The 144,179-nt window shown below is 38.9% G+C and overlaps 4 protein-coding genes across 4 annotated transcripts in view; all 4 read left to right on the forward strand.

Moving 5' to 3' along the window:
* Positions 1–19,350: 19,350 nt before the first annotated feature.
* Positions 19,351–96,353, forward strand: kif6 (kinesin family member 6). The gene is made up of 23 exons (XM_042501223.1): positions 19,351–19,454; positions 22,273–22,382; positions 24,430–24,504; positions 29,196–29,343; positions 29,624–29,733; positions 31,951–32,080; positions 37,692–37,898; positions 39,426–39,569; positions 40,886–40,972; positions 48,629–48,732; positions 52,668–52,773; positions 55,896–56,055; positions 66,848–67,045; positions 77,520–77,622; positions 79,114–79,169; positions 86,351–86,401; positions 88,314–88,401; positions 88,538–88,673; positions 90,433–90,515; positions 92,119–92,208; positions 92,322–92,429; positions 94,008–94,123; positions 96,113–96,353. Exons 1-23 carry the CDS (start codon positions 19,395–19,397, stop codon positions 96,124–96,126), a joined length of 2,484 nt encoding a protein of 827 aa, XP_042357157.1. The 5' UTR covers positions 19,351–19,394; the 3' UTR covers positions 96,127–96,353.
* A 4,683-nt stretch (positions 96,354–101,036) lies between these two features.
* On the forward strand, positions 101,037–103,424 carry LOC121954159 (potassium channel subfamily K member 16-like). The gene is made up of 5 exons (XM_042501506.1): positions 101,037–101,249; positions 101,762–101,876; positions 101,952–102,118; positions 102,835–103,003; positions 103,216–103,424. The coding sequence occupies exons 1-5, from the start codon at positions 101,037–101,039 to the stop codon at positions 103,422–103,424; spliced, it is 873 nt and encodes a 290-aa protein (XP_042357440.1).
* Positions 103,425–105,965: 2,541 nt separating this feature from the next.
* Positions 105,966–110,609, forward strand: kcnk17 (potassium channel, subfamily K, member 17). The gene is made up of 5 exons (XM_042500810.1): positions 105,966–106,181; positions 108,047–108,161; positions 108,740–108,906; positions 110,034–110,202; positions 110,362–110,609. Exons 1-5 carry the CDS (start codon positions 105,966–105,968, stop codon positions 110,607–110,609), a joined length of 915 nt encoding a protein of 304 aa, XP_042356744.1.
* Positions 110,610–132,264: 21,655 nt separating this feature from the next.
* The window catches only part of kcnk5a (potassium channel, subfamily K, member 5a), a 13,989-nt gene continuing 2,074 nt past the window's right edge, over positions 132,265–144,179 (forward strand). Inside the window, exons 1-5 of the mRNA XM_042500148.1 lie at positions 132,265–132,840; positions 142,045–142,156; positions 142,562–142,728; positions 142,834–143,002; positions 143,099–144,179. The exon at positions 143,099–144,179 is cut by the window's right edge and continues 2,074 nt beyond it. Of these exons, the coding sequence (XP_042356082.1) occupies positions 132,655–132,840; positions 142,045–142,156; positions 142,562–142,728; positions 142,834–143,002; positions 143,099–144,045 (1,581 nt within the window). The 5' untranslated portion in view covers positions 132,265–132,654 and the 3' untranslated portion in view covers positions 144,046–144,179. The remainder of the gene's footprint in view (positions 132,841–142,044; positions 142,157–142,561; positions 142,729–142,833; positions 143,003–143,098) is intronic.

Raw genomic sequence — 144,179 nt, forward strand, 5'->3', positions numbered from 1 at the left:
ATATGACACATGATGTTATACTCTGCATGTCACAGTGAACAGTGTCTTTAGTGACTCTACCACAAATGAAGTATTTTTCTACTGAGCCCAGTGAGAAGGATTTTCTGACCAATGCTCGGAGTTACTCCACTGACCTCAGAGAGACTAGTGGTGAATGGGCAGAAGCAAAATCACCACTGAAGTAAATTTTGAATTCTTTAAAAGTTTGGAAAACATCAGGACTGTTGGACATAAGGACCTGCCAGGGGAAAGCCTCACTATACTCAGACTTCTGGTAGTGTCAAGGCAGACAAATCAAGCACACCTCAACCCTTTTAAATAGTTTGAAACTGTACAGCTTTAATATCTCTGCTCAGGTCAGAAAGCCAAGACTAACAGATGTAGTTACAGGAGGATTCTCTGAGCGTCTATCAGACGGCAGCCAGGTTGTTCGTAGCTAGTCTTGATTTGTCAGGGCTGCAGATGTGAAAAGGTCCAGTCAACACCTCGGGATCTCAGGGGTGTCTGGTAGAACAGAAATTGCTCTAAGTGGATTCACATGTGTCCATTTAACACACACATACACATAGGTTTTTGTGTACAGTGAAACTTGCGGATATGTACACATTATGCATAAAGTGGATAAAGAACGAGAAAAACCTCAAAGGGCAACGAATGAATATCAGTGTATATGCAAGGACGTTTTATAACGTCTTCAGTGACTCTACAGGCAGTTTTCCAAAGTCTGTGTCCGAGTAGTAAACCATTATGATGTCATAGTGATGTCATCAGGGTTGTCTCACATTGGTCATAGAGACATTGTTAGAAGAAAATCTGTGTCTCAAACTTGGGCGTGGCATAAGCATAGATGGTCTAATGAAAGATGCTATTGAGTACCATTATGGGCAGGGTTAGACAGTGCACATACTTAAAAACTGTACTTAAGTGTTATTATTGTTTTAAACATATGACTTTTACTCTGCTACATTTAAAAGACAAAAGCTCCTTCATACATGCACTGCAAACCTGAAATTATTGCAACATTACCTGGAGGAGCTGTAGAGCACAAGTCCACATCAGTTGGATCGGACATCGAGCAAACTTTGCCAAGTACAAAGGGTCATTTACACAAAGATGGCACCTAAAATGTTTAATTGAAGAAATTACGAGATTTGTGAATTTCTGTCAGTAAGGACCAGGGCCAAAATCATTAGCCAAATTCAAATGATGGCATGAGGCTCCGGATCGATGAGATTGATGAGACCAATGAAATCAACGTTTTATCTTGTGGATTTTTGCTCAAAGTGAGCAACACAGTTCATCTACACACACTCCCCATACTGCGCTGACACAGACCTGGTTGAAAATCGGCAAAATATCCCTTTAAGTATTTTTAAAAGTAAGTACTTCAGTACATAAAAGAGTTGTGTATGAGTTGGGGAACGTAAGATCCAGTATTTTTTTCAGTTTGACCCATACTGGGTACTTAAAGTCAGCCTCTGCTGTTTTCATTTTCAGCATCGTATTCTTTTTTAGATCTGTAACTACGAAGTCCCTCAACTTAACTCAAGTAAGTGCTGAATGTCTGGGGTCCCCTTCGATAGTGAGGGACCTTTCTCAGAATATGCATTCCCATCATGATTTAAGCAGGCTACATATATTCAGGTCAAACTCCCAGTTGTTACAAGCTATGGTTGAAGGTCTCAGCATTTGTGAAAAGGTTTAAAGGACAAAGCAAAATACATGTTATATGAAGATGTACTAGATAGAATATTGTACGATAAAAATAAATCAAATAAAAGAAAACGACAAGTTTTCAGAACCAGCTGCCTTAGTTACCAGGTAACTAAGGTAAGAAACTCAACTCTTACCAGGCTGTGAAGCAAATATTGCACACTGTTCTGAACTTGATATTTATCTGGATCAAAGTAAAAATAAATGTTGTTGTGATGGCACACAAGTTTTATAACACTTTCATGCAATGGCATAATGTGGTGGATCTCAAAATTGCAGGATTTCTTGTCAGGTCTGCCTCCTTGGATGAAGTGACTCGGTGCCCTTGACAAGGGACACTTATCCCAAATTGCCTCAGCCAGCTGAATAAATGACTGAAACTTTAAGAGTGAGCGGTGAAAATGACTCCGCTAAGTGTGTCCATTCAGCATGTGAGTGATGATGGAAAATAAAAAGGCATCGCTATGAGGAAAATGACTTCATACATTCCAAAAGACAAGTTTACATTTAATTATATTCCTGGCAATATTTATTCACAGTAGTGTTCATGTCACTTTGTATAAAGGTTTCACCTCATGATTTATCTAAAAGAATAAAAGCATGAAGATATACATGTGGAGTAGATCACCCTGGAATGAAGGATGAAATGTGTTAAAATGCCATATGTTGGTGTTCTGTCCAACAAAAATAAAAGCCAGTCACAACTTTATTTTGCTAAAATAAGTATTCTGGAATGAGTCATTTCTGAATGCTTATCAGACCATGCTACAATTAAAAGCAGACACAGCTTGTTTTGTTTTGAAAAACAAAAGGCAGAATCCAATTCAGTCCAGACAAAGTGTTTTATAAGCCTTTATTTTACATGGTGACATCTTAAACTATGTCTTTTGGCCAGGGCCGTAGCCAAGATACAAGACATACTGAGGTCACAAGTCTCCCCCACCACATTAAAGCCTTTACTTCCATTATTTTATTTATCAACAGTACCATTTCAATACATCTAGTCTGCAAACTAACTTCAATGAAATACCCACCATGCAAGTATAATTAGAGAGAGTAAATTCCAACCATGTTACTAAAACCCACAAATTTACCAAACAAACAGGGACAAGACCTTGTGTAGAGCAGGCGCAGAGCAATCCGCAAAGACTTCAGCCAAGCTTCAGAGCACTGCTTATCATGGCCTTTAGGGCACACACAGGCGAGGGAAGTGGTGAGAGAGCAGCTCTGGCCCTCCCTCATCACCACCACTGAGCCCTTAAGCTGGGGCACTTAACCCCAAAATGCTCCTGTGGAGCTGCTTGTTGGCCAACAGTTCAGAGTGGGGCTGTGCTGGGTAGCTTCTAGGTGTGCGTTGTAAAGTTTTCATCCTAGTTAGGCCAAATGTTAGCTTTATTTGCATACAATCAGCATAGAAAAAATGTTAATTGATGGCTGTTTCTTTCAATACTGTCAATATTAGAGGTTTGTTCATCAAGATAAGCAGCTGACAGTAGGAAGGTCTCCTGTTAAACCTTAAACAAAGAAAAACATTGTAGGCTGTAGGCTGTTCTCATCTGCTGTTTAAATGTATTCCTATGAAAAGTAATGCATCAGAAGTTGTATATTACCCACATAAATGTAAAACTGGGATTATGAAACAATTGCACTGATGGGAGAGAAGAAGGAAGTAGTGTAAAGCACAAAAGTCCGTGTGAGCAAGCAAGCTGGGTCATCGGTTGGTTCAAACAAACACAGGACTTTCCCCAGGAGAAGCATGTTCCTGTCCCATATGAAACCTTGCGAATTTGGAGTTATTTCAAGTAATGCTTCCACATTAGGTTAAGTATGCAACTTGAAGCCTCGCCATGTTTCTTTTCCTAAACCTAACCTATGTAACTTAACTTTCCTAAACCTAACCTATTCTTGTCCTAAATTCAACTTAACCAGTAGGTGCACCAATTCACTAGATATCACACATTTTTTGAGGATATGTTGGGAAAACATGATGCAAGTATTGTTTTTTCATGTATAATGTTACTAGTACTGCTATTCCAACCTGTGGAACTGAAAACTACTTTTACTAAAAATCATATTTGATGATTTTATGTAACAAATAAGTTGAATGACTGATGATGGTCCCACATGGTGGGATTATGCTGCACATGGTTATATTTGGGCAACAAAAGCACATGGCAACCAATTCTGGGAATGGTTACAAAAGCACAAGATGGCATGAATGGTTAAGATTAGGGGAAGGAGGCACATAGTAAAGTGTAGAAAAAACCCCATCACATTCAGACAGGAAGTGCCCACCCTACAGGGACCTACATGCTCCTTATATTACATAATTTCCAGCAGGGTTTCAACCTGACGCCATCGAGTGGCCTGTCATGCGGATGTGACAAGTCTGTCTGGCCACATTCTCAACTGACGTTGACCATCCTTGTTTCATGCTACCCTAGCAGGTGCCATTGGGCCGCGTTCTCAGCTAACAACAGTCAGTAGTGTATAATTTGAATATCAAAAGTGGCTTTTGGCACTGGGTTCCTACGCTGGAAGTGCTGCAAAAGCAGCAGTGTTTGACCACTTCGAAATGACAACGGGCTGGGAGTTTTGACCTCTCGAAACATTGTGGAGCAGTATTTTCTTGAGTTGGTCCTGAGGACACACTTGAATAAAAATTTAACTTTAGACTGTATACAACAAAATTCCACAGGACACCCTCACATGTTTTGTTATCAGAAAACCTAGTTTTGCTTTGATTCCAATGAAGAGGTTTCTTTTTAGTGCATTATGTAAGGACTCATTAGCAATGGATGTTCTCTAAAACCTGACTAGGACTGGTTTGTGTGGGTGTGGTTCCACTCCATTTGAGCTGGACACACAAAACAACACTTATGTCCAGCTGAAATGGTGGTGTGTGGATGCATAAAGCAAAACAACCTATGTACCATCAACATGGAGACTAGTCAACACATATATGTCACATGGCTTGATTGATATGTATTATAAATCTCTCAAAATTAAATGTTTGGCCACAATGACAAATGGTTGTGTGGCAGGCAGTGGTTTCACATGTTTATATACTGTATGTGGGTGGGTCAGAGCCACCATGGAATGTTCCTCAAATCAGTCCTTCCTTAATGAATGCAATGATATGTTTGGGGAACTGCGCAGTATGTTAAGTATACACAGTCTGTATTTAAATGGTTCAAACATGCATAACAAACAGAATAGTCTTACAAAATAAACTGATTCTGAGTTGCATCAGGGGTACATAACACATACCGACAGACTAAACATACATGGCAGCTGGAGTATCAAAGACACAATAATCTGGCTTTCATTTGCATTTGGGAGCAGAGTTTTTGTGATCCTTCATATGAGACACATGGCTACAATTTTACACACTAAATAGCCACTGTCATACAGCAGGCTTCCTGTTTCTCTTCACCTGGCATGCTCTGAACAGCTGACCTGGTTGTGTTGTCTAACACAACACAGAGGCCCTCCATTGTCCGTTAAACTGCATGCTCTGCTGCTTTTCGTCTACTCTCTTAATAGACACACACATACACAACACACACACACATAAAGGCCCAATACCATCTCTAATCTTTATCCCTACCCCTTGTTTTGAGTACCCCTTTGCCCCTTGGAACAGAGTTATAAGGAGCAGTGGCTGAAATCTTTACACATTAATGTTCATTGGCTCTGGTAGGATGAATAGTCATCTGTATGTGTTTTCCCTCAATCTTGAACCCCCCTCCCCCCCCACTGTTCTCCTCTTTCCATATATCTATTGTAATGACTATAGTACAAATTCTGAGAATCAATAAGATGCCTCTCTGTTCTGTTTCTGCCTCGTGTGATATGCTCCCTTTCATTTCCTGGCTGTCATCAAAGTCTCCCTACGTTTGTTTTCCTTCGCCTCGGATGTGGAGCAGCAGAGCTATTATCTTTTTATGGTCTATGTGTGTGTATGCACTCGTGTGTGGGAGAGTTCAAAAGCAATATCATTGCAAAGCCATTACATGGACACTGATGATGGCAGAAATATTGATTTTTTTATCAACAGCTAGAAGAAATGGAATTTGCATTGCCCTCTGGGTTGGGGCAAAAAACAGCACAAAGTAAATCAGCATCCTCACACTCAGGCTCTAATCTCCTCACTGTGGCCTAATTGAAAGTGACACATTGCTGCTAATCAATACACAAACCCATTGTTGCCATGGTTACATCCTCAATGAACTGTCTCTGTTCCTATTGGTGCCACAGACGGTAAATGATACAATGAAAGATTTTGTCTGCTGGAGTCACACAGTTTGCGTTTGTAGCATTATGTAACCAGGTGGTCAATAGTGCATAGCAATGATATTTTTTATCGAAACACATGATCTGCATGGTAAAGCATTCAAGACCACTTTGTGGTTTTCGCCATGCATCCAATCTGACTTTCCTGCACTTTTTCAGCAGCAGAGATCTCTTGGCTGAGTTGATGTGAGCTTGGATTGGCCTCCTCTGGTGTGACACATCACGGGGTTGGCCAGGGGTAACCGTGACATAACACAGCTCATTGTATGAGGAATGGCATGCAACAACAGTAGACCGACGCACAGTCCTGAATAGTACTTCAAAGGCAGTAGGGTTCAGCACCGCAAGGTATTTCATTGTAACTCTACCACACTGCGGAGGAGAGGAATTTGGTTGCTAGAATCCTCCACGGCAGCAGGAATTGGGCAAACCTGCAGGGGCTCTCACGTCAAATTCCCACTCGGCCTGTTACAGTTAGCCAGAAAGCATTCCCGCAATTCTTACATAACACTGTGTGTGTGCTTGCTGAACCATCACCTGGACTTGGCTGGTGTTGGGAAGTGGGTTTGGACCAAAAGTCAGGCAAGTCACCGCTCAAAAAAGATGGAGAAAATGGATTTGCTGTAGTATTCTGCCAATATTCCCAACACATTACAGTTCTTTTAGTTTGTCATTCCAGCAGCAAATATTCCTCTCGTGCTCTTTTAACCCTGTCTCTCATTTCATATCCATTTATTTTCTCTTCATTCCTCTACTCCCTATCCTTCTTCTCCTGCTACCGACAAAAGTTCACAAGGAAATTCCACTTCTCAATAACATTACTTTTGTTTTCATTATACGCACATTCATTTTCCCGCTTTCTCTCCTTCATGCTCCTGCCTCTTCTATGTGCTCGACAGTTGAGAAGTGAAGATGTGGGCTCTCTCAAACCCAAGTTTGTTCTATTTATACTGTGCAGTTAGCGGTTAGCTCTGCGTTCAGAGCTCCAGGCCTTTCAGATCCATGGAGGGACGGCCTAATCCACCCACTTTCCCCAAAGCCAAGCACTTCCAGGCCAGCAGGACCGCCCAGTCATGTCCCAGCCCACTGGCCAAAATCCTGACCACATGCAGCTGAGATGATGGAGAGATGGAGCGCATGGAAGAAACGGACAGGAGGCAGAGTCTCTTGACAAGCATGTACTGTATGAAGTGTGTGAAAAACTTTAGGACAAATATCTGAAGTGATGTGTGCGTCCATTCCTTCTCCATGAGAATACATTCCCAAACATCTTTTCTATTTTCAGAAAAATGTACACAAACATCTGAGGGGTTGAGGAAGGAGAAAATAATGACTCAAAAAAAATGTTTGGCGGTTATTTAAACAGATGGCTCAAGATGAATTCCAATGGTCTAAAGTAAGAGTCAAGAGAGATTTGTTGGGCTGCAATCAATGAAAACTCTTGACATAATGTCCATTATGCAACAATGGCCTAACCCCCCCCCCCCCCTTTGCTAAAAATGTCAAGCATGAGAGTTGCTTTAAAAGGAAAAGGTATGCATCAAATTTTCCAGACAAATGGATCACATGACATGCGTGCAGCAATTTTGGAAGTGCTTTGATGAGTTTTTATGACAGCAGAAAATATGAGTCGAGATAATCCTCAAGAGCAAGGAATAGGCTGAGTTAGTCAAAGCAAATATACTGAATGAAATGCTGTTTTAAAATGGACTGTGAATTTTGATAATATTGTGACATCGAAAAACTGCCAAAAAATGTTTCTTCATGAGGATATTTGACAATTTTCAACCAGCTTTGTGTCACATTAAAGTGGGTAGTATATGTAAATTAACAATGGTAAACTTATTTTCTTGTAGCTGTTGTTCGAACTACAGATTCCCCATTTTGTATGCCGTTGTAACAATGGCCAGAAATTAACAAATAATATAGAAGTGGATCGAGAGAGAAGCCCCACCATCTCTCACTCTCTCTCTGTCTCTCTCTCAAATTCGCACCAAATTCAGATCAAATGTTAAAACTCGGCAGTGCTGTATTGTCTATTTATCACTTAGACTGTATTCAGAAACATATTTTAGTGTACTGTTTGTCTTTAATACAAGAGTTTGTAAAAATAAGAGGATGCCATACTGTTTCCTGTATTGTGAAAAACGGGGTTTGAAAAAGATTGGATTGAAGGGTAAAACTGAGCAGCACTTATCAAATATGAACCCAAATTCTGTTGCTGTGTTGACTTTTTCCATGTTTATAGAAACATATTTTAGTGAACCATTTAGGCTAACTGTATTTTAGCACACCATTGAGGCTCACTGTAATACAAGATCGTTTGTCACTAACTGATTACCATATTGTTTTTGGAGGACCAACTTGCATTACACCACCCACCAGCATGAGTGTTTACAGACAAATCCCAATGTTAGTTAACAATGACTTTTTAATAACTACCAAAACACCCCCCCCCCCCCCATGTCAGGTATGTCAAATGAAATGCTGCGGCAAATGTTGCCTCCACAGGTTAGTTTTTAGTCACCTAAAGGAATTTAATATCAGTTCACGCATATGTTATATTTATAAGATTTTTGCCGATTTAACTTACTGTCACACAACCTTTTCCGACTGGGAAATGAAACCATTATCTAAAAGCCACCAGATTCCATTGACAAAAATAGTAATTTTACTTTGCAGAAACACAGGAGTTGCTGATCTGCTGCTGCCTCAATCAGTCAGTGTGCAAGGCTTAGCAGTGGAAAAAAAACATACATTTAAACTAATATTTATTTATATTTATTATAGCAACATAAAAAATGACAGCAGAAACATTAAGTCGGACCACCGTGTTTAACAATATATCTTACAATTACAGCTGAAAATAACAACAAAAATAAACAAGTTTGCTGATTTCACATATCTCCGCAATTGAAATCCATTGCCAGTCTACCTGGAAGTCATTGTTGTATGACATCACTATGATTCAGTTTATTGGTCTGGTGAGGCGCAGTGCATTGTGGTAGTTGTAGGTTTTCTACCTCTTGAGCAAGAACAAATGCCATTTTATGAAGACCTTTCCAGCAGTGAAATGCTTCTTTAAGTTCAACCATTTCTTTTTGCATTCACTTTTTTATTTCATCTTTCACTCAGTAGCCACAATAATAAACAAGTGCTTGGCAAAGGCTTTTTCATCTTATGGAACGCTGTCCCGTATAAAATCAGGCTTTCTCTTTCTACTCTGGGTTGTATTTTACACTCAGATTGCCTCATGGAAAGAGCGCATGATATTCTGCCTGAAGTGAAACAGAACTCATTTTGAGTGTAGCAAACAAAGCACTGAAAACATTCCTAAACAAATCATCCAAAAGCATATACTTCTCCTTTTCATATTCACTTGACTGTTCTTCTCACTGACAGAAAAACAAACATGCTGACGGATCACAAAAAAAAGCTAAATGTCACCCTGTCCATGACTTCTTGCTCATCCCCAAATCCATCCCACAATATTGCTGGTCTTTGACTGTTGGAAATTCATATACAGTATTTCAGGAATGCAGACTGAAGTCTGATATGCCTGGGCCTAGCTAGCATAACAGAGGGCAGAAGCCTCAGAGAATAACACATAACCAAAGCCCTAAAGAATTCCCTTGGACACAGAGACTGACCAGAAAACTGTGCCCTGGAGGGGAAGGCAGGAGAGCTGCTGAAACCCCAGACTTAAATAGCATGGACTCCGCTGCTGGTGACTGCCTGAGATAGACACTCAGCACTGGTTAGTGCTGCTTTTGGCCATAACTGAAATTAGATTAAAATATATATTTACAATGTACTTATACCGAAAGGGATAATGAAAATATTGCACTGTAAATAAGATGTGCGGTTTAGTCTGGAAGACATTTTGTCAGAAAAGCTCCAATAATCAATATTTTGTGTTACGATGAAAGATATGATTGTGTCACAAGGGGAATCCCTTGTGGTGATAAGCCAGCAAACAATAATCATCAACTCTGTAGTTCCCCTCAGCTCCTCAGTCCATTTTGGCATCTCTCAGCTCATTGTTTTCATTTTGCAGCCATCTCAACATTACTGTTTTAGCTCAGTCTCACAAGTCTCATCAGACTTGTTTTCAGACACAGTAGGCAATGAAAATCTTTACATTTACCAAACAAATATTCAGCATTGTTATTATTATTGTGGGAGGATACCTTAATTTAATTTAATTGATTTATAGGTATAGTCAGCAACATTGTTCCTTGGGAGTTTGTAAACACAACTGTCAAATTTGGTATCTCCTCCTGGACGCGTCGCCACCAGAAGCGCACGCCCACTGCCTGTGACAGGAGTTGCGAGAACACACCCACCCAGCTAGCAGATATCAAACAGCTTGAAACTATGGATGCACGATGTAGCACTGGATTGACAGTTTCAAACATAAATGCAAAACTTTACACAACTACAGCTGACACTGAGTCTTGGACGATCAGCTTACAACTTTGTGTCAGTTGTAGTTGTGTAAATTTGGGCATTTATGTTTGAAACTGTCTCCAATGATCAGCTTACAATGTCAGCTTGGGAATGCTACTGTAAACGCTGCGACGACTGAAAATGATTCAAAGCTCACACTCTGCACCATCTGAATTGTCAAGCCTACCTATGGCCTACTTACACTTCTTGTATCGACATTGCAACCTAACTAGGAATATTCCATTTGTCATAATGGAAAAGCCTTGCAGCCTTCTCACTTAATACTGGGCTAATTTCAATTTTTTTTTTTCATTAGTCACTAAGATACAAAAAACATAGGGTCAAGGTCGAATAATACCAAAGTTACCCTTTAAAAAGTAATAATCTCTCAGTCTCTTCTTATTTATTTTAGAATTACAATGTTGTAATTTAATATGACATGAGAACTTGTTATGCTCTCTCAGCTACCCGAAAAGAGATTTTTTTTTTTTCAGTTTTAGCTACATAATTTACATCACTACTCCTTTGCTGTGCATGTAAACAATTAAAGTTAAAACAGAAATTTTATTTTGAAAAAACTGAACGGGATCATCACCAAATTACAGTTTGATGTGTTTTGAAAACTCTCCATGCACTTGCAGTCATAATAGACTTTTTATGTATTGATAAGGTATAGGTAAGTGTGGGCACTGGTGCTTTAAAAGTTATAGCTTGCTCTATGTTTGTACGATTTTAAGACCGGTGGTGACGTGCCAAAAATAGGATACGTACACCCTACACGCCAACTTACATGAATAGGTCAGTACATGGGCTGACCTCCTTTCACCGCTGCTACCACAACAGTTATTCACTCTGAAAATAACTCTCTTACCGTCATTCCTCATCTGACTCGAGCACTCAGTCACTTTGCAAATGCACTGGTGTTAAAAATTAACCTTTCCCAGGCTGACTCAATTTAGCTGTGTAAATGTGGTGCATGCAGATGGTACTGCAGCCATCTCCCATGCAGTAGAGATATTTAAAAACTCAAAATGACCAAAGGTGGGGTGACATGTTTTTGATGGTACCATTGTTGTTTTTTTTTTTTTTTTTTTGCTAAACATGGTTGCCAGTGTTCAAAACATGATTTTCCATTTATCATTGTAAGCATATGTGTATGCATATTTCCTATATGATGATGACACTCAGTGGCTTACTGTATAAGCAAGGTACCATAGCAGCAGAAGCTTGTCTCTAATCGTCTCCTTGGTTAGCAGAGCATCTTGGCATTCTACCGCTAAGCCTCTGTGGCCACCCTCAGACAGAACTGGGACGACACACACACACATACGCAAACACGCACAGTCACAGAGCAACATATCATGCTATGGAATCTATCTAACCTCAACCGCTAAGCCGCAGAGAAGCAGCTACTTAACTGAAGCATCATCTTCCCCTACTCTGTAATAATGGCCTGGCCAAATCCAAACCATTCTGTTTGAAAGCAATGCCAAGATGCTTTCTTAAGGGATTGATTAGCCAGGAGCTGTGGAGGGTGCAGTGTTTACAGCTCGACAGAATGGCTTTTTTGTTCACATTTACAGTTTATACCCATGCATTCATATACTGTACATGATTGCACACAGAGATGCAGAAAAACACAGATACTTGCAGGCACTGCTGGTGTACAGTTTGGGCTTAGTTGGCAGGCTACTGTTGGTGCTGTAAGCAAGTAGTAGCAAGTACTTTTAAAGGGACAGTTCACCCTAAAATCAAAGGTAAATGCTTTTCCTCTTGCTTTTAGTGCTGTTTATCAGTCAAGATTGTTTTGGTGTGAGTTGTTGAATGTTCAAAATATCGGTGGTAGAGATGACTGCATTCTCTTGAATTGGTGGAGCTAGATGACACACGGCTTGTGGTGCTCAAAGCACAAAAAAATACATTTTAAGAAATCTGTAGCATTGCCTCTTTCCAGAAAGCATGACCCAGTTACTCAAGATAATCCATAGACCTTATTGTGAGCCCTTTCATGTAGGAACTTCCTACTGAATTACACTCACCAACAGTATCACCAAGCAGAGGGCTACATCTACTGCTAGCTAATGTTACAGCCCATGCAGAGAGGATGCCATCGCACTGTCATGAGCACTCTGTGGCGGTATGATGCGCACAAAGCACTGGCTGTTTCTGACACAGTGGGCAACAACCAAGGTATAAAGAACAAGTAAGTTCTGATAAATATGTAAGTAAGGATAGTTAGGAGGAAGGGTGGATGGGTCAAACAAACTCAGAAATTGACATGCTGTCCCTGAACGTTCAAAACTGATGCAGGAGGTTACCTAGTGCATCATATTTTGACATTTGGATCCACTATCACAATGGCAGTATTTGATGAGTTGGGCTGAGAATTTTTGTTTCTCGTCCATGAATAGACACATACTTCTGTCTGTGCTGTGATGCAGTTGGTGGGTGTAAAAAGAAGAAAAACATTTTGCAAACTCCCACCAGAACAGTCTACATTGATAAACAGCAAAACAGGTAAGAGGAAAAATATGTATTTCTGATTCTAATGTGAACTGTTACCTTAATGCACTGATCTACCTCAGTGCATTTATCCAGTTGGGCTCGATTTTGTAACGAGGAAGATGAGATGGAAAAATGTGTTAAATGTAGTTCAAAGGTGATTGGGTGGGCTAATGTGATGGCGGCATATGTGACATCTGTACAGAAAAAACTAATGTTCCTTCCTCTGCCTTCTTTTCTGTTTGTGTCATTTCCAGATCTTCACTGCGTGACACAAGTACACTTTGGCACACTGCAACATGTTCCATCCCCTTGCACATGCTCTGAAGTGGGTACCAGGTCATCTTGCAAACATGCAAACAAAATCACAACCACAAACTAAACCAGTAAGTCTGTCAGGAGAGCACTGCACACACTCCCAGCCGGGCTGAAATCCTCTGACTCTGAGCACACCTTTTGATAAACTGCCAGGCCAATGCTAAGAGACAAAGGTATCAAATGCTGGCAGAGATGACTGAAAAAACAGGTTTATGTCTTTGCTGTTGGAGCATTACTTGTTATTGCCTTTAAGGTTCTACAAGTTTAGAAATGTATTTGGTTGAAGCAAGTAGCCTCAACCTTTATCAGTATCAACAGTCTGTACCTCACTCCTTTCAGAGTCGATGAAGCATGTATTTGTGTGTGTGAGTGTGTGTGTGTGTGTGCAAGCATGTGTGCACATGTCAGTATGTGTAATCATCATGCACAGTGACAATTTCAATGTGGCAATTACTTTTTATTGTCACCTGATCTTCCTGTGAACCCAATACAGGAAATAAAGAAGATGAAAGAGAAAGAAAGAGTCAGAATTATGGGGACTCATTAACAACAAGATGGGAAATTGCTTTTAATTCCTTTGCTTTGCCAAAAGGAAAGAATCCAGTGAGGTTTGCATGCATGCAAAACTTTGAACTGTTTCAGACAAAAAGAGAGTGTTAGCCACTTATTTGTTGAGGGTAAAAATGTCTTGCATGCAGATTTAAAGTCCTTTTCCGTGCCTCGGCCTCATGCACTACAGTTGGTTGCCTCCTCTGGGGTGAAACCACAGCTATGTCAGCTCCAGCTAAAGACAACACATGGACCAAAACAGGATATTAAAAAAAAGTTCACAGCTCCCTAACAAGCCCAGTCCAGCCCTTGGTTGATGTTTACTGTGTGCACTTCTCTGTCAAGGAAACAGATTTAACTACACAGTGTAATTGTTTTGTAGAAAGTGGACGTGGCTGCTTGCTTCTTGGACCTTGGGAGCACTTTTTTAAAAGGCAGCATTTTGTATGCTCATATCATGTGATATAATCTACATATATGTGAAAGGTAATGTTAACATAGGGTTCTTTTACTAACATCACTGCGCAGTATTCCAGATGGCATACTGTCACCAGCTCCAGAGTCAACAAGTTCAAGAAATACTCTGTTTGGTCCCAGTGGGACGCATGCGGTTTATACTGTGGAGCTGGTCAAGATAATGGGCTGGATTCTCTTGTCAACATATGACATAGGCGCTAACGCTTCCAGTTGCCTCTCTGCCAGCTCTGCTAAATTTGTGCTAAATTTAGGATCTTATGTCTATTTTGTAAGTGGTTCTTTTTGGGGTTGGCTTTGGATGGTGGTGGTGTGGGACTGAGAGTCACTCAGCAGGATGAGGACATCAGCTCACCAGGTGTAACAGCCAGATTTGTAGTATTACTGCGAAGCCAAATAGTGCCATAGGGTGTTTTCTTCTTTTTGTTTTGTTGAGATGTGCTAGAGTTGAGCGCACAGTTCTGCTACACTACTCCGACCAACATCCACATTAGAGGACTCTCAACAGTTACGGGTTAAGTACAGGTTGTACGCTGTCTTTGTTCTATTGCTCATGTATGATTAGATGATCTGGAACTGTAATATCCTTTGATTTACTTGAAACTGGGCTAAACCCTAGACAGCGCCACTGAATCAGGAGGCTCTTTCCCTATATGAGGATCCAATAGAGCAGAGGACTTTGCCAATGGAAGGAGAGGAGGCACTTTACAGTGAATAAGGACTGGTGTGATGCTGGGAATGTGAGGAGCTGTCCCATTCCTGCTGTGGGAATGTGGGGTGCTGTCCTTTTCCTGCTGTGGAAATATAAGGCCCGGTCCCATACCTGATGTGAACCATTGCTATAACATCAAGCCACACAGAAGTGGCCACAGAGATTTATAAACTAGCTTCCAAAGACAAATAAAAGGACTAAATTACAGTGCACAAGTTGAAGGAGCTGATGGGGTCATATTTAACTGGGGTTGTACTTTGTATAATTTCATTTGAAAATTAAATGATTGATCATATAGTGACTGCAATATTTTCTGAAAGACTTTCTATGTCAAGCTTACACATTATTGATGATATGCAGTAAAAGTACCTACATTAATATGCAAAATAAAAAATAAACAGACAGATATCATTGTTGAATAGATGTAATAACCAATTCAATGGAACTGAATGGCACATTTGACCTCTTTCAGATTATGTGGCATGGAAAACTTTTTTACCTTTGCTCTTTCTTGGTTACAAGGTGCTGCCAGTTGCAGCTTGAAAAGTCAGGTAATGCGATCAAACTGCTTTTTCTGCAGCAGTTCTATTCTCTGGGCTAATTTAGCAAAACGACCTACAGCACATTTGTCTTAACACGCAGCTGGTAATAGCTGGTGTGCAAATCAGATGTGTATCAACATGGTTTGCAACAAAACTGAACTGGAGCCCGTCACAACAGTTTTGTCAGTTTGTTCATACCGAGTTGCCCACAGGCTGTGGACCTCCAATATGGCTGCCAGCGGGTGTGCTACATTACCTGGAAGCCGTGTAAAAGTGTTTGAAGTTGTCTTACTGCTGCAGAGTTCCACTAAAACAGCTTTTGTTCAGCCATGCGTGCTGCTTAAACCAAGTGTTTGGGAGTGCTGCTACACGTGAACACCAATATGTCAGCAGCAATCCTCTGAAAGGCTGCACTGAGCTCCTGCCCCATTGCATAACACAAAATATCCCAAACATACACACAGTGTAACCTGAAGGAATGCAAGTCTGCATGTTAGATGATTTGGAACCCATGTGAAACACATCCTGTCCAGTTGCCATTGGTTATCCTCACATGGTCCTCTCATGAATGCTCATCTCTGTGTGAGTGGACAAACTGTTTACGTTGTCCTGATAAGTTATGCATGGAATTTTTACCAAATTTTTATAAGTAATAAAAAGGATTTACTTTGGGAACGACAAGTAGGCACTATAGGACACACAGGAAACAAAGATTTCATTTGGAGTATTTATGTTTTTTTTATTTGGAGAAGTTGTTTTTAAAAGGAGATTGAGAATTTATTAGTGTGGGCCAGCACATTTACAGCTCGCTCTGTTGGTCAGCCTGTCCACAAAAAAATTCCCCTCCCACAGGTTTTACCCCTTGGCATTAAGGTCAAATGTGTGTGAAGGTGTGTGTTTGTCATCATACCAATTCACTAAAAGGGGGAGACTTGCACAAGATTTTGTGGAAAGAATATTCATGAGCCAAAGGACAGCTGGCTAACTGCTGAAAAGAAATGAACAAAAATAAATAGATGCAAATCGAAATGACTTTATTTTAAAAATCTGTATAAAATTTGTCAGTGTAAAAGCAATCTGAAAATAAAAGTAACTTAATAAAAATAAACACAGAAACAAAATAAGTATGTAAAAAACAAATAAAGATGAATACAAACAATAATGAATCTAGTAACAAAATCAAAATAGTTTAAAATTTATGGTAAAAACCAAAGAGTTCATTTAACAAAGGAAAATGGAATTGAATAGAATTACCGTATAATCAAAATACCTAAATGCATCGTATTAAAACATCGATACAAAATGAAATTTTGAGTTTTGCCAAGTTTTTAATAATTTGATCACAAAAAAAAAAGTCAACTTTGCAGTTACAATGCCTGTTAAAGGGTTAAACAAGTTGAGAATCACTGATCTTTAATATCACAAAAAGGTGTACAACTTCTAAACTGATTTAATTAAAATGACAAAAGATACACAAATCTACAAACATTTATATACACACAAACCATTTTGCCACATCCCCTCTCAAAACTCATGAACTTGTTGTCGTAGGAAGGAAATACTGGACTCGTGACAAGTGTTTGTGACGTTGTGTTTTGTAAATACATGACCACATGAATGCGTTTGTGTATGTGGTTGCAGCTCTGTGAATTCACTCTTGTTTTTAGCTTGGGTAGTTTTGATTCTGACCTACATTTTACAGATAGATGTTGACAAGCTTTGTAATCTTCAATTCTTCCTTGTAACAGACACACACACATGCACACACACGCACATGCAAAACACACACACACACACAAACACGGCAGTCTGACAGTAACAGAGGCAACTGCACTCTTGTATAATGCCACACATTCTTAATAGCAAACTTGGTGTATGATTATCTACACATTTAAACCAAACTACCCGCTAAAAGCATCAGTGTGTATGGTATAATCATGCACAACACACACACACACACACACACACACACACACACACAACTCTTGAAAACAAGGAACCACACAAGAAGTAGTTTTTGTATGGCACGGAGGAATGCACTGGAACAAACATGATACATTCTTCAGAATGCCACCATGAAACCATGCAGCCTTCCTGGTACGCTGCCTAGTGTGCAGCACGAGAGTAGGCCTCCTGCTAGGCTATATTTGGGAGACATACAGGGTTCAGGTGAAATACCAGAAACAGAAATTGGAGACAGGGTCAAAGCCATTCCCCCACTGCCTCCTAAATACAAGACATATGTTTCTGTGTAAATCAGCTGATAAGAGAATTACTGTTCCTTATGAGTTTTTATGAGACGGAGCATGTTGTGCTTTTTCCCAGTAGATCCATGTACTTTTATATAACCTCTGCCAGTGTTGTTTGTAAGCCTCAGGCTGTCCAGGTAATATGAATTGATAAAAATCAAAGTGGCAAAGTCAAGTTGACCCACAACAATAAAATGTGCCTATAAAACTATGCATCAACAGGTGCAATATGATGTGTTTATATGTGTGTGTGAGTGCTGCATGCTGCATTCTGTCTCATTTCTTATTTAACACACCCTGGTGTCTTGGATCTTTCATTTTAATTTTTTTGTGACTTGTGATGAATCAAAGAAATGATGGTTAAATTCTATGGTTTGCAGGTTTGTTTTTGTTGTTTTTGCAACATTTACAATAACTACGTAGACAGTAAACAGCCAGTCGGTCAGTTTTTCAGTTTTTTCTACACCTATTCATATCAAGAGTAACTGCTCTCAGCCTAATGTGTGGGGAGTGCCAAGTTCTTAATACGCTTCTGTAAATATAACCACAGAATGAGTCACTGAACCCACAGTGACCTTTTGTCTTGAATACACAAACCACCTGCTTAGAAGAGAATAGCAAACAGCAGCAGAAAATAGAGCTGCTATGAATCTCTGTTTGATTTGATTGTAATACAACTAACAAAATTATTAACCCTCTGAGTCCCACCATTTTTGTCCTGGGGCAGGGCAGATCTTTTTGGGAGGACTGCAGGTCAATAGTATTTGCCACATAGAAGTTGTATATATCATCTGAACAGCAGGAAACCATAATATTAATTTGAGATGCAGTTTAGCCCTGTGTTAGGTTTTTCTTGTCATAAATATAGAATAAACATCTTGTTTTGGTTAAGTATTAAGTATTATTCAAACTATTAAAGTTTAGGGTGTTTTAGGGATTTCAGCATTATGATGTAAGTATAGACTGGCATTCCTATACCCAATTATGTAAGTTGTTGCAGCAATCTTTAGGCTGTCAGTTGTTTGATAGATTTAGTGCTAAATTTAAGCTTGAAAATTGATAAATGTGGTCAAAAATCCTTCCAAAGTACCACATTAAGCCACCAAGACCTCGAGGAAGAACATAGAAAATTACATGCTGTGATTTGGTTTCAAAAACTTTTGACATTTAGAGAATACTGTAAGATTTTTGTATTTCATTTAGTGCCATAAAATACCAGTGACTCTAGCTTCGAGGCCTCTGCCTGCTACATCCCCTGAGAGACATTAATGTTGGCCATGATGTCCAATGATCCTGTGGGTCTCTCTGGGTTAATCACATGCGCCCTCCTACACACATTCCTCCCTGTACATCTCTGATCTGGCTCTGACGCATATATTCAGGTGTTTGGGAAAGGGAGAAAGAGGCTAGATTGAAAGGTTATTTCACTCTGGTGAACCATCCTTAAAATAGACGATCTTTGTCAGTGGAGGCGGGGACCACCGTCACCTGGCAACCAACAAACTACAGAGAGCACGAAAGCACAGCGTTAGCAAGCCAGCTAACCAGCTCTGTGTGCATTAAATACTTTCCCTTTTTCGTTTAAAAAGAATGGTGAAACAGACGATACAGATATTTGGTCGCATTAGACCCACTAAGAAACCAACGGCGGTAAGTTGACAACTACAACCGCTTTTTTTTTTACACAGCTCATTTAACATCACTCAGTGGATATTAATTGCTAAACAATATGTTTTTAAGCTAACCTAGCTAGTGTTGGCGTTAGCTTATATTAACGATTCTGTTAATACATAGAGTGCCACACCACGCTTATTATCACAGTTAGTAATTAACTTTATATTTTATCATAAAATATCAAGTTTGAGTGACAGTACTACAGCTTTTTTCATGTGTTTTTTTTTCTTATAAGTTTTTCACAACGGATAGTTCGGCTTATCATAGCAGGGAAAGCAAAGGTGTAACTAATGACACTAAATATAGCCCAATAAATCATTCACCACATCAAGAATTTACAATAGAGCAACTGAGCCCTGGAGCAGGCACACCTGAATGGAATGCAATTGATCATTTAAATTATACACGTGCTTTTCTTGCCAATGACATGCAAAAAAATACCAAAACAAAAAAGTAGGGGCAGTTCCTTAATTACAAGAGGGGTGCAAAATTGGGGAGGCACTTCAGATATATATTTTTAAGCACTGGGATGGGGATTTATATTTTTTTGTTTTGGCTTGGGGAGGGACAGTCAACTTGATTGATTGATTGCAATGACTTAATGCTGCATTCAGGTGCTCCTTGGATGGTCACATTCCTGTTGGATGTTTCTCCAGCTTCAGGGTGTGTTCATGAACTTTTAATTAATAATGTGGAATAACGTGGGCGCTACAAAGAGAGTTGCATTTTAGTGCATCGAGCGTTTAATGACCAAGTGAACATTCATGTTGCTATCCAAATTTGCTTAAACAGCCTGCAGCTTTTAATTACAAAGTAATTCTGTCCCAGACTTGTTGCTGCACCAGTATGTTCCCTGAATCCATTTAAATAGTGCTTTACCTTTCTCATCAGAGTTGATGCTAATAAATAACTTTTTAAACAAATCTAGGTCACTCTACATGGACAACAACTAACGGTTACAACCTAATACCATGAACTGAGGGTTTTAACAGACCTTTAAAAGGTCTTAAAAATTTTCGGATAAATTCATTTATCAGAAAATAAGGCCTTAATTGGCAAAAAAAAAGTCTAAAAAGTAAAAAAAAGTTTTAGAAATACACATTGAATTGTAAGTTTTTAAAACATTTATAACATTTATTTAAAAATATACATAAAATTACCAAGTGCCAAAACGGTCAACTCTGATGCTCAGAGCAGAGTAGCCACTGTCTGCTAGCTAGCTGTCACTGTACCATGGATGACATTTTATAAAAATGGGCTATTTTACAGTCATTTTGTGGCATGGATGAAATTCATACAAGGCACTGCATACAAGGCTTGGTGTATTTTAAGCAAAAAGTTTTTCTGAACTTGACACTAAGGGATCAAGGCAGCAGAATCCCAGGTGCAAACGAGAAACACAAAATTGCCAAACGAATGGCAGATATTTCCAAAAAAAATCATGTTTTATGTCACAATAAACATTGGGCAAAACTGTTCCTAACTCTAAAAAAATAATTTTGGTTAATGCTTATTTTCCCCTTCAGTTTAGGTTATTGTAAAATTGGTCTTAAATTTCATTTTGAGTGCCACTGAAAAGAGTCTGAAAAAGTCCAAATCTAACTTGCCTTAAGCTGCAGGAACCCTGAAAATACATGTTGGCATTAGTAAATATGCAGTATGTAAAATAATAAAACGTAAATTAAAATCAACTAAAGATTAACTTTCGTCTGCCATTTCTCTGCGTAATATGACTTCAACTCAGCAACTTGAAAAATTTTCGCTGACTTCTGACGTTAACCTAGTGGAGAACTCTTATTTTTTTTAAAAAAATATTATTCGGACATCACATGAAAGCTGGGTATGCTACACACACGTGTACTGATGTTCGCCTCTTATCAGATGAGGGATCTCTTTATTGGATGCACATGTACAAAAAAGTCAGTTTCCATGAGAAACACCCCTGGCAGCACTCTACTTTCCTTAAAACCCACTTTATTGTCTGAGCACAGCTGATAAAAGAGATCATGAAATTACTTGGAGGGTTTCTGCGGCACTTCAGCTAGAGCTGACAATATCCAGCAAAATGAAATAAGCACAGCTACCTCCTTGGGGCTTTTGAAGCTTCTGCACATGTCCACGTGAACACAACAGAACAGTGGTAGTGCAGGTAGAGCGACAGTGAAAAACAATCATTTAGGTCTTATCTTTTATTCCTGAAACCCCGGGGAGTTGTAATTGCATCGCTGTCCATTGGAAACATATGCCAGAACATATGTCGAAGCTCAAACCCAGAGAACGGGGGGTATGTAGAATGACCCAGCCAGCCTCGCTTTAAATGTCCTCCAATGCTGGAGCTCAATCTATATTGGTTTAATGTTCCACATTTTTTTCTTGTCTCCCCTGAGGTGAAATTGCAGAGCTTGCCTACACTGTACACTGATTATGATTGCTTGTTCATTTCTGCTTCTTTCCACCGGATAAAATGCTTCATAAACTCCATCTTTTTATTTTGGGGCTTGCATGATCCAAACCACAAGAGGCCAAACTTATATTTTAGACCCAACATAATGTATTGGCTTTCTGTTTAAGTTGGGCTGTATGTATGGTACCACATTCCATAACAATATACAAGAGATAGAACAGACTGATCTGTCAAAACAGTAGATGAATGCCTCTCAGATACTCACCAAATGTTCTCTTGTGGTAAATTTCCAAACCCTCTCCAGTACATTTCCCTGTGATAATAAACAGAAGTGTGTAAGCCTTTTGCCACTGTAGGACTGACTCTCTCTGTTGTCTCTGGCTCCCTCAGGTGTACTCTGTGGACCATGAGGAGCAAACAGGTGCTTCTTTGGAGTTTGTGGTGCCCAGGGATTTGGCTGATGGCTTTGTTAATAACAAGAGGGAGAGCTACAAGTTCAGGTAGAGTGCTAGATATCTGTATTTGTATTTTTTTTTTCATTTGCCTCAGTTCATTTCCCAAATCAGCCAACTAATTTGGACCAGTTAAATTGGGGGTTTATTTGAATTCCATAAATAAAAAGTGTGTCCTTTTATGTCTCTCTCATTGACACTGCAGAGTAGTTTTTGGACTTACAGCCAGGGAAAGTTTTTATGTTAGCTGTAACAAATACCATAGACAGCATCTCTCTTTCCTGTGACCAGTCTCTCTTATGCCTTATACACAAAAGCAACTCTAATTTGTTTACAGAAATAGAAGTTAGATTAATAATAAACACAACAGCATGCTGTCTACATAAACTGTCTCTATAATACCAGTATCATCAGCTACAATCTTAAATGACTGCAGAACATCAAAACAATGACCATCTTTTGTGTTTGCTGAAAAATGGAAAAGCAAGAATCTTGCAGATGACAACTTCAGCTCTTGATTTCAGTATGCTTCAAGGGACACTTAAAAGAAATCCTCTTATCTTTAGTAATCTTTATCAGTCGAGATTGTTTTGGTGTGATTTGCAGGGTATTCGAGATATTGGCCGTAGAGATGTCTGCCCTCTCTCCATTTTAATGGAGCCAGAAGGTGCTCAAAGCACCACGCACAAAACAACAACAACAAAAAAAAAAAAACATTTGAAAAACTCAATAGCAATCTCTCTTTCCAAAACTCATGATAATCAACAGGCCTTGGTATGAGCAGTTTCATGTAGGAACTATTTTCTTTCTACCACTACTATTACTACTACAACTAACACCAGCCAACCGTATCACAGTGAGAAAGAGGCATGCATCCACTGCTAACACACCTCGCACCACTGAGCTCACTGTTTCAGCTCAGTCAAGGAGGACACCATTAATGTTTACATCTCACTCTGTCATGAGCATGGGCCTCTCGTCTGCTTTCTCCTGTGCAAGAAAAAAGCTGCAGGGTGTGATTCCATAGAAATAGTTCTACATGAAACTTCTCACAACAAGCTCTGATGATTATCTTGAGTAAATGGGTCATGGTTTCTGAAGAGAGACATCGCTGTTGAGTTTTTCAAAGGTATTGTTTTGGTGATTTGAGCACCAAAAGCAGAGTGCCATCAAGTTCAATGTTATTTTGGAGTGGCCAGACATCTTTAGGGCTGATATCTCCAACACTTGGAAAATCACACCAAAACAATCTAGACTGATAAAAAAGCTTCTACAGGTTAGAGGAAAAGCATGTATTTTGGCTTTTAGTTTGAACCATCCCTTTTAAGCACAATGAAATCAAGAGGTGAAGTGGTCATCTGCAAGGTTCTTGCCTTTCCCAGTTTCAGCAAACATAATGTAAGACTTTAGAGACTTGCTCTAAAAATATGAAGAAACTTCATGTTCACTTAGCTTTGAGCTTGCTTTATGCTTAAGAGTGACTTCAGAGTTTACAATAAATAGAGTTATCATAGGACATAGCTGAAGATGTCTTACCCAACAGAATTTACACTATCAGGGTTGCATAAGAACTTTCCCCATGAATAATTCATCCAGCAGTTCTGTCATTGCAGAGCCAGAACATCTGTTTAACGCTGGTGGTGAAAGCTGCAGCCTTATATACCCTCTGGGCAGGGCCCATGCCACGCTTCCAAGCTCTAAATTCACAGTTAGGGAGTCAGACAGCAGTGGACACTGAGAGCCTTTGAAAACCACAGAGTCTTATAATAGCCTGTGGAGGTTCCCTTGTGCCCTTATAGAAATAAAATTTCCACATTTAACAATCTTCCTGGGCGGATTCCTCTCACATCACTCGCATCTTTCTGTGGGATGAAACATGATGGGCTGAGACCGCTTCAGAAAACAGAATGAGTTAACTCCTCCTCCAGTTGGGAGGACTGCTTTTTGTGCTTATTCAGTGCTGCTGTGGGTAATTTTGTTGAGCTCTGGATGATTAAGATAAACCAGCAACAACATGATGGTTGTAAATTAAATAATTGATAGCTGTTTTGATCTCTTCTGTTCTGCCAAATATGTTCTCCTCACTTTTATCCAGGTTCAAAAAGGTGTTTGATCAAGCTGCAAAACAAGAAGACATATTTGAAGACATTGTCAGACCAGTTGCGGACAGGTAAAATCTTACTGACAGTGTGCTTCTCAAAATGACAAATGTCAATAAATGTTATTTGCACAGTCCACCTGTGCCCAGAGATGCTCATCTCTCCATGTTGTAGGTCAGCCCACACACGCTTTAGCCATCCTTGTTGACAGGAAGTCAGTAAAGCTCGGTTTTCTTTAAGATGGAAATAGAGGGTGTCTGTGAGTTTTGGCATGCTTTACATACTTAAACCACTAAGTGGACTGAACTGGCAGGCGAGATGGCACACTGTGCCATTGTGAGTGAGAACATTTTCAAGCCACAACATAGAACTGTACTGTAGCTGCTCGCTCGTTTCATTTGTCATGCACCAGGACCACATTGATTAGAGTAACCTATGAAAAAATCTGTCTCTCAAGGTCAACAGTACAGTTCATTTGTTAGTACTGCCCAATTTAATGGATGGATTCACCTGGGCCTGTTTTAAATGTAAAATGCCAAATAGATATGAAATAGTGATATGCCCAATACATCAGGCCAACTTGTAAAGTACAAGTGCATAAGCATGTACAATGAAGCTACTTTTTTATATCTATAAAGGTTATATTAAATGAATAGGTCATGACTAAATATGATCAACTGAAGGATTTCTCTCTTCATATTCTCACTTGACAAAAGTGTGAATATCAGAAGTTAAGGTCCACCTGCTTTGGAAAAAACTAAGATGGCTGGCCAGATGCTATACACTTGCACTTGTGGAAGGGGAAGCCTTATAGTTAGATACTAGCTGTAATTTTAAGGTTATGCATCCCAACCCAGAGTTTTCTAGATTCATATTTTAATATTCTTTTTTGACTTTAGAGATAGATCCTTACATTACAGAAAACATTACAGGAGGGAAACGCGATAACGGGGAAACAGACTTTAACACAACTGTATGTGCGCAATGCCTAGATTTTTGCCCCCTCTACACATTTGGATTACAAAATGGGTCTAAATCATTAAACTAAGGCCTGGCTAGCCAGCCTGCTCGAAAGTGCATTGAAAGGGAAAAAATACATGTTTAACGACAAATGGCTTGTGAATTATGATTACTTGTGCAAGTAATAATGGAAATGCATACAAAGCAAAGTGCGCTGTTCAGATTTGAAACAATGGAGATCAAGGGTGTTTAACAAGCAGAATGGTTAGCAGAGCAAGTATCATTAACAACATTTTATCTTACGGTTAATTTTGAAAATTTCACTTTTGCTCTGTATTTTTTTCGTTTGTAAGTCTTAAATTCCATTTAGGTTTTTAAAAGTCTTAAATTTAACTTTATTACGTCTATAAACACCCTGTTTACCTCTAAGATACCTTTACAAACAATTTTACTTCATTCCAAGAAAGGGGAACTCTTAGATTGTCTGTGAGACGTATACTATTGCCTTGACTTGGTGTTAAATCAGACTGACTTCCAAAAGAGACAGCAGCCAAGTGAAGAGGGAATTCACTTGGAATTTCCTGTGATCAAATGATGGTTGTGTTGTTGTTATGTGAGCGAGGCTCTTCCTCTCGTGCTTGTCCCTCAGTTTAGCCCTTCCACCTCTATTCCACTCCAGACTTCTTAGTCACAATAGGGGCTATTTGTGGAATCGCACAAGTGCTTTGCGTTATCTTTGCTATTAGAAGACACATAAACAGCATGGTGAGACGTCTGGATTGGCTGACTAAGGACTTGGATGTTTTTGACCTGACTCACACGGGTTCACTGACTTGGGTATTAGGTTTCCCTCCCGAGCCAGCTTTTTAACAGTTCACCCTTTGTTGTGGCAGATGGTCAACATCAAGTTAAAACGTTTCAGTCACAACCAGGTCTTGCCATATCAATTTGAGTTAGGCGTCTTTGATATGACTGTAACGTCTGCAACCCAGAGGACACTAGTCATCCTGTCTCGCCATGACCAATCTATATCTGCCCAATCAGACATTTCTAAGGCCACTGTCAGTTCCTTGCCCCCTCTGCAGGATGCCTGTTTACACACCGAATTCCACTTCCAAGTTTCAACCCTTCAAATTCAGTCTCACCGTACTGACAAAAAGAAAGGAGTGAAAAATGCTGCCTGTTCAGTCCCCATTTCCTACTGAAATATGTTGCCTTCAAACACAATCACAGGAATTGGCCAAGACTGAGACCTCATATCCTTATTACAAAACTATTGAAAGATACTGAAAGGCACTTTAGCCAGGAGCGACATAGACTAAGCTATGTGAAGCCCAGTTGGGGTGCTGATAACTATGTTGATATTGACATGGTCCCAGTTTCAGAAGCATGTCTGCTCACAGTAATCACAAACAGAATCAAATTTGGAATGACAGAATGTTTTTCCTAAAACCCCTGTAGTGAGGAAACATTTATTCAGGTTTAGTCGGGGAGTCACTTTGAATCGCAGCAGTTTCGCTGTCACCGCACTTAAACTCAGTTTCATGCACGCAGGCGCCTATCCTCTCAGCTAGCAATAACTGTCAGGTTGATGTTTGGGTTGGTACTCTGTCATACTTGGCACACATCACCTTTAGCCAAAAGCTCTAACTCGTTTACTTGCACACTAGTCTCTGTCTCTGCTGTGGTGTAACCGAAACCAGTCATTTCAACCCCAACACAGTAGTTTAAAAACAAACCAGCATTAATAGCTCCAGGAGAGGAAGAGCCAATGTAATGATGTTGGCCTGGCAAGGCAAACCCTCTATCTGCGCTGTAATCCCATTTCATAAGGCTGTGAAACCTGTAGCCCAAGTTCAAAGAGGGACGGGGGTCTGTTTAGTTTTATCCTTAAACCTATTACCTTAGACGATTGGACTTACTGTACTGCTGCTCAGAAATAGAACAGGAAGAACAAGGATCTTCTGGACGATGAGTTGCCAATCTCCAGGAAAGCTGAGGTGTAAACAGGAACAAGCATTGGGAAACGCCCAAGCCTCAGTGGCATGGCTGTGGCCGCATCATTAGCACTGACATTAAACTAAACACAGAGCCTGTGTCTTTTCTCTCCTCTGCCAATCACTGCCATGACTCACGCCAGATTAAATGGACGCCCAATGGCCGTCCAACAGACTAACCAACCACCGTTCTCATGAGTGGAAGCAGTGTTTTATATAAACTGACATGCAGTTTTTTCCCTAACCCATTTCATGCAGGGTGTGGAGCTGTACAGCACGCAGGAAGGGAAACCCACACGCTGCTCTAATACTGGGTTGCCAGTTCCATTAGAATAAGTGAAAGGCTTAACTTTATTTCAATTCATCTTGAAAAATATAGTGTCAAGGTATCCCTTTTCTTGCAATTGGCATGTCAAAGAGCACAGAGTTTATCCTCACCTTTGATCCAAGCTTGTGTGTCAGAGGCCCCTCTGTCATTTTACTATGTCTTTATGGTTTATTTCCAAGACAACATAACAGATTTTTTTGTTGCCAATTTATCCTACCTCATATAAATACAACCCATTGGATGATCATTTCATTCAAATAGAACTAGATACCACTGGTTTCCATGGCCCCGTGCACGTGCAGAGAGGCAGTTCAGTGCCAAACCCAAATTTACCAGCCCTGCCTAGCTGAATGGGTTTTGGGCCTTTTTCTTCACTCATAGCTACGAGACATTCCTCCCTCACCGGCAGATGTCTGTCGCCATAGCAGTTCTGCAGTCACTGCCATCCTTTCCGGTGGATTAAAAATGTCAGAATCAATTCAGTCAAACTTTTGGTGTCTACTAAGGAATATACTTGACAGTCGCTTGCACTCTCGCAAATTGAAAATAATGATGTAGGAGGCAGACAGTGCTAATTATTTACAGACAAACAGATGGATTCTACTTTTTGTAGGTCATAGCGTGTTCACGTCCGTGAAACTGTATTTGAAAAAGAAAATAGCTTTCCCCTTAACACAAAATAATCTTTTGGTACATTTTGCTGTTTAGCTGCACATATTTAGTCTCCTAGAGTAAAGCAGTGATCATACTGTTACATTGCTCCCAACTGTTCTTATATTCACATAAGAAGGTAACTTCCTATGACTCTATGGTAATACACTCTTCCATGTTACAAGTGTTCTTACAAGAACATCTACTGTACTTATAAGATGTGCTTATTTTGTCCTATATAGACGATCCTCCAATGTTGTACTGTTAGATACTCACCAAAAGTATGTCCATATCATATTTCAAAACTTCAAGCTGAACCGAACAAATTTAGCATTTTGCGTTATCATGCTAAATATAGTCTTTGGGTACAAATGGGTCAATAAAATGATGATGAAAAAAAAAAAGATAAAAGCAATTGTAATTAAAGTGCGTATTAAATCTGTTCATTTAAAGAAGACAGTTTCTATTGTTGGTGTCCTCTGTATTACCATAGACATTTTGGTATTTGGTGTAGATGTGCTTGTTATTCTATTACATACAGTGCATTCATGTAAGTGTAGGAAATCTCTATCATAAGTAAATGTCCACAAAATGAGGTTGTGGAAGCAGATACACCACAAATAATAATGTAAACTACCAGTCATCACAAAATAATTGAAATAATCTTTACACCACAAATAGATATTTACCAGTGTGAGGCATCTTTACTGATAAGATAGCTGTTGACACTGTTATGTTGCTAAGAGTCAGTGTGTGATCTCATGTGAGTGCTTCTACCCTAAAAGGTTTCGTGAATGTAGACCTTTGTCTTTGTGTATCTCTGCAGTGTGTTGGCCGGCTTTAACGGCACCATATTTGCCTATGGCCAGACAGGAAGTGGGAAGACCTTTACCATCACAGGAGGAGCTGAGCGCTACAGTGACCGTGGCATCATTCCCCGTACGCTTTCCTACCTGTATGAACGCTTCAACCAGGTCAGCACAGCAGGGTTAGCTTGTTGGGTTTTTTTGTTTTTGTTTTTAAATTAATCCAAGGTATCCATTTCTCTGGTATAAAAAGGCCACACATTTTGATACATACAAGAATAATGTGAAATAGAATCCTACAGGCTCTCTCTGCCATCATTCATTTCCCTGAACTGCAAAGCATTTAAATATAACAGAAATATTTGCTTTTGCTAAATGTTAAAAACACCATGATTTCCATCTTAATACACTTAGTCCAATTTTAAGTTGTATGTTTTATGCTCCACAGGACAACAGTATGATTTACACCATACACATCTCCTACTTGGAGATCTACAACGAGATGGGATACGACCTTCTGGATTCCCGCCATGAAGCATCTCGACTGCAGGACCTCCCGTCAGTGTGCCTTTGATTATTGTAACTTTTGCTACACTGATGCTGCAGGCATCCATTTGAAAATCAACAATTACAGTCATATAGTGTATAGTTAGTCTTGAATACATGCAGTCATAAGTGATTAATGCATTTATTTTAAAGTTGAAAAGAAAAGTCAGCCCTGGTTTCATTATTCTCTTAAACACTCAAGTGTTTTGTCAGCCTGGCCCGGAGTCGGTGTGTGGTGAAATATGGAGACTCTAGTATTTACCACCTCACTACAAACTGCCAACTGACATAATGAGACTGCAGGACAGCAATGGATGTGGTCAACCTAGTGGCAGACTCGGCCACTGGAGTGGAGAGCAAAGGGGCCATGTGGAGAAATAGTTTTTCAAAGCTTGTTGCTGCTGCAGCTGGTCTGTGAGGTTCTTTTTTGTGTCCATCTCATCTCTCTGCTCACTCTCTCTTTGTTGCTTCCCTCTCTGCCGTGCTCTGTCTTTGAAACACTGTTCATCCTACTTCCTTTTTACTTTGTTTGTGTCCTTCTTTCTTCGTAATTATAAATTCCATCTGTCTAGAAGTTTCTCTCTGTGTGATCTTCTTTTTTCTTTTTCAGCCTTTTTTGTCACACTCAATACTTATTCATCTTAAACTAGACTATGCACTTCCTGGCGCAACATCGTCTCGGTACATCATTTTGGTGTTTGTCTTGTATTTTCTTGTACCAGTTCCATTTAAGTTTCTTCCCTCCTTTCACAAAGGATCCAGCTCAAGGTTTAGATACCCACAAATCACAGTCTTCTGGAAATAGACAGTGCCCGTTGTTAACCATGCTGTGGCCACACTTGCTGATTCAAGAAGAAGCTGTGGCACTGACAAATTTCTCTCTTTAACTGTTGGTCCTTCTCGTCTTTCTGACATTTTTGTACTTTTTTTTCCCGCTTGTTTTACTTCTTGTCTCCATCACTGCATTATTTTTATCATGCGTTCAGCTGTCCACCCTCTAATTGCTTAAAGCCTCCCCTAATCCCCCCACCACCACCACCACTCAAAGATATGTTTACTTTTGTTTATGTCCCCTAAAATGCCTGACCTTAACTGACTTCTGTCTGTGCAAATTTCATGACGCGGGTGTTTTCACATTCTTTTTAGTGAAGGGGTAAGGTTTGTGCATCTCCCTAAAAATGCCAGATTCAAATGTATGTCTGGCCTGCCAGATTATGTATGTCACTAATATGAACGGCAATCCCTGTTTAATTAGGGAAATGCATATGGATTGGGGAACAGACTTTGACATTACACTGGCAAAGAAACCTGAAACCTCCAGTGCAGAGTGGACTGGTCAGTATAGACAGCACAGTTAGCATTAGCATAGGTACAGTGGAAATTACCTGCTCGGGCACACTCAGCCATTCTTGTCTGCTGTAAGTCTCTTGTGCATAAGCCTCATGGGGGGCCCGGTAATGCGGAAGATCTGGGTACTTTCATACTGCAGAAGTAGAACTTTTTTTGCAATATAAGTGTTTTAAACATGTCTAGAGAGGGACTTTAAAAAGCTGTAAATTATCTTGTAAATTCATTCAACAACTTCAGAATATTTTTATATTTGTGTTAAATACAATAGCCAAATTAAGTTAGTGAAGCTGTTGAGGAAAAGAACCCAGCCAGGGTCCAGGCCTTTAATCACAGCAAGATTAATACTGTTTTATCAAACTACTTCAATCACCTACACATGTTAACGTAATTATCCACATATGTTCTCCAGTTGTTCCACCCTCTTTGACATCTCATTCTAGTAGCCATACTGTCACAACCCTGGTGGCGTGATGGAAATGATCCGCTAAGATCATAGGAGTCATTTCAGCCCCATCTGTCAAAGCACACTGCATTTCAGAGCACTTGATGTGGGAAAAAACCAATCACCTGTTTGTTTTAAAAGCGAGCCCTGTCTGTTATCAAGTTATGAACCCCCGGTTAGATAAAGCACATGTGTCAGGCTGGGTTGCAGCCCGCACTGACTTGCAGATGTGGTTTGTTTGGATTTCGAGCCGAGTAAAGCCAAGGTGATGGGAGGGAAATGGATGACATAAGTGACATAATTAGTTTTTCATAATCGCTTCAGTGTTGGATTATTTGGGTTTAACTGTCTTTTTCTCTCTATGTCATTTTTTATCCATAATTTCAAGTTCATTTATTATGCTGAAATTTCCTTTAACAACATTTTTTGTTTTGCAGAAAAGTAACAATCATGGAAGACCCAGACCAGAACATCCATCTCAAGAACCTGACAATGCAACAGTCAGCAAACGAGGAGGAGGCTCTGAATCTGCTCTTCCTGGGTGACACTAATCGTATGATTGCAGAGGTAAGAAAGAGGAAGGCACATGCTTTTCCACCAAGAGAAATGTATGATCTGACTTCCTCTGTGTACTGGAATCATTGTCAGTAAGCAAAAAGACATGACCACTCCCAGGATAAGTGGCATAAATGTTTTTTCTTTTTTTTGTCCACAAATACAATATGCACTCTAAAGGCTACCTTAAGACCCTTCTAAAATATTATTTTGGTCCCCTGTGGTCCCTTTTACCACGTTTTTTCCCCGTAAAACCAAGCATTCTCTCTGTAATTTCTGTTTATGTTGTGGTGGTTCTTTTCTACACTCAGACACCCAGACTCCCCACGCTGATGAGACATGCGGTGGGTCAGCTTTTGCTTTGCAACCTGAGGTTTAGAGCAAAGGGCCGATCTCACCTTGTTTACCCTCATTGGTAGTTTGTAAGTAAATAACTGACAGTAAAAGTGAACTGGATAATCAGGTTTCAGCCAGAGACTTTCTTTTCTTTTTTGGTAAGCATTTCAAAGTTAGTTTTTAATGTGACTGGGAGTCATCCATGAAACAAAACCAATCCAAAGGAAAAAGTTAAGGGATTCAAATTGGAATTTCTATGGAACACGGAAATGGGTTTTGTAGCCAGTACAGTCACATGAGAAATGTGTCTACCAAGTAATACACGTATTCCAATGAACTTACACTCTTAGATATGTGTTCCAAAAGGTTGCTCCCTGAATGTTTCTACCCAGAACCCTTTTCTTCCAAAGAATCCTTTTTTTTCTGAAGAAAAGGTTTTATGAGTGTTTTATGGAAGACAAAGCTTCATTGGAAACTTCATTGAAACCTTTTTGGAAGAAAAGGTTCCTCTGGGATTGTTGAAAACATGGGTGTAGAGAGATCTATGCTGTCAAATGTTGCAATGTTTGCCCATGTCTCAAATGGTATTTTTAAATGAATCTCCTTGATCAATTATTTTTACTTGTGTTTGTCAATAGTTGATATCTTTACCATAATTTCAAGTAATGCAAAAGTTAATTGCAGATTTATATTGAACAAACACTGTTTATTGGTTAATGGGCATAGATATTGTCCACTCTGCCACTAAGTATCCAGCTAGGGTTGAGCACCCCCTAAAAATGTGATTGCGAACCAGTATTGTTGTGGGTTGCACTAGACCATATAAGCCTTGGCCCTGTAGGAGCCTAGTGAGGCCTGTACATGGTTTTGGCCCCAGGCTAAATTGTCAAACTAAAACTGTGATTAGTGGGACATAAAAGGGTTCTTGGTATGATCTCCTATGTGTTCCTAGGTGTAACCCTTGAAATATAAAAGGTCCCCTAGTAAAACTTGCTCGGTGCAGTCTATATAAAACCCTTCGAAGGTGGAATGGTTCTGGATATAACTGCCAGAGAGGGTTCAGGGTGGAACCATCAGGGCTTTCTGTGAACCTCTCAAAAGGGTTTCTGAGTGGAACCTTTTAAAGATGGTTCTAGGTACAACCATTTATGTTGGGTTCTAGGCAGAACCCACAAATGGGTTCTCAGGTAGAACTTTATTAAAATGCTCTACAAGTAACTAAAATGGGTTCTCCTATAGGGACAAGCTAAATAACCATTTATGTTTCTAGCTTGAACCTTTATTTCCAAGAGTGAAGCTCATTGCAAAACAATATTGCATTTGTTTTTGATCTACGTTGAGAACACACTCCCAGTGTCCACTGCTGTAAAACCTGGGGGTATATTTCAGTGGAAACACATTGTTGGATGTTACATTAGTTTGTTGATGAGGCAATTGAGGGCTTTCACAGTTCAGCAGGGAGCCCACATTACAGTCCACCCACACAGACACTTTTGTGAACTCACCCTCTCTGGGACTTTTTCACAAGAAAGTTTCTCTTGAGCCCGAGCAAACAAAGTACCGTCAACAGAGTTAATTTGTCATTGTCAGAATCTTCCCAGAAGTCCTTGCTCCAGATAGACTTCAAATAAAGTTAACACTAACGCTTTCTTTCTCCCCTTGCTCCCAGCCATGCGGACAAAAGATGACACATCCACTCAAGCCACACTCAGTAGACCATGAGCTCACTCACTTTGAGACTTGGCAATCCCCTCTGCACTTTTATTGGACAGGAAATAAAATACACCTTCTCAACTCCTCACCCTTTCTTCAACCTCACCAGGAAACATTTCCTCTCATCTGGTCTTTTTATTTTTTTTCCATCCCTGTTTTACTTCCCTTCACATGTGGGGATGCAGGTCCTGGATCTTTTCCCCGCTTTCTACATCCTCCTGAAGTTGTGTGGGTGAGTAGGGTGCGAGGCAGGTGGTCCAAATGAAACTTCACTTTTAATCTTTTGAATCAGCGATCTCAAAGCGTTTCAGGGCTTGAGATTGCCCCTTGATGCTGACCCACAGCAGCGCTGTGTGTGGTCAGCATGTGGTGCATGTAAGATCAACATGCGGTCAAAAGAGAACACAGGAGAATAAAGGAAGTGACTCTGATGAAATTGCATTATCCTGCTGTGTTTTCACAGTTAAGACATATTTTGATGCCCCTGTGTTAACGCTGTTTGCTCTGTGGACGTGAACACACAATCTGTAACTATTTAAATATACACCTGTACTTGATGTGCCCATGCTTCTTTCATGCTGAGAGTTTTTCTAGGACTAAAGAAACACTTATGTAATATCTTGTGATAAAATTAATTTATAGTCATGCACAATGCATGCACATGTCAAAACCTAAACAAACTGTCTCTCACTTGGTGCTCAGTCTAGATGAATGCCACTGTAATAACACAGTAACGCTCAGAGATAAGAGCCAACAGTCAGCTCTTATCTATGTTCAGCTGCTACTGTATTTAATCACTTTAAACTGTCATCCACGAGTGCTGTTATCACTATCCACTGTAGTGTTTGCATTAACAGTCACCTGGGTCACGTGTAGCTAAAATAAATGCAGCCTTACACTACAGTTCAGCAATTAAAGTCTACCTTCATGAAAGTTATAAAGTTCAGTTTATATTGAAACTGTTTTGAGAGGTGTTGATTCAACTCCCTGTTTTTTGGAGGAGTTAGTGGAGCTGTTAAACTGTATTTTGAACTGTATTTTGTTATACCGACAGGTGCTTCTTATTTAGTCTACCCACATATGAATAGGGTGGTCACCTTACCATAATTCAGCACAGTCCAACAGCATCTTTAAACTTTAATCAGTGGATAAGTCCAAATTGGGAGTGTAGAAGCTAAGAAGATAAGTCCTTGATGTGGACTTACAAAGACTAGACAATGACTGCGTCCATAGCTTGATCTTGTGATAATGTCACAGACTTCAGCAGGCGCCTGCTGCAGAACTTCTGTAGGCCTTTCATCACAGCCTTGCACTTTCTTGATGCTCTTTATGTTCAGGCAGAAGCCTTCAGTCATAGTGAGTCCCTCCATCATCTGGTTTACCAGTCTCTTAATGTGGGAGATCCACTCCTCCTGGCTGTAGTTCTGGAGGATGTTACACTTGGTCATCACTGTCACTGACAGGAACACAGCAAATAACTGGAGCTGTCTCTCACTTTCTGTCTCTGTTGTTGACTCAAAGGCAGAAGGATCAGCACACCCTGTAGATATTTGAGGTTGGTCCATGTTGATCTTAGATACGGCACTTGTTTGTGGTTCTTCCATTCTCTGTAGAGAAAAGGGCAGCTTGGGTCGTTGTTTGTAGAGTTTGTGTGTCCTCCCTGTGTTAGCATGAGTTTTCTCCATATCCTTTGGTCTGTTCTCACAGTCCAGAGACTTGCAGGTTTGTCTAATGGGTGTTTTTGTAAATTGTTTTGGCCTTTATTACCTTTAATTGACAGGACAGTGTAAACATGAAAGGGGAGAGAGAGAGAGGGGGAGACATGCTGTAATGGCCGAGGCCAGATTCAAACCCGCGACCATTGCAGTGAGGACACAGCCTCTGTACATGGGGCACCGCTCTTTCTACTGAGCCACCAGGCCCTCCAGATTAGGCTAATAGTTGACTCTGAATTGCTAGTGGGATGTTATAGTTAATAGATAAATAGATTAAAAATCACTGAGAATTTAATGTATGTATCATTTTAATGTTGCAGCTGGCAAATATGGGGCTAATTCTAAATCCTTTATATTCTGTATTCGTTATCTTAATCTGCACTAATGTATATTTCATTCATTATTCATATTTTATTTTATTTATTTTATATTGATGATCTGAAGCTGCAAAGTGACTCGCAACTGAAATAAAAAGTGGATTAAAAAGTACTATAGTTTCCTCTGAAATGTAGTGGAATAGAAGTATTCAGTAAGATAGATTCAATATAATCAGGAAAAGTGCAAGCATCTCACATTTGTATGCACCATGTCAAAAAATGAACAGATGTGAACTCATTTATAAGCACCCTTAAGGATGGCACAAGACTGTATATTGTTAAATTGTTAAAATTCTAGACATTTGAGCAGATTAATGTTCAAGTTGGCAAAAATATTTACATCGTGTTTTGTGTCAGCTTTTTTGCTGCAAGCTGATATTGCACCACATGAATAAAGAGGAAACTCTGTATGTAGAAAATGATTGGGATAGCAAGTACTGAGAAGGAGAGTCTAAGAATGCCTGCTGGCTGTGTGGACTTTGACAAACATACTGTAGAGTACACTTATCAAGGTTTGAACAGCATGTGGTTGGTGTTGGATGGAGTGGAAAATAGCTGCCCGTGGTAGGACTGTAAAACAGATTCTTCAACATGGACACACTATCCTTACCTTTGACCCTTTATTCAATCCTATTAGTTATGTGATCCCTTGTCAACATCTATGGGCTGTTTCATATTACTTTGAGGGATTCCCTGAGGAGCAAACATGGACGTGTGCGGAGTGAAGGGAATTTGGGCTGAGGAATGACATGACAGCGGTGGGTTAAGTTAGTGACAGATCTTTGGTGAGCTGTCATGACCCTAACAAGCAGGTGTTGGCACATTTACGCCAACAACAAGTCGGGGTCAGCGCACCTTTTTAGAATGAGTGACCTGGTATGTCTAAGACAATGTTTTCAAGCAGAGAGGAAAAATAAGTCATGTCCATATCTGTTAATTTAAAGCACCGTTATGTGTCCAGGCTCCCTATGTGGTATGGCACAAACAAGCAATGAGAAAGAAGTCTGTGATCAGCACAAAGTCAGTCAGTGTCCACTTCCTGTGTTTATTCTCACACGAGGACCCCATGAGTAACCCATCCTCTCCCAGTTAATAAAGCTTGTTTGTGTTAAGTGACTCATACTCTATTTCTATCTCCTCCTGGTCTCAACCTGACATCTGCTGTTCCAGTGACCATTTGAAAATCAACCTCAGCTTTTGTGAAGCTGCCACCATGTGTTTACTGCTCATCGGTTACACATGGTGCAGCTTTGATCTTCAAACCAGCGGGAGTGAGAAAAAATAAGAATCAAAGGAAACATGTTTTTTGTTGTCATTTCAAAGTAGAAAACACTGCAGATGGAGAAATTCCCTTTTTCTTCTTTTTTGTGTCCACCATGTGTACTAATTTGTGGAGGATTCAGAGTACTCTCACACAGACCTAAATATATCATAGCATTTTCAGAACTTTCTGTCACCACTCCTTTTTTCTCGTATCTGCAGACTCCAATGAACCAGGCATCCACACGTTCCCACTGCATTTTCACTGTGCATCTGTGCAGGCGTGAGCCGGGCTCGGCCACCCTGCGGCGCTCCAAGCTCCACCTGGTGGACTTGGCTGGATCGGATCGAGTTAGCAAGACTGGCCTGAATGGGCAGCTGCTAACTGAGGCCAAGTACATCAACCTCTCTCTCCACTACTTGGAGCAGGTAGGCATTTCTGGTACATATTTATTTATGACCTCCATGAAGGAGGTTATAATTTGTGTTCTGTTTGTTGGTTTGTGGGCTTGTTAGCAGGATTAAGGAGAAAATGCTAGCCCAATTTTCATGAAACTTGATGTAAAGTTGTAGCATAGGCCAAGAAAGAGCTTATTTAGTATATCCTTAACATTAGGCGTACACACAAATTATTTTGCACCTGGGCAGAATGCATCTCAAAATCTATGGAGGACTGAAGACGGCAAAATCAGAAAGAAATAAATGACTCGACCAATAAATTGATTTGCCCTTAATTATACCAAAAATAATGTTACATTTATCATTGCCCATACAAATAGACATTGCTTTATTTCTTCGCTTTACAGAGGGAGGGTGGGAGGTTGGCTCGGCTGAGGGCCCTCTGACAGCTTTCTTCCATGTTTAATACGTTGAAGCATAATATATAGGGGTAGAAAATGAGATTCATAATTGTCCTTTAATTGTCTTCCATAACATTTTGTCATTTGAATGTTTTCTGCAGCTGAGAGTATGCAGAAGTGGTAGTCATTCTAGTATTAGTAGCAATAGCAGTAGTAGTAGTAATAACTATAGCTGAGGCAGTGGAAGTAGAAGAAGTAGCAGTACTTCTATTACTAAATAGAGTAGTAATGGTAGCAGAAGCAGTAGCAGTAGTAGAAGTAATTAGAAGTAGTAGTAGAAGTAATTCAACAATACAACTACTAGTAGTAGCAGTAATAGTAGTAGTTATAGAAGTAGTAGTAGTGCTGAAAGCATCCTCTCTAATAAGAATAAAGGCGATGAATAATATATAATGTGCCTGCACTTTGTATTGCAGGCACCCTAAATAAATGCAAGGGAAATCGAAATTAAAAGGGGAATTATTACAAGGGTAAATAAAAAAAGACATTTTAAAAATAAATCTGAAATATCAATTTATGTCACATTTTATCAGTTATTTAATACTCACTTTTATTTTTATGTTATGTTTTTATTCATTTATTTAATAATTTGAATTTGAATTTAATATAGAGAAAAACATAGCCTATTGTAGAAATAGGATTACTCCATATCACAATCCACATTCATGGGTACCAGTAATCCTCTGGGGTAACCTACATAGGAACTTCATAGGAAAGTGGTGATTATGGAGCAGCAACATTCCAAAAGTTTTGGAGATGTGTCCTGATATATGATTGTGCATGCAAATTTGCATCTCACGGGAGACTGAACAATTGTACAAATTATATTTAGAATATGTTTGATGTCATTAATGAAATACATTTTGGCTACTTCATTTGTTCAGTTTCATCATAATTCATTTCTGTCATTTCAGATAGATAGATAGATAGACTTTGATTATTAGCCATCTTGCAGTAACTATATGAACAGTAATGGCCCACACTGTTGGAGAGACTAATGACAATTTCTTGTAGATATTATGTGACTATCAGTTTAATTTCCTACCTCCATCTCTGTCTTGATTAACATGCCAGCCCTTTTTACTGCTCTCTTCAGGTGATCATAGCTCTTTCAGAGAAGAACCGCTCCCATATTCCCTACAGGAACTCCATGTTGACTTCTGTGCTGAGGGACAGCCTCGGAGGCAACTGCATGACGACCATGATTGCCACTTTGGCAGTGGACAAGAGGAATCTTGATGTAAGGATGGACTACTCACTGCAAAGCCATGTTCAGAAAGAATATGCCAGTAGATTGCACAAAAAGGAGAGGAGAAACAAGGTTTTCAAGTGAAATAAAGCAACTCTTAAAATCTAGTTAGCTCTGTAAAAATGTATATACATATATATATATATACATATATATATATATAATATATATATATATATATATATATATATATTGTGTGTGTGTGTGTGTATATATATATATATATATGTATATGTGTATATATATATATGTATATGTGTGTATATATATATATATATATATATATATATATATATATATGTTCTGTCTGTCTAAAATCATGGTTTAAACATCATAGGAAGGTTGATCGTACTTGAGTCAACCATAGTAAGCGGGTTTTCTTTTTTTCTTTTAACATTTTAAGGACATAAAATACTAGCACTTTTGAACAGTATATTCTACTTGATAGAAATTAATGAAAAGCTGCGTATTTACATTTTTGTCTTATTATGCTTCGGCGATCACCATGGCTGGAGCCATTATCTTTGCAAGTTGTCCATCTGTCCATCCTTTTCTCGTGAACATGATATCTCAAGAACGCCTTGAGGGAATATTCTCAAACTTGGCACAATAGTCCATGTAATTTTAACAAAGAACTTATTGGATTTTGGTTGTGCTAGGGTAAAGGTCAAAGGTCACTGTGACTTTGCACCCCTCTCAGTCTTGAAGGGATTTCTACAAAATTTATCACGAATGTCCACTTGGAGTCAGAAATAAATTGATTAGAATTTCATGGTCAAAGGTCGAGGTCACTGTGACCTTTCATTCATCTAATTTTCATGGACACGATATCTCAAGAACACCTTGAGGGGGTTTTCTCAAATTTGGCACAAATGTCCACTTGGACGAACTGGTCGGACTTGGTGGTCAGAGGTCACTGTTACCTAACAAAACATGTTTTTTGCTACAACTCAAGAATTCAAATGTAATTACCACAAATGTCTTAATAAGAGAGAATGATAGAGTAATGTCATTTCTTATCCAAAAGGTCAAAGGTCATCTTCACCATGACATCATAATGTTTTGCAAAAATACTATTCTAGCCTTGATTTAACTTCATATCTGAGGAACAGAAGGGAAGACATTTGATTAGTTTCTAAATTGTCGACTAACTTTGAACTGTCCTGATTGTATATATCTTCTGTGCTGCTGAGAGGAAGATGTGTGTGACGCATAAATACTCAATTAATGAGTTATTAGGAGTGACAGTCATCCCTCAGGCCAAAATAAAAACATTAAAACATCTTCATTTAATCGGTGTCTTGCAGGAGTCCATCTCTACGTGTCGCTTTGCTCAGCACGTGGCTCTCATCAAGAACGAAGCGATATTGAATGAAGAACTGGATCCTGCCCTGGTGAGACAGCCAGACACCCGCCCGCACTTCACCAGTCACTACAAATACCATCCCTTTGCCACACAATCACACCACAGAAGCATGACTTAATGTGCTGTTTCATTACGGCCAGACCCTCCTCATAGCTTCCAGACCTTAAATTGATCAGTGAATGCAGGGAGGATCCAGCCTCTAAATGTAACTGAATGTAACCCACCGTGTGCTCAAATGCCCTCTTTAGGTTTCCAGCACCAAATTAGTTTTTCCAGCGTCACACAGTCATCCTCAAAGAAGCAGTTTTCCGCCTTCAACACGTGGACGCCTGTCCGTCTTGTATTATTTAGACTCTCACAGATTCTGTTTGCATTCTTTCTCTGCCTTGTTTACATGCCTCTAATTCTGTTATGGCATATTTTATCCCAGTACCTTACAGCCTCTTGAGAAAGCATCCAGCTGGAGACTGGTGTGTATATACGTCTTTACACACATTCATGCAAGGAAGCACAAATTGCACACCCAGACATTGTAGATCTGAGCACATAGAGTTACATTTTTAAAATGAGAATGGGCAGTCTGTTTGCTTAGAGTAGTTTTATTTCGTAGCTATATGTTATGAATACATATTTTTTACTTTAATGAGTTACAGAGGCGGCCATAATAGGAGATGGAGAGCCGAGAAAGTCCTTGGATTGTGACTACTATGTGGTTACAGAGGCCATTCAACATTTTTGAACATAGACCTTACACATGCACCCATATCTGCCTTTTGTTATACTGTATATTGTTTTATAATGATAGGAAATCAAATGAGACTGGCTGAGCAGTTAGGCAATGTTTCCTTCCTTTACTTTCCCCATAGACAATACTTGTCACACCTTCCCTAGTGTGCCAGGAAGCAGACCTGGCAGTTGTTGTGAAGGCTCCTCGGGGAGATATACAGTAGTAAGTCATCACAGCCATATCCGCTTCCTCCCCTCCCACCCTGATCTGCCCGAGGATCAACTGCTACTGTATTACTGCTGGTGAGGACTTGGCTGGCCACTTGCAAACCCTGCAGAGGTATTTTTAAGAGAGTCTGCGGCCAGCCCAGTAATTGTGACAGTGTCTGGCAGCTCCCAATTGGGTCCGGCACAGTTACAGCTCCAGGCAAACCCAAACTCCGCGGGCAAACTTCTTGTCTCCGTTTATGGCTCTTTAGTGTGTTTCTCATTTTCGTTCGTTGCTCCCGTCTCTCTGTCTCTCTCTCTATCTCTCTCCCTGGTTAACTGAGAAAAAAAAAGAAAAGAAAAAAAACATTAAGCCTGCGGTGCAGTTTTTAGATTAGCATGATGTCATTTATTGTGGTTTGGGGTGACACTCAGACTCCCATTTTTGGCTTGCCCCCATCTGAATGCACACTGTCTAGTCTATTGGACATGCTGCTCATGGTAATTGATTTGAAACCTGGAGTTTGCTTGTCACAGTCTTGCAGTCAGTGTTTGGAACATCGCTCTGATCACATGCAGCCTTAATGGTCTTATACTGTAGCCTGCAGGTTACAAAATGCAAAGCTTGAACAGCAGGAAATCAGCCAGACCAGACAAAACATTTAACAGGTCTCTCATGGACAGGGAATAAATGAGGTGTTGAAAGTGACCTGTGATCATTATGAAGTCAGCCACATTGGCTACACCATATAAGGTTGGCTCTGTTTGTCCTTCTAAGAGCACCAAGGTCAGTCCCAATCCTCCTTTAAGACCAGCCTGATCCTGGTCTGCAGTCAGACGAAATTGTCAACAGTTATTGGATCTTCCATATGTTCCCCATCATCTTTTTTTTTAATTTAAAGTGGGCACTTCAGGGTAACTTGAGCATTGTGTGCAGGGGTGCTTGGTTTGAGTTAAGCTGAATTGCAACCAAACATCTTTCTGTAAGTCTTAAAGGTACAAAAAGGTTTAAGTCCCAAGTTATCCTCTTTTTCAGGTTCATACTTTTATTTCGGGCTTCTACTAGAGCAAGAAACTAGAAAAAACAGAGTTTTTTTTTTTTTTATTCAAGAAGCCCAGTCTGCTCCTATTGGTCAGTGTTTCTGGGTCTTTTGCATCTGCACTCTCAGCATCTCTCCACCATCAGTGCAGCCAATAAATGACTGTAATGCCAATGTATCAGCACTTTATACCTTTTAATAAGGTATGACCGTTTCATTTCTACTCTGTTACTAGGGATACAGCTTTTCCCTTGTTTTCTCCCTGTCAGCCACCACATTAACACACCTTCCAACAGAAAAAAAGCTTGTTTGCAGTCACGTGACCATTGCACACACGGTATTTGGATAAAAGACCAGAAGTGATATATCCATATTCAACTTGAATCTGAAATAGAGGAACATGATGATAGAAAAGGGTTGAATGAACCTGAAAATTAACACTCATGTTGGATGTGGTCTATACAAAACATTTTGACTGATTTGCCTGGTGTGGACATAATTGTCATTGCAAATGACCTTGTCCTCCAGACCACCTAATATTACTAGTGTCAAAGGGCGAGCCAACGAAAGCATACAAGGGTCTAGTTGACTGTAACTATTTTGTGCACAGTCACTGAAACACCTGCCACGGTGCTACAATCTATGAGTCAGATCTACCCCTCGCTCCTCCACAGCTCCACCCTCTTATCCAAACATGGTCACTTCTGGCTCCAAAAAGCCAACATGGTCATGGCCGAAATGTTGAACTAGAGGCTTTAAAGCAGCAGTCCACGAACCCCTGGGTGACTTCACGGTAGCTACGTCCATAATTCATACCATCTATGTTAAAAACATGGCGAAGTTGTCACAGCACATTATAATTGCATCAAACTCGCAGTTAAACACAATGTTTTCACATTAATATTAAACATTAGGCGACTGCGCACCCCTAACTGAAGATGGAGCATGCTGATCCAAATCTGTCGCTTTGTCTTAGTGAGAATTGTTGTCCTTTTTTTTTTTTTTTTAACATTTCTCTACACCTTACTATTTTAAGGCCTTAAAGGGACCCTTCCATTTTCCCAATTTGATTGATTGAAACAGCTGTAAAAAGCGCACACCAAAAGCATTTGTATAATGATGGTAGTTTTTACCTCCGGTTACCTGCCCTCCATCTGAACAGTGCACCAATGTATGATGTCATACGCAAAGAAACTATTCAAAGGGACCAATTTCAATTGTTTATCTTGTCAAGTTTGAAATTGTCTATATAGTATACTTGTGACATCAAAACAGTTACTAAATGCAGACTGTGTGAATTTCTCTGAAGATTGAGTGTGTTGATAGTTTCATAATATTTATGTCGCTCCTTTACCTGATTTATAATAAAAACGACATGTAATATCGTTAATAATTAGATTTTTTACAATGTAGGACCTTTAAGGTCTTGTTAAGCAGCTAAGCTGAGGGTAATAGGAGGCTGGGTGACCCTGCTGAACCTTGACTCTCCCTTCACTCAAAGACACACACAACATCTTGCTTGAGAAGACAGCTCTGATTAGCGCATACCTGTGAGTCAAACAGAATCCTGCTTATAGCCCTCCAGAGAGACATGTTTGGTAAGCGGGTGTGAAAATTCCTACGGGTGGTTGCTCTCACCAGGTCCCTCATCTATCTGAACGAAGAGCCTGGCTTTCGTTACAACACAAGAGAATTTGAAAGTGTAATGGTATGATTCAGTGCAGTGCTCCATGCCTTAGACGAAAATGCCTGTATGGTGCCACGCATGGAACACAGCCCATGTGTTATTATTTTGTTTTGGCGGATAAAAGACCTTGCCCATGTGGGGGTGAAGTGGGAAACTATGACTCCTCTTCCTCCTAAAAAGAGGCCCCGTAATAGCAGCATGTTTGCGAGTGGCGTACTATATGAGACATATGCATTTGAGGTGTAACCTGTGGTTATGCTGCAGTTTATTGTGGGTGGTTTTCTGAACAGGATGGATAGTATATATTCAAGAAGAAGATGTATAATTTAAACTACGGGCTGTCTGTACAAGTCAGTTTAATGTTTCAAACTTAATTATGTAGCATGTTTGTAAGCTCATATAAAGTAACACAGACATACACAGAGGGTAGCTTTTTCCAACACCATAACAACTTGCATTACTGCACTGACTCGGGTTTCCATAGGATATGTGGGCATCACCAGTCACATGGCCTGAGTCAGTTTTTATTCAGAGTGTATGGAAGCCTGCCGTGGTGCTGTGGTACCACTGTGGGCTCGACGCTCTGAAATAGACTGCACGATTCCGCTGACCAACAACTGGCGGTCAGTTCTTCAGGATGCAGCTGGGAGAATTACATCAGACCATGAGCTCCAAAAAAGAGATACAGGGAGCGGCTCTGGTGAAGGATGGTCAGCTATGATGTTAAAAAATATGATACGGGGTGGATTTGGGGTGAAATTTTTCGTTTAGCTCTGTGGCACCTGCCCAAAACCACCCCGCAGGTCTGTTTCTTCTCAAGAGCGTCTTAAATTGACAATGTCTGACTGTATGACTGCTTTTGACTTTCCAGTTAGAAGAGCTAGAAGTAGCGGTTATTTGCTAAATTGCTGACCTTTGACCTTGATTTAGTTTTCACTGAACTTCCAAGCTCCCTCGCAAGTTTCTCTCAGGAGTGTCACAGTGTGAGTCTGGCACACAGTCGCCACTTTCTGTTGTATTTGCTCTTAGCCGCTGAGATGGTTCCAGCCTTTCAGTCTGCTTTAGTATTTTGTGGTGTGGTCAGATTCAGTGGTGATAGTTAAGTGGGATTTATACTGAAGAATGAAGGATGTCATGTGAGAAAAAGAACAATCGCCATTTGTTTTTTTAGGTGGTTTGGTGTGTTGTTTTGTGGTGCGATGTGCGCAGAATTCTTATTACAACTGGTCTGGCTTCCTCCCAATAACTACACCATCCATTGATTTTGGTGTTGGCCTATTTTCCCTGCCATTAACATGTAATTACACGTCTCTGTTTAGATGTAGTGTAGACTGGACTGACTCCTCTTTTTCAAGGGATTTTGGTAAATGAATAAGCGGACAGTAATATGTTGTAAATTTAGCAGCAAAGAAATGGAGCTGTAGGTTTCATCAGTCCGTCAGTCAGTATGGTCTGTCTGTTATGTATGTGGCCCCCCTTTCACATTTAATCATAGCACCTCAACTTCCAAGATATGGCACACTGCTAGTAACCGCTCAGCATCAAAATAAGGGCACAAGTCAAGTTGGCTCACCTCTAACCTTTTGCTCCTGGTGTGTGACAGGAGATTTAATCCCATTTAACAGGTCTGCAGCATGAACGACACAGACTTACATGTGAAACCACTGTTAGTTATGTGGAGAACTCCTGCTTGCTTTCAGAGGTTTAAAAGCCATGGCATTACCATCAGCAAGTATTGCCTTTGTTTCATTCAACAGCTGTTCAATTTTCAAACAAATAGCATTTATGTAAATAGCCTGGCAGCTCTTGTTTTAATAAATCCTACAGATGCACAGTTGAGTAATAATTGGAGTTAATCCAAACTGTAGCCTACACATCTCATTGCTCTGCTAATTTAAATGGTTTTGTCCCATCAGAAGAGCTATCCTTGTTAGATTAAATACTTTCTGGCTACTTCATATAGTGCCACTTCATTTATGATCTGAACCCGCTAATCCTTTAGGAGCTAGGTAGCCAGACGCCTGCTAATCCCTGCCGAGACTGATACAAAGCCACTCAGACTGACCTCTGTGGGCATGGACCCTTTCAACAAGGAAAAAGAGAGAACCACACATTTACAGGGTGTCTGCAAGTCCATAATAACATTTTAAAATGCCTTAAAATATATAAATATATAGCCTTAAAAGTCGTGAAAATACTTAAATCTTAATTTATTAGGTCTTTATTGCCATCAATATTTTATGTAATTTTATTCATCCATCTTTTAATTTCTTTTCGTCAACAACTGTCAATTTCTTCTGTGTGAAAGCCCACATCTTTTAGTATTGTAAATCTTTAACCTGAACTTAGTACTTTACATTATAATTGCACTTACCTGTTGGCAAACATTAATTTAACTAACTCTAATAGCCATATTGCTACATACTGTAAAACCTTCCCCTGTATGGTTACATATAAACTACTGAAAGCCATACTTGAGAAAAGGTAGAGATATCTCACCAGAAAATGACTTTGGTTAAAGTTAAAGTCACCTGTTAGAATATTACTTGAGTGAAAGTCTAGAAAAGAAAGAATCTAATATTTACTGTACTTAAGTATCAAAAGTTTTTTATTAAGTATGTAAAGTAAAAGTAAATTATGTTAATTAAAATCATGCGGTTCTTTAAAGTACGCCACCTTAAAAATTAATCATACATTACACTTGAATGAAAAACAGCTCATCACAACTTTAAGGATTTAAAATAACTGTTGACTTTCTAGACACACTGCAGTGGAGCAGTTACTGTGCAGTTAACTGTCACAGATGAGCATTTTCATAATTAATATTTGCCCTCTCTTATGTCGGACACCATTTTCTGCTTCCATCATGAAGTTGGTCTCATTATTGAGTGGAATGTGGTCGCAAGCATTTAGCATCTGATTTAACATGCAGCCCGGGCCTGAGTGGAAACCAAAACTTAAATGTGGCTTTGAGAGCACTTTCTTTGCTCTTGACCTCATGTGATTAACCTGTGATCTAACTTGCAAGCCAGGACTGCTGATTTGCCGAACCTTCTGATTTTAATTTGTAGTAAAAAAGTAACAAAAATGCAAGTATTGTCACAAAGTGTTATTAGTTTGTTACATTATACCACTGCAGACCAGCAACTGATTTTAAAAAAAGGTTTGTTTGAAATCAGTCATAACTTTAGAAAAAAAAAACATATATTGAAAAGGTCTTAATAGGCATTAAATTCAAATGTCTGATACCTGTAGACACTCATATCCCCAAAGATTAAGCTTATATGTCAAGGAAGTCAGGGCCTGGACATGTTTGTTTTTGTTGGACTCTTCTACCATGTTTTTTGTCATATATTCTGTGTAATGAAAATGGCTGCCTCGGACCTACCTGCGCTCAGCAGAGAATGCAGTACCTGTGGTGCACAGATTAGAAAACATATTGCTGTCTGCAGATAATGCTTAAGGCTGTTTTAGGCGGTTTCATCTGATCATGATTTTTGACATTCATAGACATTTTTGCTGTAACTGTTTTGTTTTAACAAAGATTGCGATCTAAGTACTTATTTAAGAAGCTAAAACTGGACTCAGTGAGATATTTTGCTTTTATATATACAGTAACCAGACACGGACAGCGGTTACTAACGGCAACCACCCGGTTGGCTCAGTGTGCAAGGCCCTAACCAAACACGTGTGGACAGACAGCAGCAGAGGGTTTTATGTGTACTTTTTTTGCCACCGTAGCTGTTTAATGCTAATTTATGTTTTTGCTTCCTGCATTTTCTTGCTGAAGCATCCAGTTGTCTGGAATCACTTAAGTTTGTCCTCAAAATGGATCGGCAAGATAAGCCACAAGATCATTTTCAGAAGGATTGTCTCATCAGTTGGCAGCAGCAAAATAGCCCATGTCTGTGTGTGCTTGTGCATGAGTGAGTGTCTTTGCTTTGAACTGTAAGTTTCAAATGTGCACATTTTGTGTTTTTCACAGATAGTAGACCTCTAACTCTGCTTTTTCTGCATGTTTCAGCTAATAGCCCATTTGAAGAGGGAGATCCAGTCTCTGAAAGAAGAGCTGGCCATGGTGACAGGAGAAAAGAGAGATGACCAGCTTACTGTGGAAGAGATTCAGAAGTACGTCACTTCCTTTACTTTGATTCCTCGTCGCTTCAGTCCAGTCAGTTCCTCAGTATAACCTAGATGGCCTGTGCTCTCTCTAGTTTTACAGATAACAGATGAGGGGAGGCAACAAACTCTGTCTGAGTATGAGTTCACTCCCTCCACTCCCTCACCTCCTTACAAGATATCCATTTATGTCTTATTTAAAGGGGACAGGGGATTTTTTGGGGGGGATTTCAGGTCAACAGTAAATCAGTACATCATCTGCAAGCTGGGAACCTCGGCCCAGTTGTTAAAACTCAGAAAGATCCCGATTTGGAAACTTCATGTTTCGCTATCCAGTTTCAACCAATACACCTTACTTTTGTGCCAGTTTTTCAAAGCAACATTGGGCGGTATCACCTCATTCCAGATACAAACTTTTCAAGATTACCACATCTGAAAAACCAGTGCTCTAAATGGGACTATGTATCCATATAGTATAAGCAGTATGCCAACAAACACACTGCATTTACCGCTTATCAACATAGGTACTGCCAAAAAGACAGAAATGGAGATAAGATAGCCTAATGTCTACTTTATCTAAGTAACTGTTAAACAAATCAAGTGTGAAATATACATAAATGTAGAAACATATTTGAAAATTGTTTGATATTTTGTTCCAGAATTCCACCCTTTATCCACACTGTCCCCATCCTGCTAAAAAACTTTGTACAACACATACTGTAGGTTTTATTCAGATCAAAATCCAAACTTGATTGCATGATCTAATCTAGTTTCAGACTCCTTTTTTTCCTTCCATCCCATTTTCATGATGTAATGCAATTCAAAAATCAGATCAGATTGCTCTTGAACAACTGGGCCCTTAAGCTTAGTTTGAGATGCAGCTCAGCTCTGTGTGTCAAGTCATAATTATGTAATCAACATGTTTTGGTTAGGTGCCTATTTACATAATTAAAGTTTAAAGTGTATATGGGCTTAGAGCATTATGATGGAGGTATATGATAGGCATTCCCATGCTCAATTAAGTCTGAAGAATTGCTGCAGCAATCTTAGGGTTGATCATTTGTTACACAGATTTAGTGCTAAATTTAAACATTTTTTACTGTTCAAGAATTGATAAAAAATGGGGGAAAAACACCAAAATATCATATTAAGACACAAAGATCTTAAAGTTACACCATAGAAAAAAAACATGCTGTGATTTGGCATCAAAAACTTTTTGAATTTGGAGATTCCTGTAAGAAGTGCATTTTTTTGGTGATGGCAAGCCACTTCACTTCTGAGCCACTTCTTAGCAGTGCTGAGAAACCACCTCATTATCAATGCCTGTCAAAGCCATGCATCCTCTGAGTGCCCAGCATCTTTTATTTATTCTTGCAAAGCTTCATGAGGCTGTGATTATCCCAGAAGTCACTATAAGTCATATTATACAGTGATGTCAGTTTAAAAAAAAAGTCTCACTATGATGAAATGGCTACTAAGGAGACTATAAGCATTGTACATGAATGAATTTGGCTACACTGATTCCACAAGAATTTCAGCCTAGTTTAGTTTATGCAATTTTAATATTGTTTAGGGACTCCAGTATGCAGAAATGTTCATATACAATGGGTGAAAATAACTTATTTATACTGCATGCAAACAACTACATGGTTTTTGTCCAAAACTGCATGGGATTAGCTTGAAGTGGGTATTTCCGTAAAGTGGAGACTTGTGGATACCCATAGAACCCATTTTCATTCAGATATCTTGAGGTGTGAGGTCAAGGGACCCCTGTGACAATGCACTTTTTCCCTTGCCAAAATCTCACCCAACTTTGGAGTGTTACTCAACATCCTTCCTGACAAGCTAGCATGACACAATTGGTACCACTGGATCCCTTAGGTTCTGGTTTCATATGATACCAGTACCTTCACTCCCAAAAGTCTGATACAACCTCCAAAAGACAGTAATGTTGGCTGCAGAAGCTGAGGTTAAACCCTAGCCCTAACCCCTAACTCTGTCCTAACATAATGTAAGGTTGTATAAAAAATGATCTAGAGGAGCTTACTGGAGGCCTTTGCCTCTGTGTGCCTTTGTGTGTGTGTGTGTGTGTGTGTGTGAGGGTATGTGTGTAATAATATGACCTCTGTGATCAAGTCATCTCAGGACAGTGCAGACGTGTATAGTGTTGCATTGGCCCCATCAGCCTTCTAGATGTTTACGTGCTTCTCAGACCCTTGGAAGAGAACAGATGGTCTTTTTTGGACTCCAATTTGTATTTGTAATGCTCAAAACCCCGAAATTCTTGAGCAAATATGTTTCGTGATTTATAAGTATTTGGGTTTGCTTAAAGTGCCTAGATAACTTATGCTGTTGGCTATGCATCGATACTGAGTTGAAACCTCATTCAGTGAGGCTTAACCAGATCTAATGCAGTTTCCCAGGGCTCTGCTTCAGCCAGGACTGCTTTATTTCTGCTCTGGTACTCAGCTGACAGAGGGACTCAGCCAGTCAGGGCCAGAGTTCAGGCCAGAGGTTCCATCGACGACTTGGCACATCGCCCCTAAAGCGCTGATGTGTTTACCGCGCCTTAGTCCCCTCTGTCCGCCTCTTTATTATTTCCTCTACCCTGGTGATTATCCTTGATTTCCCCCTGATTGTGGTCAAACTCACACAGGGAACCTTTAATGATGTCTGTTGTGGCCACACTCACTGGACATGCAGACCTTTTATGTTGCCATTTCCTCCAGTTTATTTCTTGAGTCATCCAAAGTGCTGAGTGATTGCACATATCTTGGCTTATTAGCTGTCACATTTCCAAATGCTCATATATCCTCAGATTTGTACCTTTCCACAGGAACATTTTTCTGTATTCAGTGCTTTGTATGATTTTGTATCAATCCACTTCCACACAAGCTGAAGTCAGTTTACATTAAATTAATTTAATTTGTATTTATTTATTTGATAGGAATGATGCAGTTTAATCTAGTTCCAATACATACAGAGTATGAGACTGATGTAATGCACAAAGAGTGTATAGCTTTTGCTTATGTACAACTCTTGCCTAGTGGGGCTTTTACATGTAGACATACAGTGTTATTAAAATAATGAATTTCAAACATCATAATTCACAATAAAACACATATACCACAATATAATAATACAATAATACACATACTACAGTTCATATATCACAATACATACATCGCGACATATACCACAACACACATATTGCAGCACACATACCACAATATACAGTATATGCTAAAATACACTAATACACTTACATTAATACCAAATTTTCAGTATTAGTGTGTTCCAGTTGCTACACAGCATATCACCTCACACCTTGGGAATATCTGGAAGTGATCAAATTCTGATGTTTGAAAGATGATGTTTATATATTGTGCATGGCACCGATGGGCATTCTCAGGAATCAAACTTTGTATCAGAAAAACCGCAGATGTCTCGCAGGGCCCTGAAAGAAGACCGCTACGTTTGTTTTAAGTCGTTCGTCATGTAAACTTAGCGTGTTTCTTCGACGAACATGTTGCAGTGGAAAATAAAAACCGCACGTTGTCGTGTCTACATTAAATCCGTCTGGACAGTTGCCTGTTGGTCTTTTCCAGTGGCCGGTTCCAGAGGTTGAAGAACCAATGTTTGAACTATCATCCAGTGATAGTTTATCAACAGGCTGGTCCAGTGGAGCTGGAGCACACGTTTAAGTAAATAGTTTTCTTTGACCAGACCCACATTTTAAACATAAGAAGCACTCGTCAAATCTAAATATTAACTGTTTGAGTGCCTGTTGAGCCGGTGCTAAGTGTGATGGAAAAGGATTGTATCATGGAATGTGGCATTGGTTTAAGCTTTGGTTGTTTAAAATAAAGTATCTCTGTGTGTGTGTGTGTGTGTGTGTGTGTGTGTGTGTGTGTGTGTGTGTGCGTGTGTGTGTGTGTGTTTAGTTTGGAAGCGTCAGTCAAGACCTTTCTGGATGACCCTGATCCAGACGTAACACTGTCATTGGGACCAGACATGAGAAGAATCCAGTACTGTTTCTCTCTGCTGAAGGTAAAATATTTACACTAGTCTTCCATGAACAGTATCTGCATGCATGTCTCCTTATATAACCCTCTATTGGTGTATTCTTTCTGTCTATCCATCATTTCCTATTGTTTTTTTCCCTTTCCTGTCCACGACAAGCTCTGCTGATCAACCACCAACCAACCAGATCTGAAAATTTGAAAAAATAACATTAGAAAATAGATTCAGGTTAAATTCAATTACTCAAATTCTGATCCAAAAATGTAAGTCAAAAAATTTAAAACAGTAACATTATGGTTACTAGGTGCACAAAATAGGCTTTCAAAACTGAATGCAATTAAAGAGATCTCTGGCCTATCCAAGCACAGTCTGTCATGTGATCCATGAAAGCAGCATGAAAAACTCAAATCTGACCACCAGGGAGAATGGCAGGGCTCCATTAAGACATCAGGTTTGTGCTGTTTAAAGACAATCTAATTGTATGTGATTTGACTTGAGTTTTTGACTTGAATTTTTGCATTTGAATTCGACCACTTGAATTTGACTGGTCACTGAGGTTCTATTTGAAAATTTTCAACTTGAATTTTTGGATATTAACCAAACAAATTTAAGCAGCACAAATCTGAATTTGTTAATTTAAAAAAAATCCAATTCAGCTTGTGAAATTGCACATTCAGAAATGTCAGATTTCAATTTCAAAGAGGTGAGTTCTGTACAAATAAATGTGACGCAAAGTTTTAAAATTAAGATATTTCAGTGCTATGAATTCAGTGGGGTTTGAGTTTCAGTTTTAAGTGGCTATTAAAATTAAATTGATATGTCGGATTTGCTTCCATATTTTCGTGCTTCATCCTCACACTGGCTGAAACAGAAAGATATTAATTTGATAAGTGAGAAGTCAGAACTGATCTCAACACATTTCCTTCATCCATCAGCTCAGCAGTGACCAGCTGACCATCCACCTCCTCTAAATAGCTCCCTCTGTTGACCTCTGCTGGGAAATGCCTTACATTTGAATTTAAAGTCTGTATATGGCTGCAATATCATCAAGTAGCAAATGTAGGAATTATAATTAACATGATTTAAACCTTAGGCCCAACCACAACCTAACTGGATATCGTATGAATAATTCTTGAGGCTACGGCTAGAAAGTGAAAAGAAAAAAAAACTAGGATTCAAAGATGCCCAATATCATCCAGTGCTGTTGATTTTCCCACAGACTGACTTAAATCTAGACGCTTGGTGTTTTGCAGTTATTTGACATCTAATTAGAGGCCAGGTGTAATGTGACATGCAGTTGTTAATGCATGAGTTCAAACCAGAACTTCTGAAGAAATAGCACTCCAGCTAGAAGACTAAGACAAACCAACAAACAACACAATGCTCTGAGCTCATCTTTCTCTTGTTTGTCAGTGCAATTTGTCTCTAATGAAATGGTTATAGAAATTAGCACTGAAAAAAAATTAGACAATTTATTAGTCAGTCACAGAACATTGACCTCCAGTAATTCAAAGTAGCAGAATCAACTTATGATTCATGTAAATTATCAAGACAACCTGCAAAACATGTTCTGTTTCTGATTCTTAAATCATAAGAATTGTCCTTTTCTCTGTTTTATATCACCGTAAATGGATTACCCTTTGAAACATCTGTTAGTCAATGAAAATGAGCATTTCGGAACTACTTTCTAATGTATAAATTAGATAATGACAGCACTTTTAGTTGCTAAAAGCAGGCTCATGTAGTAACCTGCTCTGAATTGGTCAGTAAACATCTTTTCATCATTATAAAAAACATAGGATTCAGACAAAAAAATTACACAGACAAACACTGTATATTTTATATGAATGGCTGATTTTTAAACTCCTGCTTGTTACAGAATTTCTCTGAATGTGTCATTGGGGAACTGATACTCGCAGTAAAATAACCACCTGCTTGATTAATACTGTAATTGTGTTTTCATTTGGGAGTCTGGGCATCACTTTGGGTTTGGCTCTGTGCCCAATCCATTGATAATTTGTCATGCAGGCTGCCGTGGAAAGAGTCTGTAATTATACGTTGTTTGCCAAGTGTTGGTAGAAAAAACAAATTCTTAACGTTTTTGTTTGGAGAAAGTCCGATTTGGTCAAACAGCAGCCGATGGCCCGCTGCTGCTAAATGAGCGTAGTGAAAACACTGCGGTGCTCACACTGTTCCTGCATTCTGGTTTGGTTGGATTTGGAGCAGCCACCAGAAGCTGTTCCAGATCCCACTTGAATGTCTGTTTATCTCTCCTTCAGTTTGTTATGATCCGCAAACTCTATCTCCTGTTCAGTTTACATTCCTCTGAGCATCACCCCAGTCACACTCTGGTGATTCTGTAGGAATTTGGATCTGGTTTGAATTTGATTTCTTCTTTCTTTGTTCTCGACACCCGCTCGCTCTTTCATGCTCAACACTCTCCTTGTTCTGGGGTGATGTTCAAGCACATCTTTTCAGCACTGTGAGCTTAGATGTGCAGTTTGACCCCAGTGATTTAGCACAAATGTATGTTGTCACACTGTAGTGGTGGCATCCTCAGGTCAGTTTGCTTCCAAATATTTTTCGTCTCCAATCTTCCTTGGACCAGGTTCGTCCCTCCTCCGTACCTTTCTCTTCTTCTGTGTCTTCTTCTCCATGTGGAAAAAACTACAATCCTTTAACATGTTTCCCACCTGTCTTTAAACCTGGAGTATCATCGAAATTTTAGAGTTATATTGCAGAGAAGGAAAAGAGGGGAATTTAATGAATGTTTAGGGAATATCGCGGAATTTAGAAGAGCGCCACTTTCCAGGATGATACTACAATGTATTTTCCAGCTTGTTTACATTCATGGCATTAGATGGTTGTTTATGGCCTACTGAATATGTTTTTCTCAACAGCAAACTTAAGTTTTTATTAAGTCATAGAGCAGTTATGGCTGTTTTACACCAGCTTGAAGGTTTAAAACTGCATTTTCAATCACTCTGTCACTTAAAACATTTGATAGGATGCAATTCTAAACAACCAGATTATTGTAATCTTAAAAAAATATATGTTTTATATCCATATCTCCCAAAATAAAAGAAAAAAGAAGCCATTTTCTTAACTCCCATTAAAGGTCAACCATCTTTCTTCTGTTTTTTGTACAGATAATGATCATGGGCAAGCAACGTGGAGAGAATAGGCTTCATAATGGGAAAGCATCAACTGAAGCAGCAGCGAGGGAAACAATAATTCAAGATGGCCACCACAATGCAGCAGAAGTGACCAAATTAAAGGAGATGTTGACGCAACGTGATAATGAGATCAGTATCCTTTGACGTGATGCCGCTATGTTGGGTTTTTTTAGGTTTTTAGATTACTTGTATGAAAAAAAAGTATTTTGTTGTAAAAAAACATGAGAAGTAGTATAAAACATGAGTAGTTTGTCTTAATTTGCTTACTTTCTGTTTGTCTAACAGAAGGAGAGATTTCTGCCACAGAAATGTCATTCCTTTTTTTAAATAGGATGAATGTTTTAACATTCCCACAAACAAGTCTGTCAGGTCTTAATGTCAGAAACCACCAGCTCTTGATGTGACAATGATTAAGCCAACATTTGTACAATATTTATTACTCGTATTACAAACAGAAATCAGAATGCTTCTGATATCAAAATCTCGCCTGATTGCCTACAGATTCCGCATACATTGCAGATATCTGTTTTTAGTGTTTAGTAAGGTTTAGATACATGTCACTGTTGACATGTCATGGGCAGCTGTGGCTCAGGAGATAGTGCAGGTCGTCCACTAGTTGGAAGATCAGCGGTTTAATCCCCAGCTCCTGCAGCTTGTATTCAAGTTTATGATTGTGTATATGAATTAGAACTAGAATCCCCTACTATAATACTGGATGCATTATACTGTAAGTTTTAGATATACAGCAGAAATACTGTGTGTATATATACATAGATAGTATTCAGAGCCACTTCTGTCATTGCATTTTTGGTGAGGTGATCTCAAATACTGCTAACTGTGAGTCCTATAGGTTTTTCATCCTGCAATGCTCACAAAGACTGAGCAGAGCTCTTCTCAGTGGAGCATTGATTGCTGTTCTGGATTGGTTCAAATCTCCATTATAACTACTGTAGTAACGCTGGTTACACAGTGGTGCTGGTGTAAAGTTCCAGTCTACAATCAGAGAGACCCAGGTTTGATTCCCTGTAGCTTTACCTTTGGCTTGTTTGTGCAAATTTAAAACTGTAAGAGTTTTCGTCACTTCACTGTGACTATGACTGATTGGTTGGGGTGCCTGCGCATAGGGTGGAATTGAAGAGGATGGCGTAAAGTGAAAAGGTCAAGGTTAAAAGAGGGCAAAACCATGTATCAAAAGGGTAGCACACTGAAGTCTGTATCCTCTTTAGTGCATGTCCGTAATTTGCATTCCAAACCACTAGAAAATGGGGAAAACCCTGCAAAAATGAATTTAGTTGTTTTCCACTCTAGATTTGTGTCTGCATATAGCCTGACAGATTAATCACATTAACTGTTAAATCTTCATTAGCAGAAAGGTATTTATCCTTAAGTAAATCTGCCTGTGTTATTCCATAGTTGGATTACAGCTCTTCTACACACACATAAATTATGAAATGTAAGTAGCCTTGCATTCATCACCAGTGCACCAGAATACACCTAAAATGTTGTTTTAATGTGTATGTTCAGATAGATCTCCATCTAATGACTGCAGTTAATCATAATTACTATTAATCATAATCATGGTATTTGCATTTGAATATGATATTTCTAATAGCTTTATGGGATTATTCTTCCCTCAGCCCCTCTTGCTGCGGCTTGTCATTAGATCACAGCACATTAGTCGGAAAATTGAGACGTCTGCTTGATTATTTAGCCACAAAAACCTCAGCTCTCCAAAATAAATAGAATATTATCGTGCCGATATTTCACCGTAGTATTTCTTGGATCAAGTGTGTGTAATGTGAAATCCTCTCCTCTTTGTAGATTTTCCCTCTCAAGATGTCATACACTGGTTTTCACATGATGCAAATGGAATTGCCAATATGTGTTTTAAAAGCACATATTTTGGCCAGTAATGCACACGCTCCACTGACCATATTACCCTTCTGTTCTTTCATTGTCAAGTTTGTATATAAATTTGCAGTAGCCTAAACTGTCAATCTGTCAGTCAGGGTGGTCTGTCTGCAGCATGTAACACTATAGTTTAGGTTGACCAACCCAGTAGGGATGACATCATTTCCAGCCAGAGCCCTAATAACCTCCTAGATGCAGACGATTTCTACAACTTAAGCTTGTATCCGCTTGCTAATCACCATGCTTTCCATGTCTGTATAACTGCTCCACCCCCTACTCTGCTAAAACAGTTACTGGGAGCCATCGGTTCTTGTGCCACGGGCTTACTGTTCCCAGACTGACGCTGATGCCTCATGGGGTTAATTATGGCAAGTTCCCTGTAAAACAAAAGATTTTATCTCTACCCACTGCCACTGTGTGTTTCCATGCATGGTGGACTCTGCATGGGAGTGGGCACCTGGTAATGCTTAGCTGAATCTGCTAGAGTTATGACACATCCACCACCAACGTGATGATGGAGATACAAGGAGAACTCACAAACACTGCTGACTTTAAAGGAATACTTCATTCCCTCAGTGACCATTTGTATATCAATCACTCACCCCGTCACATGTTGAATTTGTGAAGAAAACTTTGTTTTTCTCACATGCCAATGGTAAACGAAGATTTCAAAAACGGGAGAAATTCTTGATGAATGAAAGTCATAGGAGGCCTTGTTTAACAAAAGAAAATTATATGAAAACATCCATGTACAACATCACACACAACTTTTGCAGTTTAATACAAGTGTCATTTATTCAGTGGTATGCTCAGTATTTCTCAAACATACAGCCCTTTCTGACAAGAAACTATATAAAAAAGTGAGACTTTTCTATGCTCTCTTCAAAACCAGACTCCATTTGAAAAATGCAGTAATTCCACATCACTGAAAACAGGAGTTGCTGGTCTAGTTAGTTTGTTTGCAATATTTTGTCACTTTGGTGTTTTAGGATTAGTTTCGGATTTGCTGAAGTCACACAATAACGCAAACGAAATGACTGAGCAAGGCAGTAGATCAGAAGCTCTTGTGTTAAGTGATGTCAAAATACTGTATTTTTTCTATGGAGTCTGGCTTTGTAGAGAACACAGATAAGTTTTATTTTTATACAACTGGATAAATGAGACTTGGATTACTCTGCACAAGTTGGATGAGAGTTTGCAAAGAGATGTTTTGACATTATTTTGCTGTAGTTAAACACAGACCTCTTTTTCTCCAGTTCACCAAGAATTATCACAATTTTTGGATTCTCTGTTTGCCTCTTTTCCTCTCTTCACAGATTTAGCATGACACCATAACACAAGGTGTAACTGATCTACAATTGATCATTGTGGGGATGTAGTATTCCTTTAAAAAGCAACATTGCAGCACATGCATTAAGATGTACCAGATTTTGTCACTGTGGTAAAATATTGCATAGCTAAGTCTCTGAAATGTGTCTTAAAACTTTACTTGCAATCTACAGAACATCCTAAAATAGAGTTGGAATAGTGAAATCCCATAATCTGTAAATGAGACCCTATACATCATACTGCTCATAGTATTGGTTACTGTAGGTCATTGTCATATGGTTATTGGCAGTTGCAAGAACCGGAGCTGTTTTGAAAATGAAAAGTCCTTGTTGCTGCATTTAAGAGTCTGTTAAACAACATTATCCCATTCACAGTCTATCTTATAAAAAAAATAAAAGAGCAAACAATAAGCACATATGATGTAGAAATAGTGACAGTAAGTTGGCAGTTGCTTTCATTAGGTTGTTATTTAGCAGCAAACTCTTGAACTCTTGGTCTTAGATGTCCTCATAGGTATTTTTATTGTCTACTGGCAGTGATCCAGGAACATAAAGTATCAACATTTTAAAGGTGGAGAAGATAAATGGTAGAATTCACAGCTAGCATATTATTCCGTTTTATTTTCTCTTGGCTCACATGTGCTGTTACATGTATCCAAGAAACATTTGGCAAACACTAAATCGTGAAAACAGCAATGATAAGGTACAGAAGTTATCTCACAGTGTGTTTACTGCATTGGCAAAGGTTTCCTGGATTCCCTTAACAACTGTGGCCATTGTTCACCATGATTTCTTACATTAAGTCATCAATGGTCCAAATCTCCCTCAATCAAAATAATGGTGTGCAATTTATTGCGCCAAGACTCAACACTCTCCTCTACTGAAAAATTTTTTTGTTCTTGTAGTTGTAGTAGTTGATGCTGTGGGATATAGATATTAAGCTCCTTAGTTTTAGCCAGTTTACTTTTGGACTAGATCGTACAATACCTTGTCATTGCACAGACTTATGACTATGAGTGGGTGTGATAGTGTTGTCCTTTTAAAAATTAAAACCTTGAGGGTTTTTTTTCCTTATGGCACAGACGTTTGAGTAGACTTAAGGATGAGCTAATTCAAATTTGCTGCTCAAAGGTCAAGATCGCTATGACCATATATACATCTCATTTTTGTGGACACTATCTAAAGATGGCCTTAAGGTAGTTTCTTTAAATTTGGCACAAATGTCCACTTGGACTTAAGAATGAACTAACAAGAATCTCATGATAAAAGGTCAAAGGTCAAGGTCATAGTGACCTCATAAAATGTGTGTAGGGCCATAACTCAATAACCTTGGTTGCCCACCTTGGAATTGTGATTGTATAGATCTAAATGTGTGTGGAGCATCCATGTTTTCACAGGCATGGATGTAAAGTCTAGGAAAATCTAGTTGGTCAGAATAGGCTGTTCAGAAAATAAGGAAAGCAGGGATAACATGTTTACTTTCTTTAGATGTGTTTTAGTGCTTAGAAAAATATTGGGTACATTTGAAAAACTTCTAAAAACACTTTAATTTTTTCCCCTACAATTTATACTTTAAACCTACTACCTACTTTAAAACCGGGGTCTTATGAAACAAGGACTCATCAAGTTCGATATGTAATCGTCACCACTGGAAGTATTATAGTCGGGAATATGATTTGGGAGGGTTTAATTGTTTGCCAAATTCTGTCATTTGATTGTGACTTTGCAAGTCAGCTGTGGAGCTCATCCAGAATTTGCAGCCAAGAGAATGGGTTTGCTGCCAGCTGCATGCGGTTTTAGCATATATGCAAATGAGTGTTGATTAAATGAAATAACCTAAATCAGTCTTTTTGCAGATTGGAAATGTTTGCCTTGTGTAGGATTAAACTGATTATAACAAAATCATCTTTTATTTGATAGAAAGAACAGTGCATTAGTTGTAAACCCATTCACCATTTAGTGCTCTTTTGATGCACAGCAGCTGACATTAGCATTGGCATGTCTTTGGTGTCTTTCAAATAATGTCTTTAGATGAGTGTTTTTCCTATTTCTGTGTACTTGAGCATTCAAATTTGGAGGCATTTACTTGCTTGGCTCTCAATGACCACTCATCCCTCAGTTTTCATTCAGTTCATGCATTCTGTCATCTATTATGTTTTGGCTCTGTAATCACCGTGCTGATGCTCACCAGAGGTCACTGATTATAGGTCTCATGTCCTTGCCAGCGTCTGTTTGATATGTGCATGTTGACAAGCTCAGCCTAATGAAGTCTGTGAGTGAGTATTATTTTTTTGTTTCCAGGGGTGATGATGGTCACTTTTCAGTGTCAACACAGGCTGCAACACAAAATTGTATTTTTTTAAGCTCCTCAGCAATTGGCTCTGAGGATTATTAAAGTTTTATTGTGTATTGTGTATCTTAAAAGATGCAAAGCAACTATAATCACTTCATAAATCACCTCATAAAAAGCATATGCATTTTAACTCGTAATATGTGCTTCATTATACTGTAGCTTTTGATTCTATAGAAAAAGCAGAAACAATATTTAACATTTGTCATTTGTCAAGAAAATGTTGCAAAGACAAAAAAAAATGTTTTGACATCCTAAGTCACTGGGCTAAGGGCAAAAGCTTAACATAACAGTTCACTGTCAGTGTTATTTATCAGCCTAGATTGTTTTGGTGTGAGTTGTTGAGTGAGAGAGACATCGGCTGTAGAGATGTCTGCCTTCTCGCCAGTATAATGGAACTAGATGACACTCAGCTTGTTGTGCTCAAAGCTGAACAACACCCACTAATCATATTACAGCGCAGAAGGCTGAACAACACCCACCAATCGTTTTACAGCGCAGAAGGAAGCATCTACTGCTTGCTCGCCTAGCACCACTGAGCAAGTTAACATTGTTGCTCAGCTGAGAAGGCAGCCATTAATGTTTAAATCTGGCGTTGTCACGAGCACGAGCCTCTCGTCCATGAGTAGATGCACACTTCCGTCTGCGTGGTGGCACAGTTGGTCAATGTGGTCTATCAGAATGAAAATAATTCCTTAATGAAACTGCACAATAATGTCTGTGGATTATCTTGAGTGCCTGGGTAATGATATCTGTAAAGAGACATTGCTCTTGCTCTTTGCAAATGTATTTTATTGGTACTTTTAGCATCACAAGCTGAGTGCCATCTATTTCCATTATATTGGAGAGATGGCTGACATCCCAAACACAGCAACTCACACCAAAACAACTGTAAGAGTTAAATATGTAGTTTATATTTGGTGGTAAAATGTTCCTTTAATGTATAGAGACCAAAGACCCTCTCTTGACTGAAAGATGGGGATTCTTTTAACTAAAAGATACTAATTCAACATCAAGTGGATTTGCTGTTGGTAGCTTCAGTCCAATAGTATTTGTTTTTTAAACACCCACATTGCTCACACCATCCTCTAATACTGTAATAGTAATCTAGCATCTTTAAAGACTTTGCATACTTGTATTGTGTGGCAGTAGTGTGTCCAGACTTTTTTTTCGGGGTGGCCTACGTGGGGCATTGACTTATGTAGGAGTGGCATGAAATATGGGTGCTGCTGTGGGCACACACATCAGCATAGCTTTAATTTACAATGTATGTCTCCTTTACCCATACTTACTTTAATTACTAACATTGTGTTCATTCATGTTTATGGTTGAGTCTAAATGATAAATAGACCTACCAATCAGAATGACACTGCACAAAAGTAAAATAACGTTTCCTTACTTTATAACAGAAATTGTTCCTCCTAAAGTAAATAGTACAATAGCTAGTATAAAGTGCCAACACAATTAAAGTACCAAAAAATGACAATGAATAAGCCTGTGTGAACAAACTTTTCAACAGTTTGATCAATTTATTTAAATGTAAAATAAGTCAAGCCAGACACTACTCTGACACAATACTGCCTGTCAGGTTTAAGGCTGAATTGCAGAATTATAAAGGCTGAATTATAAACAATAATTCAGTTTACTTTATAAAAAGTTCAAGCTGGCTGGACAGATAGCCAGTTATAATGGGTTGGCACCTGGGGTGGCCAATCAGATTTCAGGGTCGGCCTGTGCCACCCAAGGCCACTCCCTGGATACACCCCTGTTGTGTGGTACATTGCAATTGAAGCAATTTGTGGCACCACTGAGATTGGCACTGCACCTTTTCTAGCTGTGGTAATTTTAAAGGCATTTTCTTTATTTCCTGTGATGTCTGTTTTATTGGACAATATAATAGAGAGTGACAAGAAAGATGAGAAGGAGAGATGGAATGCACATCATGAGCTGAGTTCGACCACATTTTGAGTGCATGGCATGTGAAGCAGCCCACAGATCTGATGTGCAACCCCCAAGAGAAATTTTCATCCTATACTCAAAGACTATGGTGGTGTTCGGCATAAATGAAGATATCAGATGCCAGGGATCTCAATAATGGAAAAACCTGGTGAACAACGGTCTGAAGTAATGACTTGTATGAAACAATGACATAGGAGCCACAGAAACAGTCATATTTCTCTGTAAAACTTGGCTTCTATAGGTCATTTGGAATTGTGTCGAGTTTAGATTTTGGCAGTTTGGAGAAGACTGCATGGTTGGTTTCATTGGAAACTGTAATTGGAGACTTGGTTCTTCCATGTTATTGTTCCCACTGACATCCCCTTTGTATTGGCTGACAGGAATATAAATTAAAGTCTCAAGCTCCCTCAAAGCTACGTCCATTCATCATCCAAAATAATGACATTCTGACTTTTTTTTCTCTTTGAACATCCCAAATTATCTGCTGACCACCACAGTCTGGCCACAAGTAGATGTCTGCTAATCTCATGATAGAACCATGCTTGGAGAACCGGCTAATGTGTTGTCTCTAAATTATGGGTTGTGATTAGGCCATCAAACACACTTCCATTAATAGTGGAAAAAGAGGCACACAGGAGGAGCTGAATGAATATTTTATGAGACTGCAATGTTTTATTCATGTAGGTAATGTAAAGAAAGATCAGAACTAAAGGCTGAACAGTATTTTTTCCACAAGCATACTTATACAATAACTTTAGCTAAGCTTTTGCCCCCTTCACCTGCTAACTTGTGACAGGCTTTGATTTCTTGCGTTCTGTTGACATCTTAAAAGCAATCTTGGCAACTTTCTGCAAAATGGCTTGATCATGTTTTTCTTTATACACTTTTCCCATGCAATTCTAGTGCAGACAATTACAATTTTCCTTCTGTCAGCAGTTCTGATTGCAAAGAAATTGCCCCTGCTAGCACCGTCTTCTCCTTCCTCGCCATAAGTGGAAACATCGGTGGGTTATGAGGCAATGGGACCCTGGGTACATACATACAGAAGGTCCCTCCAAACAAAGGAGCAAAACACACATACTTTATAGTTGTTAGGGTATTTTTGTTGATTCTTTGTAGTCATTACAAATTTCTCTTTGGTAGCAACACAGTCGCTTTATAGTAATTTTGTTTTTCTTTCCAGTTGCTTTGCGTCTCTTTTCAGTAATTTTGTGCATCTCTGTAGTCAATTTGTCTTTTTAGTTGTTTTGTGTCTCTTTGTGGTCATTTGGGTCTCTGTAGTTGTTTGACAGCTCTTTGTAGTCATTTGTGTTTCTGTATTTGCCTTGCATCTCTTTGTAGTCATTCTGTGTATCTTTGTTGCTGTTTTGTGTTTCTTTGAAGTTTTTTTGAGAGTCTTTAGTCATTTTGTGTCTCTCTGTAGTTGTTTTGCACATCTTTGTAGTAATTTTGTGTCTCTCTGTAGTTGTTTTGCACATCTTTGTAGTCATTTTGTGTCTCTTTGTAGTTGTTTTATGTCTGTGGTTAATTTGTGTCTCTGTTGTTTCATGACATTTTTATAATTGCTTTGCATTTCTTTGTAGTAATTTTCTGTCTCTTTGTAGTTGTTTTATGTCTCTGTTGTTATTTTGCATCTCTTTCCATTATGTTGTGTCTCTTTGTAACCATCTTAAGTCTTTTCGTGGTCACTTTGTGTTTCTTTGTAGTTGCTTTGTGTCTCTTTGTTGGCTTTGTTGGTTTTGTAGTGTTTTTTCTGCTTTTTGTAGTCTTTGTGAGTATCTTTGTATCTCTCTGCAACAGTTCTGGATCTCATTGTAGTCGTTTTGTGTCTCTTTACGACATTTTGCACATGAAGGCCAGGAGCACCCCTGGACCTTTCTCTGGTAGGCAGATAGTAGTGTGCTCCTGTTAGACAGTAAATGTTGCTCTACAAGTCATGAAGCACAACAACTAGGTGTCAATTTGATAATCAGATTTGAAACTGCTAAACAAATCGGTGCTCTGCTCTCTGGGTTATTATTAAAAAGATGCAGGCCAGCTGAAAGCAGTTTGAGCAGGAGGCAGTTGATCAAATACAGAGTAGTGCTGTAGAGCTGGGCACAAAGCACTGTACATGGAACAGAGGAAACGATTATAGTAAATTGTCCTCATGCATAGAAACATTGCACATGGAGAAGTGAAACGTGTCATGGCAATAAAAATGTGAACTGCATCTAAGAAGCAGTTGTTGCCTTTCAGCCTCATCATGTAGCTCAATTACACTCACACAAACGCACTCAGACATACAGACACATCTACACTTGGATTCAAGTACACAAACACATACATACAACCTCATCAGTGGGAGAGGATTTTGTGGAATCTTGGTAGAGTATCTGCAGCCTGTCTGGCTCCTCAACTCTCCACTGATTCATCCCAGACCGTGACATCTTCCTGAGCCTGTAAGGTCAGACACTGGGCACATGTCTGCACTCTGTCAGAATTAAAAGCCCACAATAACGCCTGCTGCCTTAAAAGGATACCTCATCCTCCAGATGACCATTTTGTATATCACTTGCTCACCCTGTGATATGATGAATTTATGAAGAAAACTTTGTTTTTATTGTATGCCTCTGGTGAAATAAGAATCAATCCTTCATCAATTGAAGTCAAATTAACCAAATTTAACAACAGCAAAATTTTAGTCAAATTAAAATGAGTTTACATGCAAAACTTAATCGATGCTCCCTTCAAAGCCTCCATTGACAAAAACATCAATTTACCTTGCTAAACACAATAGCTGCTGATGTACCACTGCCTCAATCAGTTAGTCTGTGTTATCTTTGGTGTTTTAAAGAGTTAGTTTGGATTCACAACATAGTAACACAGATAAATGAACTGACTGAGGCAGAGACCAGCTGCTCCTGTGTTCAGTAAGGTAAAATTACTGTTTTTGTCAATGGAGTCTGGCTATGAAGAGAGCATAGATATGTGTCAGTTCTGTTTTAAAAAAGGGATTTCTGTTTGGGAAGTACTGAGCACTTCTTCACAATTTCAGTGTAACATGGGGTAAGTAATTGATAAACAACTGGTTTTGGGGGATGAGATATATCTTTAGGAAATCACTATGGGTGCTTCCCTTTTACTGACCAATAATTGTCACCTAACCTTCACAACATTTTTTGTGCAAAATTTACTATTTTAAATATTTCAAATAACTGTACCTGTCATTATATCCTCAGAGGTATCTCCGGTGTTTTTTGTTTGTGCATCTAAGTGCTAAACATTTGAACTAGGTCATTTGATAAGCATGCGCAAATTAGGAAAAGATCTCTTTTTTTCATCCAGTACTTTGCTCAAAGAAAGGAAATGTAGCGTCCTTAACTCAGTTCCTACAGGTGTCCTCGTCAAGATGTTGAAGAAGGAGAAAAAAAGAGCCCAGGATGCCGCTGCTCAGCTGGCTAACATCACCAGTAGTCAGAGCCCGGCCTCCCAGAATGCCTTAAGGTCATCAACAACACCACCGTTGAGGGATGGAGGCACAGAAACCATCTCAGCCGACCATGAAGGAAGGGCTATACAGTACATGAAAAGAGGTACTTTTTGTTTAAAAAGTTATCATTTTTTATCAGCTTCTAGATGTGGTGTGATTGGAATATGACACAACACTCTTGCAATAAAAACTGGGCTCCATCTACCTGTGTAGATAGGGTTTTAAGATAATACACTGCCTCCACCCCAGTATACTAAAAGCTGTCCACGGCAATACATCTCTAGTAAAATACGTTGCTGTTGAATCTTTTAGATGTGTTTTTACCTGCTGTAAGCTGCGCAAAAAAAAAAGCACACCCACTTTTATTGTATTGAGATGGTGGCATTTGCAAAACAGCATGGAACATGAAACCGTAACAGTCTACATGGATAAATGCTGTTTATTGTTTTTTGTTGTTTGGGTGAATCAACCCTTTGTGATTGTCCTGTTTAAGTTGCATTGTGTCAGTTTAATTCAATTTAAACAATTCGGTTTCAATAATCTACAGACCATTTTCATTGTCATCTCACAGCAAGAAGGATCTAGGTTTGAATCCTACGATGGTCAATAGGGCCTTTCTATGTGGAGTTAAGTGTGTTCTCTCTGTGTTCTCACATGCAATTCAAGTATAAGGTGAACTCCTCAGAAATGGAATTGGTCCTTAGCGCTGCACTGTAGCTGCACTGCTACTAAATAGCAATAATGGGTCAAAAGTATCTAGTGGGAACTAATAAATTACTGTATAAATTAAAGAAATTTTCCAGATGTTGACTCCATTTAACATGACAGTCAGTCTTCCTGGACTGGAATACACAAGGACTTTGTAATAAATTAGGCACTAAGAATACTGACACGTGACCTGTCTTGATTGGAATGTGGGCCACTCTTCATGGTCATACTGATTTTCAGTGTGGCTATGGGGCATGACAAATCCTTGATTTCTGGATTTTACTGCACGGCGAAGAGTCTGACATCCCTGAGCTCCCTACTTTGTCGTATTTCTAAACAATGTCTTCAGTGGGATTGTATCATGTATTAACGAGATTTCTTTTAGAGGTCATTCAAGTGTCTCAGTGTAACTGTGTCAGCAATTCACTATTAGACAGTACAGTATATTGAACCTGTAATTTGCTGCTGATGAGTTTAAAACCTATAATACATGCTGGAACCTGAAGCAGAGAGCAGAGGGCCAAGAATGCTGCAGCGTAAACACAAGAGACACTGCTTAGACCTAACATGGAAAACATACCTGGAGAAATCATTTAATACAAAGATATATTTCATGTGAGTAAACATGCCAGAAGATATTTACAATGATGTTTTGCAAATATATACAAATATCTCGCAAATATGATCTAATTAAATGTTTTCCATAGTTCCCGTAACTGGCAGATTACTTTACATGTTGTCTTGAATTGAGAGTAATCACAGTGTTGCAGTTGATTAGGTTATCTCCATGTAGTTTTGCCATGGCACGTCCCTTCTGAGGGTCTAGAGTTTTAGACATGGCAGAGTAAGTAGCAGAGACTTCAGACTGCGACTTCTCTTGGATTGTCAGTCTTCTTGTAACTTTTTTAGACTAGAAATTGGTTTATATTTAACAGGAATGTGGACTTTGCTCAAGTCAAGCCAATCAAGCTTTGGAATACGCTCCCTAACCGGCGGCAGCGTTTATTTGGCTTTTCCTGTTTAATTTTGGTTAAGTGGAGCCTTAAGTGTGATGATAAACCTGAGCCCTTATAACGAGCTCGGTCATAGCCATCGGGCATGGGGTTGAGAGCCAGCAACTCATCACACTGAGGCTACGCTCCTGTCTGTGCTAACCACAGCTCCCTCATCCTTTTTCGACATTTTTGTGTAATGGTGCCCAGTGTGGTAATAAGGCCAGCAGAGAGGTAATTGCAAACAGGGTCTCTGAAAGAAGAGCCTATTAAAAAACAAACACATGTTTGAACTCGGTCCAGTTTGAATTAGTGAGCGAATCAGTCATTCATTGAAGGGACAATGAGGAGTACTGTGATTAATGGCTATAAAGCTGTGGTTTATAAACCCAATAATAAATGATGTGCCATATGTATTAGTCACACTGAATGGTATGTTATCTAATGTGGAGCAATCATTTGGGTCATCCCACCAGAGGATTTGTTTTCACCTGCCCCCGCAAGTCCTCTTTTTTCTTGTTGGTCGTAATGACCTCCATGGGTTCAGCTTCCATTTGGTTGACCTTTTGCTGTGTGCATCTGCTGCTTTACAACCGCATACCTAGACAATGGTGATAGCTATTTTATAATGCTGTCTGTGTCAGCCCAGCCACCAGAAGAAAATACACACATTATAGACTGCAAACCACAAATTTTATTTGTACATTTTTCATCATAATAATGTTTCTGCAGTGAAATACTATATGCCCGAGGACACATCCCAGATTTGCTGCTCACAGTGGTCTTTGCTTTGCTTCTGAGAAATAAATCAACTTCTTACTTGGAGATTTCTAAATTCTGATCTGCTTCTCCTAACAGCATATTTAAATATCATTTCCTCTTTACCTTAGAGTCTAAGGTATTGTCTAAGGCTTAGACTATAGCTGATCAAGGCAGAGGTAAACCAGCAACTTCGCTATGCTATGGAGTAAAATGACTCTCAGTGGAGTCTGTAGTGTCTGATATAACGGCTTCACATCCCCGGGCTGTCTTACAATAAGGTAAAGTGGTGAAGATATTCTAAATATAGCATCAACTTAAATGGATATTGACGTTTTTAGGTGGCTTAAAATGAATCATTGAAGGCAGAGTTTGCTCTGCACCATTTGATAATATGTATGTGACATGGCAGTTGTCTAACCCAAAGTTATTGTAAATAAACAGTTATGTTTGTAATTTGGTCTTTTGCATAGACTGTATAAATAATATAGGTCTCTAGCAACCAGCTGAAAGAGGGCATATCTCCACCTGCTGTTGTTGAGTCGGACATACTCCATCAATAAATTAATTCTCGTGGTTCAATTAAATGGCCTAATTGAGTTACAATCGTAGCTCGACTAATCTATACATGTAAACGTACTGAATGTTATCTCAAGAGCTGATCATTTCAGACAAATAAAGATTAATGCAGTAAAAGAAGAAAAGGCATTTTAAGATTTTAAATTAGGATCGGGCTTGGACAAGAGGAAGGGTTTTTCTCAGTAGCTGAATTCAAGAAGTATGAGAAAATGGTCAAAATCTCATATTGATGTTATATGGAGAGATAGAATAAATAGGCTGGAAAAAAGGACAGATCGTTCCTCTGGGATGAGCTGACTTTGTCATCTGGAGGTAGAGGGGAGGGTAAATAGTGTGACACCCAGGCAAGATGCCTGCCAAGCTACAGACCACTGTTCAATAACAACAACAAAAGCCATTGTGATTTAGTGAGTCATTTCTGTGTTGCTGCTTTTGAGTTCCCAAATATGGGTGTTTTGTAGCAACCTGTCTCTTTTTTTTCTGGGGCGACAGTGCCACAAAAGGGTTTTTTTTCTTTTTCTTCAATCTCTCAGACATCCCTGTTTTTCTGCACTGTGCCCCTCAAACTGTGGATTTTAATCTAAAACATGATCTTTTCCTAACCATAATTAAGTTGTTTTTATGCCTAAACATAACCGCACATTAACCACAGCGTTGATGAAACATAAAGTTTCAACATAAGCCCTACACAACAACGAAGAAATGTAACGCTTCAGTGGTTTGCAGGAATGTACAATGCTAACAACCTTTTTCTGGTGATTGAGTTGTTTTTTGTTTCTTGTAGTGTAATATATGATCTTCAAAGAAAACTGTGCTTTATGTTTACCGCTTATTTAGTGTTTACATTTTACAATGTCTGATGACCCTCATGAATAGACACATAAACAGCTACATGACCTACAGTGTTCAGTGTTACAACTTAGTTGTTCTGATTTCCTAAATGCACTTCACAAAGTCAAAGAGTCAAATTTCAAACATTGAAAAATGACATGTAAATAATCAAGCTGTATCATGATCAAATGAGAGAGGACACGGGTCATTTCCGTCAGACTCACACAAGTCATCGTGAAGAATCGTCCACACGCTCATCATAATACTTCCTGAATAAGTGTTTCACAAAGTCACTTTTGGTTCAAAAAACCAAACAGTCAGCATTTTATGCTTGTTTCCTCCCATGTTGAGTGATGGGCTATTACATGTAATAACCCATCAAAGTAAAAAATATGTTGACGTTGTGGAAAACAGGTCCTTATATGATTTTAACATAGGGATGGTAACTACTAAATCCCCAAACCTTGGTTTTGTAGCCCTCAGCCATTTCTATGAGTGATCATTAATTTACCCTCATATTTGCTTTGCATTAATTATCAAACTTTCATCTATGAAGCGCTAACAAAATGGATGACCTGCATATGCTTCTGGTAGATGTCATGTTGTACATTTCAGGATTCAATTTTTTTCAATTTTTTTTTTTCAATTTTCACATATAAACTTTCAAATCAGTGTCTGTCATGTCCATTCAAAATGATGTTCCACATTTGCAGAAAGTGTCACTTAGCTGTTTGGGTTTTAATGTAAATCACATGAAGTTTTGGTCAGTCTTCCAGCATATGAATGAATGTAGCAGGTGCTAGCTTTGCAATGATTTCATGTCTAGCTCAACTCAGATTTTATGCGTGATAAATGAGACCTGTTCAGTGGAGCTGATGTATTGTTTTTAGTTGTATTGTTACATCCCTCGTACATAATGTATAGATGATATATTCATCTTTTTTAACAACTTTGCTCAAAGAAGATTCAATATTTCAGTTCCCAAAACATCTTTACATCTTCTCTTGACAGATTTAAAAGGCCCTTGGTTTTATGAAGACACAGGAGTATTTAATAACCTTATTTTATTATAGTGAAACTCATATCTACCACTGTATCAATCGAGGAAACTGGTGGCTTCAGAAACAGCTCATAATTTGAGAATGCAAAGCTATGAAGTTTTAATGAATCTGAATTTATATAATATCTATTATTTGTGGGAAAAGGGAATGAGAGGGAGGCTGGTCTGACAGAGATGTTCAGTGTCTTTAAGTTATCCATACATGAACTCTATATGCTGAAAAGGTAAAATTCTCAGTGACATTGCCATAGTGTGGAATTTTGTCTGTTTATTTTTCCTCAGCTGCTCTACAGTAATTCTGTTGTCTGTGATAGGGATGTTTGCTATTGGCCTATATGAGGAAACAGGCAGGAACTGTGATGGCTCTTTGTCCAGGACATCTGAAAGGGTGCCAGTATACCACTTTTACACATTCTTACTCATTGACTCGCAGAGTAAATGAATCATTATCTGCTCACATTTGCCATGGTATCTTTAGTTGTTAAACTTTTTGTCTTCTCTTTCCCCCTTATAAAATGTGAAACAGAATCATAGTTAAATTGTTTGTGTTGGGGCTGCCTGTAAAGATAAGAGTGCTACACTGGAAAATACCCAAAATGTAATGGTAACAAACACAAAGTAATTATGACCGGACATGATTTTGTTGGTGGGTCACCACCAAAGTGTTGGTTACTGAGAAAAATGAAAGATAATAAGCTTTACTTTTTTCACTGTTGCATTGGAGTCATGAACTGAGATTATATTAACTGATTACATCACACTGAAGGCCTTTACATGCTGGGGATATACCAAAACCAACATGAAAATGCAAATTCTCGATTATTTTACATCGAAACTAATTATAAAGACAGTGACTGGAATTTCTGACAGTTGTATAAAGCCTGCTATTGTCTTGAAGTTGTGACGTGATTTCCGTTCTGCACAACATGATTGGTTGATGCCTTTTTTGTGTGAAAGCTCAGAAAAATCTTGGCAACATAATAGTCCCATTTTTTGTGAAAGTACTTGTGACAAAATAACAGTTTGAAAATCATAAACGCCTCCAGTGTGTAAAAGCCTTTTTTGCAGACCATACTCAATAATGTACTTCTGCCAACTATATCATCTATAAATGTCCATTTTTGTTGTGGAAGAGGTTGCTAACCCCTCAGAAACATTCCCACATCCTGCAGTCCCTTGCTAGCAGTTACATGTCCACTCTGGAATGTTCATCCACTTTTCTCACACTTTCTGTCCCTTTCTGCTCTGTTTGCAACCAGCGATGTGAGCAGAACCAACTCCATCAGCTGTTAATTAGCAGGGAAAGCTTGATGTTGTCCAGAAAGAGTCTGCACTTTGGAGGCAAAAGCTTTAAGAACACATTGAGCAGTTACAGGAGGATCAGAGAAGACACTTCTCACACTTCAGTATTTTCTTAATTTCACATTGTGGAATCCTGGAGCACACCTGGTTTCAAGGATTCTTCTAAAGCAGCAGTTGATACAACAATGACAAAAGCTTTTGCAAGTAGCCATTATATTGTTACATATTGAATTCCGCTAAAATAGACAGAATGTGCAAAATATTACAAACACATAATTGTCACAGTTGTTTCATACAGTGAGCTGCTGTGTTATGTATATCATATGCTTCCCATCTGGAGTGCCTATTTTCCATGACCCACTTGGAGACTCATAACCAAACTATATGCACATTAGATCATTGTTCTATACTTCTCGCTAATTCAAAACAAATGCCCTACACTTATCCTTTCCTCATGCTCGATGGGTCACTGAATGTTTATGTATGTTTTAATTTAGGTTTAATCTGAGGGCTCCGCTGCTGTAGCCAGCAGCCTCTATGGTTACGCAGAGGGTAATTGCTGTCCCCTGAAGATTAACTGTAAATGTAATGATGATGACCTTTCCATGGAAACCATTCATGCTGATTGAATGCTGTATAATCGACTACTCTTTCCATAATACATCCTTCTGTACTGGGCTCTTAGTTCTGCCAGCACAGAATAAAACATGAACATTAGGGATTATATTTGTCTTTCTTTCTGAAGACCACTGTCTCTGCAGAAGCAGTCAGCACACAGTACAGTACTACTCTGAGATGCTTCTGTGAGTTTTCTCGAGGTTAATTTATTGTCTTTAGATGAACCATGTCTTCTTCTTGTGCTCCTACAGAAAGATTGTTTTTCTAGTGTAAAAAGTTCTCTAATGGATGGACAAGGTGTTCCTGTTGTAATTCAGGCTGCTGATGACTTGTATTAAGCTCACAGAAATCCAAAGGAGACTTGAGACTTACAGGAGATTTAGATCTTACTGTAAATCCTGCTTGCATGTAATGAGACGCTGATGCCTCTACCAGGCCCTCCACACGTTTCTGTGATCTAAGCAGAAGCCTTAGACACCAGGACACCTCAGAAAGTCAAATACTACTATCCCCTGCAGGAGGACACAGAAAGGACGTACAGTGTACCAAAATTATTGTCCTATTAAAAGTGCAATCTTTTAAATCCTGGCCACATGCTCCACAGTAATGGGTGGCAGCATTTTACCTCCAAGCTAACTACTAACTAACATCAGAGTAAGAATAATTTGACCAAACTGATGAAACTTTAAGAGGTGGTCTAAGTAACACTGTTATCTTATAATCTCCACATGTGGCATCTGCCTGTAGTTTATTTCAGTTTGCTTTGCTCAGTTTTAGCAAAACCATAGCAGCAAGAAAACAGCCGCATCAGAATAATATACTGGCACCATTATAAATTAATTCATTTGTATTTTTTTTATAAAGTTTCAACAATGGCACGGTCTCCACAGAACGTTCACGGTGTCACGGTTGCATTCATGTCAGATAGTAATCAAAGTAATGGCACTATCGACAGGTCGTAAATGTCAGAGACTGCAGCGTACTGAGTTGCTCTAAGCTGTAAATTCAACACGTCCGAGCAGAGGGACTCTGCTGTCTCCCCGTCTGTGCCTTTGTAGCGTATCGGTGGCTCTGTATCAAAAAGTAGTGAGAAAGTCAAGAGCACTCACTCCGCAGCAAAATCTGGGAACAAAAACATCCCCAGAAGTACACTGCACAGCAAAATAAAATAAAAAAAACAACTGTTCAACTTGAAGAAGTCTCGGTAGATTGAGAGTCTCCAACTAATAATTCGAAATCTCCGACTTTTAAAGGGGCAGCGCTAGTGTCGTCATTAGTTAAACTAAAGATAACTTTTGCTATAACTCAGACATTAGATGTAACTCAATGAAGTGTGGCTGTGGCTAGAGCTCTGATTCTCTACTGTAGCATGATTTGGCCCGACCAGACCTGCCCCGCCTCATTTGAGCCAGGCTGAACTGTAATTTCTTGACATTACCCCGTGCTTGAATGGGGCTGGGTTCTTGCAGTTTCACCAGTGTTTGTTTTTTATCATTCAGTGATATTGGCAGTTGTTGTGCGTTAATAGCAGGAGTTGCATTGGACTGAATAAAGAGTTAAAACGAGAGAAAGAGGGGGAGCCGCGACAGAGAGACAGGAAGAATGATGGAGCAACAGAGCAATATAATGAATATAATAACGCAGCGCTAACAACAAACTATTGAAATAACAGAAGGAAAAAAGCAAGAGAAGTTGTGTGAGGCAACACATTAGCCCTTAGATTATAATAAATGTAATATTGAAAAAAAATAGACAGAACAGGTGGAGGCTAGCATATACATCTTTAGGAATAAATCAGAACAGTTCATTTTTTGAATATATTAAAATTCTGGCCACATCTTACACATTTGACCTTAAAACACACACATTTTTCTACAAACATTTAGCAGTTGGTGTTAGACATTTTTCTTCTTCTAAATTGATGGAACAGTTTGGTCATACTTCACTTTGCTGGTATTTCATTTCTAAAATTTGTTGAAACAGCAACAATAGTCACAACACATTCCTCCTCTGTAAAACCTCTGTGGTTTGTCAGCACACGAAGCACGGAAAAGAAGAATTAGGAAAGTTGGCCTAAGGTCCATGTGATCTCATTACCCCACAAATTATGTTAGTACAACATAATATGATGTCATATCACTCCTAGATATTCCTGGAATGTGGCTTTCTTTTTTCTTTTTTTTTAACAAGAGTCGAATGGAGTGCATTTCCCTCAAGAAACCCCCTTAAACTGATTTGTTGAGGTTGGCTCTTTCAACACACTGAATGACTGTGAGATGCCGGCTGGTTTCAATCAAGACTTTCCAAAAATAAAGAAACAAAATTCCTGACTGTCCAACAATTAATCTCTTTACTGTCCTGTATATGTCTTTGGTTAAAACAGCTTTGTCACAAAGACCCACACATTTTAACAAGGGTGGCATTTGGAAATCATTGTGAAACTTTTTTAATGGAAATCTTGCAAAATAATGTTGGTTTGTATTCTTTTATAAGATTAGGTCATTCAGTGCAGTCTTACATAAAGTACCGGGAAATGTTCGTTTGTTGGAAATACAGACCTTGTTAATGGATATTTTATGTGTCAGGTCAAGAGAAAGCTTTGATAGATTGGTGATGTATCTGCAGTTTATTCTCTTTAGAAATAGTATGCATAGCCAAAGTTCTAAAAGTCAGCATATCACCACATGGCAACTTCATGTTTTTGAGTGCATGAACAGTTACAAATGACAACAAAGATTGATTATTACAGTATAGCCTTAATATTTACCTGCCAATATGATTCTATGTCTGTTTCTGCTGTGGCATGTCAAAATACAGTATGTAAGGCAAGTCAATGCAACTTCATTTGCATTGCACATTTCTTACAACATTAAAATATATTATTGTGGGGTGTCTGGTGGCTCAGTAGATAGAGCAGGCACCCCATGTATGAATGCTGTCACTCTGTCCTATCCAATAAAGGCAAAAATGCCCCCCCAAAAAATCTGTAAAAGAATAATATATTATTGTGGAAACCATTAGTAAAGTTCTTTGTTGCGTAACAAATTTGGATACAAGGGACTTTTCCTTAAATTTGATGTTTTCAGGTACACACTTTAAGAAATCACTGTGTTTTAGCTTACTCCTTTTGGTACAAGTATTTGAAGCAGATGTACAGCACTTTGAGAAAAATGCTCATTAAAATATATTACAAGCCTATTAAAAAAAATCAACAATCAGCAGAATGTTATGTCCCAAATTATGTAGATCCCTTCCTTGTGGCAAGTTGCCAAAGTTAGGTGGGGGGCATCCGCCTTGTAATGCTGACATGCTCAGAATTGCTGTTTGTATTTGTGTTTATGTTCTCTTAAAACAGTGAATGGCAGGATAATAGACAGTCAGTTTTGTAATTGTGTAGTAATAGGTGGTAGGTCAACTGTATCAGTGGGGCTCTAGCTCGCATCTGGCTGCCAGATTGGAATCAAGTACCTGCGGATGTGTGGGAATAAGTACAGTCAAGGTCTTACTGTTAAGATCTATACAGCAGGACCCGACACACCTTCCCTTAGCTAGCATATTTATTTTAGAAGCATGACAAGCATACAGTCTTGTTATGACAGTTATTTGCATGCTTGGATTTGGTTTAACTTTTAAGGTTTAGCAAATGTTTTTCAGCATAGTGATATATACAGTAGCTTCTTACTATTAGAATACAGCATATTCCTTAATGTTGGATCTTTTACTCTCAGGTCCACAGCTGTCTATGGGAAAGCAAGAGGCCTTTGAGACCTTCATAAGGGACCATGAGGACCATCTGACCATTGAGGACAACAAGAAGCTACTCAAACAGAGGTCAGTGACCGGTAGGACAAGTTGTTGGACAGTTTTGATAAATTCCCACCCTTGTGTTGCCCAAAATTCAAGCAGTCTTGTTCTTTAATATAAGCAATGAGAGCAGTGTCATATGTGTTCATGTTAAGCTCTCATTCAATGCTGTTTTCTCATAAATCTGACCAGGCAAATGTGTCGTTTTGAAACTCCTTATATACCACACTTGAATATATATGCTGCACTGTCAAGCAACAACACAACTTCTCAGTCCTTGTTGGATAATAACTTTGATGTACCTCAGAAAAACTAACATTAATCAAATGGCTTTTTTTGAAATACAGTGTTTTTCCATCCAGATTCCTGAAGATGAAGGCAACTTGCTAGCTCTTCACACCTTTCAAATGTTGTCACTCGATTGAATGGCCATTATCAGTGCGTATCAGTCTTATAAATGTGGGTTAGAAGGGGCCTGCTACACCTACTAGTAGCTTTAAAAGTTAGCACTTCATCAGATGCAGTTTTTGTTGGCTTTTGAATACCAATAATATGTTTTGAGGTTTTGAAAAAAAGATCAAAAGATTGAAAAAGGGCTTGTTACATAATGTAATGTAGTGTAACTTAATCACATCACATTACATCACATTAATTTTGGTTTCACACAGAACACAAACTCCAATCTCCGCAGGGAAAGCCCTGTTAAGAATCCATCATCACTTGTTATTTGGAGCAGATTCATAAAATTTCACTATTGGTTTCAGGGTTAAGGCGCCAATACTACATGGTCAGGTTCAATAGAAAGATAATGGTTTGGGTAAAAGAAATCTTTGATGTAATATAACTAAATAAGACTTTTAGTTTCAAACAGGTCACGAACCTCCTGGGTAAAAGTCCTGTGTTTGTCATTAGGTTTAATAGCCGATACTACAAGGTTAGATTTAGAAAAAGGATCATGTTTTGGGTTTATGACAGTATGTGTGTTTGGTAATGTAATAAAATGTGAGGGGATGGGACATAAGACACGACAAAGGTCTCATGGGTGAAAGCCCTTAGTAATTTCTCAGTCTTTAGACTAACTTTACATCACCTGACTTTCTACTTTGCTCACATCATGAATGCTAAGACCACTAGTGGTCACCACCTATTAGTAAGTTTAACAGTCCCCTTCTAATTCATACCTATGAGCAACCATGTGCAAGAAAGTGCTGCACCTTGGCCATTGTGAATAACTTACAATTTTCTAGGTTTAATTTTCTTTAGGACTAGTAGCACCTGCAGAGGCTGCTAGGTTTTAAAATTTATATATTTTGTTGGGAATCGGAAAACTTACAAAACTCTTGACAACCACTATCTAGTGAGCAGCTGTTGATGTGTTACATACCAACTTGGATATGGTACAGTATGTCTTTATCGCCTGCATTTCATTTGGCATGCTAATTGTTATTTTACCACATTCAATTCATCAAATGTCCTTTTTTGCTACCACTGCTTATTAACACCTGCATTCTTAAACAGGTCAGCTGAGGCCAGAGGAATTGGAAAGACACTGAATGAGTCTAGAAACCGAATAAGTAAGTTCCTTCAGAAATCTCTTTACATTTAGAAGCTGTGAAAACATTTAATTTTACATTTAACTTTCATCATCATCATTAGCCTAACGACAAACACAGATTATGTTGCAAGCTCTGCGGAACAGTGATCATTTCTGTTAACGTTGCCTGGGTCCCAAAAGACACCAGCCTACCTGCCTGGAAAATCTTAATGAACAGATCACTGTTGGGGTTGTGTTTCCCTGGAGTGCAGAAATGTCACTCAGCACATTCCTGAACTTTTCCAGGACAGAGAGGCGTTCTGATTTCCACCCACCTAGTCTTCCAACCTGTGCTTTTTACTAGCCTGGCTCAGGCTGTTTTTATGACCACTCTGTGAGCACACCCCTGTGTTCTTCTCAGCAATGTCCTTGACAGGTAGCCTTACTATGCCAAAATGAGGCCTGGCATAAACCCTAGCTTCAGTCAATGCTGAGTGATTATGAAGTTTACTTCCAAGTTTCTCTGTTGTGAAAACTACTGTACACATATATGTACTACTGTGTGTCAACGATTTTGACTGACACCATTGATAGTCCATCAGCAGGAATGGAAGGAGTGCAAGAATACTTTACTGAAGTGAAAGCACTGTTATATGGCTTGTGTACACATTATAGTTAATTTTTGTGAGTTTGTTGTTGTTCTCACTTGTCTGAACAGCATTATGTGACACTTGTTCACTGCAAACTCCTCCACAATCTACTGAGTTAAATTTTGCTCATTCATTACCAGTTGATAATATGACCAGTCCACTCAAGCTCTCTTATCCCGCCAGGGTGCTCAAATAGTTTTCAGATATTTTGAGTTAAGTGAGCATAGTCATAACAAGGATGATTAAAAACATGAGTGAGATTGTTCCAGAAGTTTAGAAGTGAATGTAGAAGTCCCTGCTGGAGGATCCACCATGAGCATTTAAGCCTACTGTTTGTCACATAACATTGCCCTACACAGGTCCAATTCTGCAAACCACCCATCCACACCCTCAAAGATCTGTACTGACCCGTTACTACAAAGTCATGCAACCTGATTCGAGATAGAACTACATCATTTAACTACCTGACTGTGCGACTGCAACATGATTTCAATTCCTAATCAACTCTAGAAGTCTCTTCCACTGGCTTGCGCTTGACGCCAAGATGGTGAGCACAGGTTATGTCTTTGGCTTTCACAATTGTACAAAATTGTGGTGGCTGATGAAGCTTGGTAATATTAGCTAATACAGATGTTAAAATAATAATATTGCATGATTGTTTTCTTTTCTGATTTCTCCAGGAAAAAAAAAAACAGCTTTTTTGTTCTCACCCGCTGCCAGCCTAAATTTAGTTTTTTTTACCCATGCCCGTACCCCTAATTATGTAAATAGTCTATATTTTTTTTTACCCATTTCACCCAACCTTATGTAGGCCTTAGTGAGTGCTAACATAAAGAACATGTACAAAATGTTTTCCAGAGTGTCAGCTGAGAGCATAGTGTTACCTTTCTAGACACGGAGCTCTGTGACACTCTGCCCTTAAGCCGCTGCAACCACAGCAGCTTCTTCTCTGCCGCAGCTGCTGATTTATCTTCCTTCCTTTGTGTCTTTCTCACTCAGTTTTTCAAGACTTTTCATGTGAATTTTGTTTTTATACTGTAAAGGATGCATTTTGAAATATATCCAGTTACAGTATTTGAAGTTAAAGTCCCTTGAGGAGAATTTGTGGCATGTGATGTCTGGCTAAATTAATAAAATTAAGTTGACTTGAAATAAATTAAAAATTAAAAATAATAATAATACTTAAGGAAAAATAAAACAAATGATTTTTGTAGACTGAAAAAAGTACACAAAAAAACACTTTTTTACAATAACAAGAAAAAAATGTAATTTGTTACTTCCACCTCTGTTTATTGCTTTGTTGGTTATGCCTCATCCTTGCTGGGCATGATACCACACTTATTTATTAAACAAAATTCCTGTCTACAGTGTCAAGAGGTTTAAATGATTTCATTGCACTTTGGTTGAATTTTCCAGTGAACTCAAAGCAGTTACGTGTTATTAGGGCCCAATCTGGTTTGCATTTACTATTGCAAGCTACATTTATGAATTTCCCTGGACTGTGTGTCTCTGTGGCTCATTTCACATGCCATTGAAATGGATAGGTTTGCCTCACACCAGCGCCTGGCATCGTCGCTGCCTCAGATCACGCTTGGTGGTTTGGTAGCATTCGGCTATTACCCTCATACATGCCAGCACACACTTATCACCCCTACAATTCTTTTTTTTTCAGTATTTCACACAATGAGGTGCTGACACAGGCATATATCAGATATGTCATATATAATGCAGAAATCAGCTATGACATCATGACAAATTTTAACTCTTTAAATGTGTTCTGCAGACATCAGCACTGCGTGTGAAGGATGGAGAAACTGGATCGACTGAATTAATTTAGTTTTTTAAAAAGATTTAGCATTTGAATTCTTCAACTTATTCAAATTTGGACAGATACCCACAAAACATCTCCATGCTGTCAGATATTATTACATTGTTAGGTGCATGGGGCTGCATTCTTCCTAGATGAGAGACAGTGTTTTTAGTGGAAGGTGGTTGCCTCTTCTGGATGGAAAGTAGCACCATAATGTTTAGCTCAGTGTGTTTCCTTGCCATCTTGGAAGCCCTTCTTGGAAATTTTACACTACCTGTGTCTCATGGTTAATGTAGAACATGGAAACGTTTAGCATAATATAGACAAAAGCCTTGCGCTGCTTTTTCTGATGGATGTACCCAGCATGAGGGTCAGTTTCAGGGGAGAAAGGGAAAGGCGGTAGCCCGTGGAGACATCAGTTTCTAAACATTTCCCTGGTTTACAGTATTGTTCTTGGCCACAGCATTTGACTCTGGAATCCAATCCCACTGGAAGAGCATATACGTTCCAAGCCCTTAGGTCCAGAAAGTGCAAGGATATATATTTATTCAGAGGGATCAGCGATGCACATCTTCTACAGCATGGTAGGTGTAGGGCAGCTGGAAATGAGCAGCGTCTCTTGATTTCTCTGCCAGATGTCGAGGGATTTATGGAGTCCAAAATGGAGCATGTGGTAACTGCTTTGGTATCCCACCTTCATCCTCTGCTCACCTTTGCTGAAGTGACCCAAAGACTCTGAGATAGATTTCAAGGAGGGTCTGTTGGAGCCTAAAATGTATGAGTGCCAAGAAGATGCTTTCGAAACACTTGAGAGAGAATGTAGCAGATAGAATGTAACTTGATTTCTGCATTACATGTGGTCTTTGTAACCACTAGGCCATTTTACATGACTACTTTTAGTGCTGATGTTTTTAGCTGCTCATTTGGATTATTAATGCAATGTTTCTGGTTTAGTATTAACAACCTTTTATTTGTATTTTTGCTTTGCATAATGTAACTCTCATGGTGGTAACTTAGTAGTGAACTTTGTATCATAACAATGTGGGTATTATGTGTAAATGAACTGTGGTAAACATCCCTCCATCGCACCAGCGCCTGGATCTCCCTGTTCAAATAGTTCACTAGCTGTAGAGCTGTTGCTCAAACCACAGATTGTACTTCTGCATTTCATTTGCCCACCACCACGGACACAACGAGTGTAGAAGTGGATTAAGAAGGAGATCTGCCCCCCCCCCTAGATAATTTGTCACCAGCTAACTGCCATAGCTTTCCTTTGTCAAAACAGCCAAGCTCATCATAACATAACGTCACCCACCAGCGGGAGTGTTAAATGTTCTGTAGAGACACAGTGCATTCTGGTAGTTGTAAGTTTTTTCCCTTGAGCAAAATTACATGGCACAGCCCTTTTCTTCTTTTTTCCTGGTCATGTAGCACTAATTTTAAAGGTGTCTGGTCTTTCTACAGCACAGACAGTCCAGTTTTATATAAAAAAAAGACTTTCCAGTAAATGCATTTTAAAATATTTTAAGGTTTTTTTTTAAGAATTACATTCTGGGAAGGTTCAGTCCATATATTTGTGATCATGAGCTATAGGCTCTCCACAGCCAGAAACCGCAGAAGTCTCAAGTTTGTGATGTCATACGTTATAAACTCTTGAGCTTTCTCACAATGAATGGGAGCCTGATTTTTGTGGACCGACAGAATTTTTGGTTAGTTTTGTTTTGTTTTGTTTTGTTGTTTTTTTTTAACCAAATAGGCTTCATTCTTTTGTGGTTTTCTTAGTTGTTCAACAGAAAATGTACCCATATAATCAGAACATTCCCCTGGCTGCGCTCAGTATCATCTCTAACATCTTTCCCAATTCACTGTCTGTGAAACAGCTCCAGACTTTATACTAGATGACATCACACATTTAAGTATTAGCACTCTTGCTTTTGGATGTGGGAAAGAGTTGTTCATGTTTAAGAATATTTTGGACAGTCTTAGACCAGAAGAATAACATGCATGAATTTTGAAAATGGGCATAGTTCCCCTTTAACGATGCATTCATTATGCACACAGACTTACATCGACACCCACCCAGATTTTGAGGAGCTGGATGGTACATATGATCTCCAGCTTGCTGCGGTAACGTGCGGCATATCGCGTTCAACCTCCAGGCCACAAAAATCACCAAATATTTATTGAGGCTTGTAGCTTGACACCGGCCCTTTAAGACGACGGCACGTCTCCTGACGGTGTGGGGGGAAACCCTGCATGGTTTGGAAGAGGTTGCGGTGTTTAGCCCACAGTTTTGTCCTGGAAGGGGGATAGGAGCACTCAAGTGTAATGAAGTATTGCAGCAAGCACACCGCACACCACTATTACTTGACACGTATGCAAATTAATCTTGTATGGAATTTTTCTCGTCATCGAAGGTCAGAAGTGCTGTTGAAAATGCAGTTTTTGGCCCTTCAACATGATCTTTTTACCAAATTTAGTCACCACTGAGATCTGTATATTTTCAATAGTATGGCCAAAAGCAACAGAGTTTATTCTCACACCACATTTAAGACTGCTTGAGCAGAATATAATACATCTGCATTGTAATCTAGGCTTGGGAGTACATAACTCAAGCATAAAGCACCTCAAATTGTTGCAAAATGACCCTGCCAAATAAAGGCAGTCATCATGTGTAACTGCTCGGCCTTGGAGCTTTAGAAAAGATTCAGTATATGCCATGACGGATGTAAGCCACACGGGTAGTGTTGGCCCCATGTGCTCTTTATGTTGCCGTTAATGCGTTCCCAGCACTCCTTCACCCTGTCAACATGGCATACCCACGGCATAAATATTTCTTAATCTTTTTATGTTATTGTGAAAGCGCGGAGACTATACATCGGTTAGTTATGGGTCATGTTAGAGAGAGTTGTGTCTGTTCGAAGACTTGGGCCGGCCACAATGTAAAGCCACAGTGCTTCTCAGCTCATTTACATTCTCAGCTACTCCAACTGCAAACTCTTTGTGAGGAGTTCCCAAACCCTTCTTAACGCTCCATAGGCATTAGGAAAAACAGTTTCATCATGGGCACAATACATCCGTGTGTGTGTCATTTGTAACATTTCACATCATCCATTCACGTCTCCACCGTCTGCTGAAACCCCCAATAGTGGTCTACGTTTAAAAAGGTGTTTTATGAAAGATGAGCTTCTCTGTCTGTGTGTATGTGTGTGTTGCATGTGCAGATTGCAGAACATTTATCATTGAAACGCTGCTGTAAAAACTCAACCTGAAGTCTGTAATAATAATATTGTTATACTATATTAATCCCAGGATCTCTATAAGAGACTCTGCTTTACTCAAGGTCGCTTCAACAGGACAGATGTTTGTCTTAAATGCTTTCAGTGTCTTCATCGTCTGTTAAAGTGAGAGCTCTGATCCAGCTGTTTTATGGCACTGTGAGAGGTGTTGCATGAAAAGGTAGCTCCCAACACCCCCTTTTTTGTCTGCCAAATGATACCTCATCTGGATTTCTCGTTTTTTGAGCTCGGACCTCGGCTTTTAGATTGGCGACAGGGTCGTGTTACATTAAGAGCTACAGCACAGCGCCGTCTACATGTATATAAGACCTGAGGGATTGTAATGGAAACTCAGCACAGAACTGCCCTTCAATGTCTCTTTTATCTTTTATCTTTTATCTCTTACTTAACTCACTCTCTGACACACTGCCAATTTAAAGTCATCTCTCTTTGTTGTCTCATAGTAAATATATCCCTGAATTTTCCAATATCTGATCATTTAGTGTACATAGAAATGGCCCCAAATGTGTCCCATCCAATAATCTTTGGTCCATTTACTTTACAGTTGGCCTTTGCCACTGACGCATTGCATCACAAATTCAATATCTTTAATGGGGCAATTAACTACGTCAATTAGAGGAAGAGAGACAGCGAAAACAGAACACAAATGACTTACCCATATGTTAACCCGGTATTACTGCCACAAGAGGGGCAGTGACCCAAAAAGCCTCCCTCGCGTTGCTTCCTGCCTCAGTAGAGTAACAAGAGTTCATTCTGAGGACTGTGGAAGTGTGTAACTCAGCAGTACGTCCTGTCCTAAGTTCAGATCATCTTGTACAAACAACTCAGTGACAAGTTCATCAAAAAAAAAATTGTGTGTGTAAAGACAATTCCGAGACTTTAGATGTGTTTACTGTAACATCTCTTTGTGGACTAAGATCACGACAAGCTGCCACATTCAAAGAGCACTCTACCAAAATTACTCATGAAGTCCAGTTTACTCATTATAAGGAGTATGCATGTGGAGACATTTGTATGTCTGTGATTTCCCAGCTTTGCCTTAATTTATGATAATTGAAAGCCTGTGTTGGCACTGAATCCTTAACTGTGGTTTGTTTCATTGTGCAGCACCCTCGGAGGCAGTCTGTTCTTGCAATGAATCATCCTTTATCTTTTGATATATGTCTCTCTTCAGAATGATACTTTGTTGCAAAAAAGGTATAAGGATTTTAGAAGATTTTTTATGTTATTTTTTTTTGTAGTTATAAATTGTGTTCTAAAATGTGAACTTTAAATGTCATCCAAGAACAGGCAAAGATGGTTCTGATATAACGTATTAAAAAAAGTTAAGGAGTTGGTTCATTTTAATCATTAGTGAATATTGTAGTGGGATTGTGGATTTGTGGCTGAGTGTTAATAATCAAAAAATTGATGTTCTTTGTCTTTATGATGTAGAAATGTTTTTTTCCTCTCTCTTTCTAAGCTGAGCTGAAGAAGCAGTTGGAGATGCAGAGGAGGCAGAGGGCAGCTCACGGTAAGATCAAACTGACAGTGAATATTCCCACAACAAAACCTCAGCTAGGATCAGCACAATATCCAAATCCACCTACACACACCAAAAGCTAAACAAAGCATGGACTCTTACAGCAATTAACTGCATCATATACTAAATCTTCACCTCAGACTCTGTTCAGACTGCAGGCAAAAGTGGCCAAATATTATTTATTTATTTATTTATTTATTGCTCATAAGTGAGTCAGATGTTTTGTTTGTTTATGTGTTTGTTGTTTGTTTGTTTTGTTTTCATGGAAGCATAAACAGCAAAAATCTCAAGAAATCTGATATTTTCCATTCTGATTTAGTCCACTTTAATACCTGGTCCTAAATCAGATAGAGGTCTTATCTTTTTGCAGTGTGACCTCAATCTGAACATTCAGATTCAAGTTCATGCAGCTGTTACATCAGTGAGCGTCTTGCTGCAAAAGTCTTTTGGAGAGGTGCTGACAGACGCAGTTAAAAGGAGCCCTTGCCTTGACATCCTAAAATTCTGGATGAAATCTGTTTCAATAAAGCCATTCAAGTCACGATCCCACCACTCCTGGCCCCGATTCTCCATCCAAACACACACACCTCTGTACAGAGGTAGCAGCGATTGCTCCACAAAAAGCAATTTTTAAAAATTTGGCTCTACTCTAGCTCACCTGGTAAAGCGTGCAAACATTAAGTCTGCCAAAAGGACAGATTTGGCCCGCCAGATATTTCTAGCAAAATTCTTTAAATTAAATTATAAAAAGAAATTATAATGTAAAATGCTGTTTATGCTAGGGGTTTTTGTGAGGTAAAAATACTCAGGTCAGTTTGAGTGAGGTCAGAAAAAAAAGGGGTAAAGGAAGAGACAGAGGCACACAGACAAGCTTTTCAGTTAGGGTAATTCAGGGATCATGGTGCCATTTTGAAAACGAAAAATACAATACAATAAATATGATTTTGCCTTTAGACAGTTTTGGATCAGTGTTGACCCTCCAAGGAAAAAAATTAGGTACCTCTGATTTAGAACGAGTACTCAGCAGCAGCCCGGGTTCAAGTCTGAACCGCCTTCCTTTGCTGTGTATCATCCCTCCCTTTCTTCTTGTCACTCTCTAGCGGTGGTAAAGGCAATCAATCGATCAAAAAGCCCTAAAAATGAATTATTTTTGCACATCCTGGTCGCGTTAGCACTATGACCAGATCCTACTGATATCTGATTTGGGCCACATTTAGAAAATAATGTGAACAGCCAAACAAAATATAACAAAAAACACACATGAGCAATAAATCCAAATTGCGTACTAAGGCTTGCGTGAATGTGGCCTGACTGAAAATCCAGGTTTACACTCGCACTCAGCTTCTCACATATCAACTGAAAAGATGAACAAATGTTTATCATCTTTTTGATATTGAATCCTTTCAGAGTTGGGCGGTAAACACTGTAAACGCATTGTGGGATCTCATTACTGTATGTACAACAGTGCCCACTTCAAAGCCTCTGTACATAGTAGTCCTCGCTGACTGAAAGCTTAGTGACCAAAGCCTGGGCGTCACAACTCTAAGACTCCTTCATTTACTCTTTTCTGACTGTTTTGATCAGTGACATACAGGCTTTGATGAGGAAATCTGGTTGTAAAGCACACAAACATCTCCCTCCAGTTCAGGCGCCAAAGGCTTTTCTTGTGTTTTTGAGTCCCGCATTAGAGAACACTTCACAGCAGCCTGGCTTCTATTATCCAGGGCCAATTCTTAAAACACTGTCTTTGAAGGAAATCTCACGTGTACACAACACGCGCTTACAAGCTTCGGGACTCGAACCAAAAAAAAACATCAGGACTGTATTTGTGATTTTATCTACAGTATGTCCATGTTTTTTGTCTGTCTCTAAAACATCTGCCATGCCTTCTGTGTGTGCGAAGGTATAATGGGTAATCACACAGAGGTCGAGGAGGAGGTCAACCCAGTAGAAGAAAACCTGTGCAAACACATTGAGCAGGAAAAACACACGTGAGTGTCCTAATTGTGCATTTTAATATATTACATCCTAAAAATTTTTATAGTTTCCTCCTGACTGATTAGACACAGCTGATGCTGTGTAATGTGAACAAAAGATAAATTTGGTGCCGCTAATATCTGCCGTCAGTTATAAGAACGCCATTGGCCGTCTGAAAGCGCTGAGGACAGAGATTGAGCACCTGCAGCTGTTGCTGGAGAGGGCAAAGGTCAAGCTCCAGAGGGATTTCCATGAGTGGTGGAGCCAGGAGGCTTCCAGCATACAGGTGACTGACCTTCCCTTTCTCTACCTATCTATGTGACAACACCACATAAAGCTTCTGTAAGCATGACATAATGGCAAGGCTACTGTGTCCAAGATATGTTTCTGAAATTAGCCAGGAAGCCTTGTCTGTTCATTTATGTCTTTGTATTTATGGATGTTTTCTTTTGTGTGTTTTCTGAATATTGGCCTCTATGGACGCGTTAGTGTGTGCGTGTAAGCTGATACGCATGTGTCTCCGACTTCGGAGGCTTTTATGGCACCAGTGTGACCCTTGCAGCCTCTGTTCAGCATCATGTTGAATGGGCCCTGGTGGGAAGATACGAAGGAGGAAAATACATGGAAACTCATTCTTTTTTTTGCAGATTTCCATGTGACCCAAACAAGGGCCTGGAGAGTAGCTTAGAGACAACACAGCAACAGCATCAATACAGTCTCAGCAGTTAGTCCTAACAAGGACAACATGTGCATGAGGTTTCTCTGTAACACAGTGGGGGATAAGAAATGAGTCAGTGTTTATTTCGGTCCTAAATGATAATTTTGTGTTAATCTTTAAAGGGATAGTTCAGATGTTTTGAAGATGGGTTGTATGAGGTACTTATGCATAGTCAATGTATTAAATACAGTGCATTACAGTACGTTGCCACGCCCAAGTTTGGAGAAGCAGCACAAAATAAGCATGTACTGCTGTGGAGCCAGCAGCAAAACATATTTAAGCCATCAAAAATTAAGTCCCACCTAAAAACAGGAATCAGTTTAAATTTGTGCTATATTTTGAATAATTTCAGTGATGACGCAGAAACATGGGCACCAGTTGAAAAGTGATTAATGTCAGTATAAAGAAGAAAAACAAGACCACGTTTGTTGCTATGTTGACCTTCAGTTAGACCTACAGTAGTTTCTATAACACTGACAGTTTAGAGAAAGTTATCAAAGATGAACTATGTTTTGTGTTTTGTATTTTTTGAGGGGGGCGTTGGTGAGGAGTTAGTTTCAATTTTGATTTTAATTTTAGTTAGGGCAGGGTGTAGAAATAGCGGATAAAAGAAAAAAATGCCTCTGCAGTTATCAATGTTTCTCTGTATTCGCCCTTTTCAAATAAATAAAGTAATAATGGTAAAAACAGATTTAAAAAAAAATTTGAACTGTCCCATTAAATACTTGACAGACTGTTATTGCAAAAAAGTTGAGTTAAAAATTCCCAAACTATGAATAACACTTACAGAAATAACTCAGTCATCTCACACGCACTTCACTAGGCCTTGATGGCTGTTGTGCACATTTCCGAAACCGACCACAGAAAAGATGTTCAGCTGCAACATCTGACCGGCAGACACTGCTGGCGTTTACGGTTCGGTTTGATCTTATGAATGGAGAACTATATCTCACTCACATCTGAGCAAGGTCTGGGAATTTATCACCAAATGACAAATGGAGAGAAGAGGAAGTCTGACAGACAGACAGACCTGACGTGCAGTTTTGGTCTTCCACGCAGGAAACAGGACGTTTTCCTTGCCATTATTCAACAGCTTTGTTCAACCATTTGTTGCTCTGTTTTTGGAAAACAGTACACATGTAATTGATCAAACTTTGAATATGAGATATGATGGAGCTAGACAAAACAAAATACCTGAGGATTTCTGTTCCCTTTTGTTGTTTGAGACTTATGGTCACACCGTGTTAAACTGTCATCAGTGTGGAATGATGTTTTTGTTGAAGTGTTCCAAAAATAGTTAAATTATTTTCACATTGATTGTGACTAGGAGTCTGAGGCCACAGCCAGATGTCACACCCGATCGCCAAATGGAACCTTGCAGCCGTCTTCACCTAGGACTCCAGGATTTCGGTAAGACACATTTTGATGATTATGACCACTATTTTTTGTCTGTCCTTGTACCCCTCCTGACAGATGCAACTGGTAATCTGTTAAAAGTGGGGACAAATATGTTTAGATGTAGTGATCATGTCATTAAGCATGCATTTTGAGTCTCCACTGAGCCGATTTATTGTATACAAAAAGCAGCCAAGTTACAAGGAGATACACCTTCCCCTCACTGACTCATTCACGCTCAATTACTTTACTGTTACTGTTATTTTTACTCTTTCACCATCTGTGCTTGAACAGCACTTGACTAATAGCCAACAACCTGCAGCTCCTCACTGCTTGTTTCCATGGAACACATTTTGAACAAATGTTGAACAAATGTTGAAAAGTAATGTCATTGTGTTTTTTCGCTTCACTAACCATGGTGACATTATAGGAGAGGTGGCTCATGTTATAATTACACAGGTGGTGTTTGACATCCCATATCACAGGTCTGCCATGGCAAACGATATTTAGATAAATATTGGATCAAATGGGCGACCTTTAGCTCATCTGGTAGAGTGCAAGACTGAGCTTTGATTCTGACATGTGACCCTTTGCTGCGTCTCATCCCCATTCTCTCCACCCCTTTTCTGTCATTCTCAAGCTCCCCTGTAATAAAGGCAAAAAGCCTGAAAAAAATATATAAAAAAATAAATATTGGCTCACATTCACAGAAACAATGACCACAGTATCTGTTTAGACATTAGACATCCTCACTTTTCAGACTACATCAGGGTGTCTGCAGGCCTTAAAAAGTACTGAATTCATTTTTCTCAAAAAACAAACTTAAAATGTATTAAAAAGTTTTAATTTCGATTTACAAAAGTCTTATTCTAATATTTAGTCTAGTCTAAAGTCATGTTTTCTCGTTCCTGCTGTTAGCTGCATATGTTTTTTTGTCTGATTGTGTGCTGCAGAAGATGTCACTTACCTATACACTAGCAGCTGGCTTGTTGTGATGGTGGATTGTTTATTCAGAAAGATCTCAAATCATATTTGTGATGTTTCAGTCAGCACTGTCAGACTTGTAGCAAATGCTGTAACTACAGTAACTAGGGAGCTCATTGGCTCATAATTGAAAAATGGTGATTAACTGTACATCAATCCATTGCCTTCCACGTGTTATATACTTGTGAGAAGTGCATTTTATATTTGTGCTGTGTTATATAGTGTTAGGACGTAAATATAATATAATATAATAACTCTAGGCCATATCATTCATACTTGTTTTCAATCATACTGTCAAACTGAAACGGGTATTCAACAGCATTCTATGTGGTATTAAAAGTAACCTGACAAAACCTACAGGAATCCTGTGTGTGAAATGTTTATGTGCAAACTGCTGTCGTTTATGTGGTTGCTCCCTCTTGCTGCAAAGACATATATGTGATGATTCAGAGACACAAAGAGAAAAATGACATTGACGTCAGAGAAATACAGTGAGCACTTCCTATAGACCCACTATATAAGTTTCATATGAACATTATGTTTTATTGTTCCTATAGATTAATATATATATATATAATCTGTGGGATTATGGTTTAATCATATTAATGAAATGCTCTCCTGACTTATTCTGCAGTGCACCTGCTCTGAGCAGCACTGTGAGAGACCCTCCAGCAGGCCCAGACCCAAATCCAGACTGCTCCACTGCCCCTGTTCAAGATCTTAGGTCAGCCGAGCTTCACTTAATCTCTTTCTTTGTTACCTACAAAGTATTACCAGATTTTACTGCATGTAATATTTTGTCTTCATCATCATAAAATTGTAATTATTACGTTTCAGAAGCTTCATTCCTAAAAGTGTACCTCCCGTGACAGCAGTCCCATCTGGCCTTGAGAAGTCCCTGGATGGTGGGAGGCTGACTGACTTCGCTCCTGCATCTGAGTGGAGGTACACAGATAACTGGCTTGGCGTGTTGGAAATTAATGGGTGGCTTTTTAAAACAACATATTTGGTTTTTCACAAAATTGTTGCACCCACACACCCCAAATTCCCCACTCTGTATCCAGCATTCAGCTGAATCGACATGCCGAGGAAACTCTGTGATTGTAATCTGTTCAGAAATGAGTAACTTTCAGTAGGGTGTCTCATTACCAGATAGGCATCTGCAATATTAATTTTAAGTCTGTCTTTTCTAATAACATTGCAGTTTTGATTCACTAAGACTGCAAAAAATGAGTGTATGATCACCATAATTTTAGACACAAATGCAGACATTACAGCAGCATATACCGCATGTTTGCAGTCGCTCTTAAATCTAGACATACAGCCTGGACCTGTAGCTTTTATAGCTGCGCGTTGTTTTCTCTCCACTTATGAATGCGGCTGTAACTTTTTTATTTCTTTGTGAAGTAATGTCTCCAAACTCTATTAACAAATCAAAGGGGTCTCGCTTGAATGCTCCTGCTGGAACTACCATTTTACAACCACAGTAAAACACTCAGGGCATAAAATATATGCTTGTGTTCATCTCTCCAGCAACCATCATAGTACAGATATACTATTGTTTTATACAGAGGCTCTGTGATATGAGGGGCCGTTGAATGTTTTGGAACAGCACAAGTACAACATTTTACAGTGGTGGTGTTCAGAATTATGAGGGGCTTTTAAAGGAACAGTGTGTAAGATTTATGAGGATTTTATGGCATCTAGTGGTGAGGATTGCACATTGCAACCAGCTAAAACCTCTCCTTGTTAGAATTCTTTTGTACAGGAGGTTTTTACTGGGAACCAAATTATCCGCAGAGATCTCTTCCTCTCCAGAACAAACGGATCAGGTGATTAAAACTGGTAAAAACTCCGAATAAAGCAGTTTCACATTGAAATCAGTGTTTCTGCAGTGCTGTTTGGTTCGTCAAAGATGGGTCACTAACCCAGCTCCGGCTAATGTGTGCTCACCTTTTCTCTCTGATGACTTGAAATCTGACATTCGGGATGTTTTTAGTAGGAGCAGAATTATCTGCAGAGGACTCTTCCTCTCCAAAATAAACAGATCCAGAGATTTAAACCAGTAAAAACTTTTTTTTAAAAATCAGTGTTTTTTATGCTGCTCGTTGTGGAGGGGCTGCTAACTATACTGGCTGATGCAAAAACACAAATGGCCCTATTTGGAGCCAGTGTTTGGTGTGTCCATTCTGGGCTACTGTAGAGGCATGGCAGTGCAACCTTGCAATCTTCGTAGACAAGGAATGGCTTGCTGTGGATACAAACAGCTCATTTTAAGGTAAGGAAATCACAAGAATTCTTATTTTCAATTGATTATTCACTAAAGAAAACATACTTATTATATTGTATTCCATTTCTGCCAGTATATCCCCTTAAATCCTACACACTGGACCTTAAAGCATACGCCCCCCAACACATAAACACATACAAAGTAAGACTATTAGAAATTAACTGATACATGTTACAGAAACTGAAGAACTTACGCAGATATTGTCATACTAAATTACAAATACCACATTTCAGGGCCCTTTCCACCACCAACCTCTCATCCTCCTCGATTCCCCTGACTGGAGACCAGCAGACTGATGCGGACATCCTGGCTTTTGTCAGAGCCAGACAACAACTCCTCAACAGAACAGGTAACACATGCAGGGGCAGATGCCCCCCCCCCACAATACAGTCATGGTTCTGTTTGAGGTTTCTATCTGTTAAAAGCAAGTTTTTCCTTGCCACTGTCACACATAGAGGAAGATAATAAAGTGCTTGTTCTTAGTGGGAATCCATTTGAATTGTTGGGTCTGAACTTTTTGTTATCATTTAGTGCTATATAAATAAAAATTGACTTGACCTGTCACTTTTTGGGACATTTTATGGACTTACATTTATTTCCTAGGGACTTATCCTAACCATAACAAAATAGATCACCGTGCTGCAGCAGCCGCAGGTTTGACTCCAACCTGCAGCCCTTTGCTACATGATAAAGGCAAAAGCTAAAAAAAAAAATAATATCTTCAATCTTCAAAAATAATAAATAAATAAATAAACAAACACTGTTTGTCTTATCCTACCCCTACCTAAAACATGGCCCTCACTTCAACCACTGACCCAAAAATCCACTTTTTCCCAACTGAGGGTACAACTTTTTGTCACAAATTGCACAAGCTGTCCCCAATTAACTGCAGTTTGAAATGTTTCCCTTAAGGTGTCTTTAAATTAGGCACACACACACACACACACACACACACACACACACACACACACACACAACAAGAAATATTGACCTCACTAAGCTTTCACACAACATAGATATTGCATTGTATGCTGCCCTCTGGTGGAGTGATCTTTTAAAACACTTCACCATAATTGTCTTGTTTTGAGCTTTTGAGAGTTTTTTTTTAAATTAGTATACATCACATTCTGTATGTTCTATATTAGAAATTACCCGTTACCTATAAAACTCGATGAGCTACCACTGAAAAGCTAAGAATGATTTCAGATTCACTTTTGTTTTTTCTGGCAGCAGTGCGTGAAGGGTAGGGAATGTCTTTTTTGGGTTGGGATCCCATAATTTCATACAAACAGCCTCACTTTTTTCTAGCTCCGCAACGACTCATCTTTTGCTCTTACGTGGTTCCTCTCTCCGTTCCACTCTCTCCTCTCCTTTGACCCTTGCGTAGCTGCTTACTTTGGCAGACAGGGAAGCGGACTTGGCTGTCTTGTGGTTTGCCACTAGATATGCAGAACGGCTGAGGTCATGTGAACAGACAGAGCGATGGCCAAATGAGCAGAGACAGCAGACAGAAAAATAGTCAGGCAGAGGAGCACATTCAACCTCCAAAGTCTCGCTTTCTTTTCTTTCCCCGCTTCAGGCAAGGAAGACTCATTTCATGCCTCTTTAGCTCGGCACTCCTAAGCTGTATAGCGACTATGTTTTGACAGGAAAGCCCCTCTTCGTGGTTGTTTGGTAACCCCTGTATGGTGCTATCCCTCCTATCAAAACAGCTTTTAAGTGCATGGTGGGAAGTGTAGAGGCTGTTATTGTGATTGAAGTCATGGTTTAGGTGTGTTTCACTGTAATTTCATTTAGGTGTTGTTGTGTCGTTGTTTCTTAAGTAGCAATGATGTGTAGACGATGAAGGAACTGCCGCTGACACCGACTTGGTTGCATAAGAATTCATTTATTACAACAAAGTTCAGCATCCACCAGGCACCATGGTCTGCCTGGGAGAAGATTCAGGACTAATGCGAATCTCTGTCTTACAACTCATGCATGTCTCTTATATAGGTACAAGCATCTACACATTCATCAGTAAACAATTCCTCACATACTGTGATCAATCACAAAAAAACCCCCAAGGGGCCACAGTCCATGTCATTTAAGCCTAGTATCAATATTCTACTCATCTGACTCCGAGACGTAATCATCCCTAGACCTCTGACCTCAAGATAAGACCCATACAAACAAAGCATAATACACCTCAGTTGCTCTGAATATACAGTTCTGTTTTGTTTTTTGACTTATTAAGACCCAAAAAAAGCACATTGTCTTGTCATATTTCTTTATGGCTTATTTCTCAATGATTTCAACTGGACGTCTAATCTTCCCTGTGTGTTTTTATGTATTTCAGGCCAACTTCAATAATAACATGAAATTCTGATGAAGGACTGAAATTATCATCATCTAACTGCTCCACGCTGTCCTAAAAATGTGTCTCACACATGAATAACAACGAAGATGTGTGAAGAAATTATCCCGACTGGGTCCAAAACACACGAGATTTCTCATAACCAGTCCCCTCTGCCAAACACACATCCTGTCTGATTTTTACGCCAGTGATATAATGGGCAGGAATATAAATCACAGCCCGCGCCGGCCATTTGATCTGAACAAATGTTGTCTCAAGATATCAGAGGACGGAGCGGACAACAGGAAACCAGTCGGCTCCAGTAATGTGTTTAAAGAAGAAATGAATCATGACTTTTTGAAATGGTCACAGGAAGTGTCCACATGCAGAGTGATAAGTGCATTTCATATTTCTGTCTGGTTTCGTTTTATTTTAAGTGTAATACTGTTTGTGTAAAATGTTGTAGATAGATATATGTACTATATGTGCAGTAGATTCCCTGTTACGTAAACCAGGATGTTCTGTAAGAATTCTGCACAAAATATCAAATATAGAAAGCTTAACCAAAATAGTGCAATGCCACAGTGTGTATTATTGTACTACTTTGCACTTTTTTTGTTAGTTTCTTTGCCATTGTACTTGGCACTGACCAACAAATAGTGTGAGTTGTTTTGCCCCACATAACAGCCTATCTGCCTGCTCTGTTTTCTGTGGGAAGTTGCTACCGCGTGATTTAAACTTAGCAGGAACTTCACATTTTTATAAATATTTTGATCTGTGAAATAGCAAGCAGTAGTTGGTGTTTTCTGTTATCACCACTGATGCTAAATCTGTGTGTTAAAGCCCTTTATTTATTGAAGGTAACTGTCTCACATGTGGCAGTTGTAGTGTTGAGGTTGCTGTACTCATTAACCTAAATTCAACTGTAAAATGACCCAAGAAAATTGACTCACTTAATGTGAAACTGATTTATGGTAACAACATTTTTTACTGGTCCAACACTGCAGCCAGGAGCATGAAACGGGCTGACATATAATCACCCGTGGCATTCTCGCACTGTCAGTTTACATCCACTAAAAGTGCTTGTTTTTGCCACTGACAAGGCTCAGATTATTATGATAAGTGTCTGACAGCATTATGGAAAGGATCCTACAGAGAAATTAAATATTTTCCATTGCCTTATGCTTTGTTTGTTCAGTTTCTTATTGTGTCTAACCAAGTATTGCTCAAGCATACCTCAGAGATACCTCACAGTGAACAGAGAATCCTAAAAAGGCGTTCATTCTTCATGAATTGAAGTTATCTTAGTCCGCTTTAAACCACAGCAAAACTATATCAAAACGTCCGTTTTCAAACTCTCACACAACTCATGCAATATAACCCAAGTCCCATTTTCCAGTTGTATGCTCAGTGATTCCCAAACACATGCAATTTTGCTAAAACGTGACACAGTAAAAAGCATACCCTGAATGTGCCTGAGCATGTGTGTGCTCAGGTGTAATGTTGTAATATGTTTTCAGCTTTTTTGGAATATCCATTCACCGTGGTGGCTTGTCACAAAAACTAAGTTTTCTCAGTTAATTTCACTTTTTCTCTTGTGGGTGAAATATTCCTGTAAATGAGTCTTAACAAACATCAACCATGAAGGTTAAAGGCCACAACATTTGGGTAAATCATTAGTTAAAACACTAAGTCCATTAGCATTCAAATTCATTCCTCTTTACACTTAATACTAATACTAATCCACCTTTGCTGTCACATTCCAAAGGCTGTTTGGGGAGCTAACTGTTGGCTTTAAAATCTCCTTGAAATATGAGCCTATATTTGCAGGGGTTGTACAGAATATGAGTTAGTGGAAGCAAATGATATAAGCAAAACCAATTATCGTCTAGTGTTTTTACAAATGGTTTCTAAAATATGTCTGTGCTCACTGCTATACAGCGACATGGGGAGGTGGAGCCAATCCCAGCATGCACTTGGCAGAAGGCAGGCCTCCCATCTGCACTAGGCTTCCTTAAGATACAGTATTTGAAATTCAAATAGCCTTACAAAGATTTGTTTGTGTGGAGTATTGATTATTGTGTATTGAGCTGATTGATCTTTATTGGTTACTCACACTTAATTATGGTAGAATTTTATTTGATAGTTTAGTTTAGATAATATCAGTCAAACTAAGTTTTAATAAAATCAAAGTCAGCATTGGACTGACTGATGCACAATTTTGATCTTAAGTGGCCTAAAACAAGTTAACACACAGTACTAAATGTACAATGTCGCTACATGAAAACAAATTCCATGCCGTTAGACAATAGATGGGTTTTATGAGACTCTCCCAGTGCTTCTGACATTCACTGGACTCAACAGCGTCAGCCAGTAATCAAAGTCACGTCACCACCTTCACTACACACCTACCCAGACAGAGGACAACCTGTGAACATTGAGACAACCTGTTTGCATGGCTTTGCATTGATTTGTTTGACGAATGACAAGCAGCTGCATAATTTGCATCCAGGCAGAGTTGCCTTGGAGAAAGAGCCTTCTTTGGACAAGTCATGATATCTGTTATTTCTCGTAGTCACATCAATCACTTTCTTCATGACGTGTGTATGAAGGTCTTTTTTTTTATTGAAAAAATTGACATACTACCGTTGGCTTATTAAGTGTGCAACTATCAAATAGCTTAGTTTTGAGAGCTAACATGTTACCTTTAATAATGGAAGTATTGCGATGACACGCAATTCAATATTCAAGTTTTACAGCATTTCCTCCATCTCACATTCAGTATAGTATGTAGTAGACTGTTCAGTTTCAAATGTCAACTTTGATTTTAACCCTCACATTTAGAGATCACATTTATTTTGGCTAATTTTTTATGACTTTCTATGCATTCATTTTTTTATTTGTCTAGCACCTTTTAAAATATTCTTACTCCACATGCATGGTATGTTTTATCAGTATATATATGCAGATATAAGTAGGATGATGTAAGGAACCCCAAAAACAAGATTACAGAACAGTTCATGGTTGTAGTATTTCACCATTTATTCAGCAGAAATATGTAAGAAATGAAACTAAAAAACAGTCTCTTTACATGTTAAGTGATTTTACAGCATGCTTCTAACTTAAGAAAAATACAATTACTAGAAGTTCAGTATGTAATTCTGGAGAGCGACAGTGGATTGTTGAATCAGGTCATCAAATACCTACGCATTGGGTTGGTGGTTTGGTCCGACTACCAGCCAAAGGTTGTCAGTATTTGACGACCTGGAAATGAGACTCAACAAGCAACAATCTTTCTTCATAAGTGCATACTAGATCTTTAATAATGCTTTTTATGTTTTTTTAAGGCTGGTTGGTTGGTTTACAGACCCCCACATCATAACTTTAAACTGGATTTCTCAGCTTGTGTCTCAGTATTAGATAAAGTTATGTCACTAAATAAAACACGCTCAGTGTATTTATCAATGAATAGTCAGTCTCCAGAGAATGTGTTTTATAATTATTGCAAAATTGGGAATATCTATAGAGTAGTGCAGGGATGATGTTTTTTTTTATTTTGTAGCTCAACTTAAAAGTTAGCATCCATTGGATTTTGTGTTATTGCAGAAAATAACCTTTCTGGCAAACAAACGTTTAGGATACTTTTATCTTCAGCAAGATAATCTTTACAAATGAACACCACATTAAGGATATTTGAAGCATGAATGCAGACAACAGAAGTAAAAGGCAATAGTCGCATGACATCAGTAACACTACCACCAAGTTTTGGTCTTGGGGGCAACATCTTCAGATGAAAAGCAGAGATGTCTGAAATAACAAAAAACAAAACTACTTGCCATGGCCCTATCCTCACTGGAAAAGCAGTGATGGGTCACTAAGAAACACCCATGTTTGGGGGCTAAAAGTGAGCTGGAATCACAGCAGAGACACGCTTCAAAAATCAACCAGTGTTGGTGTGATACATGTAAAATGTGTAAATATAATGTGCTACTTGCAGAGGCATACAATTCCAAATTTGTCTTCTGGTGACAAGTCCATACCAGAGTAGGACTGAAATTTTATGTGATAATTATAACTGTAGTTATTGGCATCTACTATTAAGTCGATACCTGTCTTACATCCTCTCAGGCATTTGTCAGCTTGCTCAACACTGCAGCCATAAAACCCCATGAAGTTCTCTCATGACACATATTTCAACTCTCTGGTTTATGGACCACAGTCAAGTAGTGCTCTTTACACCTCTCCAACATTCAATAGCAATTTCTGTAAAGTATGTTTATCAATCGTCAAAAGTCATCACTCCAAAAGTTTTGTGGTTGAAATACACTTTGCCAATAAAATGAGTCCCCACAATGCAGAATAGTACTGAAAGGCTCTGGTATCAGCACTCCACAACTGTGGGTGCTTGGACAACCAACAGCAGCCAGGTAAAATATTAACTTTTGTTCTGCTGACAAGATGCTGCCGCCGCTTCCTTATTAGTGGAAAAGGTTGAAAGTGTGTGTGTGTCCAGATGCCGTGCTAATGGAGAAGAGGGGTTTGATCGTTACCCAAGCAACCCATAAATCAAAACCTAACATCTAGGGTACTCTGACCAATCAGAGTGAGCGCGTTGAGTTGAGATGTTTTACCTTTAGAGGATTATCCAGTTAGAGCTGTCAACCCCAAGATACCAAACATCAATCTTTTCTTGATGCTCTAAAACTGTATTTAAGACCAGTCTATTAGTCTCATCTACTTAAAGTTCATTTTTGTCTCCCTTTTGAGAATTTCCTCTTTGCTTTTTTTGGAGAAAATCTGAAATGATGGAAACTGCAATCGGGGAACTACTTATGAGGTCTAAGATTTCACTGAGTCCCTTCTGAAGTGATTAACCTTTGAGTTTGAGCATCAGTCTTTGGGTCCATTGCGGGACTGGAGGAGGTTGATGGCGAGGTTCCAGTTGGTGCCGGTCAAAGTGAGCTGGACAGCATTTTTGGCTCTGGCCCACCTTACATACCTGCTGATTGGGGCCACCATCTTCCAAATACTAGAGCGAGAGGCTGAGAACAACAACCGAAACCACTTCCAACTGAAGAAGTTGAATTTCTTGGCTAACTACACCTGCCTGGATGGACCTGCCTTGGAGAAGTTTGTTCAGGTTAACTTTCTTAGTAATTCTTTAAGAAATTAATTTCTCATAAGTGTAATAGACAGTCCTTGAGATGTAATCACAAAACAATAACAATTCAGTATGTAAGATTAGTCTGTATTTTTTTGACTCAGTTTGTCAGCTTTTATTCATATTCAATATGGTCACATGCTAAAGTTCATGACCTGTCTTTATCAAAGTAGTGATAATTGACAAAAGGCTTTTGAGTTGTATACAAATCTGTACATTGCTGAGTAAATATGATGATGAAAAGGGCTTGTTGAATACTGTGTGTCAGAGAAATTGAGATTGATTTTATGATTAGGTTAGGTACATAAATGCATAAAGGCAATAAATGGTGTTCCAGTAACCTGATCAATAAGTGTGTTATGATAGATTATATGGTAACCATTATTGCTGTGACGAAAATTTGCTCCAGGATTTGATATCTCTCTCTCTGTGTGTGTGTGTGTGTGTGTGTGTGTGTGCGTGTGCGTGTGCGTGTGTGTGTTTGTTTGCAGGTAATTTTGGATGCCTGGGAAAAGGGAGTGAACCCCTCGGGCAACTCAACAAACCCCAGCAACTGGGATTTTAGTAGCTCCTTCTTCTTTGCAGGCACAGTAGTCACAACTATAGGTGAGCATCTGTCCATATGTATCAGCATTTGAACTGATTAGATAAAATAATGACCAATTTTGATGTTGTCTGCAGGCTATGGCAACCTCTCCCCCAGCACTGTATCTGGTCAAGTGTTTTGTGTGTTTTACGCGCTGTGTGGAATCCCACTGAACCTGGCCTTCCTCAAACAGCTGGGGAAGTGCCTGACCATCCACCTGGGTCGACTGGAGAGGGGAATGGTGTCTGTCGTTTCACACAAGGTACTTAATTATTTAGACAGTAATGCATTCGCTTGAGAAAAAATACATGAATTCTTTATTAATTTTTGAAAATGAATGAATGAGACCATTACCTCAGTTTTCATAAAAAACAATTGTTCTTGTTTTTTCAGAATTGAGGAGATTATTGTCTTAGAATTACATGAATTTTAATTAAAAAAAAAAAGTATTCTGTCTGAATAAACAATTTTATCTTCTCAGAATTCTGAGAAAAGTTTTTGTTAAAAAAAACAAATGCTCCACAAGGTTATAATCTTGTTAATTAAGAAAATAAGAGCAACATTTTTTCATGATATCTTTTCATAATCTTGTTTATTCTAAATAATGAATAAATAAATAAACAAAAACAGAAAAAAGCATTGAGCAGATTGTTTTCGTGAAAACATTTCTCCTAATTTTTAGATTAAAAGAATATCTTTAAATCAGACTCAACAAAGCTTTTTTTCTTTCATTTACACTTTTTCCGTATAATTCTGAGATGATAATCTCATTATACAGGGTAATTTTTTTTTTTTTTCAAGGGAGTGTTTTTTTTTTTTTTACTTCCATTGATTTCTGATCAAAACATCGGAATTTTGTTGTCTGTTTTGCTTTTTCTTTACTACGAATCACCGTAGAGATAAAAGCTATGTCCAGAAAATGAAATGGCCTCTTCTGTGAAATTTATGTCTATGAATTTCATCTCTTTTTTTCTCTAGCAAACAGTTGAGGCTCTGGCAGTGAGCTTGTTCTTCATCGCAGGCAGCTTGCTGTTTTTGGTCATCCCTCCTTTGCTGTTCAGTTACGTGGAAGGCTGGACGTTTGGCGAGGGCTTCTATTTTGCCTTCATTACTCTCAGCACCATTGGTTTTGGAGATTATGTGGTGGGTGAGTAGATAGAGCAAACAAGCAGTAATGTGGTGCAAAGACCATAGCAGACCACTGTCAAAAAAAGAAGAAAAAAAAGCCACTTAATGCTTTGAAAAATGCTTTGCATTAAACATTAAATGTTATCATTTAATGTATGACACAAGAAAATCTGCATGTTTCTGTCAGAGATGAACGAGCATGTTCTAACAAGGTAATGTCAATTCTTGTAGGGACTGACCCGGGCAAGGAGTACATCTCTCTGTACCGTAGCCTTGCAGGCATTTGGATCATCTTTGCCTTGGCTTGGCTTGCTCTTATCCTCAACATGGGAGGCCGAATAATGGAGCATGCAATTGGCCTGACTCATCCAGGCTTCAAGAAACAAAAGGAGGAAGAGGACGTGTCCTCCAATAAACTAGAAGACACGTCAAAGATCTGACACTGGACGAGACTGTTGACATGTTAAAACACTGAGTAGAATATATTTAGTGTGACTGTTTTCTGTACTATTTATTATGATACATGGTACAGTAAAGATGAATGCTCGACTTTATGATTATGTTTCCTATTGTTGACAATTGGTTTATTATATTTTACAATAAGATGGAAAAACATTACAAGTTTTTGTTTTACAATTCTACCTCAACTAATCTAGAGAGTCTCGATCACGGCCCATATTTATCAAATTTACAATATTTACACCTAAGAATTTTGTAAAGAGCAAACTCAAGGAAATATAAAACATTTTTTAATGTGTGAGCAATAAGACACATTTCTGAAATTCCTACTGATAATGTAGTATAGGAGTATGGGAGAGTAACTTGAAAGAGATCATGTGAGTAATCACATGTGCTCCAAATAGGAATAGCCAAGAAGAAACAATGATTTAATCAACATCTGGCTGACTGTTCATGCTAAAAACAAAAATCCCTAGATTTTGTGCTTTTGTTTTTATTTTGTGTGTGGAGACATTTTTGAAAAGTGAGGGAATTTTGGACAGGCATATAGCTGTGATGGAGAAGGTTAGAGTAAAGGGTTAGGGAAGCAATATGTTAGTGAATGATGAAGTACAGGAGTGTGTGTGTGTGTGTGTGTGTGTGTGAGAGAGAGAGAGAGAGAGAGAGAGAGAGAGAGAGAGAGAGAGAGAAAGACGTTCTGGCAAAATGTGGTTCTGGAGAGACCTAATGTAGCAGGAACTACCACAGAAGCCATTTTGATTTTTTTCCCGTGCATGTCTGTTTTGTCGATATCAAAATAAATGATGGCTGAGTTTAAAGATGGCTGTGGTCCAAGCATGGGGGCCAGAAGTTGGGAAGGGCCCATTGAAGCCCCACCCATCCCCTTAGCAGTTAGTGATTAGCAGTTAGCATTTTAAAATTAAAAACCAAACCAAACAAATGTTTAACAAACACGAATTAAATAATAGGACATTTATTGCTTTTGGCAGTTTGATAAACACGGGCCCTGGATAAAAGTATGATCATGAAATTATGTGTATTTCCTCAGTTAGGTATCCTGTAATGCTTTTCCATCCTCAGCTAGAATTGTGAATAGTTGCTAAGCTATGAATCTTTTTTTTTTTTTTGTACTCTTGTTTATGTACTTTACATTTTATGGCACCCATCTGCATTATTAGAATGTTCTAATGTCCAGCTGCGTAAGTCTGCATGTATATATGCATGTTATTGTGTGTGTCCGATCATGTGAGTTCGCATCTGGGTTTGTGTACTGATGGTAAACCGTGGTGAATTGAGCATGGAGGGTTATCTTAAACAAACACATTCATCAAGATGGTGGTGTGAGGTGACCTAAAAGCACATACAGCTGGTCTCAGAAGGGCAGCTGTAAAATGGGAGGAGAGGCTTTCCCTGTCATGCTTATTTAAATATGTTCATTTAAACTGGCAAGGGCAGTCACTTTGTTTCTTAAACCAGTCCAGAAGAAAATGATGGCATTGTACATTTTTGCAAATCACAGATATGTTACATTATTACATTTCATACATAGTGCACATTACATGTCTATAAGATGACTGGTTGTTTCTTAGCAATACATTTCCAGCAGTGGTTGTGACAGCAAAACTAGATATTTTAAGCCAAAACCATATCTTTTCCTAACCATAACCAAATGCTTTCTGTGCCTAAACATTACCTCATCTAAACCACAGCACTGTTGAAGTATGAAGAGACATAAAGTTCAACATTTTAAGTACATATAAAACTAACATTGCATATGGGGTGTTTGCAGAAATGTACAATGCCAACATCTATTCAACATAACTGAAAGCTGAAATATAGTCTGATATATAATATCCAGTTGTTATTTCTGCCAGTGCTAGATATTGTGCAGTGCCTCAAGAAACCACATACTGTAACTGGTCTTGAATTGACCCCTGCCATAACAAGGCAAACTCTTAAACCAACATTTGTATATGGAGCCTTTTGTGGGTAGTAAATGGGCTGAAAAATTGTCCCAATATGGGATTGTCCATATAGGCCCAAGTGGGACCCAGATAAAATGCCCATTTTGGGGCAATACCCACTTGGTACCCAGGTTGTCCTAGCATTATCGAGGCCCACTTGGGTAAATCCATCCATGTGGGCACTTGGTATGACTCATCATGCAATCCAGGGACAGAGCCCTATAATGCCCATTTTCTATCCACATGGGCCCCACACACAACTGTTTGCTGAGACAATGACTCATCTTGGACAGGAACTCCAAAATTTGACCTCACCCATAGTCTTTACCCACAGCTCATCCTCGACTGGTGTCTCTCCCATCTCTCATTTTGCTCCACTCCATTTGCATGACAGGCCATTGGAGGGATTGAAACTCTAGTGCAGATGGAGGTTCATTTGCCTGCAATGCCTGGAAAGACGAAAAGCTGGGCAGGTAAACTCACTCCTCTCTGTTCCTGGCTGCAGAGGTTGAGACACTGAACTTGCCTGGATCCTAAAGTTCCTCCGGGGAAGCCGAGATGGGAATAAACGAAATGTTCAATTTGGCACGAGTGCCGTCCATTCTCATGCTCGGGTTGGTTTATGTGACCTACGTGCTGATTGGTGGAGTGATTTTCTGGAAGTTGGAAGGAGATCTTGGAAAGAAGGACATCAGTATTTTGCTGTTAAACAAAAAGAAGGTACTCACAACATACAACTGTCTGAACCAAGAGGGCCTGGAGGAGGTGGCTCAGGTGAGACTCAGAACATGAAAAAGATGCAGGTTGATGAAACTGCATCCTTAACCTTTCTCCCATAGCGAGGAGGAAACATGATAATCTGTTTTATAACAGATGACACAATTATGTATATGTCAGCACATTAAACTGAGGTGATCATTTAGCCAGGGACATTCTAACATGCAAATGTGAGGGGGCTATTTCACACTGACAGCTAAACTCTGCCAGCATTCATATCTGAATTTCAACATGTGGCTTTTTCAGAGACCACTGGATTTACATGCAGACCACAATCCTTGAACACTGTTTCAGTATTTGACTGTTTACTCCTGTTAAGTGGCCAAAACAAATATTTTGAGTGATTTACAATGCATGCATTACAATGCATTATTACAATGCATGTAAGGCTCATATTTACTGGTTGTGTTTTTTCTGTGTTTTTACCTTCCCTTTCAGTTTATCACTCCAATATTCAAAATAAGTGATGAGATCAAAGTTCAACAGTAGTTAGACCATTCAGCAACAGATTTGAACCTTTAAGCAAGAGCAACAATTGCAATCACTTGTAGGACAGAGGCAACTTCTTCCATGCAAATACCAGCTTCTCAGACAGGGGGTGGAGCCAAATGTTGTAAACATTCAGGCTCAGCCCATACTGTCTCTGCACCAAATGTAAGGCCATTTTAATAACAGGGTAATAATATATTGAATTTACAAAAAATCAGAAATGCCTTTAAAAGTTATGTTTTTCTGTTTAGATAAAGTTTGTTGGAAGGTGATGTGTCTCTGTCTGCAATTTTCAACCCATACATTTTGCATCCTACAATTTTTTTTGTTCGCATAGTTTTTGTGTGCTAACAAACAATATGTTTCATCTTGGTTGGAATGAATGCCATAAATGTTGGGTGATTCAGGAGATGAAGGTAGATGAATTGATACTTTTAATCTTTGGACTGGGGTGGAGGGTATCAGTATTTGCAAGCCAAAAGACCCATGTCCAAGTGAAGTCACGAGTCAGTGGTGTTAGAGTCCAAGTTGAGTTGCATTTTTTTAAATTTTGTTGAGTCTGAAGTTATTAAATTTGTGACTTGAGTTCACACCTCTTGGGAATAGCAAGAACATGAGCATATACAACTGCATTACTATCTAAAACACAGTTATAAGTTTTTTAAAAACTTAAAATATCTGCATCTTTTGAGAAAACATGCAGGGCTAGAGCCCCAAAAGCCATTCACCTTCTATATTGCCAGTGTGTCTTGCTCTGACTAGATTAACACAGCGCCAAAGTTGGGCAATCTTTTCTTCGGGAATTGTTTAGATTTATTTTAGACCTCGAGATTTAATCTGGCCAAAAGCATGTTAAGTTGTAAGCAATTTGCACTGCAAGAAAAACAATATGGTTTATAATTTTGCCAGATAACTCTGCCAAAGCAGGCCATTCAGTTGGTGCCTCCTCAGAATACATTAAGGTGCGAAGATATACAATTAAATTTCAATAAAATCTGTTCTCTAAAATGAGGCAACACTTGGGGTGAAGAAGCATTGCATCATAACTAATAAACTGTCTGTCTGAGATAACAAGGCCACAGGTCTCAGACTGTTATGTATTTCTGTTGGAGTAATTTCCCACACTGGTGATGAACTCAAGAGTTTTATGTAACAGACTGTGTCAACATATCTGTTCTGCCTGACACAGTGCTGAGAGCGGTCTTCTCTGTGCCATGCCAACAGCTGTACTCTATTGACCTAAAGACCCTAAAAGTTTTTGGATCAATACGTACAGGAGTTACATAACTGTGAGTCATAAAGTGTGACAGAAGTCCATGGAATACATCATCATTTCATTTGACTTACTCTATATATATTTTTATCTCTTTCAGGTCATTTCAGATGCGTCCAAGGCGGGCCTGAGTTTGAAAGGCAACTTCACAACCGACGGCTTCTGGAGATTCACCAGCTCAGCTGTGTTTGCTGCCACTGTGGTCACAACTATAGGTTAGACATTACAATATTAAACCCAAGAGATTTTTAATCATTCACAGCTAGAGCCAACAGAAATGTTTGTGTAGTCGAAAGACCTATGATTAAATAATATCAGGCTTTGAACCTGGTCAGTGAATCATATCAGCAGTTTTGATCTTGTTTTGGAATAACTCAAACATGATTTTACATTGTGTTTAAATGTTCAACATACTGACCAACTTTAAACCCAAGAAAACTGCATTCTTGTCAGTATGAATCTTTTAGACTAAAATGGGGATTGCCATTTCACGTGCAAGGTTCAGTATGTAATTCTGGAGAAAAATGGTCAATTGTTGAGTCTCATTTCCTGGAGGTTGGGAGTCAAACAGACCCAGACCCAAAGCATTGATATTTGATGATCTGGGAATGAGACCCAACAATAAACTATCTTCCTTTACAATTACATACTCCCCTGAAGATTCCTGTTTATTTTCTTAAGATAAAAAAATTAAGTGATTAAACTATCTATTGAACAATTATATGAAAAAATGAAAAGACAGGGCCTTACAGTTTTTCTCCCTCCAGCCCACTAATAGCTTATAGTTTTGCAGGTTATGGGAACATAAGTCCCAGCACCACTGCTGGCCAGATCTTCTGTGTGTTCTTCGCACTATTTGGCATCCCACTCAACATGGTGGTGCTCAACAGGGTGGGCAAGTACATTCTTGCTTTGGAGCGGAACATTTCCGACTTCTTGGAGGGAAAGACCGGGAGAAGGGTGAGGAGATTTTTAATCACCTAGTCTAATAATTAAGTATGTTTCACATCACTTTGGAATTTTTGGAGCAGGGTCTAGCTGCAGAGCTCCATGCTCAGGCTCATCTCCTCCGTCACACCCTTTCCATTCCGAAGCTTGGAGAAGGACATCTGAAATTGTGTACGCCCACCCGACTTCATTAGTTTGCATCAGCCACACACCCTTAACTTTTAACACCAATGTAAAAGAATATCAGCTAAATTTTCCATGTAATTGTTATCATATAAACATGGTATTTAGCAGCAAATAACTTCTAGGCTTCTAGGCATAGTAAGTTATTTGCTGCTTCAACGTTACATTACCTAACTTTATAAGATATTGTTAGGGCAATATAGAAGTACTGGGTTGTATTGTTTCCCTTGATGTTATTGCCCAAGGGCAATCATGAACGCATGCTACCATATTATGAAGTGGCATGTATAATACACTTATTAACGATAAGCACAAACAAACAATACAAATTTGACTGAAAGGTGAGAACAGTCATGCTACTTTACTTAACAGTAAATAGGCCACAATAAAACAATGTGCTGTGCCATACAAAATAATGGCATATTAATGTTATTTATTGCTAAGGAAACATGATAAACATCCATGATTTTTCCACCTTTACACACGCCATCCCTATCCCCAGAATCCACCATGAGTCCTGGGATTGGGGATGGGTCCCAGCCAAGAAATGCACAAGGAAATGAAGCAAATTTTCGTAGTGGCTAAACAGTGGAATTACAACTTCAGAGTCACGTGATGCCATGGGTCCCAAAAAGACTTTTTCCCATGGGTTTACGTTATGAAAGAGACCTTTGTAAATCAGTGGATAAATTAAATTACTCATTATGCTTTTGGAATTTGATCCATGCAGTTCGATAACATTACGAAAGTCTAGAACAACTTTATGCCCATTTATGTTAGAGGAGGGCTAAAGCCGCTCGACTTGTGAAAATCTGTAGTGGACTGTCAGTGCCGGAGCCGGGCCTGAGCCTGGAGCTCTGCTGTGGGACTTCTTTGGATTTTTGTCTCACACATATCAAGTCAGACGAGTATTCTTTGGAACTTTATTCAGTTCTCTCTTGTATATCTCACCACAGAGGTGTACCCGCTTTTTTGTCCACCTGGTGTCTTACCTGACTGGAGCAGTGCTCTTCTTTGTTGTGCCCATGATTGTGTTCCAACTGCACGAGGGCTGGACCTTCTCTCAGGCCATCTACTACTGCTTCATAACCCTCAGCACCATAGGGTTTGGAGACTTTGTGGCAGGTACAGCACAGTAATCACACTGTGATGCTGATTATCAGATGAAAGTAGCCACATTTGGATCCAGTTACTTTCTTCTAAGCTGCATGTATTGATTCTGTTTTAAAGGCTTTTTCTCGACATGCAATACTTTGCTTGGTATTAACTGTCTCTTCTCCACAGATAGTAATCCAGACAAAGAATACCCAGAGTGGTACAGCATCCTCATGGCCTCATGGATCTTCTTCGGCCTGGCCTGGCTGGCCCTCGTCATCAACCACTCCATCGACATCCTGGAGCGGCTCAACACACACTTCAAACAGCGATGGAGTGGACAGAAGCCAGAGGAAGAGTCTGGTACAACAGAGGGCACCCCAGACACACAGATGGAAGAGGACGAAGAACTTAAGAAGCCTCCAATAACTCAGTAAATTACAAAATTAAGTGCAGATTTTAGAGAGTTGACCTAGTTATAGAATTATTTGTCTGTAGATGACGTGGGAAGCAGGCAAAAATTACGGGATATGACTAAGCCAAGGCAGAATGTGTGTCTAACAAGACTGTAAATATTGAGAGTCTGTGATGATTAAATATGTGTCAGAGAAATGGTTTTTCACTTTTAATCCCTTTCTCCCTAACTGCCACTAAAATATTGACTCATTTTTGTTGAGTCAGGTTTGTTTGTTTGACAGCATGCAAAATCCACATGCTGTTTAGACTGTTAGCACTTTGTTTCCCAAACTGTAAACAAGTGACTCTTCACTCTCACATGCTTGTTAATCTAATTGGTGAAAATACGTCCTTTGAGATTATAGTCTAAAGAAGGTCATTGGGTCTATGGGTTAGTGGTTAGTGGGAAACTTCAGTTGGTCTATTTCTTGCTCTTTTGCTTCTCATTGTGTTTCTCATCCCACTAACCACAAAGTCATTTACCAACTCAGTGGCATTTCGGATTTGTGTGTCTGAGCAACAGAGCAGCTCATACAGTAGGTATTTTTGAATGACTGTGATGTCTTTAATCAAAACCACAGTCAGTTAAAAATACATGAAAATAATATGATTTGTTTTGCATCATGGTAGTACTTAAATTAAAATTTCTATTGCATTGCTGGTCACCGTAGTTCTCTAACACCACTGGCACGCCAACATCACTTGGTTGCAATCTGCAACCTCACCATTAGATGTCACTATATCCTACACACTAGACCTTTAAGACTGTTAAAAAAGTGACTTGTTGGTTTTTTTTAAATACAAAAAACAGATTCATCACCAGCATATTTGAAGGGGAAATTGGTGGTATTACTAAGTTTTTCTTTAATAATTGTAATGCATGCTAAAATTATTAGAATATTTTTAGGCAAAGTGTATTTATGTTGCACTTTTCAATCAGTTTTGAAGTACTGGTAATATGAAAATGTCTGAAGTGTTGTTCTAACATCAACTTTATGTAATGAACACACATTAAAACAGTTACAATACTATTATTATTGTTATTATTATATTATTATAATTCTGATTTACTTTTTAATTATTTATTTTTACTTAGGCTACTTATTTATGGCCTTTAGGAAAGCATAGCTCCTCTGTGCTGAAATTAGCTTTGTATCCACTAGGTGGTGTTACTATACTAACACTGGAGAAATTAACTGTGAAACCTGAGGCAAAGCAGCAAATTCTCACTGCATCATGAATAATGTTGTCATCACAAAAAACTAACCAGATTGATCTCATCCTCAGTCAATATATTCTTACACTTTATTTTATTATGTCCCAGTCAAAATGATATTTACACGAAAACACACATTATTACATAATTAAATAAATGTATATAGCTGTAATTTCATTATGTGCTTGTTTTTTGTTTGTTTTTTTGTTTGTTAGTTTTGCTGCATACTTCTCTTGACAAAGGCCCACACTAGAATAGAACAATACGGGACCCAAAGGCACAGATGCCTCTTGAGGCTCATATATCACATAGTGAGACTGAGGAGGAGTGAATGACAAAGACAGACGGCAGCAGCAGGGACATGAGGGTGGAAAATAAGACAGTGCTGCTGGGGAGATGGATAGTAAGACAAGGAAAACGAAGTTATGGGAAAAAGAGAGATATTTTTGAGGGAAAGTGCAAACTTCCAGACAGTAAAGGGAAATAAGGATTTGTTTAGTATGAAGTAGTATGAAGGGGATGTGGAGTGAGAGGGGACTGTGACCGCTGTACAATGAAAACGCCACATACCTGTTTGGCCACGGTTCAATGAGGACTCAGTATGTGTGAGGAGACTGGTGCCTCTTATTTATTCTGTTTAATCGACCAGTGGCTTCGCCTGCATAATGTCCACAGTCAGTCAAAGCTCTGAAATTGAGGTGCCATCATAATCATCATCATTATCATGTATTTTGTTTAATTTACCAAAGGAACATTGTGTCCAAGCGCCAGACATTACACTGCAGATATTCTAGACTACCATATATGTTGGGCTGCTGTAAATTACTATTAATATTGTTTTCAAATCTGGTACCCAAAGGGAGCCAGAGAGAATTTGTGACTGTGTGATGTGTTCACATTTTCTGTATCTCAAAAGAAATCTATATGCCAAAGCCCTGAGAGGCAAGTGTCTATAGTTTATAAATTAATTCTCTCCAGCGTTTATGACTTAACAGGTAAAGAAAAGGATAATCTTTCAAAGTTCCTTTTTCAGCTGTAAAACAGAGCAACAGGGCAATTTGTATTAGTCACTTTTAAAAAATAAAAATTAAATCTGTGAAAATAGGTGAAATGGGGTTTTGTCAGGTGATTGTTATAGGACACTTTTAAGAATTTGTTGTTGTAATACTCATTTCAGCCACAAGAGACAAAAGAGCACCACTAACTGATGTTCTACTTATAATCATTTTAATCGGCGCTTACAGCAGATTAATGCCGACTAATACACTTCTAGCAGTAATGTTACATATTTCTAACATATTGTATACCTTGAATTTAGAGTTCGTGGAGAAATTAAGATTCACCTGGAAGAAAATGTGTGCTTTTAGTCCTTTTAAGAAATGGGGTAGTGGTGCACTTCAGCCTCTTGTGGCCAAAGCAAGTGCTGCATAAACAAACAGTTAAAAAATAAATGATCCTGGCAACAACAAAAAAAAAAAAAGAAAAAAAAGACCTGCCCAAACTTTTCTATCCTACGGAAGCGGACGTGTTTTTTTTTTTTTTTTTTACAAGCCGTTTTCTCGTTATAACGAGATATTATCTTGTTATAACAAGATATTATCTCGTTATCTCGAGAAAACGGAGTTTGTTTTCCTGAGATATTGTCTCGTTACCTCGAGAAAACGAACTTTGTTTTCCTGAGATATTATCTCGTTATCTCGAGAAAACGAACTTTGTTTTTTGGTTTGTTTTTTTTATACTGTTGCTCACTGGAGCAACAGTATAATAATCTAGTTATGATTACTGATGAATTTGGGTGATGTGTTCCTGTAATAATCATCTTTGTTTCGCTGAACACCGCACGGCACCTGCTGTCACATCATCCACCCGCCACTTCTTCTTCTGACGTTCATTCAATAAAGTTTAAAAAAACAAACCAAAAAACAAAGTTTGTTTTCTCGAGATAACGAGATAATATCTCAGGAAAACAAACTCCGTTTTCTCGAGATAACGAGATAATATCTTGTTATAACGAGATAATATCTCGTTATATCGAGAAAACGGCTTGTAAAAAAAAAAAAAAAAACACGTCCGCTTAGGGCTTCCGTACTATCCAGTTTTTAGATACTTTTTAAGAAGGAACTTAGGAGGAAATTATCCCAGAAAAACCCCTTTTTTTAACCATCTAAGCAAAAACAAAAAAATACCAAGTTCACAGATGTAAAGTGCTTAAATGAATAAAATAAAATAATTTTTTCAAAATTTGAAAACTTTTTCAAAGTAAACTGAATTAAACTGCATTGAACTGAAGTCAGACTGGTCAACTGCAAAAGAGAAGCCACTAGTCTTTCTTCAAGTATCAATGTGTCTATCGTGGATGTATAGGAGTCTTTCTCGGGGCATGACCTTTGTCCAGTTGACTCATTTTTCCACTCACCCTGAGGAAGACCCAGTGTGGGTCAAAACCGGTTGATACTCTCTATTTTTGTACCTTTTAACTTTTAAGTGTCCTAAACTAATAAAGGCATTTTAACTATACATTCTTCACTTGTAGCATGCCCAGTGGCTTTCCCTTAGTGTCATAAACACACGAGAGAAAACAATTAAGATCAGACCTAGAGAGTAGGTGACTAGAATTTTTTTCCTCACGTGCATCTCGCGGCTTTCATAGAAACCTACCTGCTAACTTACTTAACTTTCAGTAACAATGCAAACAATGGTATGACAATTGTAAGAGTGAGTAAGCTCCCTGAGGTCAGGGTCGGGGTTATGGTTATCAACATTTTCATCACCCATCATGTGTTCCTAACTTTGGCCACATGGTTTTAGTTGCCCTGTCTAATCTTTAAAGATGTGTTAAGCAATATTTTATGTTTTGATTATGGTGAACAATCCCATAAAATAATCAAAATCAACAGTAAATTGATGCTACAAACAGGCACCCTTGAATAAAATCATCATTTTTGTGCAAAAATTATTAAAAACACATCAGTTAGACAGTTAGACCCTTACACTGTGTACATGCTTCTTTTTTGTACACCATCCTGTGCTGGAACTTTTCACAAGCACATAAAATATGTATTGCTCATGGTTGAAAAAAATGCATAATTTCCCCTTGTTTGAGTAAAGTTTCATTTAAAAAAAAACAACAACAAAAAAAAAAAATTATGTCAAGCCGTTTTAGGAAATTACTGAGCTTATTTTTTAATGAGGCTATATGTCTCAGACTTGTTTTACCTATGTATGTGAAACATGTGTAAGAGAAATCAGAGACAGAACAATGATATTAGTTTTTCCATAGTAGTCATTGACAGTAAGAAAAATTTTGCTCCTTTTAACAGATGATCTTTAAAATGTTACAAAGGAGGAAGGCATTACTAGATGGTAGATGATTCTCTATATCCTCAGGGCGAATTCAGTTACATTGCTAGAATTTTTCCTCATAGAGCTAGACTTCACCTTAACTTTATTTGTATTGCAATAAATGTAAAGATACAGCCCTATGAAAAAAAAATATGAAAAGAGCAATATTCGCAGCAGCTGAGGTGAAAAATAAAAATAAAATAACCAAAAAACAGTTTGACCACAATAGAACTGAGGATTAAAGTAAACCAAATTAAAAGCCAAATTATAAAAATAGGTCTTGAATTTCTTTTTAAAACTTCCAAGGGAGTTTGCTGTAAAATCTTTAATACCAATACTAACAGTAACTTGCAAAAACAGTGATTTACAATACATGCAGGTTTGTCAATGTGTGGTTTTCAACTTGCATGAAGAAAATCACATGTAACACACATGTATGGAGAATATTTGTAATATTTGGGTGTGCCTGCCTGTGCGAGTTTCATGTTGCTGTGTGCATGCATTACTCTGCAGCTGCAAAGTACAAAGCTGCATCTGGGTATGTGATGTTGTTTCCTCTCGATATATTTCAGGTGCACCAACACAAGCGTAGATTTTTTAAGTGCTAAATGTACATTATGTCATTCTGACACACGTATTTTCAACTAAAACATGCAAATGACGATGATGCAAAAAGAGACTCCAGTGGGTCACACTAACAATTCACTTTAGTTAATAGAAATGCCAAACACATGGTCTGCAGGCACACAGGAAACAACAAAAAATCCCAATATGCACACATACACAAAAGTCTCTGTTTGTTTGTTAATCTTATCTGCCCTCAGCAGACAGGTCACATGAAATGCATCTCAACTGATCTATTCGTCATGTGGATGTACTTGAATAGTTTTTTGTGACCTGTGCTGCAGGCACTGCTTCACCTTGCATGCCAATTCAGACAACAGTATTGAGGGACATGTTTTTTGTAAAGGCTCTGTACAGGACATTAAGAGCATTAATATGGCAGCAAACTGCTACCTGTTATGTAAAGACATAAGCATAGTGGATAGCATAAGCTATTGTGTCCTGTATAGAGAATGAAGTCACGCTACCTCTGTGAGTGTGTTGTTATCTGAGCCGCTGTATCAGCTCTTGTGCTTGACAGTCTGGCCTTGCCTGCATGTTAGCATATCTGAATTCCTGTGTGTGTTTTTCACTAGCTAGCTAAGAGTCATGGCTCCAGTTTCCACTAGATTAACAGAGTAAACTTTGCCATCACCTTTGCCATTGTTAGCACTGTTTATGGAGTTAGCACCGTTAGTTACTAGCTCAGCTACCTCCATGCTGAGAATCATGCGTAGAAAATCCAGGCCCAGACTCTGAATCATAGATATGATTTGAATGCTGTTAACTACACATCTCCTTTAAAATAAAGCCAAAGTCTTTCAGCATAACTTACATACTTGTTTGTACTGGAAACATGCCAGACAGCTAAAACATTGTGCAGACTTCTCATATGACTGGCATTTTGAATATATTCCCCATAGAGTGCAAGTGAGGTAGCATAATCACCACTGCACCATGGTACTGTAAACTACAACCATATAGGATTGAGATTGCAGGGCATTTATATACCTTGACGCTGGCAACAGCCCTGGCCCGCAAGGATTATTTTTTGGGTTTTCTGTCTGTGTGTCCAAATGTGCATCCATATGTCCTTCTGTCCCATTCTTGTGAATGCAATATCTCAAGAACCCCTTGGGATAATTTCTTCAAATATGGCACAAACGTCCACTTGGACTCAACGATGAACTGATGAGATTATGGTGGTTATAGGACAATGGTCAAGGTCACTGTGACCTTGTCTGTCTCAGTCTTATGAGCGCATTATCTCAAGAACACCTTGAAGGAATTTCTTTGTTTGGCACACACTTCCACTTGGACTCAGCAATGAACTCATGGGTTTTCGGTAGTCAGAGATTAAACATCAGTGTTTCCCCATTTGTCACATTCTTGTGAACGCAATATCTCATATCTCAAGACACATCGAGGGAATTTCTTAAAATTTGGCACAAACATCCACTTTAAGTTATGCATGAAGCTGATTTGAATTTGATTTTCAAAGGTTACTGTGACCCTGTCCGTCTCATTCTCATAAACACAATATCTTCAGAAGGCTTTGAGGCAGTTTCTAAAATTTGGCACAAACATCAACTTTGATTTATGAGTGAACTTATTAGAATTTGGTGGTCAAAGGTCAAAGTCAATTCTAGTTTTTTTGATAGAATTGTTTTCTGTAAAATGTGCTATTATAGTGACTGTAATGTGGCTAGTGGTACACAGGAAGTGACATGTTTTACACGTCAGCAGCTCTGGTGCTACTGACAGTTTTAAATGACAAAACAACATTCAATATCCAGATTATGGTCATTAGGTTGGTGCACACCAACTGTGTATCCATATTCAGTTTAGTTAAGGTCAATGCTTATTATCATGTAGGCCTCCGTACATATTCATTTCTTAGAAATGGTTGCATTTTAACTGCTGGTTTTGAGGTTGTAAAGGAATGATAAGTCTTTACTCATAGCCATGTGGTTAGTCAGAATCGAAATATTCAGTTTGACTCATATTAATGTCTTCTCAGCACCACCGGGTTTTGTCATCACATTTTTTTGGTTATTAATCATTGACAGGCAAAACATCTGTTTTGATCATGCTGGTAAAAGACAAACAGCTACACTATAACTCTGGAGGATAAAGTTAAACTGGAACTGCAATTAAATATATTACAGCTGTAAAGGCTTTAGTGATAAAGTTTAGTGAAGTTGCAAGTGATAAAAAAAACATTGCCCAGAAAAATGTAACTGGGGTAATATTTAAAGGCCAGACACAATGCTGTCCAAATCTTTTGAGGGCAGAAGTAATCAATAACCACATTCTTATCAACATTACCTGGCAAATAGGGTGTGTTTACTGGCCTTATCTTTGGTCTCTTTTTAATCTAGGTTACCATCAAATTTTGTCTTTCACATTTGGCTCCAGTATTAGTCAACTAATATGTTTGCCTTATGCGTGTCCCTCTCCATCCCACTCATTGGACCTGAACTCCCTGTTCTGAGCCAATGGGAGGACAACAAACTCATCCTGCCTCTAAAGTACCGTGTGTATTTTTCTGACTCTCTGTGACACAATTAAAGTTCTGAGTTAACCCTCCTTAAACTCCCCCGTCCCTGACAGCTTAACCTCTGTGTTTGTATGCATTTTTTAACCTGACTAATCGACTGACCCTGTTTACTTTCCCGTACGAGGCTTCTGCGCTTCACGCAAATCCCAACAATTACTGTAATCAGTCGAGTGACAGATAGGCTTGTGCTGAGCTGACAACAGTACGCAAGTGTTGCTGCAAACTGTAAAGATGAAGCCAAAGAGGACAACAGGATGGCATGATAGTGAGCTTAGGGCGGGGAATAAATCTAAAGTTGCACATTTCTTTCACTTCCCAAACTATTTCAATAAACAATTTCAAGCCCTCTTGACCATAGTACACTATGACACATAGAGGTAGTGAAGAGGCAGACTAAACACTGAAGAGACATGTGAGTTTGTGTGCTGAGTCACCAAAAAGATGGACGTGTATATACCTGCACGTGTTTGTCTGTTGGGGGTCGCTGGCATGTGAGCATCCCCACCCCTCTGCTCTTCTGTGTTTTCGTCTTTAGCGTTACGTCATGTGTGTTATATGCAAAGCTTGATGTTGAGCATAGAAGCACAGGATGTCTTTCAGCCAAAAAGGCAAAGGCCACTCTCAAACTGTCTCACTAACAACAGGGGCAGGGCAGACAGATAATGATCCAAGGTCATGGTGATCTGCCCAAAACACTGAAAGTTCACCTTCCCCTAGGTACTCATTAACGGCACACTCGTGCCAAAACATGTCTGCATGTATACATAATAAGGTCAAAGCCATCCATTTAGCGTATACCTGTGCACTGTCGGCTGATCACTCCAAAACAAAATGTGTAGTATACAGACTCCCAAGATGGGCACCGCTTTAAAACCTATTTTCATATTGACCAGACAGTGGAATTTCAACTCGTCACGTGGTTTCTGTCATTGACCTGCTGTGTCCACTTATGACATTTTAGATATCCTTCTGCATCAGCTGTTTACACTACAAGATTCTATTACCGTGACATCAACAAATGCACATGGTGGGATGAAGCAGCATGGTCATTATGTTTACATACCAGCACAGACTGTCACAATAGTTAGGATTAGGCAACAAAATCACAGATGGTTAGGTTAAGGGCAAAGGGGCACGAAAGTTGTAGAAAAAAATACACACACACACACACACACACACACACACATACACATATGCGAAAGTCAGTTGTAAAAGCCCTTTGGGTTTTTTCTCCTCTCCCTGCACTGTATATTACTTGTCTTTCATGTTATTTTTTTTTCTCTGCATGTTTTAAACTGTGCAAAATTAATAAATACAAAAAACAAAATAAGTGGGACCCATTCATCTCCCCACCAGCCCACCCCATAAGCACACTCGTGCTCCTTTATATTAAGTGGTTACCGGCAGAGTTATTACCTGATGCTGTCTTTCAGTGTTTTATGCACATTCAACCGGTGCCATACCGCCACATTCTCAAGTGATGCCAGACCTGCCCATTGCATGTGGACGTGCCAGTACCATCCGGCCATCCACCAGCATATAATAACAACGCCACCTGTTCTGTCCAAGTGCGTTCTCATCTGACCCTGGACGCAGAAGGTGGCTTTTGGCATCATGCTCACACACTGAAAGCACTGTACATAAGGTGCAAGAGTGCATTAAAAGCATCATTTAACATATTTTTAAAAAATTGATGATTCCTCTCAACCTGGGCCCCCTACAGAGCGCAGGGCTGAACCACCAATGTCTTTGAATCCTAGGAACGCCCCTGTTGTAGTGGATGCTGATTTGCCGGAAAAAAAATCTATTCCTTCTCCTTTCACCTTTGACACATTATTACAGAATGTTATGTAGACATGTTTGTGACATGCAACAGACTATAATATGTAGATTACAGAACATCAAAGCTAACCCAAACTTGACCTATTGGGCAACAACCATAACTTTCAACATGTTTCTGGCTTAATTGAGCTGAAACAGTGGTCTATTTACATACTACCTGATAACCCACACAGCTACAGAGAGTTAGAGTCACTAAAGGGGCCCTGCCGCTTGGACACACAGTATGTCTTTTGTCTCAGCCTGTGTGCTCAGTGTGTCTGTCTGAGTTTGTCTAAACCTGTGAGCATGTTTGCATATCAGTGTTTGACTATAGAGTGCACAATAGATCACAGCTAAGTGATAACCTGAAGTGCAATCCATACTTTGACCAAGCACACAAAACACAGATATATTATCTGATTAATCATGCAGCAATTAAAAGTTAATTCCAATAAATTCAGGCTGAAATATGACTAATCTGGAGTGTCAGATGTTTCAAATAAAACATACTTAATTTAATGTTACTGTTAAACTTACTAATACTGAGTGCACGCAAGTTTGTGTAATCTTGTTGACAGTCGTCACAGCTGAGGTATCTGTCACTCTGCATAGCTATGGAGTCTCAACATGTTTTTCTGGATACCTGAGAGAGCTGTTATCGACTTCAGGGCCCTCTGTCCTGTTAAACATAGAGATTCATGTTGTGATTAAATCCCCTGAAAGCAAACCTCTTAGTATCTCAAGAGGAGGGTGTTTAAAAAGCCACAGAAAGGCACTCCAGTTTGTGTCATACTGAGTCAACCTTAAAACTGCTATAATTGCAAGTTTGTCACCAGGGTGCAAAACACATGGTGCACTACAGGCTGACTGCTCCACTGGGATTCTTAAATAAGGATACATTTGAAAGGGCAAAACAAGATGAGAATACCTGACCTTGTGATAGCACAAGCATCAGCAACCTTTACTATCAAAATAGCCATTTTTAGCCAAAAAAAGTCTGTCTGGAATATTTGAGCAGTATAATGAAGATTAGAGAGCCTATTAAATCCAAATTACCCATCAACATACTAAAAGGTCCAAATTAGCACTTGTTTATATGATTTACCACATGGTGGCTACTATGCAGTGGGCTATTTATGGTTGTTTGGTACTTTGACTTTGCTGCCTTGGCACTGACAGCATATAAATCTGTCCACACACTATATATTTCTTTATTTTCCTCAAAGACTTTTCCTTTTTTTGATGAGGAATCCATGGTTAGCATAGCCAGGCAGACTCAAGACTAGCCTCTACTATAGAGGTTTAGCTAAATTTAAAGGGTCACTATTTTGCTAATTTCCAGGTTCATACTTGTATTCTGGTTTTCTTCTAAAACATGTTTACATGCTTTACACTTCAAAAAACTCATTACTTGTCGCCCGTCTCTTTATATACCGGAATTGCATCGTTAGGCAACATGACACACATTTTAGTCGATGAAAATGTTAGAACATTTATTTACGCAACAGTTATTTGGTGGATAGGCTATATTTTTGCAAAAATAGAGAATGTAAAAAAACATCTCAGATCTACAGGAATGATTAATGGAAATTAAAAAAAAATGTTTTTTTTAAAAAGTTAAAATATAACCGTGATTCTTTTATTGTTAAAGCCACAGAGCCAATTGAGAGGCGCTAAATAGCTGCATGTGGCTCTGACGGCACAGGTTGCCGGCTCCTGCGGTAGTCTGAACTCCATTCTCAGGCGTCTTATAGTATGCTCCATAAAGTAACCAACTGACAAGTCAATTGTCAAAACAACATTGTAAACTCAAGGAAAATTGATGTCCTATCCCCACCCTGGCTACCAGAAACAATCTAAAACCCATATGATTGATAAAAAGGTTTTATTAGTGAGAGTTTATTAGTGTAACACTTGCAGACTGTTTTATTAGGCCTGCTGGTAAAAGTTAAATCAACTGACACTTAACAAGAGAGCAACTTATAGGTTACAGAAGATATAGTGTTTGGTCCTTCTGCGTTACAAAACTGTTAATGTTTTTTTTAAAAAGCTAAAACTGCAAATCATTTATCTCCTTTAACACTCACTGAACTTATGTCACACAACAAGTTTAAAGCAGCCACATTCACCAGAAAAAAGGGCTTGGCATTGAGTGTTTCTGCAAACCATGGAAATTTTTATATTTCATATAAACGTCTCTAAAGTGTTGTAATTCTGATTATATTAATATGAGCTGACTTTTGGGAGGTGGAGGGGATGGTGGATGGCATGGGACCCAGGCGAGATGGCTGCCAAACTACAGACCAATATTTGAAGACCAACAAACAACAAAACCAGCTGTTTTTTTTAGCAAGGCATCAGCAGTATTTGCAGCTGCAATGGTGCCACCAGAACTGGCTGTTTTAGGCCAAATATGATCTTTTCCTAATCATAAAAAAGTGGTTTTGTGCCTAAACATAACCACATTTTGACCACAGCATCTTTGAAACCTAAAGTTTCAACATATCCACGACAAAATCATGTATTTGTTACATAGCTGTGGTTTGCAGAATTGTACAATTGTTGACTTTAACCCCCAGATATGCCTTTACAAAACTTTGTGTTTCCAAAACCAGTCTGCCCATCAAAACACTGAAGCCTGTGTGACTAAAATACTTCAAAGACAGAAAGACAAAACACAGTATATGCTAAATGGGTGTGTTCTTCAGGCTGCAGGCTTACATATAAAGCCTATTACAGAGTAAAGGGAAAGGATATTAAAGATGTCTATATGCTAAAATACAGTAACCCTTCTTCAGCTTGATAACTTGTGACTGTTGTCATATGAGGCTGTGATAAAATGCTTGCTGTGTTTATAAGTTATGATTATGGTCAGTGTTGAATGAAAGCTTTGTATCATCTTTTCCTGACCTATAAAAAGCATCTAATGCATGTAAATATTTTTGCATCATACAATGAGTGCATTTCATGAGTCCAGGAGATCTGAGATTTTATAATTCTTCAGTTTAAACAAATTTAAAATAAAACTGGAGACATGTTTTTCTGACAGGTCTGTGTTATCACTTAATAATTAGTGCTATTAAATCATATATGTGATGGAATCCAGTGATAAAGTTTCCTGATAATGAAAATAAACTTTGAACACTGATATGACGTGGTGTGTTTTGATTTTCCAAACTCGTTCCGGGACTGCAGTGCCTCTCATACACTGGAAACCCTAATCTTTGTTTCGAGAACTGCTGCTCTGGCAAAGTCACTGAAGTCAGAGATTGTACCACCAGCCAATGGCATGCTGTTGCTCATCCCACCGCATTTCCTCTGCGGCTTATGCCCTCTCTGCAGCCCAGACAAGCTGGTACATGAGAGGAGAGTGGCTACATAAACAACCTGTGGCGTTTACTCAGCAACCCTGTTTCAATCTTCCCAGGACAGCGTTTTGGAGGGAATGCTCAAAACGGGGGCAATACATCCATAAGAACAGTTCAAGAATAACAAGCAGAAAGGAACTTGACAGGACGTGTCACAGGGGACCTTGTCATAATCAAAAATGTTTTTAAATGGGTCAATATTGATGTTTGAAAAGCATACTCAAGAGCAGCACCTTATCCTTATCCAATTTTCCTTGAGAGCACATTTTGAAAATTATTTTTCCATTGCATATTGTTAAAGGGAATGGCACAGCCTGGTGTTCTGCTAAATCTATTGGTACTTTATATACTGACCTTTAATGTCCTGTTATGTAATCTCACTGCTTGTCCTTCAACAGACCAGAATTTAAGGAAATGAGGGTGTGAATTTGGAGCCATGATAACATTAACATGTGCTATACCACTAAATTCAGTCTTAGTTGGACTTCATCGCTGCCATATAACCATCAATGCCAGTGCTAGCTGACAGAATTAGGACTTCTTTTTGTATTTACTTCATAAGCTTTTGACCCATGGATTTGTATTAGTAAATCACTTCCTCTTTGCTATATAGTGCACTACATTTACATTCCATCATTGTGTTTAAGTTGACAAAGTGTGAAATTTATGCAATAGTGCCCATAAAAGCTAGTACATGGTATGGTGTATGTGGTGTGCAGTGTAGTTTATGATATATTGTACTGCATAGTGAATGTAGTGTGTGGCATAGTGTACGTAGTGTATATAGTGTATGGTATAGTGTATTGGTAGTGTATGGAATAATGAATATAGTGCATGGCATGGTGTACTGCACAGTGTACGTAGTATAGTGTCCGTAATGTGCAGTATAGTGTACAGTGTAATTTACATCTTGTATAGTGTGGTGTAAATAATGTACGGTGTAGTGTGCATTGTGGTGTATGGTGTAGTGTATGTTAGGGCTGCCTCTTGAAAGTTGGTGATTTGCATCATCAGTCAGAGACCCAATAGTCAGCTTAAATTGCTTCAGGTCGAGCACTTTTTTGTTTGTTTGTTTGTGTACAGTGTACTTCTGGGGATATTTTAATCCCCAGGCTTTGCTACAGAGTGAGTGCTCTTGACTGTCACACTACTCTTTGGTAAAAGGAGTTGCAAACATGCAGGTAGCAGCACAGAGGAGGAGAGAGGAGAGACATTCTGGTCATTCAGGTGGTGAATTTACAGCTCACAGCAACTTAATATGGCACCGTCTTATTTACCATACAACATGAATACTGCTGTAACACTGTACGTTCTGCGGAGCCCATTCAAGTTTTATAACTTCATATGGAAAAAAAAAGTCAAATATTTGTGTGGAATAGCCAAATCAGATACGACAGACATAATTCTGAGTCAGGCACAGTTTCTATCCACAACTTTTGCCGATGGAAAACAGAAAGAGAGCTACCTGAATTGAGCAGAGCTGTGCTGCACTATGCAGAGCCACAAGACTTGTCAATGTCTTTTCACATGCTTATTAGTTCTCCCCATGACGAGTTAAAGGATCTTGATGTGTGGATCTCAGTGGAGTGTTCCCTCTAAAACCTGCCAGACAGCATTTATTTATGGTAGTCTAGGAGATCATTAATATCTAAAGGCCTCAAGCCCCCGCCTCATGTCTTGTGCAACCATCAGCACTATTTCACTGATTGTGCCGTTGATTTCAGTGAGAAAACAGGTCTACAAATAACAAAGCCCCATGCTAAATTTAATGTGTGCACTCTAATCATGCATTTTAAGTCTGAATTATTTTTTTTCTTTGTTTATTTAATACTTTTAAGAACACTTAAATAGAGACTGACTCATCATATTTGACTGTATGAATTCTGAATTACAGTTGTAGACAGAATATTGGTTGGATCTAAAAACAGGCGTGAGACCTTACAGTTGCTGTTTTACTGAAATTGAACCCCATTTGTCCTCATTGTCATGTTAAAAGCCCTCAGTACATGGCAAAGGGATTATGTTGCATGGTTGCACAAAAGCAGAGCCAAAAGCAGAAAAGCTGCCAAAAGAGCTAGCTTGTAGTGCCAAAGATAACCATCTCTATAACTGCAAAGTATTCATATGCTCTCACTATTCCTGCACCCAAAAAATGCTTCAGTGGGACAAATGGCATTCTCCAAAGGTAGTCGGCAAGTCCTCGTCATTAACATTTAAATTGTATGCTTATTAAATCAGATCAGGATCTTTTGCAGGATTCAGGATTTGTATCCTGGACAAACAGGTTTTGTAGTGGAATAACTCACAGGATTCTCAGAGGGGAATTCAGTGCAGCACCCTGCCTTGAGGTGATCTGTTGGACTCAATGGTAACCTGCCCTCTGGCACTTTCAAAAATATGCCTATTCAGCTGGTAACACAGGCTTTTTTTAACAGTTAATGTTAGTTGTGTATGGAAGATAGAAAGGAAAAAGAAAAAAGAAACTGTAAAAAGGCGCGAAAAAAATAAATATCCCATACTAAGTATGTTGGTGTTTGAATATGATGTGAATCTTAGGCAATGAACTATTCAAACTGCCAAGTGTGTTCTTCCTTTTTAGTGTATAATGTGCATTAAAGAGACAAAATGCACATATGAGACCTGTGATATAATTCATTATGATTTAAATATCCTGTTAAAGTTTTTTAAATTGTATCTTTGACATCGAGCTGAAAGTACTTGATGTATGAGTCCACCTTTGGGTCCCATAATGCTGGCAGTTTGGGAACAAATACTGTAAACTAAAGACACATGCTCAAAGAAACACACTGTCAAGCAGTGAATTAGATGGCTGATTGTGCAGGTTTCCTTCCCGCCAAGAAGCTCGGGGAAAAAAACACAACATGAACATAAAACAATGGGACTAGGAAGCGGTTCTTTAGTCACTCCACATGGTCAAATCGCTGTACACACCGACACACACTAAAAATAATCCTTTACAAAGGGATGGCATACAATATTACTTAACAAACAGGAAGCACATACTATAAACACATTTCATGGATTGAGAAAAAAATAAATGGCTTTTTTTTTACAGGGTATTATCAACGGGCTTATTTTTAAGTCAAATTTACCACAGCATCAATTATTCATTGCCATAATAATAACAACATTGAAGTTGTGAAATTGTATTGCTACCTGTAAGGTCAAGAGGTCAGCCAAAGCTACTGAACAGCATCACCTTAGCTGTCTTATCTATATAACCTTTAGCAGGGCAGATGTTGATCATGTTGAACCAGAGTAACCTGATTGAGTAACAGTCTGTTGATCAAACTTGAAATACCGCTGACCCAGAAATGCTGCTGATCGGTTTTCAAGGTGAAATTAATACACAGCTATCCAAATTCCACTTGTGAACTTGATATTTTTCATGCATTGTGAATCAGAGAGGGCCTGTGGATATAAACTTTTCTTAAAGTCAGCCATTATAAGTATATTTTAATGTTCTCCTACTTTGCCTTTAAAAGCAATGTCAATTCATTGAATTTTATGACAAATCTTACGATTCTGCTTGTTAAATTTCATATAGTATACAGATCTAAATTCCTCAAGTCGTTTCCCCTTAAAAGTTCTTTTTTTGATAGATTTATTTTAATGTACTCGTGTATGTGACTGTGTCCTTTTTTCTTTTCTTAATGTTTAATTTAAGTTTGTCATTTGTCTTTTCTGACAATATGCAGAATGTGGAAAAAACAGCTAACATTTATATGACAATTGTGTATTTGTTTACCTACCTTGCCTCTTCAAGGTGACTTTTACATAAATGCTGCAGGTGAACAATTCATCGATGCTACAATCTTTCTGATGTGCCTGTGTGTGTGTGCTACCTGATAAATAACTGAAATATACAGATCACATCTTCCTGCTTCAGGAAAAAAATCTAAATGTGTGAAGGCAGAGATGACTTTGATGACCATGACAGACACCGCGGATGACTTTGGTTTTAAAATAAGGAATACAAGCATTGAAACATTTTGATTTCATGTGATATCATCCCTACTTGCACATTTAGATGCTTGGTTTGGGGTTAGAAATGGACTTCGGTTGACGTTAGTTAGTTAGTTAGTTAGTTAGTTAGTTGAAAGCCAGTGTGTCTCATGCAGACCCTAAAGGGAGCTTTGTGCATCTGTATCTGACACAGAGGGTCACTGCCCTAGTGGTTGTTTTTGACACCCAGGCTGTTTTGTTTTATTATTTTCTGAGGTCTGGGTTGCAGTACTTTAAGGTTAAAGTATTAGTACACAGCAGAAGCTGTGGGCCCTTAAACATAAGAAGATTATTCTCTCTTGGGACTTTGGTTACAAAACAAAACATGTGTTAATAGTCTTTCGGTTGTCTATCCGGCCTGAGACTCCAGAAGTCCCCTTGGTTCCCAAAGGGCTTTTTGCCAGACCACCATGATGGCCTTCACCAGCTCTACAGCTCAGTATGTGGTAGCCTACCTCTAAACATCTGTGGATGTTTGGCCATAGATGGCATATATTGACCGCCTAAAGGAATCAATTTAATACCTGGAAAAGATGCATCTCTTCAAGTTTATAGAAAAACAAGTTTGCCATCAAATATCAGTGGGTTGCATTCTTTCTCTTTCTGTTTCTCACTACGGTTAAGTGACGCACATGTGATTGTCATGGTGAAACTCCACAACTCTTTGAATGTTTAAAGAGCAGAATTGAACAAACATAAACCAAAAATATTGGCTTTAATAATGAATTAAATTACAGAATATAGAATATAGATGTAATTTAGTTTTTGTTAATTTAATTTTGCAGGCTGCATGTTGTTGAGACATTTGTGAATTAACCTCTTTAGATCAGAAGGTTAACTGAGGGTTAATACTCTAGGGGAGGAGTGAGTGTTACACAATAATTTGTCTATGTCAGGACACTGTTTATCATTCTGAGTTGTCTCGCAGTTCATCTCTGATCTTTGTCTGATTACATGGACACCAACAGACTGTCAGTGCTCCTGAAACAGCACACAGCAGAGTCAGCTGATTTCTAACACGCCTGCTTTTACATAACTCTTTTTTTAACTTTTGCTTGGTTGTTTTTTATGGGTTTTTTTGTTTGTTTGTTTGTTTTCATAATTCCACATTAAATATTGGTGCTGAAAAAGTATATTTTACTTTTTATCAGACAGTTTCGAATGACATTTCGAGACAGATATCCTGAGGTAAGAGTTCATCCCAGTTGTTCCCTCGCCAAAATTTATCTTAAAGTGGGGGCACTACTTAGACCCTTTCCCAATGAGCTATGCCAACATGATCAGTACCTATGAATGCTTTGAGTTGTCTAAATTCACAAGATACCACTACCTTCAATAGCTTCAAAAAAGAGCGCACTACAGCCCCTTAAAGACAATAATGTTCACAATGGTCACAATCCCTTTGAAATGAATCCTGTCACTATCAGGATTTGATTGATTTGGCACAACAAAGTTTCTAAAGTCTATAAGAGCCTGATGGTTAAATGATATTGACAATATTCAAGTTAGCAGAGCACAAATCTGGAAGTTAGCTGCTCTGTCAGTGAAAGTCTCTGGTTCGCCTCCTCCATGGGCCTGATAATGCGGAAGCAGAATGTAAGATATGGTAACTTTACACATGGAAGTCGAACTTTTTCCACTCATGCCCACAGAGCACCTCTAAAATGAATGAAGCTGGCTGGTAGCTCCAATTGCATATTTAGCATCCAGAAATGACAATGTTAGACTACAACTGTTCTTTCTTTCTCAACAAGAAAATGAATAGGCTTAGCTAATTCCCCCAATTTCTTTTAACTATTTCTTTGGTATTTGTTTTGCCATACTCTACTTTACAATCATAAGCAAATCAATTGCTTAAAAAAGACAGTATTTTTGTGATTGTGAAATTGTTGTCTTTCGTAATTTTCTTTCTTCACTGTCATACATGTTTTCACAAGTTTAATGAATGCAGATCATTGGAGCCCCAGCTAAGGTTGAAATGAACTTCAAGCTCTTAACAAAACTTGAAAAACTACTATGGATTGGAATGACTTTGGGTGATCTTTCTAGTGAAGTGTGTTTAAAAAAAAGTTTCTATCCAAATCTTTGTGATGAACACACGTACCAGATTATTGATATAATTGTTGGTACTGTTGATTTTTATTCACTAAATGTACAGAATGTCAGAACAGTCAGAAGAGCCTGCAGCCTGCACACATAAAAGGAGGATCTTGTCATGAACACACAGAATTACTGTTTTGGGTCAAACCTAAATATTTTAATAAAGGAAGATCTTGTGTATAATTAGTTAGACTGTGCTGGCATGTTAATGCAGGCTACCTCTGACTCCCAAAAGGTGTTTTTTGACATGATGAAGGTGCTCTGGGACATCCAACAAAGTCTAAGTTACTCTTCAGATTTGTCTTTCTTTTTCTTTTTTTTCATCTTTCATTCCATTGGTTTGGTGGAGAAAAAAAAACAGGTTAACACTTGCACTACCACAGCTCACACAGAGCTTTAACCGCACAGTCGGTTCACTTCTACTCGTTGCTACTTATTCTTGTCAACAACATCTCTATCTTTTATACAGTTTCACTTGCATTTTTAACAGTAGCAGTTAGGTGACTGGACTTTGATTTAATGCCAAAGGGTAAATATGTTAGATTTTTTTTTAGCTTTTCCTGACAAGCTTTTCTGGAAAAGCTTTTCAAGTTTTTCTGGAGCAAGCAAATGACAATGTGGGAATGCAACTGTCAATAAGGTGGTTGCCTGAGTTTATAAGTAACTTGTACTGGCTGCAGCATAAAACAAATTGCACACATAGGGAAAAACAGCTTTCAGTAAGTAGTAAACCAGTGATGATGCAATGTCTTGCTGTCTTGCATGCCATGAATTCTCACACAGCCGCAAACTTTTGCACCGCTCGACCACAAGTACACCGAGGTCTTGTGACAGCGATGATTTTGGAGGTGTAAATCAATATGATTTTTTTCTCCCTTTTTTCGCAGTGTAGTACAAAATAATTTCATAACATGCAGTGTCTGACTGACAGGAATGATAATAAACCTTGATCAGCATGTGAGAATCTGCAGCTTTACTCGCCCCTATGCTAATCAGTACATGTGTTCCTTTGTTTGATCTTTGCTCCTTACAGCTTCGTCAAAGAAAGCAGGACGGATCACATGAGCAAACAAATGAGCAGCTGAGCTCTGGACATTGACACGATTTAGGTGCATGTCCTCCGACAACAAATCCCTATTTTCAACTTTACTTCATTTGCAAGTTAGTGATTAACACTTTCTCACCAAACATCCCAAAATCAAATTTAAGCTACACCTGTTTTTCCACATGTCAAACAGGTTCATATGAGTGTGCCGAATATTTTGAGAAAATTGTGGTATTTGCAGACTTTACTGTCTGTGGTGGCATTTACTGAATTTTTGGGCCACAATTTGCAACCCTTAGGCCGATGAATTTATAAGAACATATAGAACCTGAATGTTTTGCAGGGAGAAACAGATACACTGCAGCACTGCTTAGGGAACGTTTACCCATCATCAGGTCTTTCGTATTGGTGACAATGAACTACAAGATAAGTCAATCTGGCAAGAAAATCAATGCAATCATATGCAGTTAGTGCCACAAAAACCTGATATCTGCATTATAATGAATACAGAATTTATATGCATTAATCCATAGTGTCATCTGCTGGAGTAACAATGTCTGGGCTTAAAACTGCTTCCATGTGCATTGGTGAACTCCTGGTTTTGCTTCCCGCAGTGTCATTGTTCAGGAGGTTTAGCATTATCTGCAGAGCCTGGTCCATTTGATTGCAGACAGAACGACCAGGTGATTAAAACTGTGTCTTAATCAGTGTTTCTCCCACGCTCTTCTGCTCGTCTCAGACGGCCTGCTTGCCCAGCACCTGCTAGTATTTGCTCACCTTTTTTCTCTGATAACTTAAGCCCCAGACGTTCTCAAGGTTTTTTACCAGGGCCGAATAATCTGCAAAGCTCTCTTTCTCTCCAAAACAAACTGAACCAGTGATTTAAACTAGTAAAAACATTTTAAAAATGCAGTTTCACATTGCAAATCTATGTTTTTCTAACGTTGTTCGGCTCATCACACAGGGGCTGCTCACTATGGTGGCTGACGGTAAAACACGGTGACCCTTTCTCAAGTCAGGCTTAAGTTTGTCTGTTCTGAGCTGCTGTAGAAACGTGCCAGTGCTGCATGGTAGACTCCGCCACTCTCTATGTAGTTAAACATCTCATTCTAAGATTACAAAAACATGATGAATCTTATTTTCAGGTGATTATACAAAATTGAACATCATATTTCATCCCTACAAACAAATGTCAGTTCTACACATTAGTCCATTAATAAAAAATAATTTGTAAAAAAAAAAAAAAATCTGCTGAAAGTATTTTTAAATACTAAACAAAATCTTTTCAGCTGCTTAGCTTCATAGTGTGATAATAGCACTTTGTTTAAGTAGCTTACTTTGGGAGAAAAAAAAGTGAGGAAATATATCCATGTATATACAGTACTCATTTGTATTAAATTTGTTTTAGGCTGTAGTTCTACATGAAGTGTTTCAGTGTTTTCAACACTAAACGTTTTGTTCCTTAATGTGTGAAACTTTCAAGTATCACAATCTTTCGGCAGCTGTACACCTGTAACCAAAAAAAAAAAAAAAAAAAAAAAAAGTGGAACAAACTTCAGGGTAGCGACCCCCCCTCCTGGCTTTTTGGGCGGATCTTCGTTGCTCTTCTCCACTCCTACTCTTGAGTTCACTACTTCTGCAGGCAGTATTTCTCTGGCTACGCACGTGGAGCGAGTACTACAACAGCTGCGGTTTCACGCGCGCTCATACCCGCTTTATGCCTGCTTTTCCCCTGTCGTGTCTCGAGCCCAATGCAGTCAACGGCGGCGCGTTTCATGCGTTTTTCAGAGCCCTCGCGCGGAAGAAGAAACTTTTTTTTGTAAAGCTACAGACTTGCAGAGAATGAGTCCCGCATAACTTCGGGTATTGCTGTTATCTACCCCCTCCTTTCTCTCTCTTTTTCCCCCTGTCCCGCGTTCTCCAAGTTGAGTCATTGCACATAAGTATGGTAGATAAAGGCCCCTTGTTGACCTCTGCCATTATTTTTTACCTGTCCATTGGGGCAGCAATTTTTCAAGTCCTGGAGGAGCCCAATTGGAAGGAGGCTGCAAAGAACTATACCACCCAGAAGAATAAAATACTTAAGGACTATCCCTGTCTGAGCGATCGTGATTTGGAGAAAATATTAGAGGTATGGACATGATCTTAAACTGAACATTTTTTTCCTATTAGTGAAACACATGCTGTACACTTAAATGCTGCAGGCTTAAACCAGTGCAAAGTGAATCAGTGTTAAAATATGAGAATACAGCAGTTTGTCTGACTTGAAAGGAGTGACACACCAGTACTTGATGAACCTCAGCTGCTATGTAAGCTTTCTCCAAACACTAACAAAACTCTAGAGGAATGAGATGTTGTCAGTGCATGGTTGTCCTTTGTGGGTCAACACACCCACACTTGTTTGGGAGCCTGAAGGCCTAAACACAAATATCATAGCACATGTCACATAAGCAGTTATCTTGAAAACTCCCTGAATGGTCACAAACTTACAGAAAAGCCTCATAAATGTTATCTTCACTGGTGTCCTTGTGCCCATGCCTAATGATGATAATTATTTGATTACCTAGTTCAGATAAGTTGCAGTTGTAAACCTGACCGACAGTTTGTCTGGAGCACTGATTACGGTGTGATACCGAGGGCCAATCTGTAACCTTAACCCTTAAAAAGCTGCAGTACACAGTGTTCCATTGCCAATTCCCCATGAATGCGGCAATTCCGCAACCAGTAGTAAAGCAGGGGCCACTGACCCCTGTGGATATACCGTCAGCACTGAGTGAACACATAGTAAGTCAACACGCCTGTGACTTCACAGGTGTTTGCCCTGTGACATGTTTTTTGTTCACTTCTTCGACATGTGGAGCCTTTATGACCTTGATTCTCTACATTTGTCTGAGATGTTTGCGCCTGACAAGAAGATATCATCTTAATGTGTCAGGGAAAAGTTCTTCACCAAAGAAGAAGAGTGAGGTGTCTTGACGTGTTTGCAGTGTAAACAGCGGTGTATATGCAACATGCCATCTCAGAGGAGTCTTTTCCTGCACTAATAATACTGCAGCCAGTCTTCTAGAAATAACATGTATATACAACTAATGTGAAACAGCAAACATGTTTTGAAATGTTGTGTCGAGCAAATTACGTATAACATAAACATAAAGAGGAAATGTTGCTCATAACATATCTGACAAGTCGAGCAACAGAGTGTTCACTGACAATAAATTTAAGTTGTTTTCCACCAAAATATTAGAGGTGAAAATCACTAGAGGTCCCAAAATATGACATTATCACAATATTTAAGTAACAATACAATATTATTGTGTTTTAAATGTTTTGCAGTATGATAAGTAATATATTTACATTTATTGTGATATATTGCTTTTTTTTTAACTGTAAATTATGTCACCAAAGAAAAACTTTGTCAATTTTTTTTATCTCATAAGAGTGAATTTTAAGTCTGTTCAAGTCATTTTTTATTGCAGCAAAATGTATCTATTGGACTTAAAAAGCACTTGATTTTATTATTGTGTTAGGCTACCCAACAATTTTCATAAATTACATAATAAAATAATTGATACGTGGTGTCACTGTATCCATACAATATTGCCAATGAAAATTTTGCAATACTATGCTGTATCATTTTTCCCCCTCAGCTACAGCATTACTTTTTTTTTATTACCTTTGTTATTAGCATTTAACAGAAGTCGCAAAATTTCCTTGATCTTTAAGTGTATTTGGTGTGTAAATCTAAGACAAGAATCTTGTTATTACATTGTTGAATTAAAATCCTCCCTAACCACCTCCATCCAAAGCACAGTACATGAATTTAGTGACTCATAACTTGAAAGAAGCAGTGTCTCTGAACATAATCCATGCAGAGATAATGTTACCGCAACAACATGATTGAGAAAGCGGTTTCAGTAACATACAGTTGTAATTTTTAGGAGACAGGGTTGAACAAGTGGTACAATTCTGTCAAGACAGGGATATCAGGAATTTTTGCAATGTCTTTTTTTTTTTTAGTTTTTTGCACTTGCAAGTATGACCAGAAACATGTCTCAACCTGTCCCCTTTTTGGGCCCACATCAGTATTAGGGAGATTTATTATCCCACCATCCCCCCTTCTGCTTCCTTCTGCTGCTGCTTTTGTCTTTGCAGGGGGTACTAAAAGGGATATGCACATGAACCTCCCCCAATGTATGGCATCTCTGTAACAGACAAATCTTTACAATTTCCAAATCTACTTGAGAATGCACTCAGGACTTTTAAGATTGAGAGATTTTGGACTTTTTTTTTCCTGTAGCAGTTGCAGCTGTGGAGAGCTGTGATTTGGTTGAACTCTTTGTGCCCACTCCACTGAAACCAGAACATTTGCTCCTGTGTGCTCTCTGAGAGACAAAGACCACGTAATGTTCTGTTGGTGTTTGCCAGGACACCTGCCTGAAAGGCTTTGGAGTCAGCTAAACGGATAAACATACAGTGTATCACCTTTTATTTGTGTTGGAAGCAGAGGGTCTATAAGATTTCCATGATGGAAACTTTGCTCAGCTTGTTAACAATTAAAATATATAAGCAGGCTTAACAAGAGAAGGCGACACTCTTGTAAAAGTTAGTGTTCTCTGTTTTATTAACAAGGAGTTTGCTATTAACCATAGGGCCCTTGAAGTGGTCACAGTTTACAGATTGGATTTTATGGTCCATCAATGTTGGCTCTTGAGAAGCTGTAATAAAGTTCAGTGGGGGGGAGGCTGCACATTATATCCACTCCAAATAAGAGTCGAATACTCAAGAGTGTCCTGGTCATAGCATGAAGTGGAAGCTCTGCATTTTAGCGTTGCCCAGAAGCACTGTGGACAAAGGGAGGAAGAGAATGCATATAAAGTTTACAGTATTACAGTAAAGCTCATATCATTCTCACTGTACTTGAGTGTGTATATCTCGATCATAAAAGTAGTGCATGATTTCATAGCTTCTACTGGGTGCTGAGCTCATTCCTCGCACACTGCTAAGTGTCTCACAATTTCCTCCACTTTGGGCTTAAGAACCTGAAAACCTTCGTGTTACAATAATTTATGTAGAAAACATAGCAAATTGTGTCAACTCTCTTGGAAGAATAATTGCAAAGACAGTGTTTCCCACAGAATTGGCGTCAAACAACAGCAAACATTTGGTGTTGTTGTTTTTTTCTTTTAAATGCCTGTGTGCTCCTTTGTATCATTCTGTGTCCCCTTTCTAAATTATAAGGTTTGAACCGCTGATAATAAAAAAATTGATAAATGTTCTGTCCATTGACGAATCGTTGCAAGCTCCAATTTAAAGCAAATTAAAAAAGAAACATTCAAATCAATCCATGTATACTCTTCTTTACTAGACATTTTGAACTCTCATATAGAATGACATCATTGGACATGCTGAAAATATAGATTCTAAAAAATACTTCATACTTTGATACAGTACAGCGTGTCCATGACAAGTGAATAAATGGTGTAAGGAAAATACTCAGAATAAAGACTTGAAAGGAAAGCCATGTTTTCTGCTGAAGGAAAAATGCAGTTTTGTCAGTATATTTGGCTTCACTCTAATGAGTTGCACCAGTGATGCAAACTTGATTTTTTTCTTTCTTCAGTGCAGCTTTGGTTTTCTGTTTGACACGGCAGAGGAGCACCAGGTTATTTCACTTTTTTGCTTGATAGTCCTGTTGCATGCGGCGTAAGAAAAGTTTGCAGACACTGCTGTCACATGCAATCAGAGAAAGAGGTCCCTCACAGGAATGAAAAAGCAAGTGAATGAAGAAATGCTCTGTTGTCAGGGATAGCTGACCTTGTCATGTGCCTCGGGTGCTGTGTAAAGGCCATCGACTTGAAATAGCGAAGTCTTTCTTCCCCTTTTAAAAATAAGGGGGAAAAAAAGAATTATGCTAAAATCATGAAAGATATCAGTGTGTTTAGATGTTTAGGTTTAAGCAATTCATTGACGAGACAAGAACGTCTTTATTGCATTGTAAGCCTAATATGATTATCTTCAGACCCCAGACAGCAACATGTGCTGTGTATTGTCAGTACAATGCCAGATTGTCACCATTTACGTCAGCATACCAATGGCAACCAATCTCCACTGTTCTGGAATTTTTTTTTTTTTTTTTTTTTTGCAAGAAGCTTTCAAAGTTTATCAGCCCGACAGAGAAATGAAAGAATAAATAAAAATGCCATATGTTGCGTTAATGAGGTAAGGTTTTCAATCTCGTACAGTTATTAAGCGCCTTGTTTAAAGCAGCCGCTCACAGATCAGTTAATGGTGTAATATGTTCTGCTTAACAGATGTAAGAATCCTTTCACTGTCTGGGAATTTTACAGCTATTCCCTTAATGTCTTTACCAAATCCAGAAAAAAAGCTGTAAAGTGGGAATAACTTGTCTCTACTTTATCTTAATCAGCATCAGCTTCTTCTCCATGTGAATTTGCAAAATGTGAATTTGGTTTGTGTGTAAGAATACATCACGCAAAAGGCATCCCTCCTCCTGTCTCATGCTTTACACACTCTGTTATCTCACTCAGCAAATTCTCAGCAGTTCCTGGACACCCTGTTTGCAACACATCCACCTCTGTATCAGAGATCCATACACAATGGCAGGGAGGAGAATTACTTTTTTGTGTGTAATTTGGTGAGTGTGCTGGAGGTGGAAAACTCCCTCAGAGATGAAGTGGTTTGTTGGGCTGCCAGCTGCTCTGATAACAGTTGCATTTTGTCATTGTGGTTTTTACTGTTCTCAGCTTATCAGAGTGTGGCAGTGACACATGCCTGCATTTGGGTAACATTTTAAGTTTCACAAAATTAAAGGAATCCTGTAGATTGTGTATACATGTGTCAAAACATTAGAAATTTAACTATGGATTTAAGCCAATGTGTAGTTTTTTTAAAACCAACTTTTTTTTGCACAAGTTTGTTTAAAAAAAAATTATGGATGTATGACTTTAAAAAAAAAGAGGGCAAAATTGATTTCTGTTTCAGCATAATCACATCCAAAAGTATGTATGCCCAATGACTAAATTTGATCTGCTGTAATTATAGTGTTTAGTTTTTTTGTTTTGTTTTCTTTGGTAAATATAAAAATCCAACTGGAAAAAAATGTCTCCTGAGATCTTGCAGAAAATGAAGACTCTTTCTGGTCTTCCTTTCTGTGCATTCTTTCTGTCTTAGGGCACTGTCACACACTGAAATTAACATTTGCGAATATTCGCACTCTCACTTCCATTCAATGCAAGCGAAAGGGCGAATGAAACATTTGCTTCAGGTGGCAAAGCAAATTAGCATCTTCGCATCTAATGGAGTTGAAAAAAAGTACAGCAAAGAAGAATGTAGTTTTCAGAGTAAGCCAAGCTAGAGGAGAGATTGGTTGTTGCAGTGACTAACCAGCCGATATTGAACGATAATGATGAAAAAAAAAAAATACAAACTGCCCATGTTAGAGATGCTATGGTAGTGAGTCAGGAGACCGGTATGGAACATAAGAAAATGGAAAATGTATCAATAACATCAGATTTTGCATTATTTATTACCAAGCCAGCTAACATTCATTAACTCAAACTGACTACACAACTGCAAACTGATTTCCATGTACGTCACATCTGACACTGCCCACAATCAGCCTGAATATCACCTCAGCGAGCGACTCCCATGCTTTCGCTCATGTGTGACCCTGCCCTTATGCTGTTCTTTTTGCAATTAGCAGCAGACAGCGTTGAAGTTTTAGCACAAATTGTGTTTTTGGAAAGCATTGCTTACAGAGAATGTTTGGCATCTTTTTACTTTTTTTAGCTTGAAAATGGCAAAATAAGAAAAGTGAAAAGTGTCAGTTATTTTTGTGTCGATCAACTAAAGGTCTCAGCCCTAATTCTGTTTACAGAAAATGTTGCTCAGTGTAGATGTCCGGGATTTTCATTGAGGTGTTTGTTGTATTTTATGGCTAACAGGACAGTGATGAGTCAACCACAAATGGCTACATGTGTTTAATACTAGTAAGGTGCTTTGTAAAAGTGAAGATATCTTGCCACGTTCTTCTGTTTCAACACTTCAAGTGTAACAACACAATGGGTGTCAGCATTATATGAACTGATGTAATAATGAGCGGAGGCTTTATTTCTGTGCCTGTGGTTTCGTTTTATTTAATGTGACATTTTCAGATATCTTCACTCCTGGAGGCAGTAGTCATGCACGGGCTGTGCCGCTTGGCAAAATTTAATTTTGGGTGATTTATAATTGCATGTTTTTCACTAAGATTGCAGAATTATTTTGTTGTTTTTCTTTCTTCTCAGAACTAATTTTGACATTTATAGAAAGAAACACTATTTTAGAGAAGCATTTTCTACAACTGGTGTTTCCTAAGGTCATAATAGTCTTTTTTCGAAACTTAGTGGATCTAAATAGATCTTCCTGAATGCTCTATTTCATCCAGTCCATGTTGGTGGCCTGATATCCAGTTGTCTAGCGACTAGGCTTGTTGAGAAGCTGTTTAACAACTTCCTCCTGAGCTGGTTTGGACTCAGTATGATACAAAGAGTCTTTTATCTTTCTCCCCCAGTGCGTGTGCATTTTGACTTGTTCTCAGGGTTATTTGTGACCATGAGTTGACTAGTAGCTGACCTTTTTGACCTTAAGAACCCTTTGCATTGCAGAAGCTGTTAGTCATGTTTGAGCGTCCTTTCACTGGATACTTCTTTAATAGCACGCCTTCCTTGCCTTTGTAGGACAGTTCAATGTTAGCAATGGAGGACATTTAAAGATTTGCATCGGCTCTAGAGTTTGTCTTTTTAAATGTGATTACACATCCTCTAATTGACTGACATACATTGAGGGCACGGCGCTCCCTTCCAGCTTGCACTCTGCCCTCATTGTGTTTCTGTGAATCAGCATTTTGTGCATCTGGAACTTCAGCACTTTTTATCCAGCAGGCAGACTGTGAACATGTGCAAATCACCCTCATTAGAATGGTTTAAGGTTCACAGCCGAGCACACAAACACACACACAGACCACAGTCGTGACTCAAACATAACATTTGTCACTTTCAATGTTACATAGCAAACAAACCTCAAGCACCTCAAACTGTAAGAGCCCTAGCAAGTGGGGTAAAAATTCATTTTGGCTGCAACAGAGGAATTTCTAAGTGGTTGTTTGGGGGATTTACAAAGTCTGTCTCTTGAATTTCAAATCTACTTTCATGCTCTGAAACTCGCATCACTTTCCATTAGTGCAAGCGCTGGAAACCCACGCTTGCACTAATGGACTGACATACATAGGATGCCCTTGATGCTTCTTCAGTGAGTAGATTTGAGGACTGAACACACATTTATTAAGTAACCAAAATGAGCTGCTTTTGGTTTGATACACTCTGCTGTCGTGTCTTTCTTTGTCAGAGTCAAGAGTTTGCACCATTTGTACAAAAGAAGTTGATACATTAACAGATTTATGTTAAACAATGCATTGCATTGAGATTTGTCCTTCCTTTGTGATAGATGTAATCTTTATAAACAGATTCAGCATACGTATGCAGAATCTGTCGACTCTTGACAAGATTTTGGTATCAGAAGTGTTCCAGCTGTTGTGCAATTGTACTCTTAGTAGTATTAGGAGTAGGAGTATTGACCAATCACGTTTAAGCACCACATAAACACTCCATGTGGAGATGTGGAATTTATTGGCTGAAATGCAATTTTAGAACCAATTTGCTATTGTTGGCAAGTGATGATTTAGCTTTATTATTTTCACAGATATTGCAATACTTTTTGCAGTTAGTTTTCATAGAAAAAAAATGATGATGACGGGATTTTTGCCATATGTACTAAACTTGCATGTTCTCAAATGTCTGGAATTTGATTTGTAGGCCGGGGCAAATTTGATAATGTATTGATTAATTGTGTAGCCCTAATGCAGATATCTGTTCAGAGAGATTTATAGAGAAAGTGTCAGGCAGACCGAAGAGGAAGTCTTGGTCCAGATATCTGCTTGCCATGCTGGATCTCTCAAAATGTTAGTTGTTTTGGGGCTCATGTCATCAAGACTTAAGCCATAAAGGCTCATGTCATAGGCCCAATAGCTGATAGGTTCTGAGATTGTATTAGCCAGTTCCAGATAGTTGGAGGGTAAATAGAGCCCAGAATTTCTCTTCTTTCGTTTTGTATGTAGACTTTTATCGCTATGCAACTGTAGTCTTAACTGGTTCATTACTCAACAAGGATATTCACCTGTGGGGTATCAAAGGTTCCTGTAATGAGCTTAAGCTGAATAAGATCTTTGCCTGAGCTTGATCAACAACATGGTTACCCTATGCATATTAATGTTACCAGTAAGCTCTGGACTCTGGGGAACGGTGAAATGTGAAAGTGCGTAAGAAGGACAGTTGTCCACTGACATGAGGTTTTTCCTCTTTAATTTCTAGTCATGGTTCGAACACAAACTCGGTCATCGCTGCTGTCATTCTAAAGCCCAAAGGGCAAACTATGTTGTTTCAGCAGACAAAAGAATGGCCTCCCCTTGTGTTGGTAATTACAGAGCAGAACTATTACAGACCTGTTATTATTAAAGAACCAAGCATCTTCCAGTACTTAAGGGCTTATATGAATTTTGCCAACCCATGCAAATTTTCCCCTTTCAGGCACATTTGGAGAAAGAAGGACTTTGTTAAGGGGGTGAATGCATTGTCCCACCACACATGGCCGGGTGTTTGTTAATACCCAACAGGGGAATTTAGTTTCTGTTGTGGTTCTTCAAGCACACATATGGTTAGGAATGATTGATTAAGCACTCTCTGCCTCCTTTGGATGTCATCACTAAGTTTTCCTGCAAAAATGAGCTGAAATGCCCCATGCTCGAGGCAGTTGGAGACAAATAATGCCTGTGGACTAACCATAAAATAATACCCTTTTTTATTTTTCAATAATTTTGTACTCAGTGTATCTTTAGTTCTTGAAAATGAAAAACACTAGAAAGAGCAACCACTGAAGAACAACACATCCTTTTAATCCATGCATCATCATGGGATTATGAAATAGCTGTTTAGGCTTTCCTGTTTCCCTACCAATATAAACAATGGTTGGAACTATAAAATCCCTGCGGCAACAACGATTCTCCAGGGTGCCTCAATGTCGTTTCAGCTCATCAGTACCACAGGAAGGATGTGGTGAAAAGAAATGGAGCTTATTCTGAACAAAGTTCCTGTCTTCCTCTAGCTTAGCCATACCACTCTTCTAAAACTGCCAATTGGTAGCATCCATTTCTTCAACATCCATTCATTTCTCAATATTGAATTAAAGCCTTTAATCAGTTGTGTTTCTTCTTTGTCCCCAGGTGGTGTCTGATGCTTCAGGCCAAGGGGTCACGATAACTGGCACCAAGCCCTTCAACAACTGGAACTGGCCAAATGCTGTTATCTTTGCCGCCACTGTTATCACCACTATCGGTCAGTACTTTTAAAGGTTAGGCAATGACAGATGTAGTTCCCTTTGGAGGAAAGGAGTTTTGGAGGAAAACAGGCTTTTTTTTGTAAATGTTTTGTCAAACCTTATGTTTAAGGTTTGTTTGTTAGAAAGGACATGCACAGAGCTGTCAGGCAGACTTTCAGAGCTGTCTTATTTTGTTTCATTGGCATCAGCTGTAGGGATGTTTTGCCAAAGTTTGTACAAATCACAAACAGTAAACAGAGATGAGGGATGTGGAGTAGGACAACCTGTATTGGTGGCATTGTTTTTTTGTAATTTCCTTCGCCTCCTGTAAAGCCGTACTAGAAAGAAATAGTTTTACATGGTTGACAACGCCTAACTCCAACCCTGTTTGTTTTTTGTTTGTTGTTTTCATTTTTTTAAAGGATATGGGAACATTGCTCCTAAAACATCAGCAGGCCGTGTATTTTGCATCTTCTACGGGCTCTTTGGGGTGCCTTTGTGTCTCACCTGGATCAGTGAGCTAGGAAAGTTTTTCGGTGGCAGAGCCAAGCACCTGGGCCAGTATCTCACCAAGAAAGGATTTTCCCTGGTAAGTTGATAGGAGTGTTTTTTTTTCCTTTTCTTGGAAAAGTACTTGCATCTCTCTATGATATCACAAAACCTTAACCCAAGGTATTTTTTTTATCTTTTCCAGAGAAAGGCTCAGTTTACCTGCACAGCTATATTTCTGCTTTGGGGTGTTCTGATCCATTTAGTCCTTCCACCTTTTGTATTTATGTCCCAAGAGGGATGGACATATATTGAGGGCTTGTACTTCTCATTTGTCACGTTGACCACGATAGGTTTTGGGGACTTGGTAGCAGGTAAGCAGAGAAATTATTTTGTTTGAACTGATCAAATTATACTAGGCTAGAACTTTGGATATAAATGACCATTTACTATTTTGTATGTCCTTGCAGGTGTGGAACCAGATAAAGAATACCCAACTCTGTACCGTTACTTTGTGGAAGTGTGGATTTATCTGGGGTTGGCCTGGCTTTCCTTATTCTTCAACTGGAAAGTACGAATGGTGATTGAGGCCCACAAGGCACTGAAGAAACGTCGTAAGCTGCGCAAGCTATCGCTTGATGAGCTCCGGCACTACAAAGAGTCTCACAAGGCTGCCCTCAGTTTGCCACCCACACCTAATGACGTCAACATCTTCAGCTTCCTGTCCAAGAAGCAGGAAGGCTATAATGACTTGATAAAGCAGATTGGCACCAAAAAAGATAGCAGAAGGAACGGTGTTAGTGCCAACACCATCAACAAATCCAAAGACATTGCTCGTTCCAAGAGCTGCAATGATGCTCCCATGTTTAATGGTCACACCATCCTTAGTCTGGACCGTTCACCACGCCAAAAGAGACGTTATAGTTTCAGTGACCGTGTCACTGTTGCTTTTTCAAAGTCCAAGAACTACCTCCTGGGCTCAGACAATGGTTTGCTGCTAACAGAGGACCAAGCAGACGTTGACTTAGAACTTGACCAAGGCCAAATGTTTGAGAACCAGCTTGACAAGGACGTAGACCTGGAGAACGGAGGGGTGGGAGAATGCGGAGCAGGTGGTCGACGGGCATGGGACTCAAAGGAGTACCATCCCCTAACATTCCAAAATGCTAACATTACTTTTATAGATGAGGAGAACTTTCTCAGCAATAACCTGGAGGAGGAAGATGATGACGACGATGCTGACTCAAAAGCAAAACTATCCATCACCACCTGTGATGAAAACATTGAAACAAACCCCCAGGAGGAGCAGAGTTCTGAGTCTGAAGGGTCTGTGTTCACCAGTGATGGTTCAGAGCACAGCCACTCCTACGAGAAACTTGTAGAGGAATATGCGAAGGAAGAAAACACGGAATCTTGAGGCATTGTAGAGCCTCGAACTATGTAAAGTCAACACACTTTCGGGTTCTCTGTCGTTGGCTTGGTTGGCATTGAAGTATATGTATAATAATGTGAATTGTTTAAAAGAAAATCAGAAATCCCATTGCACTTTTG

The sequence above is a fragment of the Plectropomus leopardus genome, chromosome 14 (genome assembly GCF_008729295.1).
Source record: "Plectropomus leopardus isolate mb chromosome 14, YSFRI_Pleo_2.0, whole genome shotgun sequence".
Classification (NCBI taxonomy): Eukaryota; Metazoa; Chordata; class Actinopteri; order Perciformes; family Serranidae; genus Plectropomus; species Plectropomus leopardus.

Coding starts and splice junctions, on each gene's coding strand:
- kif6 (XM_042501223.1), top strand. CDS start 19,395: ATGGTGAAACAGACGATACAGATATTTGGTCGCATTAGACCCACTAAG. Junction 37,899..39,425: donor CTCTCCACTACTTGGAGCAG/GTAGGCATTTCT, acceptor TGCTCTCTTCAG/GTGATCATAGCTCTTTCAGA. Junction 86,402..88,313: donor GAGGCAGAGGGCAGCTCACG/GTAAGATCAAAC, acceptor GTGTGTGCGAAG/GTATAATGGGTAATCACACA.
- LOC121954159 (XM_042501506.1), top strand. CDS start 101,037: ATGGCGAGGTTCCAGTTGGTGCCGGTCAAAGTGAGCTGGACAGCATTT. Junction 101,250..101,761: donor CCTTGGAGAAGTTTGTTCAG/GTTAACTTTCTT, acceptor GTTTGTTTGCAG/GTAATTTTGGATGCCTGGGA. Junction 102,119..102,834: donor TGTCTGTCGTTTCACACAAG/GTACTTAATTAT, acceptor TTTTTTCTCTAG/CAAACAGTTGAGGCTCTGGC.
- kcnk17 (XM_042500810.1), top strand. CDS start 105,966: ATGGGAATAAACGAAATGTTCAATTTGGCACGAGTGCCGTCCATTCTC. Junction 106,182..108,046: donor GCCTGGAGGAGGTGGCTCAG/GTGAGACTCAGA, acceptor TATCTCTTTCAG/GTCATTTCAGATGCGTCCAA. Junction 108,907..110,033: donor AGGGAAAGACCGGGAGAAGG/GTGAGGAGATTT, acceptor ATCTCACCACAG/AGGTGTACCCGCTTTTTTGT.